Here is a 144,179-nt window from a genome sequence, read left to right as displayed (position 1 = left end):
CTCTGTTATCCCCTTCTCCTCCTGAAGAGGAAAGGTTAAAATTTTTCCTCCTTCTGCCTCTGTAACTCACCTTGCCCCTTGCAAAGTCTGGATCATGTAGTCTCAGAAAGTGGGGACTTGCAATACTAGGAACTGGAGTTTATCTCACACACTCTTGTCTTGCTCTTTGCAATCACCCAGGCCCTGCAAACCTGCTTAATCCTGGCTGTTCAGGTCAGGCATCTCCCTCCCCATCTTGACCACTGTTCCCATGCATGCGAAACCCCTTAGTTTAAACCAGCCTATTAACAGCTAGTGTTGCCCACTACAGTCTGTCTATTAAAACTCTGTAATCCTTTTGTTCCAGACTCAGAGCTTGGAGTGTTAACTCCTCTGGGCCCGCTGGTGTAATAAACCTGAGTTCTCCAGCTCTCCAAGTGTGGTGCTTGGTTTCTTGAGTACTCATTTCCGCAACATTTCTGAAGGCCCCAGCAAGATTCCAACCACGCCAGCCCCTTGAGGCGCCAGACTGGTGGCTCGGTCAGGCCGGAGTGAAAGAACCCTGAGGCGAATGAGGCGTGCCACCTGATGGTATTCTGGGTTCTCTTTTAGACTGGTGTTCCGACTCTCCAGATGGCTGAGCCCCAACTGTACTCATTGGAGGGATGGACCAACTCACCAGGGATGGCCACAGGATAAGGTAAGGCCCCAGGGCCGATCCCCAGGCAGGAACCAACCCCAATGGGCAGAAGAGGAGACTGATCACCTCGTTGGGCTCCCAGGAAGGGAGCATCAGATAGGGAGACCTGGGGACTCAGGGTAAGGGAAGCATTGTGACAGCCTCTGAATGATTGTGAATGCGTGATTGCTGATTGAACAGAGTGAAAGAAATTTCTCTTTTTGGAAACTGCAAAACCAATTCATTTTGCATATGCAATTAAAAACAACTAGCTTGTAAAAAAACCTGCCCAGGGGAAAGCTTGAAGTTAACCCTTTCCATGTCCTTGAAATACACAGCCAGCTTTACCTGAGACCTCAACCTTGGGCAAATTAGAACTTCAACCAAAGGAAAAAAAAGGGTCAAAGATATATTTTAAACTCAAACAGAAAACTATAAGATCTCTGTCAGTCAGTCTGTCTGGATTTATGTACGTCTCACTATATATTTTTTTTCTGATAATATTGTTGAAGTTCTAAATGAGTTCTAATTTAATTGGCCTAAAGAAGAGTAAGCCCTTACAAATCAAACAACTCTAAATACAAGAAAAATTAACCTAAATATATTTCAGATTCAAGTGAACTGGGAAATATTCAATGTTAAATATCTAGTATTAATGTTTGGTAATCTAATAAGAAAGTAGGATGTATGTTTTTAATAAAGAAAATATAAAAAATAAAATTACATTTTATAAAGGAAAAGAATGTAGGTCTGATTTACAGGTGGCTGTTACAGAAAGTGATTAAAAGGTTTGTGGAAGGTGGACCCTAAAAAAGTTTTGTGCATGGTTAGGACTGACTAAGTTTAAAATAAATTTAATTAAGTTTACTTAAATGAGCTTAAAGTAAGCTGGTGGAAAAACTTTAATTTGGCCTTTCTCTCTGTTAAGAGGACATACTTTCTTCAGATGTTGAACTGCTTTTAATAATAGATTTAAGTTTTTTTTAACCTCTTAATTGACCTGTTCTATATTTGCCTTTGAAATCTTTTGTTAACGTTGGCTAAGTAAATAACTATTATTTCATGGTAACTTATATGAAATGTGGGAGACCCGGGTTCTGTCCCTCGGTTGGGAAGATCCCCTGGAGAAGGAAATGGCAACCCACTCCAGTATTCTTGCCTGGAGAATCCCATGGAGAGAGGAGCCTGGTAGGCTACAGTCCATGGGGTCACAAAGAGTCAGACATGACTTCACTTTCACTTTCTTTCACTTTCACTTATATGATCCTACCTGACTGAGTATTATAAACCCTTTTGATATTTATTGACAAATCTTCCTAAATAACTTGACTTCTAGCTAACTTTGGGATGCTTCAGAGGGCCCCTGAGACATCCCAAAGAGCTATTAAGCTACCTGGGTTCATTGGACATGTTAAATTACACAGGAAGTACTGTTAAAGGGATGAAAAATCTTTTCAGGTTATACTGTATGGTTGATGTTACTAACATAGATATTCTAAAATTAGGTGAAATTCATATAGATCTGATATGTCCTGATAAAATATGGTCAATTATAATTCTAGTTACCATTTTAAAGTGTTATGACCAGGTTTCTTTGTCAATTGCAATAGAATCAGATTTTAAACATGTCTTCTATGGTTTTACTCTCATGCTTTTAGAAGAATATTGCTAGTTCTTCAAGATTTATGGAAAAGACTTTCCCATTTATTTTTATTAGTTGGAGGCTAATTACTTTACAATATTCTAGTGGTTTTTGTCATACATTAACATGAATCAGCCATGGATTTACATGTATTCCCCATCCTGATCCCCCCTCCCACCTCCCTCTCTACCCGATCCTTCTGGGTCTTCCCAGTGCACCAGACCCAAGCACTTGTCTCATGCATCCAACCTGGGCTGGTGATCTGTTTCACCCTAGATAATATACATGTTTCGATGCTGTTCTCTCGAAACATCCCACCCTCGCCTTCTCCCACAGAGTCCAAAAGTCTGTTCTGTACATCTGTGTCTCTTTTTCTGTTTTGCATATAGGGTTATTGTTGCCATCTTTCTAAATTTCATATATATGTGTTACTATACTGTATTGGTCTTTATCTTTCTGGCTTACTTCACTCTGTATAATGGGCTCCAATTTCATCCATCTCATTAAAACTGATTCAAATGAATTCTTTTCAATGGCTGAGTAATATTCCATGGTGTATATGTACCACAGCTTCCTTAACCATTCGTCTGCTGATGGACATCTAGGTTGCTTCTATGTCCTGGCTATTATAAACAGTGCTGCGATGAACATTGGGTTGCACGTGTCTCTTTCAGATCTGGTTTCCTCAGTGAAAAGACTTTCTAGGATTAAACAGATAAACAAATTTTGTTATTAACAGTAAACTGGTACCAGACTGGAATTTTGTCTTCTCTCTGTTTAGATAACAAAGTTTTCTTAAAGTGCAGTTCTCAATAACAGATTATGAGTTTCTTTGCCTTTAAGTGGTTTATATTTGTTTTAAAAATCTTTTTGTTACTTTGATAAAGTAAATAAACATTATTTAAGATTATGGTATATGTGGACAAAGCTCATTCTGCTTCTGCAAAATGGTTAGACTTTTGCTATCTTGATGTCCTTAAAACATGGCAATAGTCTGCTCTTAAATCAGGAAATTAAAAATGAATAAACAACAACTGAAAATCAAAGATACAGGGCTATGGGAAATCCAAGATGGCTGCTTGACTTTTCCCAGTTCCCTGACAGACCTTATTTTTATTTGATGGGTTAAAGCCTTACCTGGCTACACTGTTAATGCCCTCACAATGAGTTCTCCAAAAAAAAGAAAAGAAAGAAAAAAGAAAAAATTATGTGTCACTAAATATTAAGTTCTAGTTTTGTTAATTAAGGTCTGTGCTTACTAAGACTCACCTCTGAGATAGTTCCTTGTTATGTTATTTTGCTGAAAGTTTTAATTAAGTTATTAAAAAGGACACCCTAGGGTTGTTTCCAAAGCTTATCTCAGTAACCAGTCTTTGGATAAAGGTCAGATGCTCCATGATGTACAACCAGGAGATTAACACTTGACTATAATCATTTAATTGAGACAGATGACCTGGGTTATACTGGGCTATACCCAATGAAAATTCTTGACGTAAATTCTTGCTTGTGACCTTACTAATAACTGCTAGTTATATTATTTTCTATTTAGCTTGTTTCAGAAGATTATTTCTTATGTTACCAAATGTGTGACTGAGCCTATGATAAAATGCTGATATGCTGTTCCATATGAGATCAATAATTATAATAATGTAACTCTAGATATGGGAAGAAGCAACAAGAGGAAATATTTTCCTGGACCAAGAGGCTAGTAAGATAGGTATGGTCCAGAGACTTGTTACAAGGCCTGGTCTAGTGACAGCACATTGAGTGACCTGTCAATGGAATCTTTGTTAGTTCTGGAATGAGCCTTCCCAGCACTGCAGGACGTTCCTGACCATGAAATGCCCCCAAAACATGGTCAGATACGACTATGAAGGGGCCCTGCTGACTGGAAGTTGGCCCTTGCCAGCTGCCTCTACAAAGATTAAATCATGACCACTACAAGATGCCAACCTTCAACACCGCCTTGAAAGGAGTTCAGGAGTTCAAAAAATAAGGCATTCTATGCTCTGGGAAAACCCAGAAAAACAGGCCTTTGGATAATCAGATGTTTTCAGGTAAGGATTTCATCTTACATCTTCTCATGCCTAGAGAAGCACCAATGTCATGAACCAGTGTCTGGACCTGGTTCTCCTAGCTAGAGTCTTGGCAGCTTTCCTACTTCTATTAATCTTTGGGCCATATATTTTTAACTTTCTTGTTAAGTTTGTTTCTCCAAGTAGTAGTATAACAAGAATATCCCCCTGACAATACCCAGACGGTGCTGCCAGAACAAGCTGCCTTATTCTCATCGCCCTCTGTAAACCAACCCAGAGGTCCTTAGGCTATTCTCCCTTTGCGATCTTATATGGCAGACCACCCCCAGTGATAAAAAAGCTCAAGGGAGACCACCAACAACTAGCTGATCTGGAGATGTCCCAATCTCCAGGCCCTGGGAACAGTCTTCTACCATATCACCTGAGAAACCTGAGAAAGGACACCCATTCCACTGGGTAATTGGGTTCATCCCTATCAGCCAGGAGTTGAGGTATGGGTTAAAGATTAGAAAAAGGAACGACTTCAGCCAGTTTGGACAGGCCCTCACACGGTCGTCCTGGCACGCCCTACTGCTGATAAAGTTATAGGTGTCATCCCTTGGATCCACCACACCAGAGTCAAGGAGGCAGCAGCTTCCTGTGATGAGGACACCTGGAAAGCCATTAGGGACCCCAAAAACCTCCTCAAGGTCTGGTTCCAAAAACAACGACCCTCACCCACGAAGGATGCTGAGCCCTGCTCTAGTCGTTCTGGGAGCTGACTAGACAACGCATGGCAGAAGCTTGAGGATTCTACAGCCTTGCTCCAGCCACGCTCCAGCAGCTGACCACACGATGCTGAATGCATGGTGGAAGCTTGAGAGTCTGGCAAGGGAGGTGGGGGGGGGCGGTTTGGAGGGGGAATACATGTAACTCCATGGCTGATTAAAAATAATAATAAACAAAATATCAATGGATTTTCATTGTCAACCCTGGACTCTACTCCTGATTGCTATTATTGCTGTGCTCTTTGCTACAAGACTAGCTTCAGTCACACACCGGGACTGGGATTTGGTCAGAAGCTGTGGTTAGCTGTCTGTTATCTCACTGTAGTGGGAAGCCCCATTCTTCTTAGATGTCTCTTATGATGAATTCTCCCTATTAACTAAATTGCCCCACAGTATAACTGACCCCTCTTCATGATAGGCTCAGTTGCTATAGTCATGACAACCCAAAGATGGGGAGAAAACCTTTTGCTAGTGCTCAGTTATGTCTTATGTGCAGGCTGCTTTGCAGCCTTTTGGTGTCCCTTGCTGTAACAGATGGTGCCGCCCCAGTCAAGGCCTTTTCTTTGTTTGTGGGGCAGATGCTTACTTATGTCTACCTGTCAATTAGATGGGTATCTGCACCTTAGCCTTCCTCACTCCCCAGATGAATATTGTCCCTAACAACCAGACTCTCACTGTACCTCTCGCAGCACATACATGGTCAAAAAGAGCCATCCAGTTTATACCCCTACTAGTTGGTCTAGGAATCACAGCTGGGATAGGTTTGGGAATACGAGGAATTGCTTCATCAACCACCTTTTACCTTACACTATCCAAAGACTTCACAGATGACATTGAGAGAGTAGTCAAATCTTTAGTGGCCTTACAGGACCAACTGGATTCCCTGGCTGAGGTGGTTTTACAGAGTAGGAGGGAGTTAGATCTACTGGCAGCTGAAAAGGGAGGACTCTGCCTCTCCTTGAACGAAGATGCTGCATTTATGTAAACCAATCAGGCATAATCAGGGACATGGCCCAACCGCTGAGGGAAATGAACCATAAAAAGGAGAGAGGAACAAGTAAATTCCTGGGGTAACTGGAATAATACCTCGAACTGGACATCGTGGCTTCTCCCTTTAACCAGTCCTCTCCTCATGTTCTTTGTGGTGCTCTTGTTTGGCCCTTGTATTTATTCTCAATACTATTACCCAGTTCATAACCTCTCAGATTGAATCCATAAAGTTACAAATGGTAATAGCTCAATATAGCCCCCTAAACAATGGGGAGCTCTGAATGTCCTACTAAAACATGAGATGATGCTTTCTACAATGAGTGATAGAAGCATCAAGAGGAGGGAATGAAGAGGAAAAGTTAAAGTTTTACCTCATTCTGCCTCTGTAACTCAGCTTGCTCCTTGCAAAGTCTGGATCACATAGGTCAAGCAGTCTTAGAAAGTGGGGACTTGAGATACTAGGAATCGGAGTTTATCTCACACACTCTTTGCAGCCACCCAACCCCTGCAAACCTGCTTAATCATGTCTGTCCAGGTCAGGCATCCACCTCCCCATCTTGACCACTGTTCCCGCGTGCACGAAACTCCTTGATTTAAACCAGCCTATTAATAGCTAGTGTTGCCCACTATAGTAGGTCTATAAAAACTCTGTAATCCCTTTGTTTGGGGCTCAGAATTTGGAGTGTTAACTCCTCTGGGCCCGGCGGCATAATAAACCTGAGTTCTCCAGCTCTCCAAGTGTGGTGCTTGGTTTCTTGAGTACTGGTTTCGGCAACACTACCACCTTCAATCTTTCCCAGCATCAGTCTTTTCCAATGAGTCCATTCTTCACATCAGGTGGCCAGAGTATTGGAGCTTCATCTTCAACATCAGTCCTTCCAATGAATACTCAGGACTGATTTCCTTTAGGATGGGCTGGTTGGATCTCCTTGCAGTCCAAGGGACTTTCAGGAGTCTCCTCCAACATCACAGTTCAAAAGCATCAGTTCTTTGATGCTCAGCTTTCGTTATGGTCCAATTCTCACATCCATACATGACTACTGGAAAAACCATAGCTTTGACTAGATGGACCTTTCTTGGCAAAGTAATGTCTCTGCTTTTTAATATGCTGTCTAGGTCGGTCATAGCTTTTCTTCTAAGGAGCGAGTGTCTTTTAATTTCATGGCTGCAGTCACCATCTGCAGTGATTTTGGACTCCAAGAAAATAGTCTCTCACTGTTTCCACTGTTTTCCTATCTATTTGCCATGAAGTGATGGGACTGGATGCCATGATCTTAGTTTTTTGAGTGTTTAGTGTTAAGCCAACTTTTTCACTCTCCTCTTTCACTTCCATCAAGAAGCTCTTTAACCCTCTTCACTTTCTGCCATAAGGGTGGTGTCACTTTCTGCCATAAGGGTGGTGTCATCTGCATGTCTGAGGTTATTGATATTTCTCCCAGAAATCTTGATTCCAGTTTGTGCTTCATCCAGCCCAGCATTTCACATAATGTACTCTGCATATAAGATAAACAAGCAGGGTGACAATATACAGCCTTGATGTACTCCTTTCCCAATTTGGAACCAGTCTGTTGTTCCATGTCCAGTTCCATGTCCAGCAACAGTTCATGTCTGTTGCTTCTTGACCTGCATACAGGTTTCTCAGGTGACAGGTCAGGTGGTCTGGTATTCCTATCTCTTGAAGAATTTTCCACAATTTGTTGTGATCCACATGGTCAAAGGCTTTAGTGTTGTCAGTGAAGAAGGTGTTTTTCTGAAATTCCCTTCCTTTTTCCATGATCCAATAGATGTTGACAATTTGATCTCCAGTTTCTTTGCTTTTCATAAATCCAGTGTGTACATTGAATTTCTCGGTTCATGTACTGTTGAAGCCTAACTTGAAGAATTTTGAGCATTACCTTGATAGAATGTGAAATGAGTGCAATTGTATGGTATTTTGAATATTCTTTTTCATTGACTTTCTTTATTATATATTGGAATAATGTGGATTTTTAGGTGTCCAATGTGTTTTTTTAGGTGTCCAGGAACTTGATTCAGATATATGTAGATGTATATCTATTCTTTCTCTGAACAGTGTGTTCAGTAGGGTTCTCTGTGCAACTCAGTATGTCCTTTATGAGTATCTATTGGATATATATTAGTTTATGTGATAATGCAAAAGTCTTAATTTATCCTTCTTCCTAATTTTTTTTTTTTGTGGTAATTGTAAGTTGGTTTTCGAAGTTGGTAAGTCTGTTACTCTTTTGTATAGTAGTTTATTGGTGTAAATTGATACATTCCACCTGTAAGTGATATCTGATGATATTTCTCTCTCTCTGATTGACTTCACTGTGCATGGTCATGTATTGGTTCATCTCGGTTGCTCCAAGGACATTATTTATTTAATTCTGTTTAATGAGTGAGGAGTATTCCAGTATCTAGTTGTCTCGCTTAGTCTTCACTTTTCCATCCCTGATCTTGTTGGTTGATTCTCTATCTCAGCTCTAATAAATAGTGCTGCTCTGAATATAGGGGTGCACAAGTCATTTCAGATTATGATTTTTTCCATATCTGAGCCCAAGAGTGGGATTGCTGGATCATATGGTACCTGTGTGCTGAGTTTTTTGAGGAATCTCAATGAAGCACAAGCTGGAATCAGGATTGCTGGGAGAAATATCAATAATCTCAGTTATGCAGATGAAACCACCCTTATGGCAGAAAGCGACACCACCCTTAAGGCAGAAAGTGAAGAAGGGTTAAAGAGCCTCTTGATGGAAGTGAAAGAGGAGAGTGAAAAAGTAGGCTTAAAATTCAACGCTAAAAAAACTAAGATAATGTCATCCAGTCCCATCACTTCATGGCAAATAGATGGGGAAACAATGGAAAGAGTGACAGACTTTATTTTTGGGGGACTCCAAAATCACTGCAGATGGTGACTACAGCCATGAAATTAAAAGACACTTGCTCCTGGGAAGAAAAGCTATGACCGACCTAGACAGCATATTAAAAAAACAGAGACATTATTTTGCCGAAAAAGTTCCATCTAGAGTCAAAGCTATGGTTTTTCCAGTAGTCATGTATGGATGTGAGAGTTGGACTACAAAGAAAGCTGAGCACCGAACATTTGATGCTTTTGAACTGTGGTGTTGGAGAAGACTCTTGAGAGTCCCTTGGACTGCAAGGAGATCCAACCAGCCCATCCTAAAGGAAATCAGTCCTGAGTATTCATTGGAAGGACTGATGCTGAAGCTCCAATACTTTGGCCACACACTCACAGGAAAAGGCAAAACATCATCCAAACGTCTGTTCCATCATGTTTCTCTGTAGGAGAGATCCTAGGGTTAGGGTTAGCCTAGGTTTATCTTGAAAATTCTTCAGTGCTGTGGGGACACATCCTGCATGTAAACCTGGGTAATGGACCTTGGTGGGAAAATTCACATTTTCCTCTAGGTTGACCCTGAAATGTTGGGAAAGCAATGGCCCTTTGAGCAAGGAAAGGAATCAACAGAGAGTGTGTTTCCAGGCCTCTATCTATTAGGAACTGTCTAACTTCAAAGATGTGAATTCTCCATATTTGCCCAGAGGCCCTCACTTCCAGAGTCAGGGCAATGTGTTTTCCTGCACTTTTTGAGCTTTGTAAACACATTTCTTGGTCATACCAGGACTGCCCATGAGGAAACAGGCTCTCTATATCAGGAACTGTCTAGATACTAAGATGTGAGACCTCTAGGTTGGTACAGAGGACCAAAATTTCAGACAAGGTCAGTTTGTTTTTGAGCATTTTCTGAGCTTTGTAAACACATTTCTGAGTAATGCCAGGACTGCTCATGAGAAAACAGGCTTCAGGTGTGTGTCTGAGAGTGATGAGTACCATCCTGTGCTTACCTAGATGAGGTAACTTTCCATGGTAAATTGGCACATGGCTAGGAGTTGTGAGCCACCAGCTTGCTTCAGAAATCCTGAATGGTGGACCAAAGGTTGCACTGTCAGAAGTAAGATAAAAGTAATTGGATGGACTTTCAAGCAGTTGCTAGCCACACCTCTTTATGGCACCCAGAGAGAAAAATACAAATTTTGCACCCTAGGTCCGGTATTCAGGTTCACACATAGGATGTGTCCTCTCGTGATTCAAGAAATTTCCAGACCGACCTACGTTCACTAGAGTTCTTCTACAGAGAAAACTGGTTGGAACAGCCATTTGGAGGTTGCTTTGCCTTTCCCTGTGAGTGTGGGACCCCTACCTATGGTCACAGCCTCAAGGAGATATTGCCACTGAAAATAGATTTCCAAGCAAGCACTTTTCAAGCAGAGTGTGACTCTCAGGTCGCAGAATGTGAAGAAAGCTATCTTCCTTTGAGGAAGGAAAGACATCCACAGAGAGTGTGTTTTCAAACCTCTATCTTGCAGGAAATTTTGAGCTTCTAAAACATGAGACCAGCAGGTCTGCTGAGAGGACCTAAATTCCTGAGTTAGGGCCGTGTGTCTCCCTGTAATTTCCGAGTCTGGCAAACACATTCCTAGGTCATAACGGTACTGACCATGAGAAAGCTGGCAGCAGGAGTGTGTCTGAAAGGGCTGAGTGCCTTACTGTGATCAACTGTGTGAGGTGACATTCCAGTGACAGGCTCAAAGCTACAAGGTGTGAGCCACCCGCTTGCTTCAGAAATCCCAAAAGGTAGAGCAAAGCTAGCTCTGTCAGAGGTAAGAAAATAGCAATTGGACGGATTTTCAAGCTGTTGCTAGGCTGAACCACTTTAGGGCCCCCTGAGAGAAAAATGCGAATTGTGCCCTGTAGGTCAGGTATCCAGGTTCAAACACAGGGTGTGTCCCGGCAGGATCCAAGAATTTTCCACAGAGCTAGGCTCACTAGACCTCTCCTGCTGGGAAAATGGGATGGAACAGACATTGGAAGTTGGTTTGGCCCTCCCTATTGTCACAGACTCAAGGAGAAAGTGCCCCTGAAAGATGACCTCCAAGCAAGCACTTTTCATGCAGTGTGTGACTCTCAGTTCAGAGAAAGCAGGGAAATATATCTTCCTTCAAGGAAAGAAAGGCATCAAAAGAGAGTGTATTCTCAACCCTCTATCTTGCAGGAACTGTTTAGCTTCCCAGATGGGAGACCTCCAGTACTGCTCAGAGGAACCAAATTCCAGAGTCAAGGCCATGTTTCTCCCTGCACTTTCCATGCCTTGGAAAGCCATTCCTAGGTTATACCGGTACTGCACATGGCGAAGCAGGCTGCAAGAGTGTGTCCAAGAGCGCTAGGTCCCTCACTACACTCACTTCTGCGAGGTGGCATTCCACTGTAAAAAGACTCACACCTGGGAGTTGCAATTCACCCATTTGCTTCAGAAATCAAAAAGGATGGAGCAAATCTAGCTCTCTCAGAATCAAGAAAAGAGCAATTGGATGGATTTTCAAGCTGTTGCTAGGCCACACTGCTTTAAGGCCCACAGAGAGAAACACGAATTTTGCCCCCTCATTCTGGTATCCTGGTTCACAAACAGGGTGTGTCCCCAAAGGATCCAAGAATTTTCCAGACAGACTTATGCTCACTAGAGCTCTCCTACAGAGAAAGCGGGATGGAACAGACATTTAGATATTGCTTTGCCTTTCCCAGTGAGTGTGGGACCCCTCTGTTTGGCTACAGCCCCAAGTGGAAATTACCATTGAAAACTCATGTCTAAGCGAGCACTTTTCAAGCACTGTGTGACTCTCAGTTCGCAGGATACTGGCAAACCTATATTTCTTCAAGGAAGGAAAGGCATCCACAGAGAGTGTGTTTTCAAACCTGTCCCTTGCAGGAACTCTTTAGCTCCTAAGACATGAACCCTCTAGTTCTGCTCAGAGGACCTAAATTCGAGAGCCTGTGCCCTGTGTCTTGGTGCATTTTCCCACCTTTCAAACACATATCTAGGTGATACTGGTACTGCCCATGAGGAAGCAGACTGCGGGAATATGTCTCAGAGTGCTGGGTCCCTTACTGTGGTCACCTCTGTGAGGTGACATTCCACTGTAAATAGGCCAAAAGATAGGAGTTGCGAGCCTCCCATGTGCTTCAGAAACCCCAGGGGTGGAACAAAGTTAGCTCTGTCAAAAGTAAGAAAATGGGAATTGGACGGATTTTCAAGATGTGGCTAGGTCACACCGCTTTAGGGCCACCCGAGTAAAATATGCAAATTTGAACCTGGGTGTCCAGATTAACACACAGGCTGTTTCCCCACAGGATCTAAGAATTTTTCAGACAGACCTAGATTCACTGGAGCTCTCCTGCAGAGGAAACATACATCCAGAATCTCCAGTGTGAACCCTCCAAAATCTATGCCTGGTGTCACAAATCCGCAGCCTCCAGGATGACCCCACCCTCAAGATCCTGTACCTGGGGTCACAAGTCCACTATTTCCATGTCGAGTCCACCTCCAAGAACTTGAAGTTGTGGTCACATGTCCAGAGTCTTCAGGGTGACCCCAGCTCCCCGAAGCTACCGGTGTGAAGCATCCACAGTTTTAAGGATGGACCCAATTCCCAGAACCTGTACCTGGGGTCACACTTCCATAGCCTAAGGTTTACCCCACCTCCCACACATTGAACCCGGTTTCCCATGTCCCTGTTAGCCAGGGTTACCCTCTCCATGACCCTGTAACGGGGACCACATGTCCACAGTCTGCTGTGTGTCATCACTTCCCAGAACCTTCACCTGGAGTCACAATCACAGTTTCCAGGTTACTCCCTTGCAGACGCTGCACCTGGAGTCACTTATCCACAGTCTCCAGGGTGACTCATCCAAAACCCCACACTGGGGCTCACATGACCACAGTCTCCAGGGTGACCCAAGCACCCAGATCCTGCACCCAGGGTCACATATCCACAGGCTCCAGGGTGTACCTCTTGCAGACCCTGCACCTGGGGTCACATATCTACAGCCTCCAGTGTGATCCCCATCCCCAGACCTGATTTGGGTGAGAAATATCCATAGTCTCCAGACTCACACCTTGGATCACATATCCACAGTCTCCAGAGTCACACCTTGGGTCACATAGCCATAGTCAGCAGGGTGAACTCACCTCCCAGAGCCTGTACATGGTGTCAAATGTGCACATTCTCCAGGGTTACCACCCTTCCAACATGCTGTACCTGGGTCAAAAGCCCACAATCTCAAGGGTGACCCCCTCTCAGACCCTGTTCCTGGGGTCACATGTCCAGAATCTCCAGAATGATCTACCTCCAAGATGAAGCACCTGATGTCACATGTCAACAGTCTCCAAGGTGACCCCGTCCTCAGAATCTGCACCCGTGGTTACATTTCTCCAGTCTGCAGGATGACCCCCAATCTCAGTATTTGTATTATGTGTCACATGTACATAGTCACCAGGGTAACCACTGCAGGCCCTTTTTCTGACATAACATTTCCACAGACTCCTGAAGAACTCCCTTCCCAGACTCTGAACCTGGGATCCTACCTCCAGGGTCTCGAGGGTGATGCCCTTCCCTGTCCCTTCACCTGGTGTCAAACATCCACAGTCTCCATGGTAACATCCACACCAAAGTCTGATATTGGGGACACAGATCCATAGTCTTCTGGGTCGCAACCCCTCCCAGATCATGCACCTGGTCTCACATGTCCTCAGTCTCCAGGTTGACACCCCTCCCAGACACTGCAGCTGGGGTTACACATCCACAGTCTCCAAGGTGAACCCACCTCACTGACTATTGTACCTCTGGCCACATGGCCTCAGTCTCCAGGGTGACCCTATATCTCAGACACTGTGCTTGAGGTTACATATCAACGGAGTCCAGGATGACACCTCTCCCCAGACCCTGTACCTGGGGTCGCATTTGCACAGTCTCCAGGGCGATGCTATATTCCCAACCCTGTACCTGGGGTCACAGGTCGCAGTCACCAGGCTTTCCCCACCCTCAAGAGCCTTTACCTGGGGTCATACGTCCACAGACTCCAGGGTGACTCCCTCCCAGACCCTTCACCTGGCATCCTATGTCCACAGTCTCCTGTGTGATATCACTTCCCAGACCCTATACCTGTGGTCACAGATCCACAGTCTCCATGGTGATCCCCTTCCCAGACCCTGTAATTTGGATCCCATGTCCTCAGTCTCCAGTGTGACACCACCTCTCATACCTTGTACTTTGGTGACTTGTCCACAGTTTCCAGGATGACCCAAACGGTGCATGTGGAGTCACATGTCCACATTCTGCAAAGTGACCCCAGTCCCTAACCCTGAACCTTAGTCACACAGCCACAGTTTCCAGAATGACCTCACTCCAGACCCTGCACATAGGGTCACACCTCCACCTTCTCCATATTGACCCCCTCCTTGAACTTCTATCAGGTTTCACACATGCACCATCTCCACAGTGACCACCACCAGATCCTGTAGCTGTGGTCAGGGTCCGCAGTCTGCAGGGTGAGACCATTTTGTACCTTAAACCTTGGTTCACCTAGCCAGTCTCCAGGGTCATCCCTGCCAAACCTGCACCTGGGGTCACATGTCCATACTCTCCATGGTGACATCCCCCAGGCCCTGTACTGCTGCTGCTGTTGCTGCTGCTGCTAAGTCATGCCAGTCGTGTCCAACTCTGCGACCCCATAGATGGCAGCCCACCAGGCTCCCCCATCCCTGAGATTCTCCAGGCAAGAACACTAGAGTGGGTTGCCATTTCCTTCTCCAAAGCATGAGAGTGAAAAGTGAAAGTGAAGTCACTCAATCGTGTCTGACTCTTAGCGACCCCATGGACTGCAGCCTACCAGGCTCCTCCATCCATGGGATTTTCCAGGCAAGAGTACTGGAGTGGGTTGTGTCATATATGTGCCCAGACCCTGTACGTAGTGTCATATATCCACAGTTTCCCGGGTTACCCCACTTCCCATATCATGCACCTGGGATCACACGCTCACAGTCTGCAAGGTGACCCTGATCCCATTCCTGTAACTTGTGTCACAAGTCCACAGCCCCTAGGATGGCCCCACCCTCAAGATCCCGTACTTGGGGTCACACTCCTGTCTCCAGTGTGATCCCACCTCCCAGAAACTTTACCTGGGGATAAACGTCTACTGTTTTCAGGATGGTCCCAACTCCCTGAAACGGTACCTGGAGTCACTCTTCCATAGACATTGAGGCTGTTCCATGCCCCTGGTCCACAGGGTTACACCCTCCAAGACCCTGTAATGTGGTTTACATGTCCACAGTCTCCTGTATGTCATCACTTCCCAGAACCTTCACCTGCAGGCACACAAACAGAGGTTCCAGGTTGACTCCCTCAGAGACCCTGCACTTGGAGCCACATATCCACAGTCTCACAGGTGACTCATCCAAATCACTGTACCAGGGCTCACATAACCACAGTCTTCCAGATACTGGACTATTGACCCAGCACCCAGTGTCACATGTCCACAGATTCTAGCATGACCTCACACTCCAGACACTGTACCTTGGGACACATACCCACAGTCTCTAGGGTGAACACCCTCCTAGACACTGTGCATGGTGTCACATGGGCACATTCACCAACTCCCAAACCCTATACCTAGGGTCACACGTAGATAGTCTCAGGGTGACCCCACTTGCCAGAACTTGCACCTGGGTTCATATGTCCACAGAGCCCAGGGTAACACCACCTGTCAAACAATTGTACTGGGTTCAAACACCCACTGGTTCTAGGGTGACACCAATTCCAAACTCGTGAACCTAGGGTCACACATCCATGGTCCCCTGGGTGGCAATGCCTCCCAGATCATGCAACAGGTCTCACACCTCCTCAGTCTCCAGGGTGACTACACCTCACAGAATATTGTAATTCTGGTCACATTGCCCCAGTCTCCAGGGTAACCCCGTATCTCTAACTCTGTACCTGGGGTTACATGTACATGGTGGCCAGGAAGACACACCTCCCCAGACTCTGTACACGGGATCACATTGGCACAGTCGCCAGGGTGACCCCAACTCCCACACCCTGACCTGCCGTCACATGTCCAGAGCCTCCTGGATTTACCCACATTCAAGGCTAGTAACTGGGATCACATGTCTACAGTCTCAAGGCTTTCCCCACCCACAAGTGCCTGTACCCGGGGTCACACATCAACTGACTCCAGGGTGACTCCCTCCCAGACTGTTCACCTGGCATCCCATGTCCCCAGACTTTTGTGTGATGTCATTTCCCAGATTCTTCACATGTGCTAACAGATTCACAGGCTCCGTGGTGACCCCTTTCCTGGTCTCTGTAACTTGGGTCACATGTTCTCAGTATCCGGTGTGACCCCACCTCTCACACTCTATACCTTTGGTGACTTCACCACAGATTCCAAGGTAACCCTCCCCTGCCAGACCCTGTGCTTATTTACACACATCCACAATCTCCAGGATGTTTGCCCTCCCATACCGTGCACCTGGAGTCACATGTCAACAGCTTCCAGCGTGAACCCCACTTCACCCACTGCACCTGGGCTCACATATCCACATCGTGCAGGGTGACACCCCTTCCAGACCATTTCCTTGCCATTAAATGCCTGCAGTCCCCAGAGTGACCCCGTACCTACCAGACACTGTACCTGAGGTCGCATATACAGAGTTTCCTGGGTCACCCCCATCCCAGACCGTGTACCTGTGCTCAGATATCCTAGTGTCTTGGGGGACCCAGTTCAGACCTTGCATCTAAGGTCAAATGTCCAGTATCCAGGATGACTTGCCTCCCCAATCAGTGCATCTGGGGTCATATGTCCACAATCTTCAGTGACCCCATCCCCTAACCCTGCACCTTACTCACACATCCACAGTCTCCAGAGTGACCACATACCAGTACCTACACCTAAGGTCACATGTCCATTGTCTTACGGGTGACCTCTTCCCTGAACTTGTTCCAGATTTCACACGATCACCATTGCCACAGTGACCACCAACAGATCCTGAACCTGTGGTCACAGTTCAACAGTCTGCCTGATGAGACCCATTTTGTAGCCTGAACCTTGTGAACCTGCACCTGGGATCATAAGTCCATATTCTCCATGGTGTCATCCCCCAGACCCTGTACCTAGTGTCATATATACAGTGTCCTGGGCTTTCCCACTTCCCATACCATGCACCTGGGATCACACATCCACAGGATCCAGGGTGACACCCCTCCTAAACCTGTACTGGTGTCACAAGTCGGCAGACTCCAGGATGACCTAGGGTCATCCTGTACCTAGGGTCACAAGTCCACTGTTTCTATGGTGAGCCCCCCTCCCAGACTCTGCACTTGGGGTCACTTGTCGAGAGTCTCCAGGGTGACCCCACGTCCCAGAAACTGTACCTAGGGTGAAACATCCACAGTCACTCAGGTTGGCCCGAACTCCCAGAACCTGTACCTGGGGTCCCACTTCCATAGTCTCAGGGTTACCACACGCCCAGACATTTAAGATGGTGTCCCATGATCTTGGATGCCAGGGTTACCCCCTCCAAGACCCTGTAATGGAGTCACATGTTCACAGTCTCCAGAGTGTCATCACTTCCCAGACCCTCCACCTGGAGTCACACAAACACAGGTTCCAAGGTGACTGCCTCGCAGGCCTTGCACCTGGAGTCACATATTCACAATCTCACCTTGGGGGATCCCATTCAGACCCTGGATCTAGGGTGACGTATCCAGTCTCCAAGATGATTTGCCTCCCAAATGGTGCATCTGGGGTCACATGACCACAATCTCCAAAGTGAACGTATCCCCTAACCCTGAACCTAAGTCACACGGCAAATAGTTTCCAGAGTGACCTCAACCCAGACCCTGAAACGAGGGTCACATGTACACAGTCTTGGAGGGTGACCCCCTCCGTAAACTTGTACTAGGTTTCATATGTCCACCATCGCCACAGTGACTACCACCAGATCCTGTACCTGTGGTCATAGATCCACAGTCTGCAGGGTGAAACCCTCTTCCTACCCTGAACTTTGGGTCACACAACCACAGTCTCCAGGGTGACTCCACCCAAACCTGCACCTGGGGTCACATGTCCACACTTTCCATGGTGACATACCTGAGACCCTATACCTACTGTCATATATCCACAATCTCCTGGGTTACTGCACTTCCCATACCATACACCTGTGACCACATGTCCACAGTCTCGAGGGTGGCCCCCTGTATAACCTGTACCTGGTGTCACAAGTATACAGCCTTCAGGTGACCCCACCCTCAAGATTCTGTACCTGGGGTCACAAGTCCACATTTTCCATGGTGAGTCTACCTCCCAGACCCTGCATTTGGGGTCACATGTCCAGAGTCTTCAGGGTGGCCCCACCTCCCAGAAACCATACCTCGGGTGAAATGTCCACCATTTTCAGGATGGCACCAACTACCAGAACCTGTACCTGGGGTCACACTTCCATACTCTCAGGGTATCCCCACCTCCCAGACATATAACCTTGCATCCCATGACCCTGGCCACAAGGGTTACCCCCTCCAAGACCCTGTAATAGGGGTCACATGTCCACAGCCTCCTGTTTGTCAAAACTTTGTAGACCTCACCTGGAGTCACACAAACACAGGTTCCATGGTGACTCCCTCGCAGACCCTGCACCTGGAATCACATATTCACAGGTTCCAGGGTGACCCCCTCGGAAATCCTGTACCTGAGATCACATATCTACAGTCTCCAGGGTGAATCCCATCCCCATACACTGTCTGAGCGGAATCATCCATGAGACCCCAATGTCAAGAACTTATCCCTTGTGCTCGAAGTCTACATTCTCCAGGGTGACATTATCTCCCCACCCTGCACCTTGGGTAACATATTCACAGTCTCCAAGGTGACCTTACCTCCCAGACCCTTTGCCTGGGGTCACATGTGCAAATTATCCAGGATTCCCGCCACTCCAACACCCTGCACCTGGGTCAAAAGCCCACAGTCTCAAGGGTGACCGCCTATCTGACCATGTTCCTGGGGTACAAGGCCAGAATCTCCAGGATGATCTTGAAAGTTATTGCTGAACCACGCAAAGACACTGGAATTCTTGGCCTCCAGAGGAGAAGAATTCAATTCAGGGCCAGAGACGAGGCTTGATTGCTTAGAGCTTTTGTGTAATAAAGTTGTATTAAAGTATAAAGGAGATAGAGAAAGCTTCTTTTTTTTTAAATTTTTTAATTTTTTTTCTTTTTTCTTTTTTTTTAAATTTTATTTTATTAGTTGGAAGCCAATTACTTCACAACATTTCGGTGGGTTTTGTCATACATTGACACGAATCAGCCATATAGTTACACGTATTCCCCATCCTGATCCCCCCTCCCACCTCCCTCTCCACCCGACTCCTCTGGGTCCTCCCAGTGCACCAGGCCCGAGCACTCGTCTCATGCATCCCACCTGGGCTAGTGATCTGATTCACCATAGATAATATACATGCTGTTCTTTTGAAACATCCCACCCTCACCTTCACCCACGGAGTTCAAAAGTCTGTTCTGTACTTCTGTGTTTCTTTTTCTGTTTTGCATATAGGGTTATCGTTACCATCTTTCTAAATTCCGTATATATGTGTTAGTATGCTGTAATGTTCTTTATCTTTCTGGCTTACTTCACTCTGTATAATGGGCTCCAGTTTCGTCCATCTCATTAGAACTGATTCAAACGAATTCTTTTTAACGGCTGAGTAATATTCCATGGTGTATATGTACCACAGCTTCCTTATCCATTCATCTGCGGATGGGCATCTAGGCTGCTTCCATGTCCTGGCTATTATAAACAGTGCTGCGATGAACATTGGGGTGCACGTGTCTCTTTCAGATCTGGTTTCCTCGGTGTGTATGCCCAGAAGTGGTATTGCTGGGTCATATGGCAGTTCTATTTCCAGTTTTTTAAGAAATCTCCACACTGTTTTCCATAGTGGCTGTACTAGTTTGCATTCCCACCAACAGTGTAAGAGGGTTCCCTTTTCTCCACACCCTCTCCAGCATTTATTGCTTGTAGACTTTTGGATAGCAGCCATCCTGACTGGCGTGTAATGGTATCTCATTGTGGTTTTGATTTGCATTTCTCTAATAATGAGTGATGTTGAGCATCTTTTCATGTGCTTGTTAGCCATCTGTATGTCTTCTTTGGAGAAATGTCTGTTTAGTTCTTTGGCCCATTTTTTGATTGGGTCATTTATTTTTCTGGAATTGAGCTTCAGGAGTTGCTTGTATATTTTTGAGATTAATCCTTTGACTGTTTCTTCATTTGCTATTATTTTCTCCCAATCTGAGGGCTGTCTTTTCACTTTACTTATAGTTTCCTTTGTTGTGCAAAAGCTTTTAAGTTTCATTAGGTCCCATTTGTTTAGTTTTGCTTTTATTTCCAATATTCTGGGAGGTGGGTCATAGAGGATCCTGCTGAGATTTATGTCAGAAAGTGTTTTGCCTATGTTCTCCTCTAGGAGTTTTATAGTTTCTGGTCTTACATTTAGATCTTTAATCCATTTTGAGTTTATTTTTGTGTATGGTTTAGAAAGTGTTCTAGTTTCATTCTTTTACAAGTGGTTGACCAGTTTTCCCAGCACCACTTGTTAAAGAGGTTGTCTTTTTTCCATTGTATATCCTTGCCTCCTTTGTCAAAGATAAGGTGTCCATAGGTTCATGGATTTATCTCTGGGCTTTCTATTCTGTTCCATTGATCTATATTTCTGTCTTTGTGCCAGTACCATACTGTCTTGATGACTGTGGCTTTGTAGTAGAGTCTGAAGTCAGGGAGGGTGATTCCTCCAGTTCCATTCTTCTTTCTCAAGATTATTTTGGCTATTCGTGGTTTTCTGTATTTCCATACAAATTGTGAAATTATTTGTTCTAGTTCTGTGAAAAATACCGTTGGTAGCTTGATAGGGATTGCATTGAATCTATAGATTGCTTTGGGTAGAATAGCCATTTTGACAATATTGATTCTTCCAATCCATGAACACGGTATGTTTCTCCATCTGTTTGTGTCCTCTTTGATTTCTTTCATCAGTGTTTTATAGTTTTCTATGTACAGGTCTTTTGTTTCTTTAGGTAGATATACTCCTAAGTATTTTATTCTTTTTGTTGCAATGGTGAATGGTATTGTTTCCTTAATTTCTCTTTCTGTTTTCTCATTGTTAGTGTATAGAAATGCAAGGGATTTCTGTGTATTAATTTTATATCCTGCAACTTTACTATATTCGTTGATTAGCTCTAGTAATTTTCTGGTAGAGTCTTTAGGGTTTGCTATGTAGAGGATCATGTCATCTGCAAACAGCGAGAGTTTCACTTCTTCTTTTCCTATCTGGATTCCTTTTACTTCTTTTTCTGCTCTGATTGCTGTGGCCAAAACTTTCAAGACTATGTTGAATAGTAGTGGTGAGAGTGGGCACCCCTGTCTTGTTCCTGATTTCAGGGGAAATGCTTTCAATTTTTCACCATTGAGGGTGATGCTTGCTGTGGGTTTGTCATATATAGCTTTTATTATGTTGAGGTATGTTCCCTCTATTCCTGCTTTCTGGAGAGTTTTAATCATAAATGGGTGTTGAATTTTGTCAAAGGCTTTCTCTGCATCTATTGAGATAATCATATAATTTTTATCTTTCAATTTGTTAATGTGGTGTATTACATTGATTGACTTGCGGATATTAAAGAATCCTTGCATTCCTGGGATAAAGCCCACTTGGTCATGGTGTATGATTTTTTTAATATGTTGTTGGATTCTGTTTGCTAGAATTTTGTTAAGGATTTTTGCATCTATGTTCATCAGTGATATTGGCCTGTAGTTTTCTTTTTTTGTGGCATCTTTGTCTGGTTTTGGAATTAGGGTGATGGTGGCCTCATAGAATGAGTTTGGAAGCTTACCTTCTTCTGCAATTTTCTGGAAGAGTTTGAGTAAGATGGGTGTTAGCTCTTCTCTAAATTTTTGGTAGAATTCAGCTGTGAAGCCATCTGGTCCTGGGCTTTTGTTTCCTGGAAGATTTTTGATTACAGTTTCGATTTCCTTGCTTGTGATGGTTCTGTTAAGATCTTCTATTTCTTCCTGGTTCAGTTTTGGAAAGTTATACTTTTCTAAGAATTTGTCCATTTCATCCAAGTTGTCCATTTTATTGGCATAGAGCTGCTGGTAGTAGTCTCTCATGATCCTTTGTATTTCAGTGTTGTCTGTTGTGGTCTCACCCTTTTCATTTCTTATTTTGTTAATTTGGTTCTTCTCTCTTTCTTTCTTAATGAGTCTTGCTAATGGTTTGTCAATTTTGTTTATTTTTTCAAAAAAACCAGCTTTTAGCTTTGTTGATTTTTGCTATGGTCTCTTTAGTTTCTTTTGCATTTATTTCTGCCCTAATTTTTAAGATTTCTTTCCTTCTGCTGACCCTGGGTTTCTTCATTTCTTCCTTCTCTAACTGCTTTAGGTGTAGAGTTAGGTTATTTATTTGGCTTTTTTCTTGTTTCTTGATGTAAGCCTGTAATGCTATGAACCTTCCCCTTAGCACTGCTTTTACAGTGTCCCATAGGTTTTGGGTTGTTGTGTTTTCATTTTCATTCATTTCTATACATATTTTGATTTCTTTTTTGATTTCTTCTATGATTTGTTGGTTATTCAGAAGCGTGTTATTTAGCCTCCATATGTTTGAATTTTTAACAATTTTTTTTCCTGGAATTGAGATCTAATCTTACTACACTGTGATCAGAAAAGATGACTGGAATGATTTCAATTTTTCTGAATTTTCCAAGACCAGATTTATGGCCCAGGATGTGATCTATTCTGGAGAAGGTTCCGTGTGCACTTGAGAAAAAGGTGAAATTGATTGTTTTGGGGTGAAATGTCCTATAGATATCAATTAGGTCTAGCTGGTCCATTGTATCATTTAAGGTTTGTGTTTCCTTGTTGATTTTCTGTTTAGTTGATCTATCCATAGTTGTGAGTGGGGTATTAAAGTCTCCCACTATTATTGTGTTGCTATTAATTTCCTCTTTCATACTCATTAGCGTTTGCCGTACATATTGCGGTGCTCCTATGTTGGGTGCATATATGTTTATAATTGTTATATCTTCTTCCTGGATTGATCCTTTGATCATTATGTAGTGTCCTTCCTTGTCTCTTTTCACATCCTTTATTTGAAAGTCTATTTTATCTGATATGAGTATTGCGACTCCTGCTTTCTTTTGGTCTCCATTTGCGTGAAATATTTTTTTCCAGCCCTTCACTTTTAGTCTGTATGTGTCTCTGGTTTTGAGGTGGGTCTCTTGTAGGCAGCATATATAGGGGTCTTGTTTTTGTATCCTAGAGAAAGCTTCTGACATAGGCATCAGAAGGAGGCAGAAAGAGTAGCCCCTTGCAAGTGTAGGAATCGAATTATATGGCTCAGATGGTAAAGCATCTGTCTGCAATGCTGGAGACCCAGGTTAGATCCACGGGTCAGGAAGATCTGGAGAAGTAAGTGGCAACCCACTCCAGTACATTTGCCTGGAAAATCCCATGGACAGAGGAGCCTGGTAGGCTACAGTCCATGGGGCCACAAAGAGTTGGACACGACTGAGCAACTTTACTTTACTTTTAATTAGTTATTCAGATCAGTCCAGTCCCGTTCAGTCTCTCAGTCGTGTCTGACTCTTTGGGACGCTATGAATCGCAGCACGCCAAGCCTCCCTGTCAGTCACCAACTCCCGGAGTTTACTCGAACTCATGTACATCGAGTCGGTGATGCCATTCATTCATCTCATCCTCTGTCATCCCCTTCTCCTCCTGCCCCCAATCCCTCACAGCATCAGGGTCTTTTCCAATGAGTCAGCTCTTCGCACCAGGTGGCCAAATTATTGGAGTTTCAGCTTCAACATCAGTCCTTCCAATGAACATCCAGGACTGATCTCCTTTAGGATGTACTGGTTGGATGTCCTTGCAGTCCAAGGGACTCTCAAGAGTCTTCTTCAACACCACAGTTCAAAAGCATAAACTCTTCGGTGCTCAACTTTCTTTACAGTTCAATTCTCAAATCCATACATGACCACTGGAAAAACCATAACCTTGACCAGATGGACCTTTGTTGGCAAAGTAGTGTCTCTGCTTTTTAATATGCTATCTAGGTTGGTCATAACTTTCCTTCCAAGGAGTAATTTTCTTTTCATTTCATGGCTGCAATCACCGTCTGCAGTGATTTTGGAGCCCAAAAAGATAAAGTCTGACACTGCTTCCACTGTTTCCCCATCAATTTCCCATGGAGTGATGGGACCTGATGCCATGATGTTAGTTTTCTGAATGTTGAGCTGTAAGCCAACTTTTTCACTCTCCTCTTTCACTTTCATCAAGAGGCTTTTTAGTTCTTCTTCACTTTCTGCCATAAGGGTGGTGTCATCTGCATGTCTGAGATTATTGATATTTCTCCTGGCAATCTTAATTCCAGCTGGTGCTTCTTCCAGACCAGCATTTATCATGATGTACTTGGCATATAAGTTAAATGAGCAGGGTGACAACGTACAGTCTTGACGTACTGCTTTTCCTATTTGGAACCAGTCTGTTGTTCCATGTCCAGTTCTAACTGTTGCTTCCTGAACTGCATACAGGTTTCTCAAGAGGCAGGTCAGGTGGTCTGGTAGTCCCATCTCCTTCAGAATTTTCCACAGTTAATTGTGATCCACACAGTCAAAGGCTTTGGCTTAGTCAATAAAGCAGAAATAGATGTTTTTTTCTGGAACTCTCTTGCTTTTTTGATGATCCCACAGATATTGGCAATTTGATCTCTGGTTCCTCTGCCTTTTTTAAAGCCAACTTGAACATCTGAAAGTTCACAGTTCACGTATTGCTGAAGCCTGGCTTGGAGAATTTTGAGCATTTCTTTACTAGCGTGTGAGATGAGCATAATTGTGTGGTATTTTGAGCATTCTTTGGGATTACCTTTCTTTCTAATTGGAATGAAAACTGACCTTTTCCAGTCCTATAGCCACTGCTGAGTTTTCCAAATTTGCTGGCATTATGAGTGCAGCACTTTCACAGCATCATCTTTCAGTATTTGAAATACTTCAACTGGAATTCCGTCACCTCCACTAGCTTTGTTTGTAGCGATGCTTTCTAATTCCCACTTGACTTCACACTCCAGGATGTCTGGCTCTAGGTGAGTGATCACACCATTGTGATTATCTGGGTCATGAAGATCTTTTTGTACAGTTCTTCTGTGTATTCTTGCCACCTCTTCTTAATAGCTTCTGCTTCTGCTAGGTCCATAGCCTTTCTATCCTTTATCAAACCCATTTTTGCATGAAATGTTCGCTTGATATCTCTAATTTTCTTGAAGAGATCTCTAGTCTTTCCCATTCTGTTCTTTTCCTCTATTTCTTTGCATTGATCTCTGAGGATGGCTTTCTTATCTCTCCTTGCTATTCTTTGGAACTCTGCATTCAAATGGGAATATGTTTCCTTTTCTCCTTTGCTTTTTGCTTCTCTTCTTTTCACAGCTATTTGTAAGGCCTCCTCAGACAACCATTTTGACTTTTTGCATTTCTATTCCATGGGGATAGTCTTGATCCCTGTCTCCTGTACAATGTCACAAACCTCCATCCATAGTTCATCAGGCACTCTGTCTATTGGATCGAGTCCCTTAAATCTATTTCTCACTTCCACTGTATATTCATAAGGGATTTGATTTAGGTAATACTTGAATGGTCTAGTGTTTTCCCCCCTTTCTTCAATTTAAGTTAGTATTTGGCAATAAGGAGTTCATGATCTGAGCCACAGTCCATTGCCAGTCTTGTTTTTGCTGACTCTATAGAGCTTTTCCCTTTTGGTTGCAAAGAATATAATCAATTTGATTTTAGTGTTGACCATCTGGTGGTATCCATGTGTAGACTCTTCTCTTGTGTTGTTGGAAGAGGGCATTTGCTATGACCAGGGTGTTCTCTTGGCAAAACTCTATTAGCCTTTGTCCTGCTTCATTCTGTACTCCAAGGCCAAATTTGCCTTTGACTTACTCCAGGTGTTTCTTGACTTCTTACTTTTGCATCCCAGTCCCCTATAATGAAAAGGACGTCTTTTTTGGATGTTAGTTCTAAAAGGTCTTGTAGGTCTGCATAGAACTGTTCAACTTCAGCTTCTGCAGCATTACTGGTTGGGGTATAGGCTTGGATTACCGTGATATTGATTGGTTTGCCTTGGAAACGAACAGAGGTCATTCTGTCATTTTTGAGATTGCATCCAAGTACTGCATTTCAGACTCTTTTCTTGGCCATGATGGCTATCCATTTCTTCTAAGCGATTCTGGCCCACATTAGTAGATATAATGGTCATCTGAGTTAAATTCACCCATTCTAGTCCATTTTAGTTCACTGGTTCCTAGAATGTCAACATTCACTCTTGCCACCTCCTGTTTGACCACTTCCAATTTGCCTTGATTCATGGACCTAACATTCCAGATTCCTATGCAATATTGCTCTTTACAGCATCGGACATTGCTTCTATCACCAGTCACATCCACAACTGAGTATTGTTTTTGCTTTGGCTCTATCCTTTCATTATTTCTGGAGTTATTTCTCCACTGAACTCCAGTAGCATATTCGCACCTACTGACCTGCGGAGTTCCTCTTTCAGTATCCTATCATTTTGCCTTTTCATACTGTTCATGGGATTCTCGAGGCAAGAATATTGAAGTGGTTTGCCATTCCCTTCTCCAGTGAACCACATTCTGTCAGACCTCTCCACCATGACCCTTCCGTCTTGGGTGGCCCCACACAGCATGGCTTATTTTCCTTGAGTTAGACAAGACTGTGGTTCGTGTGATCAGATTGGCTAGTTTCCTGTGATTATGGTTTCAGTGTGTCTGCCCTTTGATGCTCTCTTGCAACACGTCCAAGGTAATTAGTTATTACAGTGAATCAAAAGAATGTCTGGAGGCTGTAAAGACCTTGCTAGACCTACTCCCATAACTCACACCTAAGATAACAGGATTCGCCCAAATGTTTTTTTCCAGAGACTGTCCTCAAGCAGGATACATTATTGCTCTATAATCCTCAGGAATGTAGAGGGACAAAAAAGGTTTGTCATTTCTTCCTCCTTGAGAATTCCAGACCCCTCTCTCCTTGGGGACCCCTGGATTTCTTATCAATCTACCGAGGAATTGACTTTCTCATTTCCCCCTTTTGTTCAAGGAGGATTATGTTGGTAAGGGAAAGGGACATTTTTTTCATTTCATAAATACTTCCTGCTGTCTAGGGGCATGGTCCCTAAGTTGTTAAGGCAACATATTCTCCTAACCCTAATAATGAGGGTCTCTGATCCAGGGGCCCCAAGTAATAGTTGGAGAAGGCTGTGGCACTCATAGGAGCTTGGACAACCATTTGTAACTTAAAAGCTTTTAGACGATTAGAAAACCCCATCATACAGTTACAGATGTACTGCAAAATAGTCATTAAACCAAGTTAAAATCAAAATGAAAAGTCACATTATGCCCATAGTTACATCAGTCCATCTTAGTGTTCTTTAGATGTCATTAGTTTAAGAAGAGGCATCGCATGTTATTGTTGTTGAAGGTATTTGCAGACTTGGAGAAAGTCCTTTCCTTGAAGTGGAGATATCCACCATGGGAAGCCTTCCACTGATGAAGAGGGGAGTTCTCCACAGACCCAGAAGTTAGAATGATTGTGAAATGCTGCGTAGGAGTGAGCCCAAGCATTGTCTTGAGGTTCAAACGGCAGACTCAGGATTTTTGGAGTCAGCATAAGTAGACTTACATAGATTATCATGCCCATCTGAAAAGTACAAAGCCAGAGCATAGAAAGCAAAGACAAAAAATGAAGTCACTTAGTTCTGGTAAGGGTGCCACTTCTTAACTCGAGTGTGCTGTACCCACAAATCAATTCCTGGCACTTTGACAGCTGTGGGAGAAGAAAGAATAACCTGGTAAGGGCCTTCCCAGAGGGGCTCAAGGGATGGGCCCCCAGACCCCAATGTTTTTATGAGGACCTCGGTTCCTGGCTCAAATAGAGGCTTGCTTGACTCAAGTTGGGTCAGGAGTCAACTCCCAGAGTTCTGTTAATGCCTGTTGAAAAGCTGAGAGCTGAGTTACATAATTAGTAAAGTCCAAGACTTCAGGGTCTATAACAATGTCTATGCATAAGAAAGGATTTCCAAAAATACATTCAAAAGGAAACAGTCCCTCCTCATTAAAGCTATGAGTAGGACTTTAAACCAATTGTCCTGTGTCTCGAGTTAATTTATGCAGATGTCTTTTGATAATGTCATTAGCTTTTTCAAACTTCCCTGAGGATTGGGGTTTACAGGAACACTGTAAGTGATATTGTATTCCTAGAGCTTTAGACACCCCCTGAGTTACAACACTTTCAAAGGCAGAACCATTGTCACTCTGAAAGCTCTGTGGCAACCCAACATGGGGATAATTTCATGGATTAAAATCTTTATAACCTCCATATCTGTATAACCTCTCGACGTGAGATGAGGCCCGAATCCACTGCATTGCATGCAGAGCAATTCCGTGTTCCACATCAAACACGAAAGGAGCCTTGACTTACTTGATTGAACTCCAGAGAGTGCCCCAAAACACTGTCACAAGTCTAGAGGGACCCTGAGGTCACTCCACAACAAGAAAGAGCTCCGTGTACCTCAGATCAACTCGAGATGAGAGCTGCTTCGCTGGCTTTGACACAAGAGGAATGCCAACATTCCACAAGCCCCTCAAGAGGAGGCTTCTCTCACCTATAGGTATGTGAGGAGGACCCTGAGTTTGCTGCCCCAAGTGGAATGGACACCGAGATGCCCTGACTCAAAATGAGGCCGGATTTCGCTGCAGTGACTTGAATGCAGGCTCGTCTTTCATCTCACAAGATGAAGGAATGTCTGAATCCCCTGTGGAGATCCTAGAGAAAGCCCTAGTTCCACGCCTCATCTCATCAGGAGGCCTCACACCCCTTTGAAAACTCGAGAGGAACGAGGAGTTTAATGCTTCAAAAGGAGATGATGACTGACTCCTCTTGAAAATTGATAGGAATCCCCAAATCCCTGTGGCAAATGGCAAGTGACCCTGGGTCTCCCGCCTCCCCTTGAGAGGCGTCCCTATTGCTCTGCCATGCCTAAAGGAGAATCCTGAGTTGTCTCTTGCTACTAGACAGGAGTCTTGACGTCGCTGAACAAACACGAGTTTTGAAGGGCCATCCCCGTCGTAACTCGTGAATATACCTCAGGTTTCCACTGAAAATTGAGAAAAAACATGAGACATCCCACTCGCCACGAGATGAGGCCAGATTCCCCTACATTGCATGCAGAGCAATTCCGTGTTCCCCATCAAACACGAAAGGAGCGTTGGCTTCCTTGATGGAACTCCATAGAGTCCCCAAGAACACTCTCACAAGTCTAGAGGGACCCTGAGGTCATCGCAGCAACATGAAAAAGCTCCGTGTACCCCAAATCAACTCGAGATGAGAGCTGATTCCCTGGCTTCGACTCAAGAGGAATGCCAACTTTCCACAAGCACCTCAAGAGGAGGCTTCTCTCAGCTATAAGTATGTGAGAGGGACCCTGAGTTTGCTGCCTCAAGTGGAACCGACACCTAGATGCCCTGACTCGAAATAAGGCCAGATTTCCCTGCAGTGACTTGAATGCAGGCTCGTCTTTCATCTCACACTATGAAGGGATGTTTGAATCCCCTGTGGAAACCCTAAGGAGAGCCCTAGATCCTCGCATCACCTCGACAGGAAGCCTCACATCCCTTTGACAACTCGAGAGAAAGATGGAGTTCAGTGCTTCTAAAGGAGATGATGCCTGTCTCATCTTGAAAATTAATATTAATCCCAATATCCTTGTGGCAACTGAAAAGGGACACTCAGCCTCCAGCTTCACATCGAGAGGCGTCCCTTTTGCCCTGCCAAACCTCAAGGAAATCCCGAGGTGTCCCTCGCAACTAGACAGGAGTCTTGACATCGCTGAAGAAACACAAGTTTTGAAGGGCTCTCCCCGTCGTAACTCGAGAATATACCATAGGTTCCCACCGCAACTTGAGAAAAAACATGAGACTTCCTCCTCGCCGTGGGATGAGACCCGATTCCCCTGCTTTGCCTGCAGAGCAATTCCGTGTTCCCCATCAAACATTAAAGGAGCCTTGACTTCCTTGATGGAACTCCAGAGAGTCCCGAAGAACACTGTCACAAGTCTAGAGGGACCCTGAGATCACCGCAGCAACACGAAGAGCTGCGTGTACCCTAAATCAACTTGCGATTAGGCCCGATTCCCCTACATTGGCTCCAGAGCCATCTCGCGTTCCACATCAAACACAAATGGCTTGACTTCCTTTAGGCAACTCCAGGGAATCCCCAAGAAGACCATCCCAAGTCCAGAGGAACACCAAGGACAGCATAGCAACATGAGAAAAACTCCATATACCCCAAATCATCTCGAGATCAGAATGGATTCCCTGTCTTCAACTCAAGAGGAATGCCAACTTTCCACAAGCACCTCAAGAGGACGCTTCTCTCAGCTTTAGGTATGTGAGAGGGACCCTGAGTTTGCTGCCTCTAGTGGAATGGACACTGAGATGCCATGACTCGAAATAAGGCCAGATTTCCCTGCAGTGACTTAAATGTAGGCTCGTCTTTCATCTCCCAAAATGAAGGAATGTCTGAAAACCCTGTGGAGACCATAGAGAAAGGCCTAGTTCCCCGCTTCATCACGACAGGAGGCCTCACATCCTTTTGAAACCTCGAGAGGCATGCGGAGTTCAATTCTTTAAAAGGAGATGATGCCTGACTCCTCTTGAAAATTGATATTAATCCCAATATCCCTGTGGCACCAGGAAAGGGACCCTGGGTCTCCTGCCTCTTTTTGAGAGGAGTCCCTATTGCCCTGCCAAGCCTCAAAGAGAATCCTGAGGTGTCCCTTGCAACTAGACAGGAGTCCTGACGTCGCTGAACAAACACGAGTTTTGAAGGGCCATCCCCGTCGTAACTCGAGAATATACCCTAGGTTCCCGCCGCAACTCTAGAAACACCATGAGACTTCTCCCTCTCCACCAGATGATGCCCGATTCCACTGCATTTTGTGCAGAGCAATTCCGGGTTCCACATAAAACATGAAAGGAGACTTGACTTCCTCGATGGAACACCATAGAGTCCCCAAGAACACAGTCAAAAGTCTAGAGAGACCCTGAGGTCACCGCAGCAACACAAAAGAGCTCCGTGTACCCCAAATCAACTCGAGATGAGGCCCGATTCCCTTGCATTGGCCCCTGAGCAATCCCGTGTTCCCCATCAAGCACAAGTGGCTTCACTTCCTATAGGCAACTCCGGAGATTCCCCGAGAACACCGTCCCAAGTCTTGAGGAACACCAAGTTTAGCACAGCAACCCGAGAAAAGCTCCATGTAGCCGAAATCATCTCGAGATCAGAGTGGATTCCCTGGCATCGACTCAAGGGGAATGCCAACGTACCACAAGCATCTCAAGAGGAGTCTTCTCTCAGCTGTAGGTATGTGAGAGGAACCCTGAGTTTGCTGCCTCAAGTGGGATGGACACCGAGATGCCCTGATGCGAAAGAAGGCCGGATTTCCCTGCAATGACTTGAATGCAGGCTCGTCTTTCATCTCCCAAGATGAAGGGATGCCTGAATCCCCTTTGGAGACCCTAGAGAAAGCCCTAGTTCCCCGCCTCATCTCGACAGGAGTCCTCACATCTCTTTGACAACTAGAGAGGAGTGCGGTGTTCAAGGTGTCAAAAGGAGACGACGCCTGACTCAACTTGAAAATTGATAGGAATCCCAATATCCCTGTGGCAACTGGGAAGGCAGCCTGGGTCTCCCGTCTCACCTTGAGAGGCGTCCCTATTGCCCTGCCAAGCGTCGTGGAGAAACCCGAGGTATTGCTGGCAACTAGACAGGAGTCCTGAAGTCGCTGAACCAACATGAGTTTTGAGGGCCATCCCCGCCGTAACATGAGAACATACCCCAGATTCCCATTGCAACTCAAGAAAAACCATGAGACTTCCCCATCGCCGCGAGATGAAGCCCGATTGCAATGCTGCATGCAGAGCAAGTCCATGTTCCTCATCAAACACGAAAGGAGCCTTGACTTCCTTGATGGACCTCCAGAAAGTTCCCAAGAACACTGTCACAAGTCTAGCGGGACCCTGAGTTCCCCGCAGCAACACGAAAGAGCTCCGTGTACCCTAAATCAACTCAAGATGAGACCCTATTCCACTGCATTGCATGCAGACCACATCTGAGTTCCCCATCAAACACGAAAGGAGCCTTGACTTCCTAGATGAAACTCCACATAGTCCTGAAGAAGACTGTCACAAGTCTAGAGATGCAACACGAGATGCAACATGAAAGCACTCCATGTACTCCAAATCAACTCCAGATGAGGCCTGATTCCCCTGCAATGTCTCCAGAGCCATCCCATGTTACCCATAATACACGACCAGGGACTTACTTCCTTTAGGCAACTCCAAGACGAAAGGATGTCTGAATACCCTGTGGAGACCATAGAGATAGACCTAGTTCCACGCCGAATCGTTACCGGAGGCCTAACATCCTCTGAAAACTCGAGAGGTACGTGGAGATCAATGCTTCAAAAGGAGACGATGCCTGACTCCACTTGAAAACTGAGAGGAATCCCAGTATGCCTGTGGCACGTGGAAAGGGACACTGTGTCTCCCACCTCACCTGGAGAGGTGTCCCAATTGCCCTGCCAAGACACGAGGAGAATCCCGAGGTATCCCTCGAAACTAGACAGGAGTCCTGACGTCGCTGAACAAACACGTGTTTGGAAGGGCCATCCCTGTTGTAAGTCGAGAATATAACCCAGGTTCCCACCGCAACTCGAGAAAAACAATGAGACTTCCCCCTGGCCGCAAGATGAGGCCCAATTCCGATGCACTGCGTGCAGAGAAATTCCGTGCTCCACATCACACATGAAAGGTGCCTTGATTTCCTTGATGGCACTCCAGAGAATCCCCAAGAAAGCTGTCTCAAGTCTAGAGGGATCCTGAGGTCACTATAGCAACACGAAAGAGCTCCATGTACCCCAAATCAATTCAAGATGAGAGCATAGTCCCTGGCTTCGACTCAAGAGGAATACCAACTATCCACAAGCAGCTCAAGCGGAGGCTTCTCTCAGCTATACGTATGTGAGAGGGATGTTGAATTTGCGGCCTCAAATGGAATCAACCCCGAGATGCCCTGACTCGAAATCAGGCCAGAAATCCTGCAGTGACTTGAATGCAAGGTGGATTTCATCTCACAAGATGAAGGGATGTCTGAAGCCCCTGGGGAGACACTAGAGAAAGACCTATCTCACTGTCCCTTCTTGACAGGCGGCCTGACATCAATTTGACAACTCGAGAGAAACACGGAGTTCAATAATTCAAAAGGAGAAGATGCCAGACTCCACTTGAAAATTGACAGGAATACCACTATCCCACTGGCACTGGCAACAGGAAAGGGAACCTGGGTCTGCCGCCTCACCTCGAGAGGTCTTCCTATGGCCCTTTAAAACCGCGAGGAGAATCCCGAGGTGTCCCTCGCAACTAGACAGGAGTCCTGACGTTGCTGAACAAACACGTGTTTGGAAGAGCCATCCCCATCGTAACTCGAGAATATACCCCAGGTTCCCGCCGCAACTCGAGAAAAACCAAGAGACTACCGCTCGCCGCGAGATGAGGCCAGATTCCCCTGCATTGCGTGCCGAGCAATTTCGTGTTCCCCTTCAAACCCAAAAAGAGCCTTGATTTCCTTGATGGCACTCCAAGAAAACCCAGGAACACTGTGTCAAGTCTAGAGGCATCTTGAGGTCACTGCAGCAACCCGAAAGAGCTCAGTGCACCACAAATCACATCGACGTGGGAGCTGATTTCCTGGCTTCAGATCAAGAGGCATGCCAACTGTCCACAGGCACCACAAGAGGAGGCTTCTCTCAGCTGTACGTCTGTGAGAGGGACGCTGAATTTGCGGCCTCCAATGGAATCGACCTCGAGATGTCCTGACTCGAAATCAGGCCGGAATTCCTGCAGGGACTTGAGTGCAAGCTGGATTTCATCTCACAAGTTGAAGGGATGTCTGAAGCCCCTGGGGATACACTAGACAAAGCCCTAGCTCCCTTCCCCTTCTCGACTGCCGGCCTCCCGTCCATTGGACAGCTCGAGAGGAACACGGAGTTCAATGATTCCAAAGGAGATGATGCCTGACTCCTCTGGAAAATGGACAGGAATCCCAGGATCCCAGTGGCAACAGGAAAGGAACACTGGGTCTGCGGCCTCACCTCAACAGGTGTTCCTATGGCCCTTTCAAGCCGCGAGGAGACTCCCGAGGGGTCCCTCGCAACTAGACAGGAGTCCTGACGTCGCTGAACACACCCGTGTTTGGAAGGGCCATCCCCGTCGTAACTCGAGAATAGACCACAGGTTCCCGCGCCACTCGAGAAAAACCATGAGACTCTCCCATCGCAGCGAGATGAGGCCCGATTCCCCTGCACTGCATGCAGAGCAATTGCGTGCTCCCGATCAAACCCGAAAGGAGCCTTGATTTCCTTGATGGCATTCCAGAGAAACCACAGGAACACTGTCTCAAGTCTAGAGGGATCCTGGGGTCACTGCAGCAACAAGAAAGAGCTCCGTGTACCGCAAATCATCTCGAGGTGAGATCTGATCTACTGGCTTCAAATCAAGTGGAATGCCAACTGTCCACAAGCACCACAAGAGGAGGCTTCTCTCAGCTGTACGTCTTTGAGAGGGACGTTGAACTTGCGGGCTCCAATGGAATCGATCCCGAGATGCCCTGACTCGAAATCAGGCCGTAATTCCTGCAGTGACTTGAGTGCAAGCTGTATTTCATTTCACAAGATAAAGGGATGTCTGAAGCCCCTGTGGAGACAAAAGAGTAAGCCCTAGCTCCCTGCCCCTTCTCGACAGGCGGCCTCCCATCCATTGGACAGATCGAGAGGAACACGGAGTTCAATGATTCCAAAGGAGATGATGCCTGACTCCTCTGGAAAATGGTCAGGAATCCCAGGATCCCAGTGACAACAGAAAAGGGACCCTGAGTCTGCCGCCTCACCTCGAGAGGTGTTCCTATGGCCCTTTCAAGCCGCGAGGAGGCTCCCGAGGGGTCCCTCGCAACTAGAGAGGAGTCCTGATGTCGCTGAACACAACCGTGTTTGGAAGGGCCATCCCCGTCGTAACTCGAGAGTATACCCCAGGTTCCCGTCGCAACTCAAGAAATACCATGAGTCTCCCCCCTCGCCGTGAGATGAGGCCCGATTCCCCTGCACTGTGTGCAGAGCAATTCCGTCCTCCCCATTCAACCCGAAAGGAGCCTTGATTTCCTTGATGGCACTCCAGAGAAACCCCAGGAACACTGTCTCAATCTAGAGGGATCCTGAGGTAACTGCAGCAACCAGAAAGAGCTCCGTGTACCCCAAATCATCTCGAGGTAAGAGCTGATCTCCTGGCTTCAAATCAAGTGGAATGCCAACTGTCCACAAGCACCACAAGAGGAGGCTGCTCTCAGCTGTACGTCTGTGAGAGGGACGTTGAATTTGCGGCCTCCAATGGAATCGACCCGAGATGACCTGACTCGAAATCAAGCCGGAATTCCTGCAGTGACTTGAGTGGAAGCTGGATTTCATCTCACAAGATGAAGGAATGTCTGAAGCCCCTGGGGAGACACTAGAGAAAGGCATAGCTCCCTGCCCCTTCTCGACAGGTGCCTTCTCATCCATTGGACAGCTCGAGAGGAACACGGAGTTCAATGATTCCAAAGGAGAGGATGCCTGACTCCTCTGGAAAATGGACAGGAATCCCAGGATCCCAGTGGCAACAAGAAAGGGACCCTGGGTCTGCCGCCTCACCTCGAGAGGTGTTCCTATGGCCCTTTCAAGCCGCGAGGAGACTCCCGAAGTGTCCCTCGCAACTAGACAGGAGTCCTGACGTTGCTGAACACACCCGTGTTTGGAAGGGCCATCCCCGTCGTAACTCGAGAATATAACCCAGGTTCTCGCCGCAACTCGAGAAAAACCATGAGACTCCCCCCTCGCCGCGAGTTGAGGCCCGATTCCCCTGCACTGAGTGCAGAGCAATTCGGTGCTCCTCATCAAACCTGAAAGAAGCCTTGATTTCTTTGATGGCTCGCCAGAGAAACCCCAGGAACACTGTCTCAAGTCTAGAGGGATCCGGAGGTCACTGCAGCAACTAGAAATAGCTCCGAGTACCCCAAATCATCTCGAGGTGAGAGCTGATTTCCTGGCTTCAAATCAAGAGGAATGCCAACTGTCCACAAGCACCACAAGAGGAGGCTTCTCTCAGCTGTACGTCTGTGAGAGGGACGTTGAACTTGCGGCCTCCAATGGAATCGACCCCGAAATGCCCTGACTCGAAATCAGGCCGGAATTCCTGCAGTGACTTGAGTGCAAGCTGGATTTCATCTCACAAGATGAAGGAATGTCTGAAGCCCCTGGGGAGACATTATAGAAAGCCCTAGCTCCCTGCTGCTTCTCGACAGTCGGCCTCCCATCCATTGAACAGCTGGAGAGGAAGACGCAGTTCAATGATTCCAAAGGAGACGATGCCTGACTCCTCTGGAAAATGGACAGGAATCCCAGGATCCCAGTGGAAACAGGAAAGGGACCCTTGATCGGCCGCCTCACCTCGAGAGGTGTTCCTATGGACCTTTCAAGCCGCGAGGAGACTCCCGAGGGCTCCCTCGCAACTAGACAGGTGTCCTGACGTCGCTGAACACACCCGTGTTTGGAAGGGCCATCCCCGTCGTGACTCGAGAATATTCCCCCGGATCCCGCCGCAACTCGAGAAAAACCATTAAACTCCCCCCTCGCCGCGAGATGAGGCCCGATTCCCCTGCACTGCGTGCAGAGCAATTCCGTGCTCCCCATCAAACCCGAAAGGAGCCTTGATTTCCTTGATTGCACTCCATAGAAACTCCAGGAACACTGTCTCAAGTCTAGAGGGATCCTTAGGTCACTGCAGCAACCAGAAAGAGCTCCGTTTACCAAAATCATCTCGAGGTGACAGCTGATTTCCTGGCTTCAAATCAAGAGGAATGCCAAATGTCCACATGAACCACAACAGGAGGTTTCTCTCAGCTGTACGTCTTTGAGAGGAGCATTGAACTTGCGGCCTCCAATGAAATCCACCCCGAGATGCCCTGACTCGAATTCACGACGGAATTCTTGCAGTGACCTGAAGGCAAGCTGGATTTGATCTCACAAGATGAAGGGATGTCTGAAGCCCCTGTGGAGACACTAGAGAAAGCCCTAGCTCCCTGACCCTTCTCGACAGGCGGCCTCCCATCCATTTGACAGCTCGAGAGGAACACGGAGTTCAATGATTCCAAAGGAGACGATCCCTGACTCCTCTGGAAAATGGACAGGAATCCCAAGATCCCAGTGGCAACAGGAAAGGGACCCTGGGTCTGCCGCCTCAATTCGAGAGGTGTTCTTATGGCCCTTTCAAGCCGCGAGGAGACTCCTGAGGGGGTCCCTCCCAACTAGACAGGAGTCCTGACGTCACTGAACACACCCGTGTTTGGAAGGGCCATCCCCATCGCAACTCGAGAATATACCCCAGGTACCCACCGCAATTCGAGGAAAACCATGAGACTCCCCCCTTGCGGCGAGATGAGGCCCGATTCCCCTGCATTGCGTGCAGAGCAATTCCGTGCTCCCGATCAAACCCGAAAGGAGCCTGATTTCCTTGATGTCACTCCAGAGAAACCCCAGGAACACTGTCTCAAGTCTAGAGGGATCCTGAGGTCACTGCACCAACCGGAAAAATCTCCGTGTACCCAAAATCATCTCGAGGTGAGACCTGATTTCCTGGCTTCAAATCAAGAGGAATGCCAACTGTCCACAAGCACCACAAGAGGAGGCTTCTCTCAGCTGTACGTCTGTGAGAGGGACGTTGAACATGCGGCCTACAATGGAATCGACCCCGAGATGCCCTGACTCGAAATCAGGCCAGAATTCCTGCAGTGACTTGAATGCAAGCTGGATTTCATCTCACAAGTTGAAGGGATCTCTGAAGCCCCTGGGGAGACACTAGAGAAAGCCCTAGCTCGCTGCCCCTTCTCGACAGGCGGCCTCCCATCCATTGCACAGCTCGAGAGGAACATTGAGTTCAATGATTCCAAAGGAGACGATGCCTGACTTCTCTGGAAAATGGACAGGAATCCCAGGATCCCAGTGGCAACAGGAAAGGGACCCTGGGTCTGCCGCCTCAATTCGAGAGGTGTTCTTATGGCCCTTTCAAGCCGCGAGGAGACTCCTGAGGGGGTCCCTCCCAACTAGACAGGAGTCCGGACGTCGCTGAACACACCCGTGTTTGGAAGGGCCATCTCAGGCCTAACTCGAGAATATACCCCAGGTTCCCACCGCAACTCTAGAAAAACCATGAGACTCCTCCGTCGCCTCCCAGGCTCCCAGGCGAAGACTCGAGAGCTGCTGTAAATCAGTCTCCGGGCTCCTGGGCGTTTCCTCGAGCGCTGCGGCCCCAAGCTCCCAGGCTCCAAGGGGCAGGCTCGGGAGCTGCGACCCCCAGGCACACAGGCTCCCAGGCGCGGGCTCGGGAGCTTGGGCCCACAGGCTCCCAGGCACCCCGGCGCGGGCTCGGGAGCTGCGGCCCCCAGGCTCACAGGCTGCCAGGCGCAGGCTCGGGAGCTGCCGCACCCAGGTTCCCAGGCTCCAGGGTGCGAGCTCGGGAGGTGCCTCCCCCAGGTTCCCAGGCACACGGGCGCAGGCTCGGTAGCTGCGGTCCCCAGACTCCCAGGCTCCCAGGCGAAGACTCGAGAGCTGCTGTAAAGCAGTCTCCGGGCTCCCGTGTGTTTGCTCGGGAGCTGCGGCCCCCAGGCTCCCAGGCTCCAAGGGGCAGGCTCGGGAGCTGCCTCCCCCAGGTTCACAGGCTCGTAGGCGCAGGCTCGGGAGCTGCGCACGGGAACCTGGTAACCTGTGGGCGGCAGCTCCCGTGCCTTCCCCTCGGAGCCTGGGAGATCTAGCTCACGAGCCCGCGCCTGGGAGCCTGGGTTACGCAGCACCCGAGCCCGCGCCTGGGAGCCTGGTGTCCACAGCTCCCGAGCCCTCGCACGTTACCCTGGGAGCCTGGGGGCTGCAGGTCCCGAGCAAACGCCCGGGAGCCCGGAGACTGCTTTACAGCAGCTCTCGAGTCTTCGCCTGGGAGCCTGGGAGTCTGGGGGAAGCAGCTCCCGAGCCCGCGCACGGGAACCTGTGAACCTGGGGGAGGCAGCTCCCGAGCCTGCCCCTCGGAGCCTGGGAGATGCAACTCACGAGCCCGCGCCTGGGAGCCTGGGGTCCGCAGCACACGAGCCCGCGCCTGGGAGCCTGGGAGCCTGGGGGCCGCAGCTCCCGAGCCCGCGCCTGGTAGCCTGTGAGCCTGGGGGCCGCAGCTCCCGAGCCCGCGCCGGGGTGCCTGGGAGCCTGGTGGCCCCAGCTCCCGAGCCCGCGCCTGGTAGCCTGTGAGCCTGGTGGCCCCAGCTCCCGAGCCCGCGCCTGGTAGCCTGTGAGCCTTGGGGCCCCAGCTGCCGAGCCCGCGCCTGGTAGCCTGTGAGCCTTGGGGCCCCAGCTCCCGAGCCCGCGCCCGAGAGCCAGGGAGCCTGTGAGCCTGGGGGCCCGGGAGCCCGGGGTCCGCAGCTCCCGAGCCCACGCCCGGGAGCCCGGGAGCCTGTGTAGAGTAGCTAACGAGTCTGCCCCTGGGAGCCTGGGACCCTGGGGGCCGCAGCTCACGAGCCCGCGCACGGGAACCTGGTAACCTGGGGGAGGCAGCTCCCGACCCTGCCCCTCGGAGCCTGGGAGATGCAGCTCACGAGCCCGCGCCTGGGAGCCTGGGGTCCGCAGCACCCGAGCCCGTGCCTGGGAGCCTGTGAGCCTGGGGTCCACAATTCCCGAGCCCCCGCCCGTTACCCTGGGAGCCTGGGGGCCGCAGATCCCGAGCCTGCCCCTCGGAGCCTGGGAGCCTGGGTATCGCAGCTCACGAGCCTGCGCCTGCGAGCCTGTTAACCTGGGGGAGGCAGCTCCCGAGCCTGCCCCTCGGAGCCTGGGAGCCTGGGGGCCGCAGATCCCGAGCCTGCCCTTCGGAGCCTGGGAGCCTGGGGGCCGCAGCTCCCGAGCCTGCGCCTGCGAGCCTGTGAATCTGGGAGAGGCAGCTCCCGAGGCTGCCCCTCGGAGCCTGGGAGCCTGGGGGCCGTAGCTTCTTGGCTCGCGTCTTGGAGCCTGGGAGCCTGGTGTCCGCAGCTCCCGAGCCCGCGCCCTTGAACCTGGGAGTCTGGGGGCCGCAGCTACCGAGCCCGCGCACGGGAACCTGTGAACCTGGGGGAGGCAGCTCCCGACCCTGCCCCTCGGAGCCTGGGAGATGCAGCTCACGAGCCCGCGCCTGGGAGCCTGGGGTCCGCAGCACCCGAGCCCGTGCCTGGGAGCCTGGGAGCCTGGGGTCCACAATTCCCGAGCCCCCGCCCGTTACCCTTGGGAGCCTGGGGGCCGCAGATCCCGAGCCTGCCCCTCGGAGCCTGGGAGCCTGGGTATCGCAGCTCACGAGCCTGCGCCTGCGAGCCTGTTAACCTGGGGGAGGCAGCTCCCGAGCCTGCCCCTCGGAGCCTGGGAGCCTGGGGGCCGCAGATCCCGAGCCTGCCCTTCGGAGCCTGGGAGCCTGGGGGCCGCAGCTCCCGAGCCTGCGCCTGCGAGCCTGTGAATCTGGGAGAGGCAGCTCCCGAGGCTGCCCCTCGGAGCCTGGGAGCCTGGGGGCCGTAGCTTCTTGGCTCGCGTCTTGGAGCCTGGGAGCCTGGTGTCCGCAGCTCCCGAGCCCGCGCCCTTGAACCTGGGAGTCTGGGGGCCGCAGCTACCGAGCCCGCGCACGGGAACCTGTGAACCTGGGGGAGGTAGCTCCCAAGCCCGCGCCCTTGAGCCTGGGAGCCTGGGGGCCGCAGATCCCGAGCCTGCCCCTCGGAGCCTGGGAGCCTGGGGGCCGCAGCTCCCGAGCCTGCGCCTGCGAGCCTGTGAATCTGGGAGAGGCAGCTCCCGAGGCTGCCCCTCGGAGCCTGGGAGCCTGGTGTCCGCAGCTCCCGAGCCCGCGCCCCTGAACCTGGGAGTCTGGGGGCCGCAGCTACCGAGCCCGCGCACGGGAACCTGTGAACCTGGGGGAGGCAGCTCCCGACCCTGCCCCTCGGAGCCTGGGAGATGCAGCTCACGAGCCCGCGCCTGGGAGCCTGGGGCCCGCAGCTCCCGAGCCCGCGCCCTTGACCCTGGTGGCCGCAGGTCCTGAGCAAACGCCCGGGAGCCCGAAGACTGCTTTACAGCAGCTCTCGAGTCTTCGCCTGGGAGCCTGGGAGCCTGGGGGTCGCAGCTCCCGAGCCCTCGCCCGGGAGCCTTTGAACCTGGGGGAGGCAGCTCCCGAGCCCGCGCCTGGTAGCCTGTGAGCCTTTGGGCCCCAGCTCCCGAGCGCGCGCCTGGTAGCCTGTGAGCCTGGGGGCCCCAGCTCCCGAGCCCGCGCCTGGTAGCCTGTGAGCCTGGGGTCCGCAGCTCCCGAGCCCACGCCCGGGAGCCTGTGAACCTGGAGGAGGCAGCTCGCGAGCCTGCCTTTCGGAGCCTTGGAGCCTAGAAGCCGCAGCTTACGAGCCCACGTCTTGGAGCTTGGGAGCTTGGGGGACGCAGCTCCAGAGCACGCGCCGGGGAGCACGGAATGAGAAGTTTGGATGATGACAAGGCAATTCATCAAGGCTTTTGTGTTTTTACGTGACTATCTGATCTCGTAGCAGTAACGCCCAGAATTTTCACGGCTTACTTTACTTTCGATATGTTTAAAGCATAGTCAATACATATTCTGCTACCTAATGTGCTCAAGTGAAATGAACTGCGCTGAATGATCATTTGGATTTGTCAATGTTTTAAAAATTAGTAACATAATTCTAAATTAAAAAAGACATAACGTTGGCAGTCTGATTAAAATGAAGGACGAGACAGACCAACCTAGTGAATAGATTACTGGTGTTATGAGTAAGAAACAGGACCCAGGTCATATCTAGTTTTCAGGTTCAGTGAATGACGTTCTTTCCCAGGTCATTTAGCAGAATTTGTGGAAGATGTCTAAGATATTAACCTTATTAACATTTCTCAGAAGGCTGGTTGAGGCTTGAAGCCTTCTTCTCTGCTTTGCCTCACAGGATTTGGAAAGGCTAATGAAACAACATTAGCAAGTTTCTAAGGACTTTGTGGGTAATGGCTTCGCAGACAAAGGCCTGGAGAGACTTCCTCTGTCCTGGGAAGACGCAGGTGCGCCTGCCCGGTGGGTGACTGGGTCAGGGTGAGGAACGGACCCCAGTGAGGTGTTGTCATCTTTCGGCCCAAGGATGTTGCTCCATTTCATCCACTCACCCTGGAGAGCAGAGTCTGATTGCTCAACCGTTGCTCAGAAATGCCTCGTTGATCCATTTCTTCTTAAAATTGAATGCTTATTAGCACCGTGCTAAACATTTTACAAACACCATCTGATTTAATCCTTACAATGAACCTATGAGAGAAGCACTACTCTTTCCCTTTTACAAATTAGGATCCTGAGGCCCAGAACTAACTTACCTGCACAAGATCAGACAGCCCGAGAGAGGCAGGGTGTGAGGCCTGTGCTAACTTCAGAGTCTGAACTCTCAGCTCAGGTTACACTGTTAACTGATCTTCACGGGTGCTGCCCAATGGGTGGGTGGCAGCAACTCAATGATGCATGTCTCAATTCCTTGACTTTATCAGACTACAGATACATCTAACTCCTCTGAGCTATTACAACACTGTATCATTCATTTGGCAAATACTATTTATTGTCTTCTTATACAGTTTATTTGATTCTGTGTATAAACATATTTTAGTTTGCATTAATTGGGGATCTTCGGTTGCAAGCTACAGAAACTAACTTCAACTAACTTAAGGGCTCCCTACTACTCCCCGACTGCAATATGGGAAAAATATCGGGTGATTCACAAAATCAGAAGAAAAAAGAACCACTTCATCTTGGGAAGATCACAAACAAGGGCAACTTTGGAGATCTTTATAGAAGACATTTATGGGTGTTCTCTATTGGTGTGAAACAGGGATGATTTAACTCTAAGTACCTTCATTCAAGCAGTGTCGCCTGCCCAAGATTCACACTCCTGGCAGAGATGGAGAGTCTGATTGGCCCAGTTAGACCAATCATCTGCCTAGTCTTTGCAGAGCATGGGGACTGTGATGGATAATCTTTCAGGATCCAAATGATCCTACTGTGACATGGGAAGAGACACAATCCATGTCTAGATTATTGTGATTAATTTTATATCCCCTGATGCAATACTATAATTTTTCAGGCAGAAAAGACAATCTATGGTACAAAGACAAGGCTAAGAGGCAGGAAATTATTAAGACAAAGGACCCAGAGAATAAGCAGAGAAATTCTTAGAATGATGATGCCCTAGGAAGAGGCACATAATTTCAGCCTCCATCAGTAAAAGTTAAAGTATTCATCTATTATACTCTTAGCTGTTCCTCTGCTCTCTTCTACTTTCAGAACTGCTCCCTGTGATAAATTTTATGGTTTGAGCAATCTTACAGCAGATTATTCCTCCTGAATAAACAAATATGGAAATGAATTTTTATGAACACAAGTTAGATGTAGTTCATTTCATTTATAGCTGTAGCTAAATAAACTTGGCTTTAAAAAAGCTAAGTAAAATTATAATGAGTGAATTTTAATACAAACCACTTCAAGATTTTTTTTTTTTCAAATTTAAATTTAGGTTGGGCCTACAAACTGCCTTAGGAAAGCAGGTGGTGTTTTGGATTAAATTTTGTATTATTCCACTACGTAGAAATCCTTTTAGAAAGTTCTCTTTCCCTAAGTGCTACAGTATTGACTGGTCAACCTGACCTCAAAGAAGTTGCAGAGGATCAATGTTGGCTTAGCTACAGCTTGGCAAAGACTGGGAGGTAAGATAAGAGCTGTTGGTCCAGAAAAACAACCCACGATAAAGTGTTCTTTTAAACTATAGCAAATGCATATATTCTAACAAAACAATACAAAATTTCTTCCAAACAACTCTCAGATCTCTCTGCACATATTTTAAAATCATCTGCAAAACCATAAGGATCATGGTTGTGTAATGAAAATTCAATAGAAACCTCTAAAGATTAATAGTAACATATGGATAATCATTAAACAAATTACATTCAATACCCTAAATTTTCAAACAATTGCACCTACTCTGTTTATATACATACTTTTTTGACATGCTTGCATGTTTTAATACACATATATCATTGCATGCTTTACCTTTTTCTTTGATGGCTCTGGTAATCCTACTTCATGATCACAGCAGCCATGGCTCTCATCTCCTATCACAACATACCAAGAAGGAAGAAGATATAGAGGCTAAAGACCCTGTATGTCTTATGAACTTTCTTTTTTTTTCAGGATGGACAATCTCTTTCGAGATCTCTTAGCAGACTTCCTCCTAGATCTCACTGACTAGAGCTGGGTTTACACAAATATGTACTCCTCAATCAAACCTAGGCAAAGGAGAGCTGGACTGTCATGGCCTGCTGAGAACAGGCCAAGCATGCTGCCCATTATGGTTTGGGAGGCTTGTAAGAACCTGGGCCTCATCTTCAGAGATTCATATTTATTTGGCTAGAGTAGGGTGCAGATATCAGGAGTTTTAAACATTTCCACAACTCTAATATGCAGCAGGTCGGGATCCAAGAGTCTATGCCAGCTTTGGTGTTTCACTTTTGTCTGGCCTGTTCCTACTCTGTAAAAAGCAGAGCTCTGTTAGCAGGAGGAGCAGGCAGACCCCACAGCTCACAGTGTCTACCAGAGGAGCTGACAGTAGATCAGGTACACGGCCTCCCTAAGAGAGCATATCTGAAATCTACAGAAGACATTGTTCATTTAGGCCCTTCATGAATTTAATTCGTCAATCTTTATAGAATGTATACCACTGTGGAGACCCTGTATATGTATAAGGTAAAAACTGGGAGTAGAGTATACTTTATCTTGTAAGTCCAATTTCCTTGTAACAACCTTCACTCAGCACCTAGAATGAGATCCACATCTAGTTACATTAGGTGCTAGGTTCAAGCAGAGAACAGAGATTCTGCCCTAATGCAACTTACTTTCAAGAATACAGTTGTGCTCTAAACACTGAAGAGAATTGTAAAGAAATTCATGCAATGGTTTCCTCCTTCCATGAGTTAACAATTCAAGGCTGCCTGTTCACTTTCTACTGTTTAAACTCAATATTTAAGTACGTACATGTTCTAGACAGATACTGTTACACAAAATAATCCTAGTCATAAAGACTGCAGGCTTAGATATAGGGGAGATATACTAAAGAAGTAGAAAGACAAACATATTTCATATTATAGTTAAGTGCCATGAAGGAAAAGAATAGGCTCTTATGAGAGAGTTACAGGGCAACATAATTGAAATGAAAGGAGATCCAGAAAGGCTAACTGTTTAAAGTGAGATGGAGACAAATTTAAGTTCAGATTAAAGCACATTCCCTCAATTTCTTAATTTCTTTTTTACTACCTTCTCTTCTAGCTGACTACCTGGAACTTCTTGAAAGACTCACCATCTTGCCAGTGAAATTGATCGAGATGTTATCTCAGAGAAGCTGCTTTCTCAAGATTTTTTGGGCAAGACATGTGCTCATAGACTCATGTTTGTCTTGCTTGCTATATTCTCCATTGTTTCTTATCACCTGATTTCCCTTTTTTTCATATATTCCTCTCCCCCCTTTCATCCGTCCCACTGTCTTTTTTCTTCCTCTTTTCAAAATATGAATTGCTCCTAAATGCACTTAGTACTTGGAGAAGGCAATGGCACCCCACTCCAGTACTCTTGCCTGGAAAATCCCATGGACAGAGGAGCCTGGTAGGCTGCAGTCCATGGGGTCGCTGAGCCGGACACGACTGAGCAACTTCACTTTCACTTTTCACTTTCACGCACCGGAGAAGGAAATGGCAACCCACTCCAGTATTATTGCCTGGAAAATCCCTTGGACAGAGAAGCCTGGTAGGCTACAGCCCATGGGGTTGCAAAGAGATGGACACAACTCAGCACCTATGCATACCAGCATACCATATCATGGTGCTGCCAAATATTAAAAGCTGAGAACTCTTAAAGCCACAAGCACACACGTGAGCTGTCTTCCAAAAGACAAAACAACAACAACAAAAAACCCCAAATTATGCTAATTTGTTCAGAGGTATGAATGATGTAGCCTACACCATTGTAATTGACTATGCCAAAGCCTTTGACTGTGTGGATAACAATAAACTGTGGAAAATTCTGAAAGAGATGGGAATACCAGACCACCTGACCTGCCTCTTGACAAATCTGTATGCAGATCAGGAAGCAACAGTTAGAACTGCACATGGAACAACAGACTGGTTCCAAATAGGGAAAGGACTACGTCAAGGCTGTATTTTGTCACTGTGCTTATTAACTTATATGCAGAGTACATCATGAGAATTGCTGGGGTGGATGAAGCACAAGCTGGAATCAAGATTGCTGGGAGAAATATCAATAACCTCAGATATGCAGATGACACCACCCTTATGGCAGAAAGCAGGGAGGAACTAAAAGGCCTCTTGATATAGAAACGAATGAAAATGAAAACACAACAACCCAAAACTTATGGGACACTGTAATAGCAGTGCTAAGGGGAAGGTTCACAGCATTACAAGCTTACCTCAAGAAACAAGAAAAAAGTCAAATAACTAACCTAACTCTACACCTAAAGCAACTAGAGAAGGAAGAAATGAAGAACCCCAGGGTTAGTAGAAGGAAAGAAATCTTAAAACTTAGGGCAGAAATAAATGCAAAAGAAACAAAAGAGACCATAGAAAAAATCAACAAAGCTAAAAGCTGGTTTTTTGAAAAGGTAAACAAAATTGACAAACCGTTAGCCAGACTCATCAAGAAACAAAGGGAGAAGAACCAAATCAACAAAATTAGAAATGAAAATGGAGAGATTAAAAAAAAAAGAAAGAAAATGGAGAGATCACAACAGACAACACTGAAATACAAAGGATCATAAGAGACTAGTACCAGCAGCTCTATGCCAATAAAATGGACAACTTGGAAGAAATGGACAAATTCTTAGAAAAGTATAACTTTCCAAAACTGGTGAACCAGGAAGAAATAGAAGATCTTAACAGACCCATCACAAGCACGGAAATCGAAACTGTAATCAGAAATCTTCCAGCAAACAAAAGCCCAGGACCAGATGGCTTCACAGCTGAATTCTACCAAAAATTTAGAGAAGAGCTAACACCCATCTTACTCAAACTCTTCCAGAAAATTGCAGAAGAAGGTAAACTTCCAAACTCATTCTATGAGGCCACCATCACCCTAATTCCAAAACCAGACAAAGATGCCACAAAAAAAGAAAACTACAGGCCAATATCACTGATGAACATAGATGCAAAAATCCTTAACAAAATTCTAGCAAACAGAATCCAACAACATATTTAAAAAATCATACACCATGACCAAGTGGGTTTTATCCCAGGAATGCAAGGATTCTTTAATATCCACAAATCAATCAATGTAATACACCACATTAACAAATTGAAAGATAAAAACCATATGATTATCTCAATAGATGCAGAGAAAGCCTTTGACAAAATTCAACACTCATTTATGATTAAAACTCTCCAGAAAGCAGGAATAGAAGGAACATACCTCAACATAATAAAAGCTATATATGACAAACCCATAGCAAGCATCACCCTCAATGGTGAAAAAGTGAAAGCATTTCCCCTAAAATCAGGAACAAGACAAGGGTGCCCACTCTCACCACTACTATTCAACATAGTGTTGGAAGTTTTGGCCACAGCAATCAGAGCAGAAAAAGAAGTAAAAGGGATCCAGATTGGAAAAGAAGAAGTGAAACTCTCACTGTTTGCAGATGACATGATCCTCTACACAGAAAACCCTGAAGACTCTTCCAGAAAATTACTAGAGTTAATCAATGAATATAGTAAAGTTGCAGGATATAAAATTAACAACAGAAATCTCTTGCATTCCTATATACTAACAATGAGAAAATAGAAAGAGAAATTAAGGAAACAATACCATTCACCATTGCAACAAAAAGAATAAAATACTTAGGAGTATATCTACCTAAAGAAACAAAAGAGATGGACAGGGAGGCCTGGTGTGCTGCAGTCCATGGGGTCGCAGAGTCAGACATGACTGAGCGACTGAATTGAACTGATACCACTGTAAAACTTTGCAATTTCAGCTGTGGGTTATAGGCCTGTAGCATTGATATTACCTGGGATCTTGCTAGAAATGCAGAGTCTTAGATCATACAAAACCTGCATTTCAACAAGATTCCTGGTTGTTTCATATGTACATTAAAATTGGGGACTTGCAGATGCAGAGAATCCTAGAACATAAAGTTATGAGAATTAATAATCTTACTTCCTACACACCATTGTATATTTAACCTTCCTGGCATAGCCATTTTTGCTTTCTCAGCACTTTTTCATTTCTTTATATTCTCTAAGTTATCATATGTTGCTCTTTTTTCATTCCATCTGTAGCACAAAATATTACATATCTCTAAGATCTAGAAAATTGTAGCTGATCAGTCATCCACTGCCTTTTCTGTCTTCATTCAAAATATCTTATTTAATTTTGAAAAGCTGTATTAAACTTAGTTTCTAATTCCTTAGAATAAACAGATACTAACACAAATATAAACTGAGACATATTAATTAACCAATGTTTATCTTTAATAGGAATCATGTACATCTTACTTTCTCAAAATTTCTATCCAGTTATTTAGATAATTTTGTTATGTGACGTGCTTACTTTTCTAGATTCTTTTCTAAGAAGTATTTTGCTATCTGCCTTTTCTTTAAATAAGAGCCATACCACCTCAGGTAAAATTAACCTTGGTCTGTTAATAGAAACATTAGACAGTGTTTGGTCTTTAGATGTTTAAATATATTTATATCTGTAACATTCTGGAGAGGGAGGTCACTGTTGTGTGGAATATCAGCTCTGAAAATACTTGGCTTGAACCTCGAGCAATCCAACCAACCTTGGATCTTCTTTGTCTCCAGATCATCTACAAATGTTAAGGTTTTTTCCTATGTCAATAAAGAATATACACACACATATGAGTTTGATTTTGTTTTTAAATTAAACGTTGAGCTAATATAAAATAAGATTTATAAGGTATGTGTAAGGTATCAAGTATCATAGTACAATGAAATCCATGTAGCCACTGCCCAGTTTAAGTAACATAACATACCTTTCAAATCCTGCCCCTGCTAGATACCATAATCTTCCCTTCCTGCTCCCTAAATACTCTAGAATTTTATGATCATTTCCTTGCTTTTTCTCAGTTATACAACACTTGTAACTCTAAATACTGTTTATTTTGAAATTTCATATTAATAGAATCATATGATATATATTCTGTGACTTTTTTTTTTTAAACCTGACATTATTTTCCTGGTATTCATCTGCAGTAATTTTTGTAGATAAAATTCACTAATTCTCACTACTCTATTGGCAAATACTGAATACACCTTAATTTATCCATCTACTACTAATGGAAAGTTGGATTATTTGCAATTTTTTGCTATTACAACTGTACTGAGGGACTTTCCCAGCAGCCTAGTGGCTAAGAATCCGCCTTCCAATGCAGGGAATGCGGGTTGATCCCTAGCCCAGGAACTGGGATCCCATAGGCCATGGGACCTGAGCCTGAGCGCCACAACTAGAGAGAAGCCCACAGGCTGCAGTGAGGATCCTGACGTAACCAAAAGTAAAATAAATGTCAGAAAAGTGAAGCCGCTGCACTGACAGGGTCTTTGTGTTTATGCATTAAGGACACGAGTCTCTTTATGGCAGTGATTCAGTCCTCACTGAGTACCACTGACTGACTATGTTTTACGATAAATGACATGTAATAATTCTTCCGTATTGATTCTATAAGGACTTGCTTTCATACAAATGACAGCACATGATAAATTTAAGAATAATATTACCACATTTCAACTTTTTGGAAAATGTATTTCAGACTGTTACACAGAATCACATGATCCTCAAAATTCAAGTTTACAACTGATCTTCACAAGACCCTTATCCATATACACAATAGTTATTCAGAAGGAAAAATTCGATACAGTATTTTAGTAGTTACATGATTTGTAACCAATACTGAATTACTGAAAGCTGAAGAACTCTCAATGAATTCCATACAGGATAACCATTCTCAAATACAAGAAGCGAGACAATAAAGGAAAATTTTCTGTTCAGTCGTAGAAAAATGATAAAGGCATTTATGATGAGATAAATGCTTTAAGTTAGTACACAACCTACTGGGCGAATAAAACTGCCACACTCGTTGGTAGTTTTCCTCTTGAATATATGTGGTATGGCATCATCCATTTTGGAGAAGAAAACGGCAACCCACTCCAGTATTCTTGCGTGGAAAATTCCATGGACAGAGGAACCTGGTGGGCTACAGTCCATGGGGTTGCAAAGAGTCAGACTCAACTGAGCATGCACACATTACCCAATTATCTGACATTAAGTAATACGTAAAATTTCAAGTCGGAGTTCTCAAAACGGTTGCTCGGTATTTTTGAATAGTGTCTGGTGTACTCAGAGTGTTTCTTTTCATTTATCTTTTCTTCTTTTATAAGGTTTAGTGGGACTGTGCAATGCTGGAGCAATAGTCCAGAATGTCCTGAATAGTGAATTCCATTGTAACACCAGATCCAGGATAACAGCGAGCTATCAAACCTTCAAAATGCTTGTACTGGCGAATGAATTCATCCTGCATGGAGTGCCACACCACCTACAAAATGAAAATGAGAGTCGCTAAACTGCAAGAGGAAACAATACATAACAAGAATGTAGAAATACTGTCAAGACATATTCTAAGCATTTAGGATAGCATAATTCACTTTCACACATTGGAGAAGGCAATGGCAACCCACTCCAGAGTTCTTACCTTGAGATCCCAGGGACGGGGGAGCCTGGTGGGCCGCCGTCTATGGGGTCGCACAGGGTCGGACAGGACTGAAGTGACTTAGCAGCAGGATAGCATAATAGTTAATCACTGTGGATGGTGACTGCAGCCATGAAATTAAAAGATGCTTGCTCCTTGGAAGAAAAGCTATGACAAACCTAGACAACATATTAAACAGCAAAAACTTCACTTTGCTGACAAAGGTCTGTAGAGTCAAAACTATGGTTTTTCCAGTAGTCATGTAGAGATGTGACTTGGACCATAAAGAGGGCTGAGTGCCAAAAAACTGATGCTTTCGAACTGTGCTGGGGAAGATTCTTGAGTCCCTTGGACTGCAAGGAGATCCAACCAGTCAGTCCTAAAGGAAATCAACCCTGAATATTCATTGGAAGGATTGATGCTGAAGTTAAAGCTCCAATATTTTGGACACCTGATGTGAAGAGCCGACTCACTGGAAAAGACCCTGATGCTGGGAAAGATTGAAGGTGGGAAGAGGAGAAGGTGGCAGAGGATGAGATGGTTAGGTAACATCATCGACTCAATGGACATGAATTTGAGCAAACTCTGGGCAGTCCATGGGGTCGCAAAGAGTCGGACACGACTGAGCGACGGAGCTGAACTGGGAGAGAGTGAAGGACAGGGAAGCCTGGCGTGCTGCAGTCCACAGGGTCACAGAGTCACGTCTGAACGACTGAACAACAACAGTTAAGAATGTACATCCTGAAGGAAGATTCGTAACTCCTCGAGTGACCTTGAGTATGTTACACCACTCTTCTGTGCCTCAAGGCCCTCCTTATCTGTAAACTGGGTCGTGATAATAATACCTTCCCCACAGGTTCAAATGAGATTAAATGAGTGAATGTATGTAAAGTGCTCAGAACAGTGTTTGACACAGTAATGTTTATTACATTTCAGCTGTTATTGTATCTGTTCCAATAGCCAACACAGATGTGGCTATGCACTACTATGTATGAAATAAGACTAAGGATTAAATGAAACTTCACAGCAGATGAAAGTTTAATTTATCTAAAATTAAGGATGCAAAACACTTCTTGATGACATGGAGAACACCAAGATGAGTCAGACTAATCATGAGCAGTCAAAGGGATCTATAGTCTAGAAGTGGAAACTAAATTGCTGACAGATATAAGCAGAAATCAATACGACACTGTAAATCAACTGTACTTCAGTCAAGAAAAAGTAAACAAATGAACAGTCCCATCAGAAAATAAACCTTAGACAACTATCAAGGCAGAACCTGACACACACACACTGACACGGCAGCGCTGTCAATAGGCTACACTTACTCGACTTGTTTCACATCAGCACAGTGCAAAGGGCTTTATGCACGTATTATTCTATTTAAGTCTCATGACAACCTGGTGAGGGTGGGTACTATGAACGAACACCACTTCTATCTGCCAGCTCAAAGAGTGCCTTCTTCGAGGATTTTTCCTTGTAAATCCTAAATGTCACAAACCTTAAATTCCTAATAGTCAGCTTAAGACTATTTTACTAAACAGCTTTACTTACACTTTTTGCTTCTCATCTTTTAGCTCACAGTATTTCTTCCACTGGGAATGCCACTTCTATTTTATCTGTTAAGTTAGTATCTGACTTCCAGAGACTAACATAAATGCTTTCCTTCATGAAGCCTTCCATGATGCTAAAATCAAGAGTGATTCTTACTCATCTCTAACTGAGGTTTAAACCTGACTCTATCATACATTAGCTATGGGATCGTGGTCACATTACTCTACCTCTCCAAGCTCTGATTTTCACATGTATAAAATGGCAATGGCAATAATATTAGTGCCCACCTAGAGAGTACAGGTATTATTTCTGCTTTTCAAATAAGGAAACTGAGGCTCAGAGAGGTGAACTAACTTGCTCCAAACCAGGCAGTTTTACCTGGAGGCAGATTATGAACCCATATCCAGGCTCCCATGCTCACAATCACTCCACATTCCATTCCCTTACTACCTTCCAAACTAAAACAAAACACAGAAAGTCATGAAAAACCCGTCCCCAAACAAAAGCAAAACAACTTAATGTCTCAAAATGATACCACAGAAATATAAAATACACAGAGATAGCCATATAAACTTGTATAAATATTCCTTTTTTCCTCACAATTTACTAATTTTGTCTGCATTTTATATGGCGCTTTCCTCCTGCACTAAAATTAGAAAATGTATAGCATTTCTAGAGGAATATTTAGGGGAAAATAGATATATAAAAGGATGTGCAATCTAGGTAGGTTAAGAGAACTAAAGCATACCTGAAGTAAGTTCTCCTCTTCACATAAATGTTTATCAACCTTCTTGTAGAGGTTATCGAGACCTTTTTTCACTTCTTTTCCAGGATGCTCTTTAATAACTTTTCGGAGTTCTTGCTTGTTAAACGCAAGTTGATAGCTCACTTCCTCCTCTCTTATACCCTGTGCCACCCGAGCTTCCACACCTTCAAACAAATGCTTCAAGGAAATGAAAAGAAACAACGGCTAACAACGGCTCTCACTACCACTTAAATTAAAAAAAAAAAATCTGATTATAAACTAGTATATATCCACTGTGTAAAAATCAGACAGTGTGTGAAAATATAAAGGATAAAATAATAATCAGCTATTATCACACTACTCAGAGATAAGCACTGTCAAAAGACTAGAATTCCCTCTAGTCTTTTGATGTGTGAGTATGAAAATGAGATTAATTTTGTATGCTATATTTTTCATTTAATATTTTGATATGTTTTTCCCAAAGTATAAATTTTAATGGCTGCATCATGTTCCATCCAATGACTATACTATGTTTATTCATTCCTTCAGTATTAAGTATTTAATATTTTTTACTTTTTCTCTTGAAGTTGGCAAAATCTACTCATCAAAAACAAAATCTATTATAAATACAGCTATAAATAACTTTCATACATAGGTATTTACCCACATTTTTGATGACTGTCCAGCATAAATTTCTAGGACTATAATTCTTCAGTTGAGGAGTGTAATTGTTAAGCATTCTGAAGACTCTTCATATACACAAATTGCTTCCCAGAAAAGTTCAGTTACTTTATATTTCTGTCAGCAGTATATGACACTATTTAATCTTATCATACTATCATCAGCATTATCATAATTAAAGAAAAATTTTTGTCATTTTGAAAAGTGAAAAAGGGGGACTTTCCTGGCAGTCCAGTGGTTAAGACTCTGCCCTTCCAATGCAGACGGCATGGATTGGATCCCCGGTGGACGGACGGGGATGGGGAACTAAGATCCCACATGCCAAGTGGTGTAGCCAAAAAAAAAAGGTAAGAAAGGTTTATTTGTCATTTTATTTCAATATTCTTCAGCTAGCAATGAAGTTTATCTGCTTTTCATATGCTCAGTAAGTACATTCAGAACCCATACCCATTTATATATTGGGATCCTAGTGCTTTCCTGATTGATTTTAAAAAGATCTTTTATATTTAGCATACTGACTCTTGTACTGTTATAAATATTCTTCTCAGGCTGCCTTTTAAGTGTAAGTGGTTTTTTAACATGTATATTGGCAAGTCTTTACTTGAGCACAACATGATTTAATACTGACAAGTCAAATCCCCTCTCTACTATTCTCTAAAATTTTCTTAGCAATTATTTATTTATTCTTCATTAAATTACTACATTTTTAATAATAATTTTCTAGACAAATCTGTTCCAGATATTTAAATTTTTTTTCTACACAGATTTTAATTAATGTATTTATTTTTCTACACAGATTTTTAATTGGTTATTATAACATATAGGAAACAAATTGTTTTTTGATATATATATATACCTTGACTAGGTTAAAAAACCTACTTTACTTTACCAGATGAAATAACTCCCACATGTCACACACAGGTGATTGTAAGCCCGAGGGCCTCCCAGGTGGCGCAGTCACAGACTCCGCCTGCCAGCAGGAGACACAAGAGGCCCGGATCTGACCCCTGGGTGGTAGGATTCCCTGGAGAAGGAAATGGCAGTCCATTCCAGTATGATTCTCTTTCCATATATCTTTATGTTTCGGTCTTACTGCATTGGCTAGAGCTTCTCTAACAATGTTACATAATAAAGGATTTATCAATGTGTCTGCTCTAAATTTGATTTCAAAGGAAGTTCCTTTATGTTGCAGTTACGCATCATGCAGGCTTTAGGTCTGAGACAGACCCTTTACCCTAAAGGAATATCTGCCTGTTCTTCAGTTTACAAGGCACTGGTTCTGCATTTGAATTGCTGACAACAGATAGACAATTTTTATTTGACTCTAACTTCAAAACAAAGATGACGAATCACACTGTGGACCTAATTTGTTAGAAGGGTCCATTTAAGCTTCTACTATGTTGCAAAGTTCTCTAAAACTACCATTTCTCATGTTTAAAGATCAGATTTGCTCTGGGGAATGACAAGTCAAGAAAGGAAGGATAAAGAAAAGGCAATGAATAAAACAATTTTTTATTTTCTTTTTATCTTGATAGAATTTTCAAAATCTTCATCTGAGCTAGGGATAAAGGTTAGCCATTTACGAGGTAAGAAATGGAAGACTGGTATAATGGAAAAGGCTAAATCTATGGTTAATCCCCCTGCTTTGCTACCTGTCAATTACTATAACTTTTTATTTACTTCCAGTTTCTTCATTTGTAAAACAAGGATAATGCTATCTTACCCCACATCATCGTTTACAAGAATTAAAAGAAATAATGTATATAAAACATCTAGCAGTGTCTGAGCAGCTTCAATATCTCAGTCCATCCTTCCTTATCCTCCTGCACCCACCAATGAATGAGCAAATTTAAATGTCTGTTGTGTTACTCACATCTAAACACAGGTTCAAAACCAAGAAAAATATACTGAATGAAAATATGCTTACATTTAGCTTTTCAAGAGGTTGTCCTAAAGAGTATATGACATAAGACTGAAGGTGATCTGTGTTTTTTTGTTTGGCTTCTTTTTTTTTCAGCTTCTAGACATGAGATTTTCAAACGAGAAAGTGTTGCAAAAATATGGTGGAAGTTTTCCATCATGAGGACATCCCTGGGGGTCTTCTGGCTTTCATTCGCTACTTTCTCCACTAAAACAAAAATGGAAAAAATGTAACGATGACCTGGTATGACTATGACCACATTTAGCTATGGAAAAATTACATGATTTTTTTCATTTATAACTTTAAGAAGTAAGCACATTTCTGGACTTAATCAAATAAAACATACTGTATTGAAGGATCGACCTAAACCTAAATAAAAAATCATTCTAAAACAGTTATATATATATATATATATATATATATGGCTAAATTTGGATTCCTATTTCACATCTTTTAGCCAACCAAATTCTAAACTGTTCAAGTGCTTAAAATGTCAAAGGCAAATAAATGAATGCAATTGTAAGTACTAAGAAAAATAAACCTAATTAAAGAAATAATTCTGTGGTAGTACGAACTTTCTAAGAATGGCCCAAAACTGAGAAGTCATAAAGAGAAAGATGAATAAACTTAACATATAATTTGGAAGTAAAACATACCATAAGCAAAACTGATTTATATCCTTCTAGGTTAACAAAGGATAACAAGACTGATAATACCGAGAAATACTGGGTCTCGAGGCAGATGTGACAGAAACTTTCACCAAACACTCAAAGGACCAAACAGGTATAATCTTTCTGTGTGGTTATTTGGCAGAAACTCAACAGACACAAAACTTCTGACCCAGGAATTATTTCTAATAACTGATCCTAGGGAAATTATTGGACAATATACAGAAATATACAGAAAACTGGAAACAAACCAAATGCCTGTTAACAGAAGATCTGCTAAGTAAACAATGACAGATGGAACTCTATGTAATCATCAGAAGTGACTACGGTTATCTGTATCAGGAGACAAGGACAGACACTAGAATCACAGAGTCTAGCAGGTTCCAAACAGGGTGTAAGGTGTGAGAAACATTTCAAATTACAGAACACACAATATGTGCATGTCTGTCAGGGAGAGAGATATACTGAAAAGTTCACACAGGTAAAAATTAAATGTTAACCTTTGTATGATGAGATTACAAATTACCTTTAGTTTCTTCTTGATTTTTAAAGTCAGTGTGCTGATTTTGGGGGGTATGTAATGAGCATATACTACTTTACAATCAGACAAAGCAAAGCTACTTTGAATTTTAAAAGAAATATCAACCATATAAACATTCAATCATGTAATTTATCATCTTTCCCCTAAACCTGTTTCCACCAAAAATGTATTATCTCTAACTGTTGAGATAATTCTACTTTGGTCATTTTTTTTAGTTTTAAAAATTCCTGAATTGATGCAGTCAGATCATTTATTTCAAATTAAACACATCCACACTGTTTCTGTAACTTAACTGTGTGATCTGACATAGCTAGATGATGAATTACACTATTTTAGCATTAATTTGGGCTTCCCTGGTAGCTCAGCTGGTAAAGAATCGGCCTGCAATGCAGGAGACCCAGATTCAGTAACTGGCTCGGGAAGATCCCCTGGAGAAGGGATAGGCTACCCACTGCAGTATTCTTGACCTTCCCCGGTGGCTCAGATGGTAAAGAAACCACCTGCAATGTGGGAGGCCTGGGTTTGATCCCGGGGTTGGGAAGATCCCCTGGCTGATTGCACGGCAACCCGTGCCAGTATTCTTGCCTGGAGAATCCCATGGACAGAGGAGCCTGGTGGGCTACAGTCCATGGTGTTGCAAAGAGTCGGACATGACTGACTGACTAAGCACACACACATACAGACATCACTGTTGATCAGCTCAAGAAGACTCTTGCTAAAATGCGAATGTAATCCACAAGGTCATTTTTGTGTTTAAAAAATGAATTTCAACTTTGCATACTGATAGCCCATATGAACCCTAAAATATAAGTAGTTCCTGGTAAATACAAAAGGGTTTTACACACTGTTTTTCAAATTTAAGAAATCTTTATTATTATTATTATTTTTAATATATATATATATTTTTTATTTACTTGTGCCAGGACTTCATCGCTGCATGTGGGATCTGGTTCCCTGACCAGGGATTGAACCCAGGTTCTCCACATTGGGAGTGTGGAGTCTTAGCCACTGGACCACCAGAGAAGTCCCAAATTTAAGAAATCTTTAATTTCAGAAAACTTAAAAAAGACTATAGACTATGGAAAATAATGAACACATCTGTCTCCCAACTTCTAACTTAATCAGAAATAATGAAAACAACTGACCAAAAACACCAGAAATAAGGAAAACCACCACCAAAAACTTCTTCATAATGTAACAAAAGTTTACCATTAACAAATACTCCTCTGATAAGTTTAGTATATGCTTTATCTAGATCTCCACGACACTCAGCATTTTTAAAGATTGATTCTGCGAATCCAGCAAATTCTTCAAATTCAGCAACAAACGGGAGAATTCCTACTTTACTCTTCTTTGAGATCTTTACTTCTTCCATTTGCCTTATTTGGTTACTCTAAAGTTAGGCAGAAAGCAAGGGAGAAAAATAGCTAAGCAACTTAGAAACAACGTACAATTAAAAGTAAATATATATACCACAAAGGCATGATGTAATTTAATACCTAGAACATTTCGGACATTTACTAATCAAAGATTAACACAATATGGATAACTATGAAAAACTATTTCTAGAGATTAAAAAGTACATAGATATCACTGAAGGAACTAAAATCAAGGGAAAAAATCCAAATTATTCAAAACAAAATGCACTCAAAGCTTGTGAACCTCAGGTCTTTGTTTCAAGTAAAAACAACCAATGAACACTTCTATCATTTATAAAAGGTAAGTATATAATGATTGCCCACTTTGGGGCAGAGCAGATACCAGAGCACACACAGGATCTCTCAAGATTATTTCTGGTTGGTGTCTATATAGTCAAGTTGAGAACCACAACCATTTCCAAATCTCATCAGCCTAAAATTTGTTTGGATAGAGAAGTTCTATGTTTTGGGGGTATGAGCACAGAGGAGAACAGGTACTTCTACTGTGGATTTGCATTATATAGTTTTCCATGTACCTATTAGTCATTCACTCTAAATCAGTATAGCAAAGTACTTGTGTAAGATGGATACAAAGTAACAAATAGACATATAGACAGAACATAGACACTTTGGTTCAAAATAATCAATTATGATTCTGTGTACTTCCAGGGGATCTAGTTCTATTCCCAGTAAGAAGTACACTGCCCAAGTGTTGAATCATTTTCAACTCCTACCTAAAATTTCATTGTGCTGAGATTCTGGGGGTATAACCTGAAAACCATATGACATGTAGAGATTAGAAAAGTAACCGTTCTTTTGTTCAATATGGTATTGGAAGTCCTAGACATAGCAATCAGACAGGAAAAATAAATAAAAGGAATCCAAATTGGACAAATCATTCTAAAACCTGTATGGAAACACAAAAGATCGTAATGCCAAGGCAAGCTCAAGAAAGAAGAACAAAATCAGAGGTATTATGCTCCCTGATTTCAAACTATACTACAAAGTTACAGTCATCAAACAATATGGTACTGGTACAAAAACAGACATGTACATTAACAGAACAGAGCGCCCAGGAATAAACCCATCCTTATACGGTTAATTAATCTATGACAAAGAAGGCAAGAATATACAATGAGGCAGAGACACCCAGATCATACCATTTTCAAAGGTTAAAGGGTACAAAACCACATCACTGTAGTGTGAGGAATCCTGAAAAGCAAAGTAAATGCAGGTAAGAAATGTACTGGAGTGCAGTGTCCAGCTTGGTAGTACTTGATATGTTTCTAATTTTATCCCTAGTTCTTGGCAGGCTAATCTTTTTAGCCCTGTTCCTTGAAGAACACTTTGGGCTTGGCCACCAGATGAAAGTACTAAACTCAGATACCATCTATTCCACTTTCTGCAGTTGTCTGACATTCATTCTTTGGCTCAATACACAGAGAACCATTCACTACTCTTTCAAGGTATGCTTTAGGTCCAGATCTTGTCCCAAGTACCAAAAACATGTAACACTTACTGAGCACATACAACTGACGACACTGTGAAAAGACTTGATTTAAATTAAGAAACAGATTGATGATAACCAACAGAAGGAACCATCCTCTTCCCTTTAGTGACAAGGTCCATCTTTTAGAAATACATGCAATTTAGCGAAGAAACACGACTTTATACCTTTGTCTAGGTTAATTTTACTAAATTTCTTCACTTCCCAGTTTTGAGAGGAACACGAACATTCTTCAGCAAACTATTACTAATTACCACTATTGTTCCCTGGTGACTCAGATGGTAAAGCATCTGCCTACAATGTGGGAAACCTGGTTTCGATCCCTGGGTCGGGATGATTCCCTGGAGAAGGAAATGGCAACCCACTCCAGTACTCTGGCCTGGAAAATCCCATGGACGGAGGAGCATGGTAGGCTACAGTCCATGGGGTCGCAGAGAGTCGGTCACGACTAAGCGACTTTACTTTCACTTTCATTACTGTCATCATCATCATCATCATCATCACCATTACAAGCAATTAGTTACAAGCTCTTATTCTGTACCAGGCAATGTGCTAAGCACTTCATTTGAACCCATGTCTACATCTCCCTGACACTATTATATCTTACACTTCTAACAATTACATTCAACTGGATTGAGAGGTATTATATTAAAGTTTTATATACTAGCTTTATTCACTGATAAGAGCAAGAAAATCTTCATATTCTAAAAATGTACAGTGTTCTCATGGTTTATGTTCTAGCTATTCTTATTCTATGTCACATGGGACTCATTATCTTAGACTTTAGTAATTCTTTATTTTCTTTTTGGCAATCAGCTTACAATCAGACCTTACAGGTTTATCATCACTTCTGAAGAAAGCTGGGCAGGGAAGAGGATAAGTGGCCAAATTTCATAATATTTCAAATGCCAGTGCAATCATTTGGTGGGGAAGGAGGGTTAACAAGTCTGTTGAGGTGACATTTACGTTTCTACGGATGGCTTTTAAACTTTCAGAAATCAGTAAGCATTATTTTTAAAAAGTATAAAAGATGAAGTGGATTTTAATCACCCTTAATATTTTTATTATTCTCTCATTATTCTATGGGCTTCCCTGGTGGCTCAGCCGGTAAAGAATCTGCCTGCAAAGCGAGAGACCTGGGTTTGATCCCTGGGTTGGGAAGATCCCCTGGAGGGAATGGCTACCCACTCCAGTATTCTTGTCTGGATAATTCCATGGACAGAGGAGTCTGGCAAACTACAGACCATGGGGTCACAAAGACTCAAACATGACTGAGTGACTTTCACTCACTCATTATTCTATGGCTATTCAAGCACTGGATTTAACTTAGAGGTTACATAGTAGAATAATTCAGATGATAAATACCTATTTTTACATATTAATACTAAATATATTCATAAAATGAAACTCTTTTTAGAACCTGGCCCAATCCTCTTCATATCTATGAGCTTACCAAAACCTAACAGAAAAAATAAAGTTAATGATTTTTTTCCCTATTAGGAGAAAAATGATAACTACCAAAAGTTGTCATAAGAACAATGTATTCTTAAAGCAATATGATTAAAGCTATTGAACTGAAAGAAAATACTTTAATCAATTAAAATAACCCAAATATTAATTATCCTATTGTGATATATTAAAAGAAGAAAAACAATAAATTCAAGTTTCAGTTGCTTCATTAAATCTATGGTCACTAATTGGTCACCTGGGATTTCAGTTACTTAGTGGATCTCGGGTGTAATCGCTGCTGCCTCTGTGTCAGCCACTCCAGGACTGGCCATGGTTCACAGTGTAGACGGGACACAACTTGGCACTAGCCTGCTCCTGGACACTGCAGCCAATACCCTGCTGCAAGGCGTGGGCATAGGAACAGTAGGTCCCCTGGTGGGAAGCCAGAAGTCTTTGAAACACACACACACAGACACACACACACACACACAGATACTCTGCAATGGTTAAGAGTTCTAAGTTACTGAAAAAAAAAATACCCAACTTACAATACATTTGTCAAAGTTCCTTTTGACAGTCACCAAAACATTTCCCAGTGTAGTGCTCAGAAAAGAAGCGGGGTCCACGTTCTGTGCAGTCCACACATGGCGACTCATTTTGACTAGCATGTCAAGGGAGTTAAAGCTATCGATTTTGTCTCCTAATGCAATCAAGTTGTTCAGTTCTGGCTCAATGCAGCGAAATATTTTAATCATCATCTGGCGGATCATATCTTTCCTGTTCAGAAATACAAAACAGAATAGTTAGTACAAGGTATTTAGTTAGTAAAGGTATTTACAAGGTAAATACCTTTAACTTTAATCCACTCGGTATACACAAATGACTAAAATTTGATATATCAACTAACACTGTCCAAATAGTTAATTATTCTAGAGTGGTTTCCAACATAAACATATTTTTTTGAGGTTGCATTTTTATCACTCAAAATAACGTCCTTTGTAGAACTGGGTCCTGAAATGTGCTTTGTGATTTCTGAGAAATACACTACAATTCAAATGCAACTTCCTACCAGCAAACATCAAAATTGACTGCCTTTGTGTGATTACAAGAGCAAAGAAAAGCCAAAGAGCTATAAAGGGGACCAAGTTTACTTCATTGAGAAGCTCTGTAACACACTGGGCACACAGATCGGTGCTCTGAGTGTTGTCAGCTATGGACAGTAATCTGGACTCCTCACTGGGCAGCATTCCTTCCTGCTCAATTGAAAGTTTACTTTTTTTTCACAATAAACAACAGATAGTAACAAACACATACTCAGATGAAACAGGCAGCGGTGTGCCAGCATTATGTTGCTGTGACAAAGTTCCTCCATCTGTGTCCTCTGCTTCAGTCTGCAAAAATTATTCAGATACTTTACATAATAAAAGGCTAACAAATTGAAGAGTTTAGTTTATATAGCAATAGCCTGCTCAGTCTCCAAATTCTTAGGAGAGAATGTATGATGAGAAATAATGATTTTTAAAGGTAGTATTATCAATGAAATTATATAATTTAACATGTTGCTTCAGAATGTTCAGGAGAAGCTTTGTTTTCAGATTTTATCTGAGAATGAGAAGCTGTGTTTGCTTGTGAGCACATTTGGGGGGGGTGGGGCGGGAGAGAAAGGTAGAGGAGACTCAGAGGGAGTGCAGGAACGAGGGGACAATTTAATAAAAAGCTGAAAATATCTAGGGACATGTTCAAGGGAGAATTTTGAAAATTAAAATCATTCTAATAAAATTAATCATCCTAATAAAACTTGAGCATAAAAAATGCTGTCAGAAGTTCTTACAGAAACTAACAAATTTACTAGCAATTACCATCTACAAGAACAAACCCCCTAACCATCTGAAAGACTTAATTTTGAGCACTGTTTTTATATGTTAGTTCTTTTAAAGATCATCTTAATTTTAAAAAAAATCACTCGATTTGCATTGTGTTTTTAAGTTCTTTAAAATACTCTAGCAAATGGCTCATTTTATTTTCTTACATTTATGCCACCAGAGAGCCATGTTCAATAGGCATTATTATACCCATTACATAGATGAGGAAAAGTAGGGATTAAATAATTAGTTTATGGTCTTGAAAGGTTGTTGCTGAACGATAAGACGCGGGATTCTTGGCCTCCGGAGGAGACGAATTCAATCCGGGGCCAGAGACGAGGCTGGATCGCTCAGAGCTTTTGTGTAATAAAGTTTTATTAAAGTATAAAGGAGATAGAGAAAGCTTCTGACATAGGCATCAGAAGGGGGCAAAAGAGTACCCCCCTCCTAGTCTTTAGCTGTATGGTATATAGTCACTCACAGTCTGTTAATGAAAAGAAAGGAATGTCATAAAATCTAGAATGGCACCAGATAATTCATCCCAGGCCATAAAACTATTGACTTGCACCTTGTACCAACAAATAGTTTCGTTTACATAGATTAGGGGAACAATACCTGAACAAGTTAAGTTAGGCCGTTTGGGGGAACCAACTTGAAGATGGAGTCTGGGGTTCATTAACATAGCTTGAGACAACATTTCCATACGAAAAAGAAATGTATTGGTTAACTCAAGGTTTGGGAGTAGTTAGCTTTAGGTGAGACCAGGTGTCATGGCCACACAGAATGTTAGGAGAAACCTCCTTTTAATTTTGCATAGAGAAGGAAAAACAGATCGCTGGTTTGTTCTTTTCTGCCGGTTAGGAGAGATAAAAATGTCTGGCACTTACAGCCTCATTCCTCCATTTGGAAACCCCTGGCCTTCCCGCCTGTTACTCTCTCAGTCTCATAGTAAGAAAGCCATAAGAAAGATTCTGATTTGAGGCTCTCCATTTTTCTCTTGCTTGCTTTCATTTATTTTTTAAGACCATGGGGGCTTCCCTGGTGGCTCAGCAGGAAAGAAATCTGCCTGCCAATGCAGGAGCCACGGGTTCAATCCCTGGGTTGGGAAGATCCCCTGGTGAAGGAACTGGCAATCCACTCCAGTATTCTTGCCTGGGGAATCCCATGGAGAGAGAAACCTGGTGGGCTACAGTCCACGGGGTTGCAAAGAGTCAGACACGACTTAGTGACTAAATAACAACAAATATACATTAAAACATCATTGTAATTTTTTAATTCTATTTACTTTTTCTTGATCACTAAAACAATAAATTTGCTTTTTAAAAATATTTTTTGCCAAGTAAACTCAGACATTTCCCCCACTCATCAATTTGGAGAATGTTTAGCCCTAAGATAGTCTAGAATATTAGATTAGATGCCCAAACCCTATCCTTTTTTTTAATATCTTATATGATAAAAAATATTTTAAAAATCCTTACAATGTAAATTCTTTCTGTTCTGATATTAAAATTATGACAATATAATGATTATGCTAATTATGATACAGATCATAAATATGCGCTAGTAAATAAATGTCACCCATACCACAGTTCCAGGCATACTCTGATGTCGCTGTAGTTTGAAAAATTTACTTATGAAGTCTTGTTCTGCCAGACACAGGGGCTCCAGTTCACTCAGTACCTGTTCAAAGATCTGAAGAAAACCAAAATGATTCTACAAAGAACTGAACAAAACGCTTAAAATAACATTCCACATTTAATCACTTTTCTGCAGCAACCAGGGAAGCTTTATCTATAATCTTAATAGAATCCCCCAAACAAATACTTCCAAGATTGACAGGACAATGCAGTATTGATGAGGCATAACAGGGTCAGAACATACCTAAAACAAAACTGACAACAATTACTCACTTGGAATCTGGAAAGAGGAACAGAGTGATAAAACTTTATTTAAACAATTTAGCTTCATAAAAGTTGTTTCCTCTTTGTAGTCACTCAAATAACTGGATTGACAATGCAAGCTCTTTATGATTTAAAACAAATTTTAATAAAGCTGTTATGTCATTTAATTGATGAATCACATTTCAGTTGCCATTTGACCAGTTTTTTTTTTTTTTTTTTTAGATTCAGAAATGGAAAGTAAGACACGGTTAATTAAAAGAGTCAATAGAGCCCAAATCTTTGAACACAATTAAAGCAGTAACAAACTGGTGCTAGAAAACTGACAGTAATGTTTAAGAAACATGCGTCATTTTATCTTACCTTATCAAACCTGGCTCTGTCGGCGACATCGAGATCAGAGGCCGACATGTCTCCCATGTCCAGCAAGGAAGATGACTGAGACCGGCGGTTCCCGGAGCTCTGAACACTGAGCTTATTTAGACTGGAAGTAGACCCGGTTAATTTCCCGGAACTCCCGTGAAGACCTGGGAAATGATAAACCTTTAAAAGCTGTGACCTTCACGAATGAAAGGTTCATGGCATCCATCAGGGCTCCCTTCTGCTGTCCTGCTCTTCTGGGGCTCATATGGGTTAGGGCACAACTCTGCCACATGAAGAGGATGTAGAGTGTCTTCCTCTTTCATTAAGATTTGTGTTCTACTTCTGAGCCTATGTAAAGATAGGTGAAATCATACAGAATCACAGAATAAGACTGAAAGGGATCTTAGAGATCACACTGTGCCCTGCCCAGTCTCATCACAGTTGTCTGATGATTTTTCAAAAGTAGATGAGGAGTTCTTTTCCACTCAGAAGACATGACTATGGATGAAAGTCACTGACCCCCTAGAATACTAGCTAACATAATGATTGTATTTCTAGAAAAAAACTGCCATATTCCAATATTATTTGCCTCTACATTGAATCAACATATTAGGCTGAACCACATGAAACTACCAACACTCAATTAATCTTGTCCTACTAAAAACGTCAATTACACATGACTCAACTTAATACATTCCTGAACTCAGACACTCCTGTTTTTTCAGCAAGTGAATTGATTAAAGTTCTTTTAAAAACTAAACAAAATGAAAAGAGAAAAAAAAACAACAAAAACAAAACCCTGAATATTTGTTGTATTTAAAATACAACTAACATAACACATACATAGTTAACTATATTAATATGGGACATCTGAGTTTAGGTATAAACATAGGTATCTATGAGGAAAAATGAGAACAATATGTCTGCACAATATCCTACATACACCAAACTATTAAAGGATTCTATTTTTACAAGAAAATGTGATGTTTCTATTCAGAATTAAATTTAAACAGTAAAACATTTTTATTCTTCTTGACTATTTCTCAGCTAAACCTGTATTATTCACTGATGGTCAGAAGGGACAAATAATAAAATAAGTGATAAAAAATATGATATACAAATCATATTTGTATATGTAAAGTAAAAAATAACAACAACAAATATGATATACAGTTAGTTAGAGACAAACTTTGGTTTCATTATGCAAAATCTGACCATACGTACAAGAAATTTTATAGTTTCTAAACACAGCCTGAAAACAAAAGTATAACGGTTAAGACTTTTTATAAGTTTCTGACTACCCACCATACATGTTTAACCATGCCACACATTTCTTGGATGCAGCCATCCCACTTCCTTTCTGTTGGTTTTCTTTCTGGCCAAACCCTGGCAACCCAGAGCAAGCAGTGTTTCTGGCGCAGCTTCTCCAGGATGAACGACTGGCTCCTAGACACACACACGCACTGAGAGCACCTGCTGACACGCCGAGCACGCCCACTCTCGGCTTCCCGTCTGACAGCACTGCCTTTCCAGGCAGTGTGGCTGCGACGGGTTAGGCTGCAAGCGTCACAGACAAAGACAAGTTAGCAAGCTGCAATCTGCACAAACCGCGCACAAGAGGAAGTTAAAGCTCTAGTTGAAAAGACACATGCAAAGAACCAGGAGCATCAAGCAACGAGAGAGGCAACATATGTTTAGTTGGTCAGCTACTGCTTGAGAAATTACATGACAGAAAAACCTTTACTAGTCTTTTAATGTACTATTTAATGCAAATATTCAGGTAAAAATATCTACATTTGTAAACCTCCCCTACACTTTTAAGTCTCCTAAGCTGATGTACTTAAATTTAAAGACTACACTTCCAAGTTCTGATTTCTGAAGAAAACAGAGTTCAAGTAAATAATTTAATACAGTGAAAATTTAATAGAATGAACTTGCACATTTATACATTAAATGCATTAACAATCCTGTATTCACTGAAAGCTCTTGGAAGGAATCTCCACTGTACTAAATAATTTTATACTCCCTCTGATAAAAAAAATTATGAGTGGAGTTTTAAAACCATTTTAGAAATAATAAGCTAAACTGTTTAGTAACTTAGCTGGCTCTGTGAACACTGAGAATAAAACACATGTATCAAAACACTAATTATTGGGAGATGGGTAGGTAGAAGGGTAAAGCTGAGAGACAGGTCTAATGTGGGAATTGGAGTTCTTTCAGGGTCATTTGGCATTTCCTTTATCTAAAACCTCTCTTTAGTATTTGTTCGATCAATTGTAGAGATCGTTTTGTGAAACATTCTAAACCCAAATGAGAATCTAACTTGAATGGCAAAGAAAGAAATTATAGAATAAAACAGAAAATTAATGAATATAACTCTAGAAATATTTAAGAAACGGAAAACAAGGTGTCAACTCCTGCCAAACAGGGATAGTGATAGTTGCTATTGCTAGGCAAAAGCTCGAGTATAAACTACTAATTTGCCACACCAAAAACATGTCAATCTTCCTAGCCTTGTCTGCCTGAAGTTTAAAGGAATATGAAATGATAAGGCTGGACACACAGCAACCAGGAGCGGGGGATGCACTGGAGCCACTAGCTTGTCAATCTGAACAGTACCTGCTGGCGATCTTAAGGTGTCACTCTACTAAGTTCACCAGTTTCAGAGCAAAGCCTAATTCTGCATATAGTTTTCTTTTTTTAAAGTAGTTAATAAATACTACTAGTGCCCTATTTGGGCTCATAAAAAAGTCTATATTATTTATCAGCAAGAAGTAACAATATTCTGGTAAATTTTAAATATCCTTAAACAATTTCTGCTAGAGTACAAGCACCAAGAGGGTAGGGTCTTTGCTCATTGCTGCATTCTCAGTATCGAGCAGCGATTATCATGTAATAGGTAATTAATAAACATTTACTGAATGAATCATCCACTCAGGACTGAATGTAGTCTTGTGTTCAAGACTCCCTTTGGAGTCAACAAGATTTCTTAATTTCAGTGGAGAAACACTGGAAAAAATGTGCTTGGCATATCATTTTTTAAGTTTTGGATTACTAAAGATAAGGAAGTTATTATGTAAATGGACTCAACTAATACTTGTGTGTCTTATCTTAGTAGTAAAAAGAAAAAAAATGGGCAATTTAAAAAATTATTACTAGATATCCTTTGCCTGTCTTTTCATTCAGTACATCTGAGGAATACAGAAGAAAAACAAAACACCAAAGTATCAATCTCGGGAGGACAATCCCACACCTCTGAGAGTATCAGGGTAACCTTCTGACCTTAGAAAGGCAAAGGTTTTATAAAAACCTTACCACAAAGAAAAAGTGCTTTACTGGCATTTTAACGTTGTTTTAAATTATCTAAACTAAGTAGATGTTAAAGACTTGAGTAAAGAATGGTTCAAAAAGAGAGAATTCCCCTGAATCTCTATGACTATACACAATTTCCTTTTGTAAAATACATTCAATCTGACTTTCTATTCTTTTTTTTTTTTAACCGCCCGCCGCTGACTTTCTATTTTTATTAGTATCTCGGATGCAGCATTTTCAGAGCAAGGAAAAAACAAAACAAATTTAAAATTTTATTCATAATTCCTTAATTTTGAGCCATTGAAAATTTACCTTCCCCAAATTTTAGGTTTCTCTTTTAACTGTAATTACTATTAAGAACTGATTTAAACATAATTCGAATCCTTGAAAAGGTATCTTTAAAAAGTTTACATTCTATCTATTTAGAACTTCTGAAGTCATTTGTATTTAACTTGAAATTTATTTTTAAATGTTGACCAACAAGCTACATTTTCAAAGATGAACAAAATAGTTTTTATCCTCTGAATTCTGTTTATTATTTAGTTTTTCCTTTCTTGTAACTGATAACATCAAAGTAATAGAAACTATAATTTTTTGGTTACTCTCCTATTTCTTACTACTTAATGGATACATACGAGAGATGTAATCTTAACCCTGTTTTAAAAGTATCTTCTAAACTTGTCTTAGGTTAATTAAAAATTTTTTAACAAGATAATTTAAGAACTTCAAAAAATAAGAAAAAAAAATTAAGGTTTTAGGTTAATGCAATGATACCATTAAGATAGTATTGTATTTGATTTAAATTATATTCCAATTATGTCATTTATCTCAATGAGAATCTTAAGCTTGATAAATTAATATTATGACAGGGGCATTAATAACCTCCCAAGGAGGTAGTTTTAGAAAGATTTCCCTTTTACTGCAGTAGCAAGTGATGACAAATATACTAAATGAAAACATTAAACATGTAACTGTATTAATATGTTGTTTACTAAAAAGAAAAACTGATTTTGTTATAGCCACGCTTTCCGGGAAACAGACTCACTCAGAAGGACAATGCAGATAGTGGAGTGCAGTTTATTACACCGGCGGGCCCAAGGCAGAGTCTCCTCTTAGCCAAGGACCCCGTCCAGCATTTGTGAAAATCTTTTATACCCCATGTGTACGTGTCCAAATCCACCACCTACCCCATGTGTACGTGTCCAAACCCCACCACCTACCCCATGTGTACGTGTCCAAACCCACCACCTCAATTCCGTTGAGACTTACATAAACAAAGGTAGGGTAAATACAACTACAATAACCCCATCATTCAAGTGTTGTGTGTTCAAACAGTCAATAGTCAATAAGCCCGGAGTTACATTCCAACCAGTTAATAATCGATAAGCCTGTGATTACATCCTGATAGATACAGGAAAAGTTTATGACCTGTCCGGAGACAGGGGTGATTACGGTATGCTTCCTCTTAGGCAATGAGCAACCTGGATGTGATCTTCAAGATTCCCCTGTCTGGAGGGGGTCTTATCCTTCCATTGTCGTTCCCACAGGCACTAAGCAGAGAGTTCAGAGTCCACTGGAGAGGCAGCCGAGCACGATCAGCACGGACAGGCCTGAGATGGAGTCCAGGCCCTATGAATTCCTTCTTCAATTTAACATATCCATGGTGAAACATTAACAAGGATATAAACACACCGTTTAAGAACAAGTAACCTTTAGGATGAGTTAGCATTTCTGTTTCCAAAAGCCTATTGTCCCAATATTTTTATCAGTATCTTTACCAAAGTGTAATACACAGATTCAAACCATTTAAAAAATCGGAACTAGTATCACCAATATATTAGTGTTGTATTAAAAACAAAAACAAACCACAAACCAGTGAATCACAAAATAATTACCCACTACTAAAGATAGTCTTCTTTGTCCTAAAGAAAAGAATGGAAAGACGAGCTATCAATTTCAATCAGGGCACAGGCTCCTTTCAACAAGCAAATGCTACACTCATGGTTCTAAAGGGGAGCTATGCAGACACAGAGGACACACTGTAGCCATTTAAGGCCAGGTTCTGACTCCGACAGGCACAGAACTCCATCCAAAAAGCCCAGAGATGGGTACATGCAAGAGCAGAACGTGGCCTCGGCAAATCATTTCCTTGCAACTTGATACTTTCACTGGTTATCCTTTTAAATCAAGTTTTTTGTTTATTTAACATATTTAGAAGCAACAAAAACCCCTCTTGTTTCAAAAATAACTCTTTGGAAAAATAAAGTATAATTACAGGAGAAATTTTGGTGACATTTTTACAGCCCCTTCACAGGGGAGAAAACACTTAGCAACTTTCTTTTTGATTCAAAATAGCCAGTGACAAGTAAGAAGCCAGGCATCACTTCACTTCCCTGTGGAGTGCAATGACTTAAGAGATCACAGACTTGCCTCCAACTGGTACAAAAGGTCTTTTAGGAAATCAGAAACTGAACTTCCAACATCTGTCTCTTAATCTAGTACTTTCTCTCCAGACTGCACTTCATTCTCTGGCCAACTGCTGCTGCTGTGACTATACACAGCTGTCCCTGGTGTCTGTGCAGGGTTGGTTCCAGCACCAGTGGTGGACACCAAAATCCATGGATGCTCAAGTCCCATGGTTGGTCCTCCGTATTCACGGGTTCCGCGTCTGCGCTGTACTTTTATTAGACACGGCATGTATATACAATTGCTGTCAAGTTCACATACTGCAGAATTTTAATTAGTAAAAATAAGGCTTTAGAGACATACTTGTTCCATGAAAAACCTATAAATCAAACCAATGCATTAGATTTATTCTTTTACTAATTCTATTGTATCTCCTTCCACCTTGCCTAAAAAGTCTTAAAATTATGTGTCACAGATAAATAATTTTTAGTAGAAGAGAAAACAAGGGGACTGAGGTGCCTAAGCTTACCAAAATTCTTGCTTTCTTTAGTTGTGCCAGTCATCTTGATCTTTGCAACTTCAAAGACATCTTTAATTTCTCTCTCACAGAGTCATGACAAATAATCCATGCAATTCTTAAAAGTGAAAACAACACATACTCATTAATAAAACAAGTATAACAATTTCCATTTCTCAATCCCCCCATATCCTTTGTGCTTGTTTTCAATTTTGTGGTCTGAAAATATTTGATGCATTTCATAGGACACAAGAAGGCTATTTTCCATCTTTTAAAAAAACTGAACTGGCATCATAATATTAACAGTTTGTAAAAATATGAAGTTGAATAATCACACTCACATTTTCACTTTTATACTTTCAGTTCAGTTCAGTTGCTCAGTCAAGTACGACTCTTTGCAACCCCATGGACTGCAGCATGCCAGGCCTCCCTGTCCATCACCAACTCCCGAAGCCTGCTCAAACTCATGTCCATTGAGTCGGTGATGCCATCCAGCCGTCTCATCTTCTGTTGTCCCCTTCTCCTCCAGTCTTCAATCTTTCCCAGCATCAGGGTCTTTTCAAATGAGTCACTTCTACGCATCAGGTGGCCAAAGTATTGGAGTTTCAGCTTCAATATCAGTTGTTTCAATGAATATTCAGGACTGATTTCCTTTAGGATTGACTGGTTGTATCTCCTTGCTGTACGAGGGACTCTCAAGAATCCTCTCCAACACCACAGTTCAAAAGCATCAATTCTTCGGTGCTCAGCTTTCTTTACAGTCCAACTCTCACACCCATACATAACTACTGGAAAAGTCATAGCCTTGACTAAATGGACCTTTGTTGGCAAAGTAATGTCTCAGTTTTTTAATATGCTGTCTAGGTTGGTCATAGCTTTTCTCCCAAGGAGCAAGCCTCTTTTAATTTCATGGCTGTAATCACCACCTGCAGTGATTTTGGAGCCCCCCAAAATAAAGTCTCTCACTGCTTCCATTGTCTCCCCATTTATTTGCCATGAAGTGATGGGACCAGATGCCATGATCTTAGTTTTCTGAATGTTGAGTTTTAAGCCAACTTTTTCACTCTCCTCTTTCACTTTCATCAAGAGGCTCTTTAGTTCTTCACTTTCTGCCATAAGGCTGGTGTCATCTGCTTATCTGAGGATTTTGATATTTCTCCTGGCAATCCTGATTCCAGTTTGTGCTTCACGAAGCCCAGCATTTCAAACGATGTACTCTGCATATAAGTTAAATAAGCAGGGTGACAGTATACAACCTTGATATACTCCTTTCCTGATTTGGAACCAGTCTGTTGTTCCATGTTCAGTTCTAACCGTTGCTTCCTGACCTGCATACGGATTTCTTGAGAGGCAAATAACGTGGTCTGCTACTCCTATCTTTTGAAGAATTTTTCACAGTTTGGTAATCCACACAGTCAAAGGCTTTGGCGTAGTCAGTAAAGCAGCAGTAGATGTTTTTCTGGAACTCTCTTGCTTTTTCAATGATCCGATGGTAATTTACACATTACCTTTCATGTATTTTAAACATAGCTGCATTCATACGATACTGGGTGTTTGGGGCAGCACAATCACGCTTTTCCAGGTCATATGCTAATGACTGCACAGTATTATGCTCTGCTGATGTTCAGTTTAGTAAACCAACCTCCTAACACAGACTACATAAGTGGTTTTGATGTTTTGCTGTGATAGACAATGTTACAACAAGCTTTTCATCTCTAATGAACTGCTTTCTTGGAATAATTTCCTAAGGGTAAAATTACAGTGCTAAAGAATAAGGGAATCTTTTAACTCTTCTTCCATAATGCCATGCTGTTTCAAAAATTATTATACCAACAGACAGGATCAATGACACTGAAGCAGGACACTGAGTTTTACCATACCTTGCCAGCATGGGGTAGTAAATTAGCCCCAAATAGGTTACTCTCATAAGAATTTAATTACCACATCTTACAGTTTTCATAATCAAATGATTTCTTTTTCAAAAACAAAATTTATTCTAGTTCAAATGAAAACATCTATTATTTAACATGCAAACTCATTCCCTCATCATCTATGCTTATTATCATACAAAAATATTTTATACCCTGACGAAAGAGTCAACAGTGGGAGGCCATGTATTTTTCCAAATCCTATGTTAAATGCCTTATGTAGAGTTTCACTAAATTTAAATAAATCCACAGCAGAAAAACTCCTATGCCTAGTTATTCTTTTAAATTTATCATGAAATCTACACTTCAATTTCAAACACATCCAGTTTTAGAACAGTTTACTTTGCTTTAAACATCAGATGTAACTTTCAAAGGTATATCACTTAAATTATTTGTATACTGACTCATAGTTCATTATTGATTTTTTTAAGTTATTTTATAAGTATATAAAAATATATTAGATATATTTATATATATTTAGATATTTTATTGATAGATATGTCCTTATAAAAAATTTTTGGATGAAACATAATATAGAGCCTTCTTTTTTCCAATTTGCATGCCACATACATTTCCCACAGATTCTCCATAAGGAAAGTTAAATAGGAAATTTTTTCCTGTGATCTTTGTGTGTAGCTTTAAAAGCAAATCTAAAGCTAAACAGACACTAAAATTATTCCTATTTCGTTCAGCTATTTCACTTTTCAGCATCTCATTCGTTGAATTTTAAATTATCACAAAAACACTGATCACTGGAAATCAATGTAAATGGCTGACCAACTTATAATTCATAAAATCTTCATTAGATTTCTACTCAACTCACTCAATATAACAGACTGCATTCCAATGCCCAAACTAAGTGCACACTACTACCCAAGCAATTTAAACAGTCGCTATTTTTAAAACAGTGATTTGAGCAGACTACTGAAAATCACCTTCTTTTTCAATACAATTGAAATGACTGAACACCTTCCCCCAGGTTCTCAACAGAACCCACAGGTGGGGAAGCCCACAGACAGGCGTGACTCCCAGCTCATTCACTTACTGAATTCAGAGAGAAGCTTCTCACTGGGAGTATTTCTCTTAGCATCCTGTATACAGCACCTAACTTAAAATCCAACTATCTTGAGCTTAAATACTGTTATCTCAGGCAGTATTTCCAACTTTTTCTTGTGCTCACTTTAGAGTCTTACAGATAACACCATGTTTTATTTTCTATATTTACAAATATAGGACTGAGGCTGAGACAATGTGTGAGCAGTCTTAAAGACTGTCGGCCTCAAGGGGCTATTGGGAGAGGAAAGATTGTTCCTACCTAAACAAGGATAAACCATCTCCCTGCTCAACTGCTCTACATGCTCTACTGCCCCAGCTAGGCAGAAGGGATTCTGGGCAGCCGAGCTTATTACATGCCCAACGCACCTCTATTTTCCTTAGGCTCTAAATTACATACACCCCAAATCAGGGGTTTGCTTAGATTCAGCCGTAAGTAGAGTTGGGGCAGGGCCTAGTTATTCTTTTCCCTAAAGAAATGAAGACAAGCTTTTCCTGGTCCTGCCAAAAAGTGTGAGCTGGGTACAAATAACCAAGTACAAAGGTGAGTGCTACGTCACTTCAATCAGGTTCAACTCTTTGCAGCCCTATGGACTAGAGCTCACCAGGCTCCTCTGTCCATGGAATTCTCCAGGCAAGAATACTGGAGTGGGTTGCCATTTCCTTCTCCAGGGGACCTTCCTGAGCCAGACACTGAAGCTGAATCTCCTGTCTCCTGCATTGGCAGGCGGGTTCTTTACCACTAGCACACACTACATGGAAAGGATCAAGTACAAATAGCATCTGGATTTAATTATTATTTCTTACCAAAGAAACACTGATTTGTCAGGTTCCTTTTTTCATTCCTTTCCTTCCATTTCCTTTCATTCCTTTCTTGGTCATATTAATAAGATTCCTATTTTTGAAAACACTTGAGCAACCAAATTAGATTATCAGGCATAAAACTGCATGGTCTGTCACAAGTTCAAACACAAGACAAAGCAAGATTCTTTGGAAATAAGATAATTTCATTTAAAAAAGCACATCAATACTGTCAATTGAAAATATACCATGAGCAGAGAATGATTCCATACTTCAGCACTAGACTGGCTACTGGCTTGCTTCTTCACTTTAAATTACATTCATGAAGCTACATATATATAAAGATACGGCAATAATACTCACTGAGAACACAATCAGGCAAAAAGCTTATTGATTATTTTACTCATTTGAATATTCACTAGGGGACAAAGCACTTGTTGGCACAAAACTCTTTAGATGTAACAATATTTAATCATTCAAAATACAGTATTAATCCTCTTAAAACTTCAGAAGGCAAAGATTCCAGTCATGCAAATATTCTTCTGTAAACTATCTCCAAATCAGAATTCTGCTGACTCAAAACTAATCAGAATATAACACAACAGTAGAGTCCTGAGCCCAAGGGTTCCTGCTACAATGGCCGTTTACTAAATGAGAGCATGTCATTCTGCTACTCAAAGCCCATCAACACCCCTCCCTCATCTCTCTGCAAGTAAAAACCAAATTCCAACACCGGTGCCCAGTCCCTTCCAGATCTGCCCTGCCCCGCCCCCCGCCCCCCACCGCACCTCTCACGCCCGCCCTCCCATCCTGAACCTGACTCGCCGTGCTCCCACCACCACGGCCTGGTTGCTCCTCCAGTGCTCCAGGTTGCTCTTGCCTTGGGGCACTTGTGCTGTGCTGGGAAAGCGTTCCTCAGAAATTCCCACTGCGCACCCCTGCTTATCTTTAAAATTTGTGCTCAAATGTTGCCTTCTCGGACCACCCTTTTTGAAACCGCAACCTTTCTGATGTCCTAGCATTCCCTGCTTTATTTTCTCTAGAGCTCTCAGCAGTACCTTCCAGCAGACTATGAAGTTGACTTTTATGTTGGTCCTTCTCCACTGGAATATGTACTCTGAACAGGCAAGTGTTCGCCTGTCTCCTTCAGCGCCGTTCTCTTTCGTGCATACAACAGTGTCAGCACACAGCAGATGCTCAGCGCGTTTGCTAAGGGAACGTGTGAATGGCTCTTTCTTGCCCAGCTGTGGCCATCCGTGTGTGTGTGTGCTCAGCCACTCAGTCGTGTCCCACTCTGCGACCCCACGGACTGTGGCCACCAGGCTCCTCTCTCCACGGGATTCTCCAGGCAATGGTACTGCAGTCGGTTGCCATTTCCTTCTCCAGGGGATCTTTCCAACCCAGGGATCAAGCCTGCATTTTCTACATTGACAGGTGGATTTTTTTTTTATCATTGCGCCACCTGGGAAGCCCAAGTGGTATTTATCACTGTTTTAATCTCTGCGTCTCACAAGTCTGGCACCATCCTGTCCCTTGTTTTGGGATTCTCTCTTGTGACTTATAATCTCTATTCCTACTATCATCCTCTTCGTCCAAGATTTCATTTCAGTTCATTATTGTATTAGGTTCTTAGTTTCCCCTATCAAGTCTCTTCCTATGTCTGAAGAATGCTGCTAGGACTCACGACTCAGATTTTTCAACCTAACTTCTCACTCTTCTAGAATATGGAATTTCAGCTTCAGTCAGGCTGGTCTTCTTAAAGTCCCGGGAAAAGAGTCAAGTCCAGTGTTTTCTATGAAGTTTTCTCCTGTGGCTGCAGGTCATGAATTTCCTTTCTCTAACATGCTATACATTTAAACTCATATCCAGTTCAGCACTTAACTCTGGCCGGCTGCTAAGGATAGTTGCTCTTCCCGGGCAGACCTGACGCTCTCTGGAAGTAGGAGCATGTGTGGGAGCCACTTCTTATTCTTACATATGGATTAGTGAGTACAAAAGAGGCACACAGTGAAAATCTGGTGAGTGACAAAGAAATGTACCATAATATGATAATCCATTTTTCCAGCTAGTGTGTCCCACAATCAGGAACAGAAATACCCATGTTCCTCTGTGCCTGGAACAGTGGAATGTCTGCTTAATAAAAAGGCACACTGCATGTGCTTAAAAGAACAGATTACAGGTTCTTATAAAGCAAATGCCTCATTGAAAATATAACTTCATACTCTCTAGTTTTTATATTGCACATAAAGCAACTCAGGAAATAATTATTTAAGTAACTAAACTAAATGATGCTTCAAGCTACAGTATGGCCTAATACTATATTGAAGTTCAAAATTTAGCTATTCTCCATCTAAGTACATAAAATAAATTGTTCTCCAGAATTTTAGACTCTGTGGGAGAAGGCGAGGGTGGGATGTTCAGAGAGAACAGCATTGAAACAAGTATACTATCAAGGGTGAAAGAGATCACCAGCCCAGGCTGGATGCATGAGACGGGTGCTCAGGGCTGGTGCACTGGGAAGACCCAGAGGGATGGGATGGAGAGGGAGGCGGGAGGGGGGATCAGGATGGGGAACACATGCAAATCCATGGCTGATTCATGTCAGTGTACGGCAAAAACCACTACAATATTGTAAAGTAATTAGCCTCCAACGAATAAAAATAAATGAAAAAGAAAAAAAATGTTCTCCATAGCTAATGAGCACTAAGAAATTCAACTACTTGCTGCTTTTTTAAGAACATACAACAGTGCTTCAAATGTCACTTGCGGAACTGAACACACGACCTCTCGATTCTAAAAGATAATGCTCTATACTCAGTGAGTAACTGACGTCAAATCCATACCTTTGTTAGTCCCTCATATTTTCGATAATCCGTACTCTCTAGCCACTCCATCAGCTTGGCATATCGGAGTAAGTCTCTATGAAATGCATGATGATTAGGTAAAGTCAGTTCAATAGAGCGCTGAGCAAGAGTTGAACTCTGATCATGACCCTAGAGTGAATAAATAAGGACATAACTATCACTGACAGTATAAAGAAACATTGTTGTAACTAAATATCCTTAATAATGATCAAGCATGGCCAAGCAAAAACAACAGAACATAGAAATATAAGAACTGAGTACTTACTTGTCTTTTTTTAATCATCCTGTGTATACAAACTGAACACCACCACCATAAAATAGTCATAAACACACAAGAATGACTCTCTGATAAGTCGACTCATTTTATCTTTTAGAGTAGTTGAGAATGAATAGTTTAATCAACTTTACCTCTCCCATAACATTTTACAATTGACTAAGCAAATAAATATCATGATATAAACTGTTACTAAGAAACACACACCGAACAGGGGAAGTCATTCAAAACAAATTGTCTCCATCTATGATATCTCCATTAGAGTCTACGATATTTAAACAGCAGGTGAAAATGCACAGGACACAGAATGTCAGAACTAGGAAGGACTGCAGATGACTGCTTCCTGGGCTTTCCAGGACAGCGCTCAGTGCTCAGTTGCTGGATCATATCCTATTCTTGGCCAACCCAATAGATTGTCTGTAGCCTGCCGGGCTCCTCTGTCCATGGGAGTTCCCAGCAAGAGTACTGGTGTAGGTTGCCATTTCCTCCTCCAGGGGATCTTCCCCACCCAGGGACTGAACCTATGTCTTCTGCACTGCAGGCGGATTCTTTACCACTGAGCCACCTGGGAAGCCCTTTCCAGGATAACCCCTAATAATAATGTAATTTTAATTTTTCCATTAATTTTCTACAGAAGCAACTATATAATTTTGTTTTTAATCCTTGACATGACTTATATAAATGAGCACGTTTTCAATCAGCCTGAGGCAGACGATGCATCCTGACTTTTGTTCTAGAGTATATGGATCCAGTAGATCAGCTGACCCAACGGAACAAACTGAAATTCAAAGGGCTAAGTGATCCACACAGGCCACACAGGCGGAAGGCTAGAATCTGAACCTCAGCCATGTGAGTCTCACTTCTGTTTTCTTTTAAAAACATGCCAAACAAAACCATTCTAACCAGACTCAAAAACTGCTGAAGGTCATTACAAACATTACATTTCAGAAATGTTTACCACATCAGAAGGATGACTGAGATTCCACTGACTCACAGATATTAGATACTGTACACAGAGAGAGATTAGTTTTAAGTCTGCTAATGTCTCCAAATTGTGCCTTAATTAAGTTACACTAACTAAAAGGAAGGAGTATTTGACAAACTTGTTATTGCTGATAAATGTTTTCCAAATATTTTACCCTTATTAATAATAACATTAGATATATTTCCATTATCCTTCCTCATTAATTTTTTCAATAATTCAAGACTCAAAATCATGGTTTATGTTCTTCTATAGCTGTTTACTCAGGTCACTGCATGTTAAGTTGTACTATTTAATTTAATGTCAGGAAAACTCTTCAATTAAAAACCTTCATCTCTCCTGCAAAATGGAAGAACCAACATTTATAGAGAATTTTACGGTTTACAAAGCTCTTCTACATATATTACTATTCAAAACTTTCTACTGTAAGTAGCATTTCCAGATCATCATCATGTGAAAATTCACTGATATAAAAACATTATTACCTTCAGACTATTAGGATATATTAAATATTGTTAGTGTTAACAGAAAGATTTTAAGAGAAATTGGTTTCAAAATATATAGGAAGGAGAAAAAATACTTAAATTGCTTAATTCAATCAATAATATAGATAACTATCATATCTAGAATTCAATCGTGCTAAGAATTTTACTCTTTATATACTTTAAAAATTAAGACATTGTTTAAAGTTTCTTATTAGAAATAAATAAATTAGTAATGATGACTGAAAACCTTTTGAAAAGGACTGGCCATTCTAGATGCCTTTAAGAACACCATGATTCATGAGAAGAGGTCAAAATATCAACATTAACAGGAGTTTTGGAAGAAGCTGATTCCAACCCTCATGAATGACTTTGAGGGGTATGACTTCAGTACAGGAAGTAACTATAGATGTGGTAGAAAGCAGAACTAGAATTAGAAGTGGAGTCTAAAGATGTGACTGAACTGTTATAATCTCATTTAACAGATATTTAATGGATGAGAAGTTGCTTCTTACGGATGAACAAAGAAACTGGTCTCTTGAAAGAGAATCTACTCCTGATGAAGATGCTGTGAAGGCTACTGAAATGACAACAAAGGATTTAGACTATAATTAATACATAAACTAAGTTGATAAAACAAGTGGCAGGATTTGAGAAGACTGACTCCAATTTTGGAAGAAGTTCTACTGTGGGTAAAATGCTATCAAACAGCATTGCATGCCACAGAGAAATTGTCTGAGAAAGGAAAAGTTGATCATTACAGCAAACTTCACTCTTGTCTTATTTTTAAAAATTGACATAGCTACCCCAATCTTCAGCAATCACTGCCTTGGTCCTCCAGCACCTTCAACATTGAGGAAAGACCCTCCACCAGCAAAAAGATGATGACTCAGATGGTAGGCTCAGAGGGTGCTTAGCAATTTTTAGCAATGAAGTATTTTGAAAATAAATGTGTACATTCTTCTGTTAGACATAATGCTATTGCACACAATAGGCTACAATACTGTGTAAACATAGCTTTTTTACGCACTGGGAAACCAAAAAATTTGTGTGACTTGCTTTACTGACACATTCACTTCATTGTGGTGTCCCTAAGGTAGCCCCTATACACTGCTGTAGAGTTTTAAGTACATTACCTTTACCACATCCTCACAAGCATCTTGAGGGTAGCAGCCATTTCTTACTCTTACATATGGAGGACAGTGAGTCCTGTCACACAATGTAACACACAAATCAGACACACAATCAAAATTTGATGGTGAACAAAGACATGTAACCCAGTGCGGTAATCGAATCTTCCCCGTGTGTCCCACAACCAGGAACAGAAATCCCCTTGTTTCCCAACTCTTTGCTAGGTGACACGAAGTATTCAATTTAACACACAGAAAATCTCTTTTCTGCACTTGGGACACTGTCTTTCATCTTCTTCAGCACATTCCAGGTTGTTGCAACATTCTGGTTTTTAACATGCATTACTCACATGTAACAATGCATATTAGATTTTCAGAACTGGGATGCATTCATTTTAAACAAAGCCATTAGTTTATAAGGCAAGGAAGCAAAAATCACAAATAATAGCATGTTATAACAAACAATTAAGGGTGGAGAAAGGATTATCATTTAATGACTGGTATTTTCCATACCATTTACAAATGTGGACTATAGCCTGTCAACAGGATAATTTAAAAAAACTAGGGAATTGTGTAAAAATAGATATTATTGAAATAATAGTGTAAGAAAAATGTGCATTAGTATTTCCTATGTGATTCCTAGGTTTACTTTTTTCCTGAAGCTTTTCAAGTCAAGTGGAATGTTAAGAGAGTCTTCCCCTGGTTCCCCCTTGCGCGGTTAGTTAGCTGGTCTTCCTTTACTCCCATGGTACCACCATAACATACACCCTCCCTCAGTCTGTTTGTCGCCCTTCTCTAGATCGTGAGCAACTAGAGCAAAGAATCAGCCTCTCATCTATTCCAATGAAACGTCTGGAATGCATCTTTAATCACTTGGCAAATGACTTCCAAATAAAGGAGTGAGTGAGTGAATGAAAGAATGACAGAAAGAAAGGCAAGCAGAATGAGATTAAATGCCTTTGGATCTAAATAAACTTTCTGTTATGGGACATTAAAAAAACTGCCACAAATATGGTTAACAGGTAGCTCAAATCAGTAAATTATAACTATAAAGATTCTGCTGCTATTAAGCTTAGTAAACCTTACAGGGGAAAAAAAAGAATCGGAGAAGCTGGAGCCAAAGTTGATGTACTCACAGGCACGGAAAGAAAGTAGGACCTGTTATAGAGTTGAAGGAGGGCCTGAGTAAACTAATCAGAAATAAAATAGAGTAAATACAATTGTTTCAGAATACTACAAAGTGAAAACAAAATAAGAACCTAGAATATCAGTCAGCATTTCTTGATGAACAAAATTTCACTCAACTTTTTTTTGGCCCCAAATCCCTATTAAAGAGATCATAAATACACAAAATCTAATTTATGACACCTAATTTATTCAAGAAATATTAAGTCTAATTTATTATTTATTAAAAAAAAAGCACCTTCTAGTCAAATCCCTCTAAGGTATACTTAACAGTAACATTTATATCATTGCCACAACCTTAATTATAACACCCTTTCCACATAGAAATAGAGATAAAGGTTTTCTATAAGATTAAATCAACTAGAATTTACAATTGAGTTAGTCATTTTTCTCATATTTATAAGTATATGGAGCCAATGAAATACTGAAAACATGGAATCAAGTCCCTGTTCTCACTTGAAAATACTGAAAAATAAAACAGGCCAAACATTAAAAACGTAACAAGTTTGGACTTATTTTTAGAAGCAAGATTGTCTAAATGGGGTATATGTAACATGCAAGCACAATTATTTAAAACTTAGGGAATTTTGGCTAAAAGGAACTGTCTTCATAGGAGACCACTGAGGCCCCCAAAACATCTATGAGCAAATACATACATATCTAAAAATATTAAAATCAAATAAATATAGAAAGGAACATATTGTGCTCCCAATTAAATACATTAAAATTTTTTTTCTGTGACCATTTCATTTCAAGCTACAGGAACATGCCAGTACTATAATAAGATAAAATTACCTGTCGAACAAAAACATTGTTGAGGTGACTGGCCAGTCTCCGGGCAAAATTCTCTCGCAAATCACTGAAACGCTGCTGCTGCTGCTGCTGCTGCTGCTGCTCAACTGCCAGAAGCACGTCATGGCCTGAAATCGTGACAGCTTATTCAACGGGTTAGAGAGCTCCCGGATGTCTAAGGAGTGCATTCATAACAGAAGCCGTATTTCAGTTCTGAAGAACTCAACCTTTTGCTGGTTTATGCGTGTGTTTATAAAAGAAAGGTAAGGGGGAAAAACAGTGTAACTCAGCGATCCTCACGCTGCGGTCTTGCCTCAGCCTCACCTGGGAACGGTCAGAAACATGGATTCTAAGGCCTCAGAGCGGACCTACTGCTTCTGCGCTGGCCCCTAGCCGTGATCCCGATGCAAGCTCAAGTTTAGGAACCGCTGGTCTAGCAAAGCCTTACGGCATCTACTTTGTGCTAGGTCCTGTGAACAGCGCTGAAGAAAAATGCTGGTGTTAACGTAGAGTCACTGATGGTCAATCAGAAGGTACCGAAATGAACAAGTTCTTCGTGCCGATATAAATTATGTTTGAGAGTAAGTGAAACTTGTTTCAATAGCTAATAATCTAACCCTAAACCACCTGCCTCATGGACTTCTTGTCAAAAGCTTTACACTAAGTCAGAAGCTTAGTCCCAGGTTCTTGGGCAGATTTTATGGTCATACCTGGTCGAAGAGCTACATTCACGCACTGCAGCAGGGCATCTGCAGCATTGGTGCAGGCCTCAATGCCCCTGGAAGAAGAAAGATCTCCTTCCTGAAGTGCCTTTATATGACCTTTGGCCAGGTCCATGTGGCTCTGGAAAGTAAATAAACACACCATTTGTCTGTGTACTCTTAGGAAGTTTACAGGTAAGATGCTACGCAATCCTATTACTGGGTGTTTGAAACTTCAGTATTTTTAAATCTTGCTCTCCTAAGGAAACTAGAAAATACTTGCAAATGGGCTTTAGAGATCATTAGTTTTGTTTTTTTTTAATTGTTGTTAGTAGTTTATAACCATGCTTACCACAAGAAACTCTATCTCAGACAGGAGTTTTACGTTATTAGTGTTACTGAGATGAATGAGGTGGTTGCTTTCGGAGATCTGATCCATCTGTTCTTTGGAGCATTTCCTCATAACTGCTCAGTTTCAATTCAATCTGATCCACCTCCTTGAGAGGCTCATCCAGTAACTTCATTAGGATGTTGACTTGCTTTTCAGAGGCCATGATAGACTGGATGTTGGCCTACACAGTTAAAAAGAGAAGTAATACTTCATATTCTTCAAATGAAATATCCATAAATCTTTGACAGCAGCGTGACTCAGCAGCAGCGGCAACAAAGGCTGACACACACATCTACATCTACACGTCTACTTTAATTGGCTGCTTTGTGTTTACACTCCACTTTTTCACACAGTATTTCAGGGAAGCACACGTCCCCTTATGTGGAGGTTAGGGACCAGATCTCAATACCGCATATTTAGGGCATGCGCCATGATGTATCATCAGCAATGGTGGACTCTCATTAGTGCCGTTAGGTTATACCATCTCTGACGCTGCTTCCAGCTCTATCAACTATAGACATTTTCTATAATCTGCAACATTTATGTAAAACCCTAAACAAAAGCATAATAATCACCTATGCTAATACCTTAGTTAAGAGGGTAGCAGTAGCATGCCAGTCTTTAACAGATACATGGAACTAATTTATAACTGTAGCATGATTTGTACTAATAGGATGTGGAAGAGTCTATTGCCATAAGATAGCTCCTTCTACAATATTCTTTCTTTTCTCTTTCATTTGCAACTACTTTTTTTTTTCCCCAGACAAAGTAGCAACAAACCACCGACCCCTTATTAATATTTTCTAAAGACTCTATTGATTCTCAATTCCCTGAAATATGGAAGCTTTCAAACCCAAAATTAAACTGCAAAGTAATATGATGACTTGAAACACAGATGCAACATTAACTAGAAAATACAAACCACAAAGCCACATTAAGAAGGCAGATAACATGATATGAGGAAAAAATTTGGATAAAGAATTAAAATAATATCATTGTATGGGTGATGCTAAAATTTCACATGTTATTTTATATACTATTCATAATAACTCCCATGGAGATGCAGCCCAACTGTAAAGCAGCAGAGCTCTGACCCACTGAATCTTAAGCAGCAGAGCTGTGACTTGAACTGATCAGGACAATTTTCACTTCAACATCTTGAAGTCTCTTCTACGCTTTACTTCCAGAGAGTTCTACAAATTTGTAAGCTTGGGCTATTGGTGTAATCTCTGGACCTCAGTTCAACCTTACAACTTCTGTACCTTTCATGTATAAAATGCCAACACTCTTTTAAGTCTTAAAAACATTCCTTATTCTCAGAGTTTTCCTTAAATTCATACTTTGCCTAACAAAACGACACCCCCCTCACAAAACACTCTCATTTTAGATTTTTCTCGTAAGACAGGTGCTACTTGCAGCTTTTTACTTCCTAAAGATGTACATGCAGGTACAAGCTCAGATATGTGCATACAAATAAACAGCATCTATTCCACAGCAGTTCAGAGGAGTCGTCAAACATCCTTTTGCCCTGGCTCTCCTGTTTTCACTACACTATTTTGCTCTCTTTGGGTAAAGGATTCGCTTCTTTCAGCTCACTCTCTCTCCTTCTAACTTGTACCTATTTTTTTCCCCCCAAACCACAAAAATTATATTCTCTAGCCTTGAACTATTCTGAAGTGTTCCAGAGGCTGGGGGAATCAACCCCCAGGGTGGTTTCAGGTTGGCTACTTTCTATTTCCATCACTTCATATCAAGAACCTCCCCAAATCCAGAACCTCAGCCAACTGCCTTCACTGGCCTAATAGGAATGGTTCTGTCTCTGGACCAAGAACAGTGAAAGACAGAGGGAGGCAGCTGGTGATGCGCTTCTAGGGAAAGACAGCAACGATCCCACCGTCTAGGCTCAAAGGCAGCGGCAGCAGAATATGAACATCACCAGTCTCCTCAGCTTACCACACATCACTAGCCACACGTTACAAGAAAGGCTGACCCCATCTAACACCTGCAGCTCTCTGGACAACCTTTCTGCAAAGGCCTCGGCGCTAGAAATTGCATATTCACAGCCTTCCATCATTATCTCAATATCCCGCTCTTCTCTTGCATTTAACTCTTGGCATTCATCCACTGCCTCTTCCTCACCTCCTGTCACACTCTGATGTTCTCCACTTGGAACAGATTCTTAAAAGAGGGTAAAAATTAAAAATAAAGTAGTAAAAAACTAGGAAGGACAACAGCATTGTACTTACAGGTAAGGTCAGTTATAAGCACAGGTCACATTTAGAGGCTGAAAAATAGGAAAAAAATGATTCAAAATATATGAAAAAAAAACTTATTTTTATGAAGAACCGCATATGTTAACATGTCTATTATAACAAAAGCATGCAGTCTAATTTATTGACTTGTGTTAAAACAGGCCTTAGTCACACTTTCCCAAAACATAATTAAACTATAAAACAAATATAAAACCGGAAACGAAACACGTGTACAAGCCTAACCTTTTTTTTTTCTCTACCTGAGATAACTGTTGCTCTAATACAATAATGCTTATAATTCAGGACACATGAGGAACAATTTGCTTTCCTTTTTTTCCCAGGTAACACCTTCTTCTGTTATTTTTGTTCTTTCTATCTTTGTTATGTTTTGTGTTTTCCTCCAAATAACTTTCAATTGAAATTTTAAAAATGCATCTACAATTCATAATTTATTTTGGGCAATGAAAATATTAACTGAACTTTCCATTTCTCTCTGTAAAAATTTTTCACATGTGTTTATAAAATTTCTAAGGATCAGCTAATAGAAACTTTCTCAATATCTGTATAGTAAGAACAACATCATGGCTGTGTAAAACTACAAAAATTTCAGCTGTCTTCCTGCTTCAAAACAAAAGACCAGGAGGTCAGAACTGAGATGCTTTCTAGATAAATGTTTCAGTTCACTTTCTGGAAAGAACAGACTCAGCATATGGGATTTTACATAAATCTTGAGATCGAGAGATAAAATGAAAAAAATAATTTTACCCTTAAATAAACCTCGAAACAAAGTTACTGATTTTCAACAATTCACAGGACACGCTTTAAAACACAAATTCCAAGTGTTTTAGATATTCATTATTTTGTATGAAAATGAGAATCTACATTCAGCATGACTTGACATATGTTAACTTGTCCTTGAACAAAACACACCTAATTCAAAGTAACAAATGATCTACTCTTAAGAATGCTAATTAGCCAGCTTTAGATAACATGCCAGAAAAAAAAGAGGGGCTAAAACTTTCGGCACAGGCAATTACAGACTGCAGTACACAAATGCAAGTCCCTTAGAGCGGCGTCTCCCAGCTCTCAGCCCTTTCCAAGTCACTCTGGAAATGTTAAAAGTGTTTTGTGTGCAGCTTTTTAGCCACTAGGGGGCAGGGGATGCCCAGTTCATTCTGCACAGCTCCTTACACAAGTAAACATTTAAAATAAACAAATATTTTAAATGATCATAATTGTTTCAGAAGGCATCTTCTCACATAAGCAAGGTCATAAATCACTGTCAAGTAAAACTGAAGTAGCACCAAATCAATAACAAGAAACATTTTTATGGACTTTGAAACTTTAGAAAGCATTTGTATGTTCATTATCTAATGTAATCCTCAAATAAATTCCATGAAATAGTTATTATTTTCCCATTAGAAATTACCACATACTATGTCCTTAGTGACTGCCCAAGAAAAGCTGAAATCTTGAGTGTTACACCTATTAATGCCAAGGTCCCCGCCCCACCCCATGGGAATGCTGGATGCTAAAACTGACAGGGATTTTCAGCTCAAGATGGCAGACTAGGACACATTTACTTTCTGTTCCTTCTGAAACCATACTTAAATAAAAGTGTAGAAATACCAAAATTAATAAGCCAGTAAAAGCCAAGAGGTTGTGGAAGTCATCAACTACAGAAAGATTTCAACATATTTCGAGAAGGCAAAAAATGAAACCGAGTGATGAATAAAATAACTAAGGAAAGACTGTCCTAAGGAGGGTCTGCACAAAGCCAGTTAGCTTTCAGTGAGTTCTGGTTATAGCAAAGGGCAAGGAAAGAAGAGGAGCTGAAAAACAAGGAAATTAAAGTTATTTTAGGGAAAAAAGTTAATTGTATGAGCTCCAGAGACCACTCAGCCTGCTGCCATATCAATCCATGGATTACAATGGATTGTTGGTAAGCAAGACAAGAAAATAAGGAAGAAACAAAAATGAAGAGATTGTTCCTTACTGAACTCTTCTCAAATGAGATCAAGGAATTATGGTTAAATGCCACAGCTGTAAATCATTTCTGCTCCTAGAGAGGTCAGATAGGGCTTATGATATTTCTCGCTTTTTTCAGACATAATTTAGGTCTGAGAAAAACCTTTTGTGTCCTCCAATCTCAAATCTTCTTGGGGATGGAAGTCCAAATTTACTCTGACATACTATAAAAAGAATCTCAAGAGCAGAGGGCAAACTAATTTATAATATATGAATTATGTCCAGTGTTATTTTAAATAGATTTTAAACTAAAATATATAAATAAAGTTTCACTGATCAATACAATTCTGGGTTCTGAAACCTCTACATGTCACATGCCTGCTGTGTAACACACAATGTCAGCCCAGGAGAAAGAAAACACTCCAATGAAGTAAGCCAAAGAAACAAGATTCAAACTCGATAAAGCCATGTTAGACTAGGAGTTTTCAGTCCTATCCTATTCTTTTGAAGCTTCTACCTTGTGAATAATAACATGTCTCCCTTGTCCTAGACACCCAAGAGTGTGACTTCTCTCCTGGGCATAAGAATCTTTAGAATTATATATGGTAGTAAAGAGTGGACCCAGCTGACATGCTCACAGTGACCAAACTGTACTGACTGACTGAAGCTGACACAGGGCTCCACTATGAAGCTGCAATAAGTGATGTGTTTGCTTTCTCAACATGAATGAGCTGCCTTACTGAACACACTCCAGGAAGGCCACAGAAACAGGCTTCTAATCCATACAGAATAATGCACTGGTAAATTTCTTTCAGGAAAGCCCATGATTTATCTAGACTATCATCTTTACATATCTGGATCCTTCAAACTATACCAAAGGGAAAACCTCCGCTGGTGCTATGCTGACAACTGGTGGTCCTTAACCTGCCTCTTCTGAGATCAGAACCCAACGCAGCAGGTGATCAATTCATGAATTGAGCAAAAGAAAACCTACAGGGTAGGATATAGACTCATTATAGGTATGACACTTAGGGCTAAGTGCCATAAGGAGGACAAGAAAAGAACAGTAACACGTGAAGCATGTATGGCGGGGAGGCACCACAGCCCAGAGCAGGTTTGGGTCACATCCTGGCTAAGCCATTACCATCTGCACACCCTGAAGAACAGTCTAAGATTTAACTGTTGTACCAAATTTCTAAAAAGAAGTGAAGAAAGAGGCTTACCCGCCAGAAAAGGACGTGGTGGGGTGCAGCACCTGGCCAGGTGAGGGCTCTGCATTCCGGCTGGTGATGATGGCAGAGGAGCCGCGGCGGTGAAGCTGCTCCTGGCCTCGCAGAGAAGCTGGAGAGGTCCCCACAGGTGCTGGACCACCCCCGGGAGGGTGGGTGGCTCCTGCAGTCAGCTTTGCACAGGTCTCTGAGACCCAGGCAGGGAAGGGCCGGCAGATACACACGCAGGCACCAAGGGGGCTGCATGATGAGGAGCTAGATGGGATGAGCTCTGGAGAAGGAGGCCCCCACGGTCCTGAAGAGTCTCTGCACGGTGGCCCATCTGGTGCCAAACACCTGCCACCCACAGTGGGAGGTCTCAGCGGCTAGAGAGCCCGGGAGGGGTCGTGCACTGGGGCCCGCCCTTTGCCCCGGAATTTGCAGTTTCTCTGTGACACGTATACCATGGACGCGTCACAATTGCCAGGCTGAGTCCTCCTCCCTCCAGGGCGTGTTTGACCGCGAGAGGAGTAAGAAGCTAGGGAGACGCTCTCCCAGTTTCACATTCTATTCTCGGGTTATTTGGCGCACAATACGGGCAATTTACTGTGTAAACTTCTTTCTGGGCTCCGCCGCCGGCGCCCGCTGGGCCGGCGCTCGCTGGTTTTGCGCCCTCGGGGTGCCACCACATCTGGCCGGGGTCACCCCGCCGCCCCAGCTCCTGCTTTACAACCTGGTCGCAGGCTGCTCAACCAGGATCCAGTGCCCTCATCGTCCGGGTTTTACAGCATGCCGAAAAGGTGGTACCCAATCCAGCAGGCTGGGTACTCTCCCGTGTGGGCGGGCTACCCCTGGCGAACTTGAGGGAGCGGCCGAAGCAGCAGCCCGTCCTGTCCACTCGTAATTCCATGATGTTCGGACCTTCGAGAACCGTCAGAATTCCTCCACCGGGGCGCAAAATTACTCTCCTGCGTTCACTCCCTGAGCTACCTGTTCAGGTAGCCAAGGCTGGGAAGCCGGTACCAACCAGTCACCGCCCACTTCCTCGCGCAAAGGAGAGTAAGGCCATGGTCCAGGAAGATCAAAGGGAAGGCGTGACAGAGGAGGAAGGTCACACAGAGGCCGAAGGAGAGGACAACGGAAAGATGAGTCCGGACCGCAGCGGGGCTATGACAATGACACCTAGGCCCCAGGAGACCGGCGGGCTCCTCCCGCCCCTCCACTGCCCTCCCGAGCCTCCAAACCTCCTTCCGGGGCACCCAGGAGGCAACTTCAGTGAGAAAGCCCAGGTGTCTCGGACGAAGTCTTCCTCCCAAAGCCCCGCCATCTGCTCAGACGGCACTGCTGGAGACGGCCGGCCTCCCTCGCAGCCTGGCCCCCTGGCCACGGTGCTCTCTGCCCCAAGTCCGCGCTGCAGCCTGCTGCCCGAGAGGCCAGGAGAAGTGGTGCTGGGTGAAGACCACCAACCCGGCTGCCCAGAGTCACCGATGTCCGGGAAGGCGCTGCAGCGTGAGCCACCTTCAGACACCCCGCGGAGAAGCTCTTCTCCCCTGGGAGCCGCCGGCAGTGGGCGCCCCCGCAAGAGGACGATGCCCCCGCCGCTTTTTCTGCCACTGCCGCCCCCGCTGCCGCCACTGCCGCCCCCGCTGCCGCTGCTCTGGGGTCGCAGTGACCTTCCCCCGCCTCCGAAGCTTCCAGCCATGACTCGCGCCAAAACCCGGGGCACCCTGAAACAAAACAGGGACCGTCAGAGGAACAGAATCCTGAGGGATCCAAGGCAGGCCATGCGACGCCGCAGCGCCGCCCCGCCTGCCCCAGGGACCACAGGCTCCCTGCCTCCGGTCAGTCACACGTTGCAGGTCCCTCCTACCACCACCAACTTGGCCGACCTGTCCTCCAGATTCCCCAATCTGGCTGGCCTTCCACCTTGCCTGACACCTTATGTGGATCGGGTGGCAAGACACACAGCCCCCGTGGACTCTCATTCTGCTAGTCCTGCAGATGCTCTGCCTCCAGTTTCCAATCCCACTGTGGGAACTGCCCTCAAGGAGGATGCGGGCACTGCGTGTGCAGTCAGAGCAACACCACCTTCTATTTCTGACCTCTCCACACCCCTGAGCACCCCAACCCTCCCCTTCCAGCCACCCTCCGACAAAAATGAATCCCCAACACCCATGTGTGTAGATTCTCCCCCTCCCTCATACTTACTCACCCCTCTTCCAGACCGCCCCATCGCTCCCCCTGCTACAACTTCTACTGGGGTCCCTTTTACCACCACAGTCACAGCATCTCCAAGTGTAACCTTCCTGTCTCCTTCAGATCAGGACGTCACTGACATGGACACTACTCCCCCGGCTCATGCTGTAACCTTTCAGTCTCCCCCAGGTATTGGGGTGGAGCAGACACGCACTGCAGGGAGACCAGACACCACCAGCGCCATTTGTGCCGACGGTCTCCTGCCCTGCTTCAATCTTTAACTATGCCTTTCACTCCCAAACCAACCCTCACCCTACATTTGCAGCCACTGATGGGCAGCAGAGAGCCTCTGTTTTTCCCAAGCCCCCATCTGGGGATCCGGCTGCTGTCTTCCCCGGGCCCCCACCTGGGGGTCAGGCTGTCGTCTTCCGCGAGCCCCCACCCGAAGGTCAGGCTGCCGCCTTTCCCGTGCCCTCATCTGGGGCTCCGGCTGCCGCCTTCCCTGGGCCCCCACATGGTTATCAGGCTGCCGCCTTTCCCGGGCCCTCATCTGGGGCTCCGGATGCCGCCTTCCCCGGGCCCCCACCTGGGGGTCAGGCTGCTGCCTTTCCCGGGCCCTCATCTGGGGCTCCGGCTGGCGCCTTCCCCGGGCCACCACCTGGGTATCAGGCTGCCGCCTTTCCCGGGCCCCCATCTGGGGCTCCGGCTGGCGCCTTCCCTGGGCCCCCACCTGGGGGTCAGGCTGCTGCCTTTCCCGGGCCCTCATCTGGGGTTCCGGCTGGCGCCTTCCCGGGGCCCCCACCTGGGTATCAGGCTGCCGCCTTTCCCGGGCCCCCACCTGGGCCTCCGGCTGCCGCCTTTCCCGGGCCCTCACCTGGGGGTCAGGCTGCTACCTTTCCTGGGCCCTCATCTGGGGCTCCGGCTGGCGCCTTCCCCGGGCCCCCATCTGGGGCTCCGGCTGCCGCCTTTCCCGGGCCCCCACCTGGGACTCTGGTTAATGTCTCCCTTGGAACCCCATCTACGGCCTTGGGTCCTGTCTTCCCCAGCCCCACTGTGTAGGACTCCAGCCAGTGTCTTCCCCATCCCTCCATCTAGGGTTCTGCCCACTCTCTCCCCTAGCCCCCCATCTACAGCTTTTGGTCCTGTCTTCCCTGGCCCCCTCTCTAGGGCTTTGGCTCTTTCCCTCAGTCCCCAAATTATGGCTTTAGGTCCTGCCTCCCCCAGCCCCCCATCTATTGCTTCAGCTCCTGTTTTCCCCAAACCCCCATCTATGGCTTCGGCTCCTGCCTCCCCCAGCCCCCCACCTATGGCTTCGGCAGTTATCTATGCTTCAGCAGTCAGCATCTCTACAGATGTCAAACCAGTCTTTGACATCAAAGCTATGGATGCACCTCCTCCTCAGACTTTACTTTCTAGTCTACCTCTGACTCCAAGGACAACCACTACTCATACCACATGGCTCTTCCTGGTTCTGAGAACACAGCACCCAGTGGCAGCGATGCCTGGACCCGAGCCTCGACTTATTTACCTGTGGACGTGGTCAACAGAGGTACCCATGTTTCAAGTGAAGCTTGAAACCCAGAACTCACCATTGAACCCACATCTGGGGCCAACAACAGGAAGAAGCCTAACAAGTCTATTCCACTGGGAAACCCATTAGCCCTAGCACAAGATGAAAAGCTAACCTCTTCTGCAGTCCAGCCACCCAGAGGAAGGATAATGGATTCGGGTTTACCAGATCCCCTGTCTTCCACCACCACCATCAACATGCAGCTGCCCTCTGTCTACAGCTCAGGTATTTTCCCCAGGGATGTATCTGCTACTTCTGGTTTTGGAATGGATACCACAGTGCCCAGTCCTGGAGACAGTAGCTTGCTGTCTTGCTAGTACCACATGAGGCCCACTGTTGATGGGGCTGCAGCCTCTATGGCTGGTGGGAGTTTTGGGTTGGTGTGAATGCCCTAGGCCTCACTTATTCAGAAGCATCTGGCCCACCTCACTTTTGCACAGAACTGTGTGGGACACCCAGCACCACCTGTGTTCCTACTGTGGCCAGATCACCTTGGGCTCATCTCATTGCAGCTGGCTGCTGCAGTAGGAACAGCAAGCCCCCATCCCAGCATCCGGGCACGTATCTGGTTCCAACTTGAATCCAAACGCCTGGGGTCTCCTTCAGCCAAGTCCAGGTGGTAGAGTCACGGCAGGGGAAACCACCATCCTTATGGTTAGAGGTCGGGGTGTTACCACTTCCCATCACTGCACCCAGGACCCACATGAGTGTAGACAATCTACAGTTACAAATCCCATCACCATGAAGAAGAAATTTGTGTCAAGGGACAAGTCAATTTCAACTTTTCACTAGAACAACACTGCATCCATTGGATTTGCAACTGTGAGACCCACCCCTGGCTTGAAACCCACTAGAAGTTCCACCTGACTTCCAAACACAAGGGGTCCACCTGTCCAAGATCCAAGTGGTGGTGGTATAGGAGGGAACGTCATCATTCCCAGGAATGGAGGACCTGGTATCCACACTTCCCATCAGTACAACTGGGACCCACCTGGCCAATACACCATGGTGAACACATGGAAGGAGCCACATCTCATCTCGGATGGGAGGCCCCAGTGTCAGCACCTGCCACTGGGCTCGGAACTCACATATGCAAAGCACAGAGCGGGTGACGGGGGCCAGCACCTCACCCGCTGTGACTGGGTACACTTCTGCTGTCCCATTCACACAAAGCACCCAGGCCTCCCCAGCCCAAACCCACGTAGTACGATGGGGGATAGCACCATATATATTTAGAGAGGAACGTCTGCACTCAGAACTCCTGGGACCCCAACTCAGGGCACCCCTCTGACTTTGGAGGAGCACGATGTTGCCTTTAGCAGCAATGAGCCAAAGGACCACACGCTCAGCGATATGCACGGGTAGGTGTGTGTTGTATGTGCATGGGTGAGGAAGGTGGGTGTGTGTGTCGTGCAGGCTGAGAAGTATCTGAGCCCAGTTCAGAACTACATACCAGAATTGAGAAGTTCCATGTGGAGGATGGAAAGTAATCTGCATGTATCATCCACTATGCCATCCCTGGTTTGACTGTAAACTTGGCCGACCCAAACTTCTGGATATTTTCCCTACACTTGGAACTGGCAAGTTCTACTGCTGTCTTTAGCTGCTTCCTCTCCCCCTACCCATTTGCCTCAATGGACACTTATCTTTCCCAGCTTTATGGACAAATATGTATATAGGTAATTTATATATAAGTAAAAACTTATTCCTGTTAATCTACTACTGTTTGTGTGTCTTTACCCATTGATATATATGAGTCATGATGTGTTGAGGCAGACTTAAGGTTGCAAAATTTTCTGGGTCCCAGTGGCTGGGTTGTGGAGCTAGGCATACATTATGACCATGTGTGCTGACTTCTGAAATCTGCTTTGAGTGTAAGGAGTGACAGTCCAGGAAGAACTAAGGTCCAGAGGAGGGAGAGACAGGGCAGCTCATCCTTACTTCTCTATGTCTCTCTCTCTCCACCTGCACCACTCGAACCACACCAGAGGCCAGACAATCCCTGATGTGTGAAGAGGAAACACACTTTATGGTTTTCGTTTTTGAAAACGTTTAAATGTCTCTTTTGTGCATCTTCTGATCCAATTGAAACTTAGGCCAGTCATCTTTGTATGTTCCCACTTCACCCAGAGAGGATGGACTTTGTATCCAGGTTCATGTGTCTGGAGAAACAAAGGAAGAGTCCATGCCTGCTCTGTAATTGTTGAAAATTTAAGTTTACTTCAAGTTGATCATACTGCTTAAAGTATCAGAAAAGATTCTCTTCAATAACTGGCTTGGCTCTGAGATAGGCTGCTAAAATACCAAACATAAGAGGTATAACTGTGTCCAGTTCTTGCAGACCCTAGAGTTTTGCTGGGCCTCCAGGAGGTTCAATAAAGGCAAAACTCCTGACTCTCTGTAGCCTATCCTGTAGTCAGAGGGGAGAACAGAAATCAGTGTAAATTATCTGACAAGCTGGTGGTGTGGTTTAGTTGCTAAGTTGTGTCAGACTCTTTGCAACCCCAGGGACTGTAGCCCACCTGTAGGCTCCTCTGTCCACAGGATTTTCCAGGCAAGGATACTGGAGTGGGTTGCCATTTCCTTCTCCAGGGGGTCTTCCTGACCCAGAGATCGGGCCAGGTCTCCTGCATTACAGGTGGATTCTTTACTGACTGAGCCTCCAGGGAAGCCTAGTAACAAACGCAACCGAGATTGAGCAGTGTATGGGCAGAGAAACAAGGTGTTCCAGTTAAACAGTAGAACAGGATAAGTCTTACTGGGAAGGTGGAGTTTGAACAGTGTAGCGGGAGGGAACTGAGTCAGATACCTGAGGAAAAAGCATTCCAGATAATGGGAATAACCTCTGCAAGGCCCAGAAGAAGGACACCAATGTCCTAAGGGAAAAGCTAGTAAATAATGCGGCTGGAAGAAAGTCAGAAAGTGGGAAGGGAGAAGAGAAGAGGAAAGGAGGATGGAGAAGATGTGGATTGAATTGTGGCATCATCATTTATTGATTGTGTGATCACAAAGTTAATTCAACCTTCAAACGTTTCAGTGAAATCAGTGATTTTCCTATGGCCAATTTACCTCACACGAGTTTTGGAAGGATAAAATAACACAGGGAAATGAATTATAAGCCACTGTTATTATTCTACACATAAAGACAGATAGACAGACAGATATAGAGAGTTAAGACAATTTTTTTGTCCCCCTCCACAGATTCATATATTGAAGCCCTATCCCCTTATGTGTGATGGAATTAGGAGATGGAGTTTTTAGGAGGTAACTAGGTTTAGAAGAGGCCATGAGGGTAGAGCTGTCATGATAGGATTAGCTCTTATAAGAAACAGAAAAAACACGAAAGCTTTCTCTCTCCACCATGTGAGGAGGACACAGCAAGGAGATGGCCATCTACAAGCCAAAAATGGAGGACTCACCTGGAAGTGTTTCTGCCTTGCTCTTAAGACTTCCCAGAAGTGTGAAATGTCTCTTGTTTAAGCCACTTAGTCTATGCTATTCTGTTATAGCAGCCTGAGCAGACTAATACAGGCAGGTGAGTAGGGAAAGGATAACTGATAGCTACATAGATGGAGATAGAGCATGCGTATGTATGCTTAATGAATTACTTCAAATGTCCTCACCAGGCAATTCAAATAGGAGATTCCCATTTTAAAGGGAGCATAAAAGTGCTTGCTTTCATGAAGTATACAGATGGAAAAATACTGCAGCCTAAAAATGCACAGCACTGAGCCTAATGCAACATTTCTGAGATTAGTCCTGCAAAACAAAGAACACCATCACAGAGAGGCCGACAGCCTCCTCCCGGCACCCTGCCGCCTGATTCATTTACTCCAAGTTGTTCCTTCCGACTCCAGAGGATCAAAGCTCCTGTTGCCTGACTTCAGACACTCTCCTTCCCTACCAGAAGCAGGGTTGAAATACAGTTTGCTTCTAATAGTTCCACACCTTCTCTCGGCCATGCAGGACAACATCACCAGGGACAATTTTTAACTTTTAAAATTTATAATGCTTTTCATTAAAAAACAAAAATCCTTCAAAGCTGAAAACAACAATTCTGATAAGGCAAGCACTTAGCAAATGTATGAGATATAAAGATGATTTTGAATTTCATGTTTTAATGCATTTACACAGTTGAAGCTACATCTAAATAAATGGAAATATTGTTATGAAAATACTATGTGGACATGATAGCATCTCAAATACAGAAATTCAACTTTTCTAACCCCAGTTCCCCTCTCCAGAGACAGTTTTTGGCCACAGGAATGTTGCCTCCATAATTCTAGACATTATGTTTATCTGCTGTATCCATTGTAGATCCATTTTAGCACCCTAGCATGAGGCAGGAAGATAAACTCCTACCCCCACTACTTCTCATCCCTCCTCCCTCCAATACATCATATTCATTTCATCACTTCTGCTGCCTCTCTTCTGTAATGCCATGCAATTTTTGCTGGCTTTTATTGAAGGGAGAAGTAGTAGCCTAGTGGCTAAAAGCCTTGGTTCTGGAGATGGACCACTTGGCTTGGAAGCTTTGTTCTTCAGTATATTAGCTCTGCAATCCTGAGCAATTTACTCAACCTTCCTGGGCCTCTGTTTCCTCACCTGTATGATGAGGAACTGGATGATAACCACCACTGCGTGGAGTTGCTCGTGATGATGCAAATAATAACACATCTGCAGCCTTCAATGTCCAACACACGGAAGCTCTCAAGAAATATTAGCTATAGGACATAGCTACAGTACTCACTTTCACTCTAATCTCATCATTTTCTTTATGCCTGAGACTGCTTCTGCCCCCAGTTCTGTCTTTCCCCTTGTACAGCTCACCTTTGGGCAATAGCATGTTTGCTTTACCTGTGATGATAATATTTATAATTTGTTATGCAAACACAACAAAGTGTCCTGTGTTTTATTTACAGGTTGATGCTATGGGTTGAAAACCAGTAAGTTAAATTAACTAAGTTCTGCTCGGTCCTGGGGACAACAGAATGGTAGAACTGTATTTCCCTCTCTGTAGGTATGATGCTCCTACTTCTGTCTCTATCATCAACTGTTTAAACTCATGCTGTATTTCAGTTTGCTTTTTCCTTCAACTGCTATTTTCTCACAAAATGTCATCACTTCTCCTAAAATCTGACCCACCTTCTTTTGTTCTCTTGAACCATTTCCCCAGAATAAACTATTTTTAAAATGTTCAAAGGCAACACTGTTTCCTTGCCTGGATCCCCTCCTCTTTCAGAACCCTTGCCCCTCCCCCTCCTCAGTTTGAAGCTCTAAGACCAAAGGAAGCATAAGACCCTGAAAGAAAAGAGACCAAATTGCTTTCAGGTTAGACTGGAAATAACCACTAGTTACTGATCATGAAAACGGCATAATTCTGGCCCCATCACTCCTAATTTCCTTGCCTTGTGGGAGAGTTAACAATCTGGATTTCAACCAGTACTTCAGGTCATTATGAGCCAGGTAGTCCTTATTCCATACTGTGCCCAATACTGGTCTAGGCCACGAGTGAGATCTCACCTAGGGCCTCTTACATTTCTTAAGATTAGAAATTTTGTGTGGAACTTCAGGCTAAAACTCTCGTTATTATCAAGCAGGGCATTTTCCCCACATATACCTCTCAAGAATTAGCAGGCGGCTTGTGGAAGATTTGAGAATCCCAGACTCATGAATGCATGTCTTTCTTGTCGCCGATATTTTCTTCTCAGAGATCCAGAAACACCCTTGCCTATGCTGAGCCCACCCAGGCCCTCCCTGGACCGGGCGCTGCCGTCACCCAGGGTGACGAGAGGCGAGGGGCTGCCTGAGCAGCAGCTGACGCCTCACGTGAGACGGAGCCGGGCGCGGTCCCTCAGCAGCCCCGGGACAGGGGTGTCGCCCTCAGGCGCTCCTCTCAGGCCTGGAGAACGCCGCGGGTGCTAAGTGTTGGAGCCACAATGTGGACCTCCCGTATTTGCCCAAGGTGGAAAGGCTAGGAGAGACAGAAAAACAAAACAACCTTGAGAAACAGAACCAGGCTTGAAAAGTTCTCTCTCTGAGACAAGTGGCACTTTTGTCTTAAATTCACGCTAAGTTGGAGATCACACACCTTTGGTTTTTAAACTGGCAGATACTTGTTTTACAATGTTGTGTTGGTTTATGCCATACAACAAAGCAAATCAGTCATAATTATATATACATATATAATATATACGTTATATATAATATAAACATATAATTATCTATATCTGTATCTCCCCTTCCTCTTGAGCCTACCTCAGCCCTCCCCTCACTCCCCTCCAGGCCATCACAGAGTACCAGGCTGGGCTCTCCGGGTTATCCGGCAGCTTCCCACTAGTAGCTATTTCACACGTGATAGTGTCTATATGCCAATGCTACTTTGTGGCGACATGGATGAACCGAGACACTTTCTTAGAAGTAGGTTTTCAGAACATGGAGGAAAAATGAAAGCTTATGTCCAAAGAGATGGGGATGTGTGTGGGGGAGGCGGGGGGACAGTGAGATAAAGGGTGCAAAACATAAGCTCTGTCCATTTTTAATTTGCTGCTGGACTAGCCCAGGCTGTTGTACAGAAATCTGAAAACACTAAATGTGGTGAAATAGCCACATGGACAATTGCTCAAAAATACTTTTCTGTTCCCCTTGAAACAGAATGATTTTACTGATTTCATCAAATACATACCTCAAAGTGATGACAGAAAGTTGAGTAAGTTATGTGCTGGGAATTGCACTTATGATTATTAGCAAGCACAATTACAGTGCTTACACTATAACAAGTACTATTTTAAGTGCTTAGCAAGTGCTTAAGCCCATTTAATCCTCACAATTGCAATCTTAGGTAGGTATTATTTATAATACTGACTTATTTTTTTGAAACTGAGGCCCAGAGAGGTTAAAGAGCCTGTCCAATGTCGCACAGTAAGTAGATGGCAAAAACCCAGGATTAAAACAAACCATCTATACTTTCATCACTTTGCTATGTCACCTTATTACAAGTTATGTTTAGGGAAGGGACAAAAATGACAAGACTCAACCAGAAGGAAAAGGGAGAAATGAGAAAATGACTGATCCTAGAAGCTAGGCAGGGTTTAGGCTCAGGAATTTCTGGTGATGAGGTCTAGAAATAAGAATAAGAAATTTTGGGGCATATTAATTTGGGGTAGTATCTGAATCCATTGAGAAATGACTTTGTTTTCTTTAAAATTTATAAAGACCAGTTGGATGAAGAGTCATAAAGGAGAGGAAAAGAAGATGGTGGCTTAAGTAACGTCTTACTTAAGTAACCTCTTCCCTCTCGTTAGGACTTCCTGGGTAGCTCAGTTGGGAAACAGTCTGCCTGCAATGCAGGAGACCCCAGTTCGATTCCCGGGTCAGGAAGATCCCCTGAAGAAGGGAAACTGCCCACTCCAGTACTCTTGGGCTTCCCTCGTGGCTCAGTTGGCAAATAATCCGCCTGCAATGCAGGAGACCTGGGTTCGATCCCTTGGTTGGGAAGATCCCCTGGAGCAAGGTATGGCAACCCACTCCAGTATTCTTGCCTGGAGCCTCCCCATGGACAGAGGAGCCTGGGGGGCTATGGGGTCTCCAAAGAGTTGGACAAGACCGAGCAACTTTTACTTTCCTTCTAATTAATAAAGGTGAGAGGACCTGTGGAGAAGGACAGAGCTCTCTCTACTAGCTGTCCAGACATGTTACCAGGATGAACAAGGAGAAAAACGGCAACCACTGTACTGGATCTGATGATCCCGCAAAGCCAAGGATTCAGGTTTTTAAGAATGGCTTATGATGGCAAACCTGCTACATGCCGCTATTCCACTAAGTGTGCTTCCAGGCACACATCTTAACTGGGGTAATAGTTCCTAAGAGGTGCACATTTGTTCGGTACGGTTGCTGTAATATTACTACAAACTTGGTGGCTTAAAACGAAACACATTTTCTTACGGTTCTGGAAGACAGAGGTCCAAAACCAGTTTCACTGGACTGAAATCAGGAGTTGGTAGGACCATTCATGCCCCCTCTAGAGGCTCTAAGACAGAATCTGTTTTCTTGTCAGCATTCCTTGGTTTCTGGCTGCATCAATCCAAACCTAGCTTCATCATCACTTTCTCTTTGGAGTCAAATCTCCCTCTACCTCTCTCTCGTGAGGACACCAGTGATGACTGAGTGCCCATCCAGGTAACCCAGGAGAATCTTCCTATCAATAACCTTAATTTAATCCCATTGGCAAAATCCCTTCTGTCATTTAATGTGACATTCACAGGTTCTGGGCATTAGAATATGGATATTTAGGGACAAGGGTATTATTCAGTACACAACAAGGAAGATACAGTTATGTTTCTCGGTTGCAGGAAATGAAGTTTAGGAGAGCAATTTTTCCCAGGTTTTACAATCTCCAGAGTTGAGGTTTAAATCCTGGCAGTCAGAGTTTAGGACACACTCTAAACAATTTCAATCTGTGTCCTTAACTACTGCATACTACTTGGTTAAGAGTCACACACAGGTATCAAGACCCAATTGAATAAAACATGATGTACTGTCTCATCTTTCACTTGTGTATTTCTGAATCTGGCCCAGCGCAGAAGAGTCCAGAAAATTGTTAAGCAGGGTTACTAAGAGAAAGCATTTCCTGTTTGATTTGCACTGAGTAATGAAAGGTTGCTATTTTTTTTTAATTGAATATGCCACCAAGTAGTGTTATCACCATTTTATATACTCAAACAACCAAACAACAACAAAAAGCTATGGATGCAAAGGTGTCAGGGTCATGTCTAAAGGCATCCTGCTGGAAAAAGAGCTGGGTACCAGATGCCGAGACCCGGATTCAGCCCATCCGTCCTGACTAAGCACCTATTCAGAGATTGTGACTCACCACCCAGCACCTGAGTCTTTATATCCCAGCTTCAAGATGGAAATTAGTTGAGGGATCACAGACACTTGTACTAATCACCAATTCATAATCTGCTAACCCCTTCCTTTGTGGGAGAGAACCTGACATTTCTAAAATCCTTTTCTGCCTGAGAGCGAGCAGAGCTGCCCTTGCTCCTCTGGCCATGACCTACTGTGCTTTGAAAAGGAGATTTGGCAAGTGCAGCTGCAAACACATCTCCAATATCACACATCTATGGAAAATTCCAACCAGGTTTTAGGCCCAGTCACATTACATTTTTCTGAGGATCAGTAATGATTTGCTGCCGGGGTCCAGCCTCGGCAGGATCCAGGGGATACCCTCAGGATGAACGGCGTCGGCGAGAGAGAGAGAGAGAGAGAGAGAGAGAGAGAGAGAGAGAGACGAGAGACTAGCATTGATAGGGCCAAGTCTGCGAGAGAGAGAGAGAGAGAGAGAGAGAGAGAGAGAGAGAGAGAGAGAGAGAGAGAGAGAGAGAGAGAGAGAGAGAGAGAGAGAGAATGACCAGACGCGGGTGCAGAGAGTCTGGAAGAGTCTGGCAATGCTTTATTTTTTACCATAGCTTTTATACCCTAAGTTTGTACATTTCTAAGGGGAAGATAGTTTAACATTACGTCAGCTTGTCCTTCACAAAACCAGGGTGTTTTCTGCATACTTCTTTGTTTATGAGGGTCTTGTACATTATCTTCTGGCCTTGGGGCCTATTGACATTTTATGACCTAGGTGAATGCAAAGCTGTTTTCCGTAATCTATTCTTTAATGAACACAAAGGTCAATCCTTTTGCAGAAGTTATCAGTTAAATTTATCTAAAAGGTTTACCACACAAAGACTCTGCAGCTCCAGTGAGGCAGCCCCTGTTTAGCATTCCTGGTTAAAATTAACAAATTTAAACTCTTATTTTTCTAAATCTTTAACTATAACCACTTTTAGAATAATATTTTTATGTTCTCTCATAGGGCTTCCTCACCCCCGAAGGGCTCTGTGCCTACTAAAGACTTTAGGTGATCAGGTTCTTTATGCTGTTTTATGATTAGGATATTATAAGCAATCATGCATATTAGTACCAAGGACCTAAACGCATTTGCCAAACAAACTAAAATACCAGCAAAGGAGTTTAAATTAAAACACTCCTTTCACCCTAAATAATCTCATAAAATACCACCACCTGGGAAACTTATTGATTAAAATTCTAAATTGATTCTTATTTGGGAAGAGATCGGGGAAGGCCTTCCTGCCTGTGTCAGAGAAATTAGGGAGTAGTCCATTGAGGCAGGCATCAGAAAGACAGATATCATCTTTAAGGTGAGAGCCGGGGGCAGCTTTCCAAAACCCCTGAAAACCTGATTCGCCTTGCCCGTCAGGTTTTCTCCCCTATGGCCTCTTTAGGGGTAGGGTCTCGTGTGTTGGCTCCCGGCAATTTGCTGAGGATCAGTAATGCTCTCCGTATGCTAGCTGACAAGGGCATGATCTCTGTGCTTATTATATTCCATTTGTCAGTTCCTCTCTGACACAGTTGTCCGCAGGATTCCTTAGGAATATTTGAGTTATTTAGGCACTATTTCAGGAGTTGCTCCTGCCTGTATCCTCTCATTTCTTAATCAACAATTCCCAATAAGTAATTCAGCTGAGGTAGGTTATGAGAGGCATTCTTCCCTACTCCATGTGAATCTACACCCTGGACATCTGAATCTTCATGCCCTGTAAGTTTCAGATATGTGACATCTCATCCTCCCCATCATCACTATTTTCAGGAGTCAGGACCACAACGGTGACTGGCAAGTTCATCAACCTTTCCATTTCTTTCCCTCTTGATTGTTTCAGAGTGATTGGCGAGAGACTGTGCGTTTCGATTTTTTGAAAAGCTCAGTGGTCCAGAGACAATACTAGAATTCGGCCCTGGAGAAACACACATTCTGCTCATTGTTCTCTCTCTCTTATAGAACAGAAAAGAGACTCACCCATCACACAGTTACGCAAGGTTTACCTGCGTGCACTGCTAAGGATTTGGATAAGACTGCTAATACTCCGTGTTTCCTACAGGAAGATACTTTGCATTCCATAAAATTAAATCCACACCATATGAGAAATTTAGTCTAACCTCTTATCTATTGATTCATGAGGTTTGGCTCACTGAGATTTCCCCCTCATTCTACGGTGAAAAAAGGGAATTGCTGGCCAAAGACATCATCAAATGTTTATGTTTCCAAGTTTGCCAGTTATCTTTAACTCTATTTGGGTTGCCTTTTGCTATGCAGAATTCTTTCATTTTTCTGAAGTCAAAGCAACTCTCTTTTTCCTTTATATCTCAATTTCACACTCCGCTTAGAGAAAGACTTCCTCATAACAAGATACAAATTCTCATCCTACAGGCCTCTAGGTATTTGTTTCTTACCATGGGACATTACTCAACATATGCTATACAGGCAGTTCTCACTCTGAACAGTTTGCTCATGCATGAATTTCAGTTCAGTTCAGTTCAGTCGCTCAGTCATGTCCGATTCTTTGCAATCCCATGGACTGCAGCACGCCAGGCCTCCCTGTCCATCACCAACTCCCAGAGTCCACCCCAACCCATGTCCATCGAGTTGGTGATGCCATCCAACCATCTCATCCTCTGTCGTCCCCTTCTCCTCCTGCCCTCAGTCTTTCCCAGCATCAGGGTCTTTTCAAATGAGTCAGCTCTTCGCATGAGGTGGCCAAAGTATTGGCGTTTCAGCTTCAACATCAGTCCTTCCAAAGGACACCCAGGACTGATCTCCTTTAGGATGGACTGGTTGGATCTCCTTGCAGTCCAAGGGACTCTCAAGAGTCTTCTCCAACACCACAGTTCAAAAGCATCAGTTCTTCTGCACTCAACTTTCTTTACAGTCCAACTCTCACATCCATACATTACAGTTATTTAATTAAATAATGCCTATCCCACAACAGAACAAACAAATTTCAGATACCGGCATGTATTAACTGTGAGGAAGTGCCAAACTTCACAGCTGTTATCAAGTTCACAAACCACCACGGTGATGATAGATGTATATCACAATTAGAGAACAGTCAGGCCCCATCTTTCAAAGTCTCTGGGCTAATTTGGCCTTGGAGTACAGAATGAAACAGGGCAAAGGCTAACAGAGCTTTGCCAAGAGAACACACTGGTCAGAGCAAACACCCTCTTCAAACAACACAAGAGAAGCCTCTACCCATGGACTTCACCAGATGGTCAATACCAAAATCAGACTGATTATATTCTTCACAGCCAAAGATGGAGAAGCTCTATACAGTCAGCAAAAACAAGACCAGCAGCTGACTCTGGCACAGATCATGAACTCCTTATTGCCAAGTTCAGACTGAAATTGGACAAAGTAGGAAAAACCACTAGACCATCCAGGTGTGACCTAAATAAAATCCCTTAGAATTATATAGTGGAAGTGACAAATAGATTCAAGGGATTCGATCTGATAGTGGCTGTAGAACTATGGATAGAGGTCTGTGACATTGCAGGGAAGGCAGTGATCAAGAACATCAACAAGAAAAAAACGCAAAAGGCAAAATGGCTGTCTAGGAAGGCCTTACAAACAGCTATGAAAAGAAGTGAAAGACAAAGGAGAAAAGGAAAGATATCCCCATTTGAATACAGAATTCCAAAGAATAGCAAGGAGAGATAAGAAAACCTTCCTCAGTGATCAATGCAAATAAATAGAGGAAAACAATAGAATGGGAAAGACTAGAGATCTCTTCAAGAAAATTAGAGATATCAAGGGAACTTTTCATGCAAAGATGTTATAAACAGTGACACATCCCAGAAAAGTCAAGTCAGAAGCACTTCTAGAATAGTGATGTGAGGAACTCTGTGGATCCTCTTCCCAATAAAAAACAAATGATCAAAGTATGGAAAACAATTTAAATATGTCTGGAAGCCATCCTAAGGTCATATAACAAATGGAGAAATACTTATTCAAGAAAATCTGCTAACTTTTAGAAGAACAGAGTCAGTGCCATCTGAACCATGCCTTGCCCCCTTCCTTTCCCAGGTATAGTGACAGGAGGTCTAATCTAGGCTTGGGAAGTTAAGAAGATGGAGTAAGTCTTTCATGACAGTCCAAGCCTAGGGTTATGGTATCTGCCAAGAGGAGCAGACCACCTATTTCTCATCCCTTCCTCTCCCAGCTTCATGTGGCTAAAGCTCTATTTCAGGCAAAAATGACTGAGAAGGTAGAGGCTCTCTTCCTCTACCTGGGCCTTGTTGTAGGACAAAAGTTCCACAGCAGCCATGACAGGCTGAGAATACTAGACCTTAAGCATCCTCGTCTTAGTACACGAGTATAGCTGAGGTTCCATGTTAGGAGGAGAAAGCCAAGACGACCATACAGTATCTTTGCCTAGAACTCTGCTCATAGAACATGGGTGTCTCTGCAAGAGAAACAGGGTGCTGTCCTCACCTTAAACTCTGAAGCAGTAGCAGGTACATTCTGCCCGGGAAGAAGAGGAAGCCTAAAAGCACAGAGCACTCCATACTTCTCCTTAAGAGGACTCATCTTATATTGAATGGAGTGTGGAGAAGTTCAAGCCTAAGGACACTGGAATCACCAGTGGTGATTTTGGTGATAAGTAAATTAGTTGGGGCTTATAGCTCTGTAACAGCAATACGAGAAAAGGCAGAACAGCTAGAAGGTTAGTAGAAATAACTGAGGAAAGAAGTAGCAGGGTCCTCCTGGGGGTGGCGGAAGCCTTAAAATGTGACCTCAAAGACAACTCCTACAGAAGTTGTAGAAGCACTGGAATCAGATTGTTTCTGTTCAAGCAGAATCAGATCAGACTTCAGAGTAATTTATTTACCAGGGTGTTGTCAAAACAATAGAGCAATCAGCTAGAAATTAGCATAGGCTGACTGTGGCATCTGATACCAATGCAGATATGCCATCTGCAACTAAAGCAGTATCCTCAAAGGGAGTTCACTGAAAGAGATAATCAAAGAGGACAGAGATAAAACCATTTTAACCCAGTGGGGTAGGAGGAGTCATACTCAAGCCTGCACTCTCTAAGCTCAACATTAAGGGTTGCACATTTGGGGAAAAACTAATTTCACTCAGCTAAAACAAGCAACTAACTAGAAAATAAATGCCAACAAACAAGTAGACTAGTTAACAATGATAGCCCTAGAAATAGGGAGTTAGTATCAGAACTGCTACAATGTATTATCAAATATCCAGTTTGGAACTAAAAAAGTACCAACTATGAGAAAGGCAAATAAACAAGAAAGCATAGTTTCAGGATTTAAAAGAACAGGCAAAGGAAACTGCATTTTAGAGAGCCCAAATGTACTTTGAGGAGAGAAACTCTAAAGTAGCTATTACAAATACCTTCAAAGAACTAAAGAAAGTCACACTTACAGAATTAAAGGAAGATATGATGATAATGTCTCATCTATTAGAAAAGATCAATGAAAAATAGAAATGATAAGTTGAACCAAAAGGAAACTCTGGAGTTCAAAAAGCCCAATAACCAAACAAAAATTCTGCTTCAGGGGTCAACAGGAAATGGGAGTTAGGAGAAGAATAAACCAGTAAACACGAAGACAGGTTGATAGAGATCACAGAATCTGAGAGCAGAAAAAAAATAAGAATGAGGAACAATGAAGAGAGCCTTGGAGAAACGTAGGACACTATTGAGCATACTAATGTACGGATCCATTCTGCATGGATTCTGCATTTGCAAATTTGACGACTTGCAAAATGTGTTTGTAACCCCCCAAACGGACACTCAGCGCAAGTTCACAGTCATTTACAAACTTATATAAAAAGTAATGAATCATCTGAGTCACCCAAAACATGTTCTAACTGAGGTCAAATCAGGCAACACACTGCCCTGTCATTTCAGCTCTCACACGGAACAAGTTTCTTTTCTGACGTATACTTAGTGTCAAGTTTTTCATGTTCTTGTGCTTTTTTTGTGATTTTGCTATTTTAAATGGCCTCAAGTGTAGTGAAGTGCTGTCTACAAGCACAAGACGGCTGTGATGGGCTTTTTAGGAAAAAAGGTGTGTTAGATAAGCTTCATTCAAGCATGACTTATAGTGCTGCTCACTATGAGTTCAATGTAACAAATCAACAATACTTTACATTCAGGAAAAAGAAGAGGGGATTTGTTTTGTATGTGACACTGCTCCATAAAGTGCTAAGGTAATATCCATAGTATGTGATGAAGCTACGGAAAGGTAGAGTTTTACAGATAAACTTTTCAGATAACTTGTAGATTTGTGAGTTGATGAACAATTTTTTAAAAATGCAGTGTACAGATTGCTTTGAGGCTGAATTCCAAAGAATTTTATGGTCAAACAGTTAATGAAAACACGACCAATTCCTTACAAAGTCTTCTAAAAAACAGAAGAGGACAGAATACTTCTCAACTCATTCTATTATTTCAATTTACCCTGATGCCAAAACTGGACAAACACAAGAAATACCCATACATAATTTGAGATAATGTGGGTGTGGGATTTGATCTATTCTCAAGAATGAGGACTATTTCTGGCTTAGAAGTGAACCACAGTTCTGATGATAATAATTCATATTAGTATGTGTCTGTGTTGTAGTGCTCAATTGTTTAATCTTCAGTCTTAAATATTGTTTCATGGCTGCAATTCCATCAAACAATATGTATATAATAAATTACCTGCCCCCCAATAGAGAAGAAAATCTTAAACAGCTGCAGTGATTATTATCAGAAACTTTATATGCAGCCATAACATCAAACAGTGCTGCTGGTGTTTAGTCGTTCAATCATGTCCTACTCTTTGTGCCCTGAAGGACCGCAGAATGCTTCCCTGCTCTTCACTATCGCCCAGAGTCTGCTCAGACTCCTTGAACTGGTGACGCCGTTCAACTGTCTCATCCTCTCTGGTCTCCTACTCCTCCGGTACTCAGTCCTTCTCAGCATCAGGGTCTTTCCCAAAGAGCTGGATAGCTCAAACAGTGATACATATATAATTTATCATGTGATCAGATGATAATAGTCTTCTTCAGCCAAAGCTGATAAATCACAAAAACGAAGGACTGAAACCTGATGCCAAAATAATTTTCTCTTCCTGTGTTAAACAATACAGAGACTGAGCAAACTTCCTCTGACTATGTTAAACAATACTGAGAATAAGCAAAGTAAAATTAGGTTTTTGCTCCAGGGAATACTCCCTCCTAGAAGAGAAGGCTGAGCAAATAAGAGCAGTTGACTTGTGGAGACGAGACTTATTTGTCACACCGTACTTCAAAACCCTCACTTCCCTGTACGTGCCAACCCAAAGCAGTTACAGCATAAACTCTGCCCGGTCCCAGCTGGTTCCCTCTCTTGCAAGATTCACCTGAAAATTACTCTCTAAAATTCTAAAACCATGCAACTATTCCCCACCTCCCCGGTTTTCCCCTTCAGAGATGTTACCAAGAGTGTGACAGCTATAGTGTATTTTCCCTTATTGCAATATGTCAAATAAATTTAGCTTTACTGGATTCAGGATTTTCTGTTGATCTTTAGGGGCTGTTGGCACACCCCTTAAGATTTTTATATTCTATTGGACAGTGAGTTTTTAAAGACAGGCTCTTATACTCTACTCTCCAAGTATATGTCAGAAAGTACCTCCCAAAAGAATGACTGCATTCACCAGGCAGTTAAGAGAAACCTATGAAACTGAAACACTGCCTTTTATTTTAAAAATAACTATAGTGGAAGAACAAATGCACTACAGTCTCATGCTTTAGAGACTAAAAATAATAGTATGTTTTTCATTGCTTTCTAATTAGTGTAGAAATTATCTAAAATGGAAAAATGAAACTCAGAGGATCATATCAGCCTAGAGAAGCAGTAAAATTTGCCACATTTTATAAAGACAGCATTTTAAAGAGAAAAACAGAGGAACATGTAGAAGGGCTTTGAACTAAATCATTCACAATATGATAAGTAATCTACTCCTAAAAGAGGTTTAAAGGTATTTGACAGTATGGGAATGTACTTATTTATTCAATAAATATGTTTTAAAAAAATTTTTTTTTAATAAATATGTTTTAATAACTACTATAGGTTGAGTCAAGTTTTTGGAACTGGTGCATAATGGTTAACAAAGCGAATGTTCTCTAAATACATGGGACTTGTATTCTAGTTGTAAGAAGGCAAATCTTTCAGAAGTTAATGCATACATAAATATAGAATTAACCACTTGCGGGAGGAAATACAAAAGTGAAATTTCAAGTATCTTACATAATGGAAATAATAGATGACAGGAATGAGATATGTTTCATCGATCTTAAATAAAACAACACACTCGATCTGAGGAGGAAGGACTGAGACCATGTGAAACTCAGTGCTCCACGGGGCCACAGAGAGCTGGACAAAACTGAGCCCACGACGCACAGGAGACACAGCTCAGCGCCCGAAGCTCTGTTTCCACACGGCGTCTCCAGAAGCGTCAGACAGAGTGACTCTGAGAGAAGCTGCAGCTGGGACTGGTTATGGAACCCTAACAGAGAGCAGCTACTGCAGGAGACAGCATTCTAACTCACTGACTGCACTGGGCATTTTCAGTAAACACACATCACAATGCTTACCTAGAATGTACAGGACATAACCTGGTCTGCATTAATACATTTAGGTATCTAAACTCCAAAAGAACACACAAGTGGGATAAAAATCACTTAAGCATGAAACATACACACTTACCCAATCATAATTCAGTACTAAATAAAGAGTTTGAGTTGTCTCAAGGCCCTCTGTGCTGAACTAATTCTTAGAAAAGCACATTTTCCCAAGTCTGAGTCAGGAAGAAATACAAAATAGGAACAGGCCAATTGCCAGTAATGAAACAGAACAGATAATTTAAAAACTGCACCCAAAACAAAATGCCAAGACTAGATAGCTTTTACAGGTGAATTCTACCAAACAGAGAAAAGTTGTCATCTATACTTTTCAAGTAGACTCAAACACTGTTAGCCCACAGGCCATACTTTGAGCAACAAGTGTGTAGGGACTATAGCGATAGCTATGTGTAAGCCAGTGTCAGTCTCCAAGGAATTTCAATAGCAATCAGCAGGAAATGATTGAGCAGGTCTGCAAATCATTTTCGACTCTTCCTGCAGAGGTCTTAATCTTCACTGGGAACATGCAGGTACCCAGAGTCTCTGTCCTGGTCTAAGTAAGGCAGACCAGAGGAAACAGGCTTTACGTAGCGCAAGCTCAACCACCATAAACGCTGCGGATGAGGTCGGCAAGAGTCGGCTTTTTCTGTTTGTTTTCGTTTTATTCATCTATATATGCACAGTCTCTGAAACAGAACCTTCCTTTAATAAGAGTTCAATAAGTGTTTGTTGAATTAGATTGGAAGTAAATGAAATCTTTCTGGTCTTATTTTCTAGTTCACCTTAAATATTAAGACGTCTAGTGACATATGGGCTGATTCTCAAAGAGTGTATTTGCTGGAATTATGCTTTCAGATTCTTGCTGTTCATACAGATAAGAAATGGCTCAATATCTTTACTAACTTGAATTCAGCAGCTTACTCTTACTGGGTTTCTGACATCAGAAATACCTAACTTGACTACTTTTCAAAATCATAACATGGATAAATCTAAAGAGCTTTTCTATTTAGTATATCATGATCATAAAATTCTTGTTGGAAAGATTATTTATTAACAATCCAGCAGCACTCGGTAACCACATTAACACGTCTTAATAAAAAGTATAATTAAATAAGATTTTAATGATGCTAGTATCTCCTTAGAATTTTTAATGTGATAGAAAACTCAGTGCCCTGAGTTTATCATGGAAGCCTAGATTAAAAGCCTAGCTGTCTCATTCTTCAGCAGTGTAGACCCTCTGTAAAATAAGAAAACAAACATTATATATATGCATATATATTGGTCAGGGTCCGAGTGTCTGACACAGATCTCTTGAACTTGTAGAGAGAGATACTATCATTACTCTTTGACCCAAGTTCCTGACACAAAGCTCTTGAGACTTTCGTTAATTTACTGAGTGATGGGACCATCTGACACAGAGCTCCTAAATCCTCTGTGATTTCCTAGGTGATAGGAATATCTTTCTGTTCTCTTGGATGGAGGATGGTCACCAGAAAGAGCAAGCTGGGAGCAGAACTTTGGGACTTTTGGTCCCATCTCCTATTCTCCAGGAAGGGAAAAGTTTGGAAGTGCAGTTTGTGATCATGCTAACATTAGGAATCCTCCATAAAAACCTTAAAAGTACTGGGTTCAGAGTATTTCCCCGTTAGTGAACACACCTACGTGCCTGGAGGACAGCGCATTTCAATTATAAAAGGTAGACTCTTGCACTCAAGACCTTTCCAGACCTCATCCTATGTATCTCTTCATCCAGCTTTTCATTTGTAACCTTTATAAAATATAAAATCAGTGAACTGTTTTCCTGAGCTCTATGAGCTGCTCGATCAAATTACTGAATCCAGGGAGGGTACTGTGGGAACCTCCAATTTGCAGCCAAGTTGGTCAGAAATTTTAGGCAACCCGAGGATCTACTACTAGTGATTAGTATCTGAAGTTAGGGGTTGGGGGAGGGGCAGTCTCACAACCCTTAACCAGCAGCCTCTATGCTACCGCTGGTTAGTGTCAGAACTGAATAAAGGATATCAAGCTGGTGTTGGAGATTCAGCGTGGGAAAAATCCCAGACATCTGGTGTCAGAAATCTTATGAACGAGTTGGCCTCTGCTGCTGTTGTTGCTATTTAGTCGCTAAGTCATGTTGAACTGTTTAGAGATACCACCAGGTTCCTCTGCCCATGGGATTTTTCAGGCAAGTACACTGGATTGTGCTGTCATTTCCTTCTCCAGGAGATCTTCCCGACCCAGGGACTGAACCTTCAGCTCCTGCCGTGTCTCCTGCATTATCAGTGGGTTCTTCACTGCTGGGCCACCAAGGAAGCGCTCAACACCCACATATCAAGTGGAAATCACAGCTCACTTGAGACTCTCATGTCAAGCAAAAATAATCACAAAAGTCATTCTAAAAGTCAACAGATGTAAAGAGTATACCAAACTCAGGGGGGTGGCACAGGAGTCAAAGCTTTTTTTTTTTTTTTTTTTTAGCTTGCAAAGCACTTTAACATTCGTTATCCTGTTTGAATTACCCTAAGAGCATTTTCTAGTGCCAGTGTAAGGGAAGGAACAATATGAACAACCCTCTTTATTTGTAAATATACACATACAAGCATACCTCATTTGACTGTGCTTAGTTTATCAAGCTTCACATACATTGTGGTTTTCACATATTGAAGGTTTGTGGAAAGACTGCGTTGTCAAATGATGGTTAGCATTTTTTAGCAATAAAGTATTTTCAACTGAGGTATGTACTTTTTTAGACATAATACTGTTGCACACTAGACTACAGTATAGTGTAAGCATAACTTTTTTGTGCACTCAAGAGACCAAAAAAATTCATGTGACTCACTTTATCATATTTGCTTTACTGCAGTGGTCTGGAACTGAACCTACAGAATCTCTGAGATATGCCTATATATAAATACACTGAAGCCCTAAAATCCTAAGGCTAAGGGCAGAGGACTTCTCTTTGAGAATTATAGCATTTTGGTGTTTTGAAACATGTGAGCAATGCCTTGTAATTAATTTTCCCACCATCACTATTTTATGTTTAAAAGCTTTAATGTGTGCCCAGATTTCTAAGTTCAATAAACAAATAATATATTCTAAAAAGAAATGGCCCTGAGACAAAAACTGCTTGCCAGTTTGTTTTCTATGATTGATATCTATTGACAAATATGCCAATGGTTGTGCTAATCAATGTCATTTCAAATTTGTATCCTTCCATTCTCAAACACAGACTAGAGTAGACATTTTATTCATATAAATGGAATCTTTTCAAGTACTTTTAAACTTGAAATCATAGGACTTATAATAGTGAGAAATCTACAGTTTAAGTAATTATAACACAATTCATTGAAAACTTTTTTTGAGAAACTCAATTTTTTGAAATGTTAGTGTGAGAATCATATAAATCAAGCTCCCCTCTCCTGTAGAATTTTGGCCTGGAGTTTTTAGTAATTATTTCAGGAAATATGATAAGTGAGAGAAAGTATAAACACATTTCACAGAACTTCTTATATATATGGCATTATAGTATATCAAACTAAGAAAACGATTCTGCAACAATAAGCAATAGTCTTATGACTTGAGATATGCTTACAGATCATTTCCGATCAAGTATGTAATATTTAGTATTTTGATAACAAGAATGGTATAAGACCATCTCTGTTCCTCTCTTAAAATGGAAAATAAAATATTATACATGTCTCCTTCTTATTTCTGTATAATGCTTCCCCCGCATGCATTGCGGAGCCACAACCTGACATGAAAGTTTATGACAGAGTGAGATTGTAAAAATATATTTTTTATCTGAGACAATTTTGCAATAAAAGCACATTTCAGTCCTTTAAAATAACAGTCGACAAGATTTGCTGTATCAAATGTAAGTGCCACACCTCAGTCAGTGGTTAAGATTTCAAACAAACCCCAGCCGCTAAGCTGAAATTGGCTTTTAAAATCTTTAAGTTAGTTTGTTCCCAGATGAACATTTTTTTTTTTACATGAAAAACCACACTTATCATACAGCTTGCAAATTCTCTGGTTTCCATTTACCCATTTTATTATCTTTTTATTACTGACAGAGACAGGAGCCAGGTCCAGAAACCAAAAGTAAGTAGACAATATTGTGAATATTAATGCAAGGTGGCAGCTCTTATTTTTCACCATCCCATCCTATTTTTCCTTGGAACCAATTTGTACAAAATGTATTTAAAAATCAGAAAGTTAAAGACAACCAATTTTCAACTCATTGACCTACAAATTTGTCTTTGATTGCAGGGGACTTCTGTTGTAGCAGGGAGATTAGGAGTGGGTGCTTGAAAGTTCAGGACCCTTGGGGAGGGTGTAATCACGGCTGACAATGCACCCGAGCCGTTTTATGTCTGGGGTAGAAATTGGAGGACATCTAGCCAGTTTATGAGTCCCAAGAGAGGGGGCAACGGATGTCCATAACCGTAACACCTCACTCTGTGGGGAGCCTGTCTAGTTCTTGGCAAGAATTTTAAGCTTCATTTTTCCTGGATAGCGTTCCCTTCTCTCTTTTTCTTTCACTCTCTTGTCTAACTAAATAAAAGTAGACCTAAAAGTACATTCATACACACACACACACACACACACACACAGAAAAGAAAATTAAATGAAGAAAATCTCAACAAATTCGACCTTAGATTTGTTTCAGCTATTATGAACACTCAGACTTAGCACCCACTTTCTTTGCAAGTTTATCCCTAATAATGACCAATATTTGTGTACTGCCCTTAGGATTACCAAAGGCATTCACAAATGTAACATCTGCACAAGAAAAAGTTTCTGCAGCAGGAATATAGCTCCATCACGCAGATTGCAAATTTTAGTCTTGAAGATGGTTTTTTTGAAACAAAGTCCCTGAGATAGAAATTAAATCTACTTTTCCAGAATTCAAAGTCCAATGATCTTTTCTGTATACTAAATTGATATTTTCAACTTTGAAATGCTTATTAATTGTTTTAATATTGTATATAAAGAATAAATTAAAATTAGACTTCCTACATTCAGCATACTCAAAAAGGTAAACCTATACAGAGTATCCAAGGAGTAAAAATACCAAAACACACAGTGTAAAATCAGATAGAAGGTGGATGCCAAGGGTCCTCTGGTTCCCTTTCCTTTAAGAGTCCGACCAGCGAAACGAGAAGGGCTGGGACGCAGGGGAGGCGGCAAGCAGGAGACACTGCGCCCTCTGGTCCTGTCACTTGTGTGCTCCCTTGGGAAAATGTGGGACTCACTGAGTATGATTATTTCCAATAAACCCAAAGTGAAGACTACCCAAGTGCCCGTGAGTAGAAGGATGGATTAACAGATTGTGATTTACACAAACAAGAAGAAAACACAAGCAATGAAAAAGAATCATCTTCACTTCACCCAACAGTGAGGCTTTCTTAAATACGCTAATCAGCCACAAAAAAAAAAAAAAAAAAAAAAAAAAACAACAGCCAGACACCAAAGAATACACACTATATTACCAAATTTATATAAAATGCAATGCAGTCAAACTAGTCTCTAGGTTAAAGGAGGCGAGGAGCTGCTGAAAGGAACTAGTGCAGGGGGTATGGAGGGCTCCGCCTTCATCTGCATGATGGGTGCACAGTTGTGCTTTATTTGTCACAGTCTTTGAAATGAAACATTCATGATATTTGTACTTTCCTCTACATAGAATACACCTCAATAAAACTTGCAAAGGAAGGACATAGTTGGACCTTAAGACTGCATCTGTACCACCATGGATATCTTGGATTAACTAACTTGTAGGCTTTTTCAGGCTGAAGAACTTTGGAAAAGTGTGGGCTTTGGATCCATTTGCCTGAGTTACAAATCTCCACTGCACTGTGACACTCACTGGCAATGTGTTCTAAGGAAGTCCCCTAAACCCTCGGTTTCTCCAGTAAAGTTTTTATGGATTTGTGCCCCTCAACTCCCCAGTAGGGACAAACAGCATAAACAGGACAAAAACATAAACGTAAACCATATAAACTGAGAGACTGCAAACAAACTGATGGTATCATTCTTCCTCAGCCCTTAAATATCTTTGAGTTAGTGCTATCACTAGCAAAAAAAAAAAAAAGAAAAGAAAAAAAATCAAATTCTGTATTAGGAAGGTCTGGTAATAATTCAGTACGGCCAGCAACTCTCCACAGTTTAGTGCCTTCACACAACAGATGTTATTTCTGACACTTGAATGGCCAGGTGGGGTTTCCTCATTTAACGGCCTTCAGAAATCCTGTCCTCGGCTCAGTCTTTGGGATCCTCTCACTGTGTATTTGGAGAAAAGAGACCTTAGGAAAGGTGCATCTGTCCTTAACTGCTTTGGCCCTGAAGATGTGTGTGTTGCTCTCATTTACATTCATTTTAGGGGGAAGCAGCCACAGGGCCCCATCTCTCTGCAAACAAGCTCAGGAAAGTATGACTTTTCATTATCAGTCCATTAGCCACATCTGCCACATTGTCCTTATGTTCTCCTACACAAACTACAGGTAATTTCTGAGGCTCTATCAGTTAGGCATTTCACAACAAAGTCACAGAAATCCCAGGATCATTTGATCTACAAACGCATGTAACTTTGTGAAATATATATTCCAACTGGTTGACTTTAAACTCAATCTAAATACCAACGGATCTACTCACATTTCTGAGAGACAGCTTACATTCATTAACAAATGTTAGTTAGCCTGAGTCTCAACACCAAGGTGTCAGATCAGATCAATCTGAATTGAACACACTTTACTTTTTTGATCTTCAAGGTGAGAGATATCTTGGTGTTGTAGAAAGTACCCAGCACTGGTAACTGGGGTCATGATCCACCTTCTAAATTTATAATCAAATGTCAATATAATCAAATCTAGAGGGAATTCTTATATAGGACTTTTAAAAAATCTTCATAAACTTAAACCCACTGTAAATATTGTTCTCTAAAACTTTGGAAATGGAAGTTTTACTTTTACAATAGAAGGCTTATATAAGATACAGGACTTATTCCAAATCACAAACTTGGAACCAAAACTTGAGGCTCTATATTACCAGTCTAATATATATTTTCTTTCTTAGCAAAGCAGGAAAATGTCAAAAGGAAAAATGTAATAATGGTTGCATGTAGGAGACACTAATGATCAAGTTTAAGAAAAAATTTGATAAATCTGATAAGACTGTTTTACTGCCGAAATTCTCCCTGCTCCTTGATAGTTGACCCAAGTAGTACCAGGAACTGCAATTATATCAATAATCATCATAAACTGTATCTATTTCTCACTCTTCAATCTTTTTTTTGTACTTGCAGGCTTAGGATTGCAAAACATAAGGCAAAAGGTATCACTTTGAAGAGTTTTCATCATTATAACCTTTTGGTCCCAGGAAGTGGTTATTTCATTTTAATAGTCCTCTTTCTATATATATAGGTGTCTTATGCCTGAAATGAATTTTCAAGACTGTCTTTATGTGAAGTATTTGGCAATCCAAAAACTACTGTTTCTGAAAATATGTATAGACCAGGAATGAAGTGTTCCATTTTTACAATGAGATGCAGATTTCCCATTAAAAAGTAAAGCTTTCATCTCCAATGCTATCAAGGACAGTATTTGAGTTTTGGTGAATTAATTTAAGAGGCTATAGAAGTCCTATAAAAGAATTTTTGCTAGTCTATTTATTACTTACTGTTGATTATAAATTTGAGCATTACTATTAGTGTCCAGCTTGTGACTTTGAATAGTAGCAGATAAATATTGCTAACTGGTATTTAATCATTTTCAGTAACACTCTTTTCAATTAAACTTAATCTCATACACGTTTATACAATTTTACAATTTAATTATACAATTATCTCATACTATTTGTACAATTTGAGGGATCAATTATCAAAATGCATTGATACTATTTTTTTACTTGTCTCTATCTCAATCACCCTGTTTACTGTTTTAAGTGCCCTTTCTTCCTTAAAGCAAAACAGGACAAAAAAAAAAAAAAAGAAAGAAAGATAGATACAGGAGAAAATGTGGAGGTTATTTCAGGGCTGAAGTAAGATATGAAGAATTGTTCTAATCTTTCCTCCAGCTTTTAACAGTGTTTCAAACTCTATCAAGTAAGAATAGATGACTGTTATGCGATGTAGGGCATTGTGGGCCTGGGGTCTTCAATATTTCTCTAAGTTTGTAGATTTCATGGTCACAAGTAAGCACAAGTAGTTAATAAGTTCTATGCACCATCTTCGCTAACCCTACATACCTATGAACCGGCACAATGCCTAGTACATAATACTTGATTAAAAATTAATGAAGTATGGTTGGCAGCAGTTCCTCTATCTCTTGGCCAATCCTGACTTGTACATTCTTCTCTCAATATTATAGGTAAGCCAAATAAACAATCACCCTGAAAGCTCTTCAAATGGCTAAGAAAACTTCTGTCCCAAACTATACTGTCATCTGAAATTCCACTTTTGAGTTTCATTCATTTAGCTAAAAATGTCGGTCTTGTTAAAATGCAAAACAAATGCAGCAACACAGAGTCAATCACACTTGAATCCCTTTTAAATTATTTAAACTCATGACAGATGAATATCAGATTTGTTTTTCCCTAGTGCAGTCTGGCCAGAGGAGGGAGTCATTCTGTGGTCATAGAAGTAGGATGAGAAAAACCCAAGTCAGTAAGATGAGTTTAGATGAGTCAGAACAAAGAAACTTATCTCACACTGTTGCCTATAGATGAAATAATACTAAGAGCATACATATTATCTGATTATTACCAGTACTCATACATAATGAAAGTGAGATCCACTGCTGTGAACTAGTTAAAAGCTAATCATTGTCAGAGTCAAGGTTAGTTTCTAAGAGACTTGACTTTTAGTTTTGTGCTCCTTCTTTCAACTTTGATTACTTCTTTATAAATGCGAATCCTACTTCAAAGTAACCTAAACCTTATAAAATATTTTGGAAATTCAAAAGAACCTTAAAAGGAGTATCAACAAATTTCCTGCCTCTGTAATTTTCTATAGTATACATAAATAACTACTTAGGCTCCTTAAGAGTGATTTAATTTTCCAAACATGTAAACTATGATTAATTAAGTGTGAAGGTTTATGATTATGTAATTGGAATTTGGTTTAAAAATATTCTCCATCATTTTCATCAATACTAAATCAGCTAATTGAAATAATCATTGGGATCTACATCTATAGCAAAAAAGAAAAATCTGTATTGCTGCAAAAAAGAAAATATCTTTCCTCCTACTTCAAAAATGTATTCAATAAGGTAATTACTGCTAAATAAAAATTATACCATGTTCCATAATAGAGTGCTGAGGTCAACAGAGTCAAAATTAAGAATATCAGGCAATGCATTAGAGTTCTCGAGAGAAATGGGACCAATAGGGCATAAATATGTATATATGTGTGTTTATAACAATATATGTATATATTTATACACAAACACATTCATTACAGGGAATTAGCTCCCATGATTAGAGAGATGCAGAAGTCTCAGTATTTGCAGGGTGGTAAGTCAGAGCTGAAGACTCAAGCCTAAGTCCACAATTCTGAGAATCAGGAAAGCCAATGATGATGTTCCATTCTAAAAACTAGCAGGCTTGAGATCAGGAAGAGCTAATGTTTTAGTTCGAGTCTAAAGGCAGGAGCAAAGTCAGTGTCCCAGTTCAAAGGACACAAGTTGGCAGAATTCCCTCTTCACAGGGGAAGGTCAGCTTTTCTGTTCTATTTAGGCATTCAGATGATTAAATGAGGCCCACTCACATTAGGGGGGGCAATCTGGTTTACTCGATATGCCGATTTAAATTTTAATCTCATCCAAAAACACTCTTAGCAAATACTTGGTGTCTTAATCCACTTGGGCTGCTGTAACAAAACACTATAAATTGGACAATTTATAAATAACAGAACTTTCTCAGAGTTCTGAAAGTTGTACATCAAAAGATCGGAGTGATAACATGGTTGGCTGCTGACTTTTTCTGGGTTGTAGACTTCTTATTGCATCCTCACATAGCAGGAAAAACAAGGGATCTCTGTGGGGCCTCTTTTATAAGAAAACTCATCTCATTCATAAGGGTTCACCTCTTGACTCTTAAGTCACTTCCTTACACCCTTAACTCTTGATACTATCATTCTTGTGGGTTGCCATTTCCTCCTTAGGGGAGCTTCCTGACCCAGGGATCAAACCTGTCCATCTTATGTCTCCTGCTCTGACAGGCGGGTTCTTTACCACTAGTGCCAGCTGGGGAGCCCCCTACGGTGCCTGGCATCTACATTAGTCAGGGAGCACTCTAAGGGAGCCCTCTGTGACATCCTAGTAGGGTGACTGAGTCAAAATTTTACGTAGTGAAATAGTCTACTGATAAATCCATTTTCATTTTGTGTTTTACTGCTCTGTACTCACAAAAACATATAAAAATGAGCTTCCCTACAGTCTCCAACCCTAACTCCCTTCTCTCCAGAAGCACAGTCAGCCCCACAGTTCTAGTTCTTAACTCTCCATGTGACAAGGTGCATAGTAGACAGGATCCTCTTCACACCTCTTTAAAGAAATCAGACCCAGGACCATGGACCACGACGCTGTCAGTTCTTACAACGGCTCTTTCTGTGTGGAGACTGGGGACACTCCAGGTCTTCCCTGGTAGCTCAGAGGGTAAAGCATCTGCCTGCAGTGCAAGAGACTGCGCTCCATCCCTGGGTCCGGAAGACCCCCTGGAGAAGGGAACGGCAACCCACTCCAGTGCTACTGCCTGGGGAATTCCATGGCGGGAGGAGCCTGGCAGGCTCCAAGAGAATCTAAGGAGAGAAAGACAAATGGTAGTGTACTACAGAGAGCTCATATTCTCTTGCTTATCTTTTTCAGGAATTTTGTGTTGTCAAATACAGTCATCATTAAAATTTAAATGATATAAACTTACTGTGAAACTAATTTTATTAACAACAATACTAACGGATATTCAAAACTCATCACTTCCTAATTATTATACTGCATTTTATTATAATCTGTGCTCTTTCTTGAGGTTATTTACATGTCTTAAATTTGTATGGTGGAAATAATAAAAAAAATCTGTTCCCAACTCTGCCTTCACTGACATCATGTTGGTAACATGAAACTGACCACCATGGGAGCAGTCCCACTACAGAAATTGGCAAACACTACACTGTGGCTTCAGTTTCACAGTGAGTCCATTACGAAGCTGGCATATCACTTGGCTGACAGAGTGAGTGCCAAGGTCTAACAAGGATGATCTGACCCTAGCTATTGTGAGGTCACTGAGGATGAAGCAGAGGACAGTGGTTACAAATTGAACATGGCACCCATGTATGGAAGGATTTCTAAACGTGCTGTGTCTATGGAGTGGATTCTAAATCATGATATTCTGGAATCCCCTCCACCTTCAAAGGGATCATTCCTGGTCTGATCAAAAAGTATTGGCAGGCATGACCTTTGCAAATGAGGACCAAGTCTCTCTTCACTTTTTCTGGTATAGAAGAAGCCTCCGATCTCGTCTACAAAATAATGGAAGGGTTTCCCACTATTAGATGACACTGTACATTTGCCCAACTAGGTGGTTTGTGTCTGGATCCAAAATAAATGGTATTTATATGAAAAATCTGATATTACTTGTACCCCTAGGATTGTGTAATGATTCATGTTTGTTATTGCATGGGGAAATGCCTGGTTAGTAAAAATTAAATGTGGCAGTAGGCATATCTCATAGGGACATTGATTATAAATTGCATTTATTACTAAGTTTCATATAGGCCAAATATTTGAAATATTCATATTGTCTTAGAAAAAACAGGTGTGATTAATGTTTTAAATGTTTGCATCTGATTCCAGAAACTATGTTGCAGAGTTATAATTCCCCCTCTATCTCTCACATTTTGTGAGACTAAGAAATGATTATACATGTGACATTGGAAGGAGAATTTATGAAGTTGGTAGAAAGGTCCTACAACCTTTCTCAAGACCCCCCAAATCATGCTACCTTAAAGATACTCTAAGGATGGCTCAGATATTACAGTTAGTCAAATGCAGCTAATGAGTTAGTAAAATTAGGATATTAATGTTACTGGGAATTGGTTGATCCTCATTGATTAGTGAGTTAGTCATGAGAAAAACTGCCCTATCCATTGTATCCCAGGGGCTAGCCAAGGAAAGAAAACCATTTTCCAAGCAAGAATAAAGGGAATTAAGTACAGAGAATTGGTTATACCAGTCATGGAAGAGCCATGAGACCAAATAAGGGATGTGTGCAATCCACAGATTATCACCAACAGAAGACTACTATTCTCTTAGGCTGGAGGTCAAAGGAAACAGGTGATATCACCAAGAGTCAAGACAGCATCTATGGTCACCTGGCTGACAGGCTTTTTAGGACCTGGAGTCAAAGAGTTGAAGACATTCCTGCCAGAGATGCCAGCAAGATCAAGATAGAGAAAAAGACTCTGGTTTCTCCCTTCCTCCTGCTCCTCAACTACATATCAAGGATTCTCATTAAATCTAATCATGTGAACAGTATGTAGCTTCTAGGGGTCAGCAGAGCAAGAAAGGGAGAGGGAATACATCTGAGGGGAAACAGGTACAGGAATAATAAATCTAGCAAATCCAAAATATGTATCTATATCTAGATGGATAGACAGATAAACACAGACTCCCCCCAACATCCATTAATGCTATGACAAGGTAAAGAAAAATAGGGTTTTTTTCCCCTTACCCAGGTATATTATCTAAAGGAGCACTTAATTAGTTACTGAATTAGAAGTTGGTACATTCACCTGCTATTTAGCGTCCTAAAGGAGCACAAGATTGGCCAACTATCATGAGAGTCTATTACTGATCCAAGAGACTCTTTTTTTCCCATTATTCCGAAGCTCTCTATCTGTTCTCAAACTGTGAGAGGTACTATAAAACAGAAAATGAGACTGATCTGACAGTTAACCCACTCTTTTCACCTTGCCTTCTTTTAAATATGCTGAGAAAAGTAAAATGGTCAAAAGGAAAGGAGGAGGAGAGGCACAAGTATGCTCACAAACTAGGTGATGGATGGCTGACAGCTGACTCTTTCTCAAGTGCTTTTATTGTCCCACGTGCTTACCCCTGCATCCCAGGAGACAGCTTGATGTAACACGCCAGTATGAGTGTCACTTCCTTGCCATATCCTCTTTTCACCATCACAAAGATAAGAGTCCATCAGAAAATACATGTTTCCTAGGGTTACTTCTGTTTTACGCAGATCCTCTTTATGAAGCTATTCTTAGAGTCCTCTTCAGTATCATAAGCTTCAACTAAGAAAACTACCTTTCCTTCCTTTCTGAACATTGTTTCATGAGGAATGAGTCCTGTTACTTACAAAGATAGGCAGAGGTCTCTCAAAGCAGAAAAGTCATCTCTTTTGCTTGCTTTCCACGTGCCATCTAGGTACTACAGTTAAGAACTTCAAGCACACAAATTTGTTCTAGAGAACTGGCAACTCAAAAATACAAATAATCTTTATAGTATTCAAGTAACCCTTAAACTTTTTGAAAAATAACCTTGCTTTAAAAGTCAGAGTGCAAAAAAACTCAAAAGAGTTGGCACGTCCCTCCAAAAGATTCTCTAACGTTTAGCAAAACTGAATTCACACTAAATCTGTTTATGAGTAAAAGACAAGTCAACTTTAAAACCAATCATAGATGACAATGTTTCTTTTCAATGTGTCTGCTTTGGAGCCATATTTCTGCTAAACACTCAAAAATTTCTTCTTGAGTATTTAGTGATATATTAGAACCAGAAATAAGGGATGATAGTGCTAGAAGGCAGTCAACGGTCTGTAATTTAATTCACATATTCCTTCTGCACCAGACTCTGTAAGATCACTGAGTCAGCTTAAGAACTTTGAAGCTGTAGAGTCCAGGGCAGGCCATTACAGTATGCCGATATCACTGTCCTCCTGCTCTGACGTTCTCCACTGAGTGACAGGGGAAGGAGAAGGAAGCGCAGTCACCATCAACTGAGAGTGATGAGACTGGAATATTAAAATTCAGGCTTATCTGAGCTGACTGAATTGGCTGGCAGAATGTTCTCCAGTTAAAGGTGGGGAAAGGTTAATTCTGCACATGACACCGCTACTGCATTTATACAAGTCTCCTAGGACAACTGTTTGCCTTGAATTGTTTTCTTCCTTTATTTCAGTCAGACAGTTGTGTTGACTGATTTTTCTTTTTGATGTATGAAATGACTGTTTGACTGAATTTACCGTTTGATTTCTACTAACGCACTGTAAAAACAATAGTCAACTTAGACTGGCAGGTATGAAAAATTCTACCGCAGAACCAGACAGAAATATTGCGTTCTATAGGTACATATGTCATATGCCCTGGGTTTTGGAAAATTGTTCCAATTTCAACTATTTTGCCCCATGTTTCAAAAGAGTGGGGCCACTGATTTAATAGTAAAAATAAGATTTGTGAAGTTCATATAAAAATAATTTTGTGTGAACCTGAGAATCACATAATGGGATCAGAAAAGAACTATTATGAGAAATTTTACTGTTTCTTACTTATCAAGAGGTGTTTCTATGTCAAACTTTTCAGTCTTCTTCTAGAAGATGTTTAGGAACAAAAGGTTTGAATATATTCATAGCAAATCCTTATTTATAGTTTTGTTTTCCCAATAATTATAGTTACTAAGATAGGACATGGAAAATGGCCTATCTCATGATTCTAAGCTCCTATTGAACATGTGGGAATTGGTAACATGAGTAGGAAAGTGAAGCAACTTTTGAGATTGTTACTGAGTAATGCTGATTTTATAATGAGTGCTTCCTTACATATCTGACTAATTTATCATGGTGCAGATGGCTGATTCCCATGCTTAGAAATGACAAAGGTCTTAAGAAATTCTCCATATTCCATTCATCAATCTGTGTTCTTCTTCAAAGCAAAATTAATCCCTTGACTATTAACATATTAGCTTAATTATAATTTTTAATTTTAAAATTAACTGTGAGAATCGGAATTTCTGGTAGGAAAAAGTGATGGAAGATGGGACAAAAGAAAATAAATCAAAGAACTCATAGAAAGCTAAAACAGAATTTTTCAATAGTAGGTAAGGACTTCTGCTTCCAACTATATCAGTTTACCTTAGGAAACCATACTAGAAAGGTCAGATAAATCATAAGCAACATTTGACTGTGAGCATTATAAAGCTAATGAGGTAGCCATGACATAGAAAAATAAAATAGAAAAGAAACTCATAGAAGTAAGAACAGTATTCTGCACATGCTTTATCTAATCCAGTCATTTAGAAATTATTGATGAAAATCAAAAGCATGAGAAACCAAATATGGCTCCTAAGAGGCAGAAAAGCCAGTAGATCTTAGGACAATATTGGAGGACTGAGGAGAGAGCAGGGTTGGACTTTAGAAATAACAAGGCAGCTAGAATTTTAAGGATCAAAATCCCAGAGATGGGAAAGATTCAGAGACTCGAGCTCAATTCAGCAACAGTGGTCCCTTGACGTTATCACATTTTCCACGTAGGTAGACAAGGCAAGATGTTAAGAAGTCAAACAAAAGCTAACTGAAGTCAAAAGCAAAGACTCAGGAGTCTTGTAATGCTGAGGAGATAAAACTGAGGTTCAGAACCCACCAAAGAATAGTGGCCCGGTGGAAAGCTAATGATATGAATTAGGACACTGGAGGTTTCTATATGTATCTGTGTCCACGTGAATGTGTGTTAGGAAGGTTGATGAAACAGCTACCTTGATGGAAACATCTATAAAGAAGGAAAATGAGTATGAAGCTTGTGCAATGACTGAAGATCAATAAGCTGATCTTTCCTTCTGCTCCTTACCTGGGAATAGGAAATTCTCTCTTGAAAAAAGGACAGTTGACCGTTCAACAATACAAGACTTAGAGACACCGACTCCCTATGCAGTCAAAAATTCACATATCACTTGATAGGCGGCCCTTCCTATCTATGGTTCTGCATCTGAGGATTCAACCAACCACAGATCATGCAGTGCTGCAGTTGTTGGGAAAAAATCCATATATAAGTGGATCTGTGCAATCTAAATCCAGGTTGTTCAAAGGTCAACTGGAATGTCATTATGATTCTCTACAACTTGTCATATCCCAAGTCTGGTGTTCATCAAAGAACCACCAAGACTCCCAAGAAAAGGAGAATTAGAATAAAAAACAGAATCAGAATCATGGATGACCTAGATATTAAAGTTCAAATATATTTTGATAAATATTACCAAGTTCAGGAAAATAGATGACAAGGTAGAGAATTTAACTAGACAACTAGAAACTGATTAAAGTTGAACTGACAGAATTCAAAATTAAACTCAGTAGTGGGCCGAACACAGGTGAAGAAAGATAAATGAACTGGAAGACAGAGTAGCAGTAAAAATAGGAAGACTAAACGTGGAAAACAAAAAGGATAAAAAAGTACAGAAAAGAGCATTTGAAACATATGGGCCACAGTAAACATTTTCATCATATGTTTACATTGGAGTCCAAAGGGAAAAGAAGAGAGAGATTCGGGCGAGAACAATATTTAGAAATAATAGCTGAGAGTTCTCAAAAACTAAAAAGAATATATCAAGCCATAAATTCAACAAGCACTAAAAAACGCAACAAGAGTAAATATAAAGAAACCATATCTAACACCACCAGAGTACAATTTACAAATAGCAAAGAAAAACAGAACACCTTAGAAGTAACCAGAGGAAAAACAACAGTTGACCTTTCAACAACGCATGAGATTAAGATTACTGCTTACTTCTCAACAAAAATGATTAATACTAGAAAATAATGGAACGTGCTAAAGAAAATAACTGCTCACTGAGAATTCTAGAGGCAGAGAAAATGTTGTTTGGAAGATGAAATAAGGAAATCTGCAAACAAACAAAATTTAGAGAATATGTTCTCATCAGAACCAACTGAAAGGGAGACCCGCAGGCAGAAGGAAAATTATCATAGAGGAAAATAAGGACTTGACAAAGGAATTAAATAGAACAGAAAGGAAGCGTAAGTGAATAAATCTGAATAAAATCTAACTGCACATAAGAGTAATAATGAAATATATAAAAATTAGAATGCATTAAAACAAGAGGAAGAGGAAAAAGTAATAAAATAAATTTAAGGTCTCAGCACTGCTTGAGAAGCAGTAAAGGAGCTAATAAGTCACGGTGCATGTGTAACTGCTACCTATATAAGCATTGTGAGCTAATAAAGGGAAAATGGAGTTTGATGAATTTAAAAGGAAGAGCCAGAGGAACATAAAAAGGAAGGACAAGCAGAAAACAAGGAGTAAAAGGTCTATAATAAGATACGTTAACTGTAAATAGTCACATTAAAGGGCAGAGATTTTTTGAAACAAACAAAAATCTTAATTCTATGCCCCTTACAAGACACCATAGTCAGACTGCAAGTTAAAGGATGCAAAACTTATGTCATAAAAACAATAAGCAAAACTGAAAAAAAAATAATGGGAGATTTGAAAGCAAAAAGTATCACTGGAGATAAGACAGGATAATAAAACCAACCATTACTTTACAAGGAACATGTCATAAAACTAAACTTCGAGGCAATATATGAAGGGAAATTCTGAAAACTAACTAGAAATAAAATCTAAATTACCTAGATCAATAATTCAGAACAACAACAAATCAGTAAACTACAGAAGATCTGAATACCATTGTTAAAGTCTTTGGCCTATACACCCCGAGGAAACCAGAATTGAAAGAGACATATGTACCCCAACATTCACTGCAGCACTATTTACAAAGCTAGACAAGGAAGCAACCTAGATGTCCACCAGCAGATGAATGGATAGGAAAGTTGTGCTATATGCACACAATGAAATATTACTCAGCTATAAAAAGGAATGCATCTGAGTCAGTTCTAATGAGGTGGATGAACCTGGAGCCTATTATACAGAGTGAAGTAAGCCAGAAATAGAAAGACAAATACTCTATATTAATGCATATAGAGAGAACTTAGAAAGATGGTACCAACAATCCTACATGCATGGCAGCAAAGATGACACAGATGTAAAGAACAGACTTTTGGACTCAGGGGGAAAAGATGAGAGTGGGATGATTTGAGAGAAGAGCATTGAAACATGTACATTACCATATGTAAAATAGATGACCTGTGCAAATTTGATGCATGAACCAGGGCACCTAAAGTCGGTGCTCTGAGAAAACCCAGAGGAATACAGTGGGGTGGGAAATGGGAGAGGAGGTTCAGAATTGGGGGGGACACATGTATACCTGTGGCCATTTCATGTTGACCTATGGCAAAAACCATCACAATATCCTTAATGTAACTATATCCAATTAAAATAAATTAATTGAAAAACTCTTTGGCCTACATTTGCATAAAACACTGCATTAACAAGAATGAAATGCACATTTACATACAAATTTTGAGGTGTACATGGCACATTTTTAAGTTGACTGAATGCTGGGTATAAAACAAGACTCAGAATAATCAAGAAATTTTAAAATGTATAACCAATATTTTATCAAATATTTGGACATTAAAAACACACTTCTGGATTTCCATGGTGGTCCAGTGACTAAGACTCCATACTCCCAATGCAGGGAGCCTGAATTCCATCTCGAGTCAGGGAACTGGTTCCCACAAACAAAGAGTTTTCATGCCACAACTAAACGACCTTGCATGCTACAATGAAGACTGAAGATCCTGAAAGCCACAACTAAGACCAGGTGCAGCTGAATAAACAAATTAAATTAAAAAAAAAAAAAAACAAAACATACTTCTGATAAATATGGATGTCAAAGATAAAGTCATAATAGGAATTAGAATTTCATTAATTGAATGATAATGAAACACTGACCTAGAGCCAGACATCCTGGAATATGAAATCAGGTGGGCCTTAGTAAGCATCACTACGAACAAGGCTAGTGGAGGTGATGGAATTCAAGTTGAGCTATTTCAAATCCTGAAAGATGATGCTGTAAAAGTGCTGCACTCAATATGTCAGCAAATTTGGAAAACTCAGCAGTGGCCACAGGACTGGAAAAGGTCAGTTTTCATTCCAATCCCAAAGAATGCTCAAACTACCGCACAATTGCACTCATCTCACACACTAGTAAAGTAATGCTCAAAGTTCTCCAAACCAGGCTTCAGCAATACCTGATCCGTGAACTTCCAGATGCTCAAGCTGGTTTGAGAAAAGGCAGAGGAGCCAGAGATCAAATTGCCAACATCCGCTGGATCATCGAAAAAGCAAGAGAGGTCCAGAAAAGCATCTATTTCTGCTTTATTGACTATGCCAAAGCCTTTGACTGTGTGGATCACAATAAACTGTGGAAAATTCTGAAGGAGATAGGAATACCAGACTACCTGACCTGCCTCTTGAGAAACCTGTATGCAGGTCAGGAAGCAACAGTTAGAATTGAACATGGAACAACAGACTGGTTCCAGAATTAGGAAAAGGAGTACGTCAAGGTTGTCTATTGTCACCCTGCTCATTTAACTTACATGCAGTGTACATCATGAGAAACGCTGGGCTGGAGAAAGCACAAGCTGAAATCAAGACGGCCTGGAGAAATATCAATAACCTCAGATATGCAGATGACACCACCCTTATGGCAGAAAGTGAAGAAGAACTAAAGAGCCTCTGGATAAAAGTGAAAGAGGAGAGTGAAAAAGTTGGCTTAAAGCTCAACATTCAGAAAACGAAGATCATGGCATCTGGTACCATCACTTCATGGCAAATAGATGGGGAAACAGTGGAAACAGTGGCTGACTTTATTTTTCTGGGCTCCAAAATCACTGCAGGTGGTGACTGCAGCCATGAAATTAAAAGACACTTACTCCTTGGAAGGAAAGTTATGGCCAACCCAGGCAGCGTATTAAAAAGTAGAGACATTACTTTGGCCACAAAGGTCCGTCTAGTCAAGGTTATGGTTTTTCCAGTGGTCATGTATGGAAGTGAGAGTTGGACTATAAAGTTGAGCACCAAAGAATTGATGCTTTTGAACTGTGGTGTTGGAGAGGACTCTTGAGAGTCCCTTGGACTGCAAGGAGCTCCAACCAGTCCATCCTAAACGACACCAGTCCTGGGTGTTCATTGGAAGGACTGATGTTGAAGCTGAAACTCCAATACTTTGGCCACCTGATGTGAAGAACTGACTCATTTGAAAAGACCCTGATGCTGGGAAAGATTGAGGGCAGGAGGAGAAGGGGACGATGGAGGATGAGACAGTTGGATGGCATCACCAACACAACAGATATGGGTTGGGGTGGACTCTGGGACTTGGTGATGGACAGGGAGGCCTTGCATGCTGCAGTTCATGGGGTCGCAAAGAGTCAGATATGACTGAGCATCTGAACTGAACTGAATGAAAATATACTGTAGCAAAACCTGTGGGCTGCAGATAAAGCTGTGGTCACATAGACGCTTAAGTATTAGAATTATATAATATATGTAATCATATACGTGTGTGTGTGTTGTGTAAATGGAAAAAGAATAAAGCTTCCAAAAGATACCCTATTACCTTGAGGTAGACAACTACTGAACTATACCTAATAGTGGAGGCAGGGCAGACTTCAGAACTTCAGGAGACCAGCAGAAGGCAGCATTTGGAAACAGGAGTAGCTTCCAAATTAGGCAGTTTGAGAGCACAGTGAACGCCAATGTCAGAAGCAGTCTCCAGGAAAAAGCATTTAATGTATAAAGTGGTGGAGAAACTAAAATATATTTAAGATTTGACACTCTAATTCCTTTTAAGGATGATTTATGTTTCTAGGGAAAAAATAAGAAGTACTTGATGTAGAAGGTGAATAACTTTATAATTTCCAGGAGAATCTTGGTACCAGGATGACACAATGAAGAACTTGGGAGTCCCCTGACTAATCTAGCAGCGAGAAAATGAAAACAGAGATGAGAGAGAGAAATAGAAAGACATATTTGTGCAATTGGGCACTGCTGCACTTTAAAGTCTAGGTATGCACTCCAAATCATAAACAAATGCCACCATGTTCAGAGCTAACCCTGAGACAGTGATTAGTGTCTAAGAGATTAATTAGGGACAACTCTTGGCATCAACAACGTATGGAAGAAAAGGACATCAGATTGGGCAAAGGTAGAAGTAAAGTTGTGTTGCAGCCTCAGGAAACCTCAGGTGACCCTTTGGGGGAGAGTTCTTAAAATGAGATGACCCCTTCAGGGGGATGTCCCAATTCAGGAGGATGTCTTAACTTTTATATTCTTACACCTGTCATTGGATGAAGGGCATTGTACGAAGGGGTGATGTGACCCTGGGCTAAGTGGCTCCCTTTAGCTGAGATTGGCTGTCTGCAGCATTTCCAGGGCTGGGGCAAAAGCTCTAGAATCTGAAAATTGTTCAACTTTCCTTGTCTGGGTTGCCAAAGTAAAAAATACAGGCAGGGTATATTACAAATAGTTCTTTAGCCTGGAGAAGAGGTCTTGAAGCTGTGAGCCACTCACTGGGAAGCAGCAGGACATGAAGGATTCTTGAACAGATCGGAAGCTACTGGAAGGCCTTTCAGGAGTTCAATCCCATAATAAATACTGTACCTTCAGTGTAACTTTGCCCTCTCTGCCAGTCTTCCTCAGTTCCCATGTGGGCCCTTTTGGACTTGAACTTGGTGTTCCCAGAACTTGAGCTGGAGACTTCCATGAAGTCTGCTTTCCATCTACTGGCTCAGCTTTCTTGCTCTCTCTGCTCCAGGCTAGTCTCTTCAAACTGCCTTTTCCATTTCTGGCAATAATACCCCTCTCTAGACCTAACTAATGCTTTTCTGGGGCAAAAGGAAGAGAATTAATAAGGGTAACTTTTATTTCTAGGAGGGAAGTTACCATATTCCTTCAGAGTATTCATCTCCTTGATTATTTAACTTTTACTCTAGATTACTCATGGGTATTTCTGCTCCCCTACCTTCAACCCAAGGAGGTTTTAGAACATTGTCCTCTCTCAGCATCAAGTCTCTCTCCATCCTCCCTCTCTCTCTCTAAGACCCACCTTTATCCACACACTCACAGGCTTTCTGGACCTCCGAGGAAGATAAGCACTTCACAGAATCTCTGCTACAGGACCAAACATACTGAAATGACTTTTTATGAAGATATTGAAGCAACAGAAAAAGAATACATGAGGATTGTTTCTCCTGAGGGTTCAATTATTTAGAGGGCCTTTATCACACTTCGATTGATAAATCTAACCTTTCCTTTCTTGACTACAGTTGATCACACTGTGATGAAAACAAGGTAGAAAATGGAAAAATAATACTTGGATTTTAATGAAATAATAAAAATGCAGGGCCTATCTTTGACTTTTGCCAAGAGAGAAAAGAGTTCACATTTCGACTATGTGGTGGCAGGAGTCCCTTTTAAAACAGGGCCAGTCTGCATGATGCATTGAAAAATCAACCTTTTCAAATATAGCCATAACCCCTCAAGATTGTTTCATTTCTTGGGGCCAGGCAAACCAAACTTCGGGTTTGGTTTGAGTGGTGCCCTGTATACTAAAGTGATAAACATAATCTGGAAGCACAGCACAGGCTAAAAATATGGAGCTGGCAGCCTTTGATTGAAATTGAAATATTTTTCTGCTTTTAATTCACTGCATAAAATTTTAACTGTCCAAATTCAATCAGGTAGGTCGTCCTAATGATCATGAGCTTCAACCCTGCTAACAACTAAGCCTGCACTGTTAAACTCTACTTTATCTGTTCCAGAAACCTCCTGGGTTTCTTTAATGCCTCTGTTATTACTTGCTTTGCATCATTCTGCGTTTCTTTAAAAACACAGCTGTGTGACCTCTGGAAGTTTTATTACTTCCTTGAGACTTGGTTGCCTCCTCTATGAATATCTGGGTATATATTTAGTATTGCTCAATAGATTTTTTTATGATAATGAAAATGTTTTGTATCTGTACTAGCCAATGCAGTATTCACTAGCCACATGTAGCTAATAAACATCTTTAAAATATGGCAAATCCAACTGAGAAACTGCAGTTTTAATTTTAAAATTTGTTTAAATACAAATAACCTCATGTAGGTAGCATCTACTGACAGTATAAATCTATGTAATATTTTAAGGATATTCTCCACTCTAAAACTCTACCATTCATTAGCTCAACCTAAATATTTCTGCCCTTTGACAAGCAGAAAATAATTTATGCCGCCCTTGAAATTATTTTTCAAGACCTTTGTCAGTTTGGGGACATCATATTCTTAAAAGTGACTTTGCTTTGTGAAACTTTAATAACGTTGACGTTTCCTGCCCTTGGAAGCACCTCTGTTATTATGGGAAATGTTGTGGACGAACAAGGACCATTTCAAGAGATGTGGGAAAACTCCTTCTGGACTTAATTTCATGATGAGGATGCTCAGAATGTCAAAATGCTAAATTGCTTATAGTAAGAACCATACCTCTTTCACACTATTTTCTGCATGTAGCTGGAAAATGTTTAAAATATTTTAAAATAACTGCACATCTATTTCTGAAGCTGATTTGGCTGTTCAAGGCTTACTAGAACTTTATCCATCTCACTATTTCACTCAGTAAACAAATGCAGTTGTTACATATGTGTCTGTGTTCCCTTCTAGATTATGTGTTTATGAAGTTAGAAACTAGATTTATGTCACAGCCCTTATGTATAGCACAATATTCATTGCTAATTCAGATCGTATTTTAAGATGAGACAAAAGTTAACATTTTTAATGTAGTCACAAATATCTAGCAAACCAATCAGAAAAAAAAAAAAACAATTTTTTTAATTGGTCAAGAACAAAAAGAGAAATACTTCATGCAAAATCATATCTCTAATAACTACCACTGGAATTAGAACACACACATGCTAAAATTATTTTAAAATATCTTATCAAAGACTTTAAGGCTGTACCTAAAAAGATTATATCAGAAGTGAACATAATCACGTTGTCTGACCAGCGTGAATCACGCAAGGCATATTATATATAAAATAAACAATAAGAACCCACTGTATCGCACAGAGAACTTACTCAATACCTTGTAATAAACGGTAATGGAAAAGAATACACACACACACACACACACACACACACACACACACACACACAACTGAATTACTTACCTGTACAGCTGACATACAACACTGTAAATCAACGACACTTCAATTTTTTTAAATAAGTGTAAAAGGTCGTATAGCTTCATAAACTCACCTCTGGTACCCAAGGGACTACCTGAAACAACAGCAGCTACAACTTTCCTGGAGACAGGACATGGCCAGCAAACTGGGCTGTTACACTCGGTAATAGTCATACCTGTAAAAAATATACAGGCTCATTAACACATAGGAATTCCTCATTTTTCTGGCAGTATTAGGCAATGAGGTATGCATATGAGAATTTTTTAAATGACAAATTTAAGAAGAGTATTTTAACCTTCACTCATTAATTTTTTCTAAAATTAAGAAATGTATTCATCAGTGTATTTAATGTTTCCTTGATGACTTGGGGTCATCAGTTCAATCAACGTTTGCATGAATAATACAAATGGAAGCAAGACAAGCACTCACACTGAAACTGAAGATGACATAATGTTCTATCAACTGGAATAACTGATGAAGGAGTAAGAAAAAAAAGACAAAAATGAAAACAAACCATGATCAAGAAACAGTCACGTTCTGACTTCTTCTATTTAGTTTCAAAAAGTGAATTGAAAGTGCTCCGTTGTGTCCGACTCTTTGTGACCCCATGGACTGTAGCCCACCAGGCTCCTCTGTCCATGGAATTCTCCAGGCCAGAATATTGGAGTGGGTAGTCGTTCCCTTCTCCAGGGGATCTTTCCAACCCAGGGATCGAACCCAGGACTTCTGCATTGCAGGTGGATTCTTTCCTGTCTCAACCACCAGGGAAGCCATTTCAAAAAGAGACCACAAATCCCAGTGGTATCTCCAACATTATTAGCTGTCTTTATCCCTTGTTTCCATTTTCCTTTCCTTTTTCTTCTACCCTAGAGGGGTTCCAGGAAATGTTTATAGCTGCTCTCAAGACAAATTCTAATACCTGCTTCTTCTCAAAATTTCACAATGTGTCCAGGAGATAAACAGTGTGGAGGTCAAATACAATTCACCACAGGGAGATCTGTGGTGAAAATAACATCAGAAACTAGCTCCTAAACATGCAAAGAGCAGAGTATGGTGTCAGGCACTAATTTCCTTCCAAATACCTCTCCATTTCTAAACGATGTCTTTATTTATTTACCAAGATCCCTTTTTATTGGTTCCCTCTTCCAGACTGCTTCACTTCACCTGTCCTCACATTAAATACATTCACACTCTTTTTGATTCCAGTTATTTGCTCATTAAGTAATCATAGAACACACACATGCTAAAATTATTTTAAAATATCTTATCAAAGACTTTAAGGCTGTACCTAAAAAGATTATATCAGAAGTGAACATAATCATGTAGTCTGACCAGCGTGAATCACGCAAGGCATATTATATATAAAATAAACAATAAGAACCCACTGTATCGCACAGAGAACTTTGGAATTAAATACTGAGTAAAATTAAAATACTGGAATCACTTGGAGGGTTTAAGCACTTCCACCAATGAATACTGGGTGTGGAATTCAAGAGGCTGCACTTGACTTGGCCTTGTCCAAGTTCTTTCTTAAGAAGTATGTAAGATAAACCTAAACTCAGAGTTATTCAGATTGGACTGCTTTCTCAGGTGGACTAGAATTCACTGCTCATTCCACCCACTCTGAGGTCAGTGGCACTTTTCGGAGATGGGGTGGCCTCCTCTGCCCACTGCGGAGGCTCAGTTCCCCCTGGGCCCACTCTCTGTCTCAAATCCCACACTGAGGCCAGATGCCAGCCTTCCCAGAACATTAGTGGTCTCCTTTCAGTGTTTGAACTGCTCAGACTGAGTCCCCGTGGACTCTTTCTCAGCTTGAAACCTGATCTTCAACCCCTTTACCTGACCTGGATGGTCACCTTCCTACTCTAGGCTTCAGCTGCTTTAGCTGTAAAATGATATATCTCTTCTTAGTTCCATGGAGTCGCAAAGAGACCGACACAACTTAGCAACTGAACAATGACGACATGATATTCTTTATGATACCCTGTATCGCAGGACCTGTTTCTACGGCTCCTGATGCCAGCTTCTTTCACAATCATATCTTGTTCATCTCTGAAAGTGGAATCCAAATCAATCATTTCCAGGCAGCTTTCAAATCTAGAATCATTCCCTGAACTTTCAAAGCAGGTTCTCTTAATCCCTTTCTCCTAGGATGGCAGGCACTTCATACTCTGTCTTCTCTCCTGAGGATTCACAACTCCTCCAAGATCAAGATGCTGCTCAACCAATTCTCAGGTCACACTCTGCACAGCGCTTGGTGTATGGCAAACAGCCAATAAAGATTTGAAAACGAATTAAATCGAAATGAATGACTCACGGTTGCTGACAACTTTAATTGTTCTCCCTTCCTGGGGAGAACAGTTGGAAGAATCCCCAGTCTCTCTTGTGGCCACAGAAATGGACTGTGGCCAAAACAGCAGCAGAGAAACTGAGCTGGATCCTTCCAGAGCTGGCTCATCAGAAACTTCCATATGCATTTCTCCATATTCTTCACCCCTTCTGCTGATGGATGCAGATGGGGATGAGGTCTAAGGGAAGGGAGACGGTATAGGATGGGAGGAGTCTGGGTTCCTGAATGACCATCTGAAGGAGTGCAGTCTCCCCAAAGTGAATACCCACCCAGGGCTGTGATGTGGGAACCATAGTGCTGTGCTGCTGAAATTTGGGGAGTTGTGTGGTAATTTAGCATAAACCATTATACGCACAATTATGCTAATTATACGATCCACTTAAATGGCCCTCAATCTAGTACATTTAAAATGACAGACATCAATTTGTGTTATTGACACTTTTACCCTCCAATTTAACCCTGCTCTTCTGAATCAGTCATTTGACCTCAGAGAATATCAATTCCTCAACAGATTTTACTCTGAGATTCATACACACTGCAATCAGAATTACAATATTTGAAAAATAATGTTGAGAAAGTACTTTCCAGAGAAAACTTCAGTAACTTTTAATTCCTTGATCCTGCTTTGAAAACACAGCATAGTAAACTACTTGCAGTTTATCCATATTTATTGCTAATTAACAAAGTATTTTAGTTGGGATTAATTTTTAACAAATAAATAGCAGGTTTCTTGTCCACATCACAGCTGAATGACTAAATTCTCTCTCTGGAAGATTTCTTGACTGACCTTTATTTGTACTCAGTCAACTGATCTGGGTCAAATACCAGATATTAAATATCTTCAGCATGTTCTTTTTCTTTCATTACTTTTCATCCAATAAGCATTTGACCACGTGGATTTTTCTCTGGTCTGGAGTATTTTTACTAACAAGCTACATGATGTTGCAAAAGACCTTAAGGCCCAAATGCTGGTATCTAATGAGTCTGTTCCTTTGAAGAGACTGATTTACTTTTGCTCCAACTTTTGGAAAACTTGCCCCAAAAAGCTCCACCACCCTCCTATTCTGCCCACTTCATCCATTAGAGAAGACGATTTTCTCAGTGTTACTTCCAAGGTACAGGCAGATGAACGCTTATACAACGGATTCAGTTACCTGCCTGGGAACTGAAAGGACCTTTCCCATTCAAATATCCTGGTTAGGAACCACGTTTTTTAATTTCTCTGGGAATTAAGAAACAGCAAGGAACGAGGGTACGTGGTTGATAAATGAACGTCAGTTCTTCTGAAAATCACTCTGTCTCCTCCCGTTCCTCTTGGTGTTCAAGGTAGGGAAAGAACCCTGGTCATCACCATGTGGTTATCGCTCTCCTTCTCTTCGAAGAGACAAGCCGTTTCATTGAGGACACTAATTCACCAAACTCAAGGCTCGAATTCCTTTTATGTACCCGATGCCTATCTTTATAGTATATGCCATTATCTTCAACAGTGAAATGATATGCTTTATTCCTCATTACAGAGACCAAAGTGCTATAGCAAAAGTCACTCCTGAGAGTTTTACGTGGAAATTTACTGACTCAAGAACAAATTTCTGTAGAAAAAGACAACCCATCTCTGTGTTACAAAGCATTGTTCCTTGCATCAACCACCAGTGTTAACTACAATCTATTATGATTTGAAGCATGCTAAATAAGCAGATTGTACTAAAAAAGAAAAGCACATAAAAAACCCACAGAACAAAACCCAAACTATTCTCAATAAAAATATCCATTTGCTGGAGCCAATCTGAGATTTAACCAGGATTAGATACTTTAAACTGCAACACTGCATACCAGAACACCATGAAATAAACATTTCTCCTGATTTGGATACCATCTCCTCCTGATGCAAACTCTACCCCGACCCAAAGAAATCCAAAAATCCCAAAACCAGCCAACCAACAACAAAAAATAACCAAAGACCCAAAACCAAACAAAAAACCAAAGAAACCACGCCCATTACTATAACTAAAATTCTCAAATATTTGAGCGTCTATGGTAACTGCTCAAAGAAGTATTTTTTAAATGCTCATTTAACTTAGGAGCTTCCCTAGTAGCTCAGTTGCTAAAGAATCTGCCTACAATGCCAGAGACTCGGCTTCGATTCCTGGGTTGGGAAGATCTCCTGGAGAAGCAAATGGCAACGCACTCAAGTATTCCTGCCTGGAGAATTCCACGGACAGAGGAGCCTGAAGGGCTACAGTCAGTCCACGGTGTCCCAAGAGTTGGGACATGACTTAGCGACAATACTGTCACCATTTAAGAGCAGTGCAGCTCCGCCAAAAGTCGCCAAAAGTCGTTAGGCTTGAAAAGCCTAACGGAATCAAGAAAAACTCTTCACCATACCCCAAAACATACAAAGGCGGGAATAGTTTTATTTCAAACTTTGCTTAGATGTTAGTATGTCACAAACTGCCCTCCAAGACGCGCTCTTAGAGTCAGTGACCGTCAATAAAGCCTGAAAACGCTGAAAGTGAACGTTAATAACCTTTTGTAGCCTATCCTCCAGAAGGCTTTAGCAAAGAGCACGGAGTCCCACCTGAACACCCGCTGTTGGCGGCCAGCGAACAGGATCCCGAGCTGGGCGCCCCCATCACCGGCGCGCATCCGGGAGCAGAGACCTCTTCACACCCGCGGACCCAACGCGCCCGACGCGCACCCCGCGGCCCCGACTTCGGGCTCCTCGGAGGCACCTCCCCTTCCCGAACCCGCGAGCCCGCGGCGACCGGGTCCAGGCGGCGCCCACAGACCCAGAGGCCGCCCCCCGCGGTCGAGGGGCGCCGAGTTAGGGAGGGCTGCGAGCGCGCGGGGCGCCCACAGTTCCACGACCGTCTTGGGCCCCGGCCCGGGGTCCTCACCCTGCGGCCGGTGGCGGCGACCCCGGACCCGAGGACCCAGCGAGGCTCGCGCTCCCCGAGGCTGGAGGAGTCGGGGGCCGCTGGCCGTTGGGCAGGCGGGGGCGCGCGGTGAGGGGCTGCGGATAGAGCTGCACTTACTCGTGTCTGCGCTGCTCCCCGGTCCGGGGCCTTTCGCAGTGGGGACCGACCCAGTCTCCACCTTCCCTCCCCTCAGGAGCGGTCCGGGAGCTCTGGCGTCCCTGTGCCTCCGCCCACTCGCCTGTGGCCGCTCGCGCCTGCGCACTCGCACCTGCAGCCTCTCGCGCCTGCGCACTCGCTCCAGGCCCAGTGGGGGCGGGGAGGGGCGTTTGTCAGCCCCAGGACTCCTGGCTGGAAAATCCTGACTTTACATTTCCTTAGAGTGTTGGACTTGATATCAGTTGTTTAAAAAAATAAATGTCAAGTTTTCTTATCCTAATCATCATTTCATGACTATAGATTCTGTCTTTGTAAGATTTAAGAATAATAATTTCTACTTGGTCAACTGAGTCAGATAATAGGTACCAAACTTATCTATTGCTTCTATAAATTTTCAGTCAATACGTTTTAGCCTGTGAAGTTTTATTTAGTGTGTGTGTGTGTGTGTGTGTGTGTGTGTGTGTGTGTGTTACTACTAATCAGCCTCGGCAGGGGCAGAGTCTTGAGATGAAGGGAGAGTTAGGATCTCCTAGGCTAGCGCTGTCTCCCTGCCACGTAGTTTGCCGTGGGAACTAGAGGTCCTGAGACCCCAGGATATTTTGGCAATGTGGAGCAGATTCTCTGCGTGTGCACACAAGTACACACTGACATACGTCAGAGGAAGGGAGCATAGGCAGTGGGGTCAGGGGAGGGGTGGACCTTGGGGTGGCAACGGTGACAGAAACATGCGTCATTTCTCCTGGACTGAGGCAAAGACCACCTTGTTGGACCTCGTATGGAATCAAGGTCAGGACATCTGCACTGGCTGTGGTGAGGAGTCCTGAGAAGCGAATGAGACACCCCCCGGCTGAAGTGGACAAGAGGAGGCTGAGGGTCCTCTTCAAGGTCCCTCTCAAAGCCCCTGCTTCCTGTGGATCCTCTCACATTCCCTCCTGGGGCCCACGGAATGCTGGTGTCCTGAAGTCTCTCAGAGGTAGGGTCTGTGCTGTGCTTTCCCTGCTGGGTGTGCAGTATGAGAGGTTCCCATCAAAGGGGTCATGTGTCCAGTGCGGGGGCGAGGAGAGTGGCCCTTGCACTCCTACACATTCCCCTGCCCCTGACCTGGCCTATACCTCCTCCTACTAGCATCCGAGCTTCTCAGTGGAGGAATGGAGCCTCTGATCTATTCACTTACCAGCTGTGCCCTGAGCATTCAGTGGGGGCTGTGATGAAAAGAAGCACCAGGGTCACAGGCTGGAGGGGGAAGTGGAGAAACACAGGCCCTCGTCTATCAGATCTAGTCCGTTAAATCTATTTCTCACTTCCACTGTATAATCATTAGGGATTTGATTTAGGTCATACTTGAATGGTCTAGTCGTTTTCTGTACTTTATTCAATTTCAGCCTGAATTTGGCAATAAGGAGTTCATCATCTGAGCCACAGTCAGCTCCCGGTCTTGTTCTTGCTGACTGTATAGAGCTTCTCTATCTTTGGCTGCAAAGAATATAATCAGTCTGATTTCAATGTTGACCACCTGGTGATGTCCATTTGTAAAGTCTTCTCTTATGTTTTTGGAAGAGGGTGTTTTCTATGACCAGTGCATTCTCTTGGCAGAACTCTATTAGCCTTTGCCCTGCTTCATTCTGTACTCCAAGGCCAAGTTTGTCTGTTATTCCAGGTGTTTCTTGACTTGCTGCTTTTGCATTCCAGTCCCCTATAATGAAAAGGACATCCTTCTGGGTGTTAGTCCTGGAAGGTCTTGTAGGTCTTCATAGAAGCGTTCAAGTTTCTTCTGTTCTTCTGCTGAAGAAACTCTTCAAGTTCAGTTTCTTCAGCATTACGGTTTGGGGCATAGACTTGGATTACCGTGATATTGAATGGTTTGCCTTGGAAACAAACAGAGGCCATTCTGTTGTTTTTTGAGATTGCATCCAAGTACTGCATTTCAGACTCTTTTGTTGACTATGATGGCTACTACATTTCTTCTAAGGGATCCTTGCTCACAGTAGCAGTTATAATGATCATCTGAGTGACATTCACCCATTCCAGTCCATTTTAATTTGCTGATTCCTCAAATGTCGACGTTCACTCTTGCCATCTCCTGCTTGGCCACTTCCAATTTTTCTTGATTCATGGACCTAACATTCCAGGTTCCTATGCAATATTGCTCTTACAGCACCAGACCTTTCTTTCATCACCAGTCACATCCACAACTGGCTATTGTTTTTGCTTTGGCTCTGTCTCTTCATTCTTTCTGGAGTTATTTCTCCACTGATCTCCAGTAGCATATCGGACACCTACCGAATGGGGAGTTCGTCTTTCAGCGCCATATTTTTTGCCTTTTCATTCTGTTCATGGGGTTCTCAAGACAAGAATACTGATGTGGTTTGCCATTCTCTTCTCCAGTGGACCACATTCTGTCAGACCTCTTCACCATGACTCGTCCATCTTGGGTGATCCTACTTGGCACAGTCTATAGTTTCATTAAGTTAGACAAGAGTGTGGTCCACGTGGTTAGAGGAACCATGTGATTAGACCTGGTTCATGTGGTTAGATGCACCAGTCTTACTGGGGTAAGCTTATAATCCATGTTTATAATTCTAAATTAGGTGAAGGATACTGGTTGTTGTTTTTTTTTCCCTCACAACATTGATTATACCTATCATATAATTGTTACTATTCCTAGGTGAAGGAGGCCATAATTTTTCCTCATGATGTTGATCATATCTATCATTTTTCCTCATGACATTGATTATACCTATCATTCCTCATGACATTGATTATACCTGTTATAGACTTCTTATATCTATGCCTACCTAAATTAAGTGTTACCATTTGTTTAATACCTGTTTCTCTTACTTGTTAAAGATATGGTCATGTCCATTTCATCTTTACATTTTCTAAAACATTTCCAGACATTATATTAATGTCTATCAATGGGGAAATCAATACATATTTCTTGACTATTACATTGATATATCTTGTTTGTCAAACATTTTAGGCAAAATTCATAGTACCAAGAGTAAATTTTTCTTCCTTAAAATTATTTTACAAAGATCATTTACTTATGTAGATCAAATTCACATTTCTCAACCGTGTACCCTGCCTACATAATCTTAACATGCTATTAAAATGTGTACTATCCACGAGATTTCTCTAGTGTTCCTTGGTCCTTTTAAGATGGTGCTCTTGATGTGCAGGGGAAAGTATGTAAGTGACTCATTTGAAATGGAGCCCTTTTCAAAGAGCCAGGATTCATTGGATATATCTTATAAAAGCTCCACCCTTACCGGGGTCTAACAGCTTTTGTAAGCCTGTTTCTGATGCTCCTGCTTAAACATTTTCAGCATTCAAAATGCTTTAAACTGTCATCATTTTTTTTACACATTGACACTTATTTTACTGTGCGACTTTTAACCTCTTGGCTTTTACCTCCCTTCTATCAACTTTGTTTGAACTGTCCACTGACATGGCATAGAGGGACTCCTCATAGAATTGAACTTAA

At 42.2% G+C, this 144,179-nt stretch overlaps 2 protein-coding genes and 1 non-coding gene across 3 annotated transcripts; all 3 read right to left on the bottom strand.

The window, feature by feature from the left end:
- Nucleotides 1-48,754: 48,754 nt before the first annotated feature.
- Nucleotides 48,755-90,784, bottom strand: LOC136166397 (exocyst complex component 1-like). The gene is given in 20 exon segments (XM_065932552.1): nt 48,755-50,868; nt 53,324-53,518; nt 55,929-56,012; nt 56,014-56,129; nt 58,341-58,524; nt 62,054-62,282; nt 62,820-62,896; nt 64,952-65,059; nt 65,629-65,792; nt 67,127-67,153; nt 71,858-71,981; nt 78,489-78,638; nt 83,358-83,482; nt 84,065-84,197; nt 84,408-84,504; nt 84,506-84,627; nt 86,437-86,624; nt 89,890-90,007; nt 90,482-90,618; nt 90,703-90,784. Coding segments are annotated over 20 exon segments (2,613 nt in total). The 3' UTR covers nt 48,755-50,715.
- TRNAG-CCC (transfer RNA glycine (anticodon CCC)) lies at nt 58,082-58,154 on the bottom strand. The gene has a single exon. It is a non-coding gene; the product is annotated as a tRNA-Gly (tRNA).
- LOC136166394 (uncharacterized) lies at nt 89,996-141,429 on the bottom strand. The gene is made up of 4 exons (XM_065932549.1): nt 141,345-141,429; nt 140,657-140,887; nt 135,348-135,449; nt 89,996-91,601 (listed from the first exon to the last, which is right to left on the bottom strand). The coding sequence occupies exons 1-4, from the start codon at nt 141,427-141,429 to the stop codon at nt 91,147-91,149; spliced, it is 873 nt and encodes a 290-aa protein (XP_065788621.1). The 3' UTR covers nt 89,996-91,146.
- Nucleotides 141,430-144,179: the final 2,750 nt, after the last annotated feature.

This window comes from Muntiacus reevesi, chromosome 4, assembly GCF_963930625.1.
Source record: "Muntiacus reevesi chromosome 4, mMunRee1.1, whole genome shotgun sequence".
NCBI lineage: Eukaryota > Metazoa > Chordata > Mammalia > Artiodactyla > Cervidae > Muntiacus > Muntiacus reevesi.
Note: the sequence above shows the minus strand (reverse complement) of the source record. Positions and strands in the feature narration are given on the sequence as shown.

Excerpts from the sequence above, each read along its gene's own strand:
- LOC136166394 (XM_065932549.1), bottom strand. The coding sequence starts at position 141,429 with ATGACGCATGTTTCTGTCACCGTTGCCACCCCAAGGTCCACCCCTCCC. Across the intron at positions 140,888-141,344 it reads GCTCCCTTCCTCTGACGTAT|CCAGGAGTCCTGGGGCTGAC; the intron begins GTCAGTGTGTAC and ends AGGATTTTCCAG. Across the intron at positions 91,602-135,347 it reads TAGTCCCTTGGGTACCAGAG|GGTGCCCCGGGTTTTGGCGC; the intron begins GTGAGTTTATGA and ends GTTTTGTTTCAG.